The 140,006-nt window shown below is 47.8% G+C and overlaps 4 protein-coding genes across 6 annotated transcripts; 1 reads left to right on the top strand and 3 right to left on the bottom strand.

The window, feature by feature from the left end:
* Positions 1-4,146: 4,146 nt before the first annotated feature.
* Positions 4,147-12,682, bottom strand: Bola3 (bolA family member 3). The gene is made up of 4 exons (XM_059256750.1): positions 12,411-12,682; positions 10,606-10,729; positions 8,675-8,763; positions 4,147-4,401 (listed from the first exon to the last, which is right to left on the bottom strand). The coding sequence occupies exons 1-4, from the start codon at positions 12,462-12,464 to the stop codon at positions 4,336-4,338; spliced, it is 333 nt and encodes a 110-aa protein (XP_059112733.1). The 5' UTR covers positions 12,465-12,682; the 3' UTR covers positions 4,147-4,335.
* Positions 12,683-17,297: 4,615 nt separating this feature from the next.
* Mob1a (MOB kinase activator 1A) lies at positions 17,298-32,905 on the bottom strand. 2 transcript variants are annotated; one of them, XM_059258052.1, is made up of 6 exons: positions 32,694-32,905; positions 29,893-30,059; positions 27,063-27,156; positions 26,057-26,190; positions 21,191-21,354; positions 17,298-19,912 (listed from the first exon to the last, which is right to left on the bottom strand). In XM_059258052.1, exons 1-6 carry the CDS (start codon positions 32,705-32,707, stop codon positions 19,835-19,837), a joined length of 651 nt encoding a protein of 216 aa, XP_059114035.1. In that variant the 5' UTR covers positions 32,708-32,905; the 3' UTR covers positions 17,298-19,834. The 2 variants fall into 2 exon arrangements, with proteins under 2 accessions (XP_059114035.1, XP_059114036.1); XM_059258053.1 differs by having other exon boundaries at positions 29,893-30,056.
* A 12,134-nt stretch (positions 32,906-45,039) lies between these two features.
* Positions 45,040-56,190, top strand: Mthfd2 (methylenetetrahydrofolate dehydrogenase (NADP+ dependent) 2, methenyltetrahydrofolate cyclohydrolase). Of its 2 annotated transcripts, XM_059258051.1 has the most exons (8): positions 45,040-45,189; positions 49,372-49,556; positions 50,963-51,085; positions 51,750-51,902; positions 52,672-52,779; positions 53,665-53,757; positions 54,206-54,331; positions 55,557-56,190. In XM_059258051.1, exons 1-8 carry the CDS (start codon positions 45,089-45,091, stop codon positions 55,718-55,720), a joined length of 1,053 nt encoding a protein of 350 aa, XP_059114034.1. In that variant the 5' UTR covers positions 45,040-45,088; the 3' UTR covers positions 55,721-56,190. The 2 variants fall into 2 exon arrangements, with proteins under 2 accessions (XP_059114034.1, XP_059114033.1); XM_059258050.1 differs by lacking the exons at positions 45,040-45,189; positions 54,206-54,331; positions 55,557-56,190 and adding an exon at positions 45,680-45,817 and having other exon boundaries at positions 53,665-53,936.
* A 2,307-nt stretch (positions 56,191-58,497) lies between these two features.
* Positions 58,498-127,104, bottom strand: Slc4a5 (solute carrier family 4 member 5). The gene is made up of 25 exons (XM_059256749.1): positions 126,896-127,104; positions 123,762-123,891; positions 106,054-106,214; positions 104,898-105,050; positions 103,667-103,762; positions 100,970-101,025; positions 100,025-100,182; positions 98,860-98,947; positions 96,649-96,803; positions 95,653-95,841; positions 93,651-93,825; positions 89,386-89,519; positions 87,741-88,012; positions 83,473-83,531; positions 81,497-81,697; positions 78,300-78,413; positions 75,343-75,504; positions 74,434-74,612; positions 73,000-73,072; positions 67,201-67,269; positions 66,443-66,616; positions 65,572-65,736; positions 63,224-63,308; positions 62,175-62,242; positions 58,498-59,110 (listed from the first exon to the last, which is right to left on the bottom strand). Exons 2-24 carry the CDS (start codon positions 123,812-123,814, stop codon positions 62,208-62,210), a joined length of 3,006 nt encoding a protein of 1,001 aa, XP_059112732.1. The 5' UTR covers positions 123,815-123,891; positions 126,896-127,104; the 3' UTR covers positions 58,498-59,110; positions 62,175-62,207.
* Between the last annotated feature and the right edge of the window lie 12,902 nt (positions 127,105-140,006).

The following is a 140,006-nucleotide window of genomic DNA, read 5'->3' as shown; positions in this document are numbered from 1 at the left end:
TGTTTTTCTGCTTTGAAGTTTGGCCAAGTGTCTCATTTAATCCATCCTCCTGGTCTAGCCTGATCTTCATTTTGTCATCACCCTATCGAGTCACACTACCTGGTCAGTAGCCCTAGCAAAAGTTCTGCTGGTGGGACTGGAGAGATGGCTCAGCAGTTAAGAGCACTTGCTATTCATTCAGGGAACCCGAGTTCAGTTCCTAGCCCCATATCGGGCATCGTACAACTGTCTAACTCTAGCTCTGAAAGATCTAGTGTCCTCTTCTGGCGTCTGTGGATGTCTACACACACACACACACACACACACACACACACACTCACACACACACACACTCACACACACACTCACACACACACTCACACACACTGTTTTGCTGTAAGAAGCAGCTCTGAAGGTTTAGAGATGTTCTGATCGATGGGTGTAGCTGTCATTGGGAGTCGTCTATTTAGCAGAATAACAACATTAGGTTCTCTCCCCGGGGGCCTATGACCTATCTAGCTACAGGTGTTTGGCTCTTATTAGCAATGCCAGGCATGGGTTCTATCTAATGGACTGGCCCTTAGAGCCAATCAGAAAGCGGTTGGCCACTCCCATGATATTCTTCCCACTGCTGCACCAGTGTGTATTTTGCAAGGCTAGTCGTTACTGTCACTAGGAGGGTTCACAGCTGGGTGACGAACTCTGCTCCTCCAGGAGCGTCCCTAGTAGCACAATGCAAGCCAGCCAGTTGGAACGAAGCTTCCAGGTGAGTACAGTTTGCTTTTTCCATATTGTGGGATCAGGTCTGTAGTGTCTTAACATGAAGTGTTACATAGTAACCAAGAGGATAGACCATTGCCTATAGTGCTTGGGGGCCTGTGGGACCTCATTGGCCAACAACGTAAAAAAAAAAAATGCAGCTGGTCAACATACATACAGAGAATAAGAAACTGTAGAGGGCTGTCCTGGACTGGAATGTATGTAACAGATGCACACGCATCAACGATCCTTGGGAAAGAGGGGTGGGAAGACTGAAGAGCCAGAAGTGGTGGGTAACTCCAAGGAAATGGTATTTTCCAGACACGGGAGAACAGTTGTGCACAGAACTCAATGGTGGTTGTGACGGCATACACAAGGCCTGTATGGTCTCTACCCAGACAAAATCCCAGCATGGAGATGGGGGAGTTGGCACAAGATCCCACCACTCTGAGGAGCTTTGGCATTTGATAGCTGCCGGGAGTGAGTCGGGTTTCTTTATAAGGACGTGGCTGCACTCCCAAGGATAGCAGATGGGCCACACAGACTGGACTTGAAAACACACAGCCGGGTGGGTAGGGAAGTGAGGGTGGGGAGAGGGACATAGGAGGGGGGGGAGCCAGGGAACATGAAGTTCTTAAAGAACTGGTACAACTTTATCTTCAAAGTCTTGCTGCTGGCCCTGCAGGCTGTCAGTCACCTCACCTGAAGTTCTCCGCGAAGATGAGACCTTCAGCATCCCGGAGGAGACCAGAAGAGGTGTCTAACCCTCACAACCAGTGGTGTGCCTGGGAGTACCTCCAGGACACCAGCTAAGACAAGGAGACTTGTCCAGCTCCGGATCTGTCTAGCCCTTCCTCCACCTCCAGCAGTCTGTGCCGACATGCCCTGTCTTCTGCCACAGCAAAGCCCTGCCCTAGCCAAGGAGTCCCCACCTCCATGCCACCTTATTCTGATGCACACTGACCTCTGCCCCGGTGTTCACCCTCTCCCTCTCTCTCTCTCTCTCTCTCTCTCTCTCTCTCTCTCTCTCTCTCTCTCTCTCTCTCTCTCTCTCTCGGTGTGTACCATGTGCCTCGTGGCTCACCCCACCCCACCTCTGCAGCTTCTCTCAGGTCCACTTAGGCCCAGTTCTGCTGTCTGTCCCGTGCTCTGTCACACTTCTGCAGGTGGAGGTGACTTGGGCTTCAATCTGTACACCATTCACTCATCTGTGCTCGTGTTTTTCCAAAGAGCTACCTTCAGGCAGGCCGGGGAACCTGGTCCTCGCCGATTTCCCTGAAGGACTACAAACCCTCTGGTCCTGGGGTCCATGGCTGGCAGCCTTCAATGTCTCAGGAGCCTGCAGTCTTCTTTTTTTTTTTTTTTTTTTTTTTTTGGTTTTTCGAGACAGGGTTTCTCTGTGTAGTTTTGCACCTTTCCTGGAACTCACTTTGTAGACCAGGCTGGCCTTGAACTCACAGAGATCCGCCTGGCTCTGCCTCCCGAGTGCTGGGATTAAAGGCGTGCGCCACCACCGCCCGGCGCCTGCAGTCTTCTGATCACCCCAAGAGAGTCACTTCACAATACTGCCTACCAGACATGGGCAACCCACAGCCTGTGGGCCACATGCATCCCTAAATGTGACCCGAAGTCATGGATTTAAATCAGGACAGGCTTTTTGAAATTTTTCTTTTTGTTCCCCCTTTTATTGTATTTGGGGTGGGTGGGGGACTGGGAGAGATGTGTGCCATGGTGTGTGTAAAGGTTAGAAGCCCACTTCCAGGAGTTTTTCCCTTCCACTGTGTGGGTTGTGGGGATCCAGCTCAGGTCTTGGACCATCAGGCTTGGTGGCCAGCTAGCACCTTCTCCAGCTGAGCCACCTCCCGGGCACAGCAATTTTCTTATGATCCAGTCCATGGTTCTCAAGTGTGAAGTGTATAGGTCACAGCATGGGGTTGTCCAAACAGTGGACACCCTGCAGGCCTTCCCTCCGAGACCCTTTAGCCGCCTGGCCTCAAAGTGTGACTGCCAGTACCAAGGCTGTACAAAGTTGTGTCTTGCCCTGGTCTCCCTGGTGACTCTGGGCTGCTGCATGGTGCTCCACGGCTGTGTGCCAGAGCTGAATCTGGATCCATGATGGAGAGCAGAGGCTGCAGGGTGATTGACCCCCAGCCCCAGGACCTGCTTTATTCTGGTGTTTCCAGAAGCTGGCTCACCAGGGTTCAGATTCAGTGGCCAACATCCCCAGCGAATAGCTTTTTCTTTTTTTTTGAGACAGGGTCTCTCCACAAAGCCCTAGCTCTTCTGGAATTTACTATGTACACCAGGCTAGCCTTGAACTCAGGAGATTCATCTGCCTCTGCCCCCGAAGTGATGGGATTAAAGACATGTGCCACCACACCTAGTGTGGTGTGTGTGCACTCACACGGTGCCACAGCGCACACGTGGAGGTCACAGAAAAGTGACACATGCTGGTTCTTTCCTTCTGCTGTGAGTACTGGGGACAGAACTCAGGCTTGGCAACAAGCACTTACCAGCCGAGTCTAGAGGTGTTCTGGGCATCTGACCTGTGTATGGCACATAAGAACTTATCCTTCCAAATTTAGACCAAAGTGTGACAAACTGTCTGGGCCCCAGCTTTGAAGGGCTCTGCTGTGGGTTCCAGCACTCCCCTGCCATGGGGACAAGGTGTCTGTGAGTGACAGGGCCTGTGTTAGTTTGAGTCAGTCCATAGCCAGTGCCAGGATCTAATGTGGGCTAACTGTAACAAGGGAAGACAGCTTGACACCCAGGGGGTGGGGTCTGGATTTGCTATTAGGGTGTGACCGGGAAGTTTGGCAATGTGAAGTCAACGTGAAGTCAACTTTGGTTTTGTGGCACTGGAACTTCCAGGCAGAACACCAGACTTTGTAGCCCTGGTGTCCAGAATGGCTGCTCCAGCTTCTCACTCACTCACTCCCAGAGTCCAGGGTGAGCATGTGTGGCTGGCAAGGCTGGCCGAGAGCACAGATCCTGACAAACTCACCTCCCGCCAGATGCAGAGGCTGGGGGCCTTCAAACCCCAGGCTAGGCATGCCGTTCCTCAGCTCCTCTCCCGGGCATGACAAGCCAGGGGTTCCTCGTCATTCTTGGAGAAGTAGGGGAGGGAAAAGTTCTTAACACTTCTTCATAGAACCAAAAAATCTGGGGTCAGGTGTGGTGACATGCCTTTCATCCAAGCAGGAGGGAGGCAGAGGCAGGCCCATCTGTTAGTTCAAGCTAGCCTGGTCTAAATAGTTCCAGGCCAGCCAGAGCCCTGTCTCAAACAAAAACAACCCAAACCCAGCCGCCTCTATTCTGTGTCCGGGAGCAGGAACTGTGCAGGGATGGACCATGGCAAACAAAGGATGTGCTTCTGAAAGAAGGGGCCTGAAGCAGGACTCGCGCCTGTTGTGAGCAGTAGGTATCTGTGGCCTTTAATTAACTTCTAAATAGATAACATATCTCCTATAATTATAATACATAAATGTCTATGAACAAAAATAGGTGCATTTTTTGGCAGGGGTTTTCCTGGAAGATGGCTGTGCTCGAAGTGCACTCGAGGTTTCCAGCATCAGCAGTCACGTAGCTGGGGCGCCGTCAGCACTTGGGGACAGAGGTAAATATCCGAAGGCCGTGCATCCCCTTGATCTCTTCTTTCAGTGCCTGAGGAAGAGATGTCACAGTCAGTTCTCGTCCTTACATTGGCTTCAGAGTGTTCCACACAGTCTGCACATGCTTTGTTGAAGCAATTTTTCCTTCAAAATATTTTTTGCCTGTGTGTGTGGTGTGTGTGTCTGTGTGCACGCTTGCATGTGTGTACATGTGCATGTGTGTGTCCATGACTGGAGGCCTGAGGTTGACACTGGGTATCTTCCTTGACCAACGCTCTCCACTTTATATATCCAGGCAGAGTGGAACCTGCTGTTTGGGCCAGTCAACTAGCCAGCCTACTCTAAGGGTTCCCTGCTTCTGTCTTCCAGGCCCTGAGATCACCCAGAACTGATATTAATGCTGCGTGTGGTCACAGAGTGTGGGTTCTGGGAATCCACACTCAGGTCCTCACACTCACACACAAGCCCCTTACCCTCTAAGCCTTTCCCCAGCCCCCTTTATAATGTTTTTGTTTGAGGCAAGGACTCCCTATATATATATATAGCTCTGGCTGGCCTGGAACTTGCTATTGTAGACCACGGTCCTCCAATGCAGAGTGTTGGGGTGAGAGGTAGGCACCACCATACACCAGCTCCCTTTACAATTGTTTTTATTCAGTAATATTTAAGTTTGTAGCCAGGTGGTGGTGGCACATGGCTTTAACCCCAGCACGCAGGAGGCAGAGGCAGGTGGATATCTGTGAGTTCAGGGCCAGCTTGAGCCTGGTCTACAGATCGAGTTCCAGGACAGCCAAGGCTACACAGAGAAGCCCTGCCTGGAGAGAATAACAACAAACCCACCTATGTTTGCCATGGTGCTGCACACCTAGAGCCCAGTCACCCGGGTAAGGTGTGACTCAGGAGTTCAAGTCCCGCCCAGCAATATAAGACCCTGAACCAACAGCTCACACACACACACACACACACACACACACACACACACACACACACACTCATTCTCTCTCTCTCTCACCCACCTACAGCACACAGACAGACACTCCTACCTGGGTTGTGGAGTTAAAACAACACTGAGTACCTCTGACCCAAAGTCAGCAAGTAACTGGCCCTACCCAGGCCAACTCTGTATTCAATGGAGACTTCAACTCTGCAAACAGAAATTCGGACCTTGGAAAAGGCCTCATCACAGGCCCAGGATGCCCCCTAGTGGCTATTTCTGTCTCTGCAGCCGGGCTAGTTCTAGCTAGGTGGCCCAGTCAGACCTTCGGGTGACAGGTTTTGGATTCTGGATACTTTGAGGCTTTGCAGCTTTGTAGTGTGCACACTTCCTCTCCCCAACACCTCCCCCTGACCTCTGTGAAGCCTCCCAAGGCTCCTCAACACACATCAATGTCACATTCACCTGCTACAGCCACAGAGGAATCGCTGACGTCACTTCAGGGTTGAGGAAACTGAGGCTCTGGTGGAGGGGGTGGGACCTGACTAAAGTACCCTAAGTGTGGGAGCAGGAGGATCAGTCATGGGGCTGCAGGTCATGTACTGCGTTCCGTCCCCAGTGCTTAGCAACACATAAAAATAGAGCAGTTAGCTGGGCGGTGGTGGCGCATGCCTTTAATCCCAGCACTCGGGAGGCAGAGCCAGGCGGATCTCTGTGAGTTCGAGGCCAGCCTGGGCTACCAAGTGAGTCCCAGGAAAGGCGCAAAGCTACACAGAGAAACCCTGTCTCGAAAAACCAAAAAAAAAAAAAAAAAAAATAGAGCAGTTCAAGGTTGGCCTCGGTCACACAGTGAGTTCAAGGCCAGCCTGAACTGTGAGACACTGCCGGCGGTGGTGGCGCACGCCTTTAATCCCAGCACTCAGGAGGCAGAAGCAGGCAGATTTCTGAGTTCAAGGCCAGCCTGGTCTACAGAGGGAGTTCCAGGACAGCCAGGGCTACACAGAGAAACCCTGTCTTGTCTTGAAAAAAATAAAAATAAAAAGCTGCAGCTTGGATAAGCATGTTTGACCATGACCATGCACACAGTGTCACACCAGGTATTGGGGACACCGAGGAAAAAGTTAGGGACGATGATGAAGAACAGAGCCACAAGAAAAGAAGTCAAGGCCAGCACCCGTCACTGTGAGGGTCGGGAAGATGGCTCACCAGGGAAGAGCACTTGCTAAGCAAGCCTGACAGTTGGAATTTGATCCCCAGGAGCTATGTAGGCCAGATGTGGCACACATCTGTAATCCTGGCATTCCTACAGCGATATGGGAGGGGAAATGGGAGAACTGTCTGGAAGCTAGCCTAGAGTACACACATCTAAGGAGGGCTGACCATGTGTTCTCAGGCTGCGTGGGCACAGGGAAGCTGAGTAACTTCCTCGGGGTCACAACCTAGAAAGTAGCGGCCGTAGCTGCAGGCCAAGGGATACATGCAGGTTCGTAGCACCCAGGAGTCCAGTCACACCAGGCAGCGTATGTGTTTGAGAACAAAACCCAAGTCCCACAGGAAAAGCCAAGTCCCACAGGCTGTGGGGAGAGCCCCCGGCCAGGTCTTCCCTGACCTGTCTACCTGCCTGGAGACCACACACAGCTGACCAGAATCTGGAGGGGCTCTGGCTGCTGCCTATCACAGCCTGCCTCTCATCCACCAGCCTGCCACAGCCAAGGGCCGTGAGTACGTCAAACCGCTGACATGTCAGAGGTGCACGTATCCAGGGCACAAGTCAGAATCAGCAGCAGCTGGAAGGAGCTATTGGAGGGTAGGTGAGATGGCCCAATGGGTAAAGATGCTTAGCAAGCCTGATTACCTAAGTTCAAATCCCGAGGACCCACACAGTGGAAGGCAAAATCGGCTCTAACCACGTATGTGCTGCAGCCTGTGTGCCCCACCCCTAAAAGTAATGTAGAATACATAATTTTAAAAAGAGGGAGTCAGAAAGTGGAGGGGCTTTGGGGTCCAGCCAGGAGGATGGGGAGCAGCTTTTGAGTTGGACGCAGGAGGGAACCTAGGCCAGAGGTCCAATCAGGGGCAAGGTCCAGATGAGAAAGACCAACAGGCAACAGCCAGCTGGGAGGGTGACGGCCGGCCGAGGGAGGGAAGGCCCTCCAATGACTGTAAGGATGTGTGGACTCAAAGGGGTTGATGGCCAGAACTCTGCTTTTCCAAAACTAAACCAGCTGAGAGCACAGACCTCCGAGAGTGACGCCAGACATAGACGTCCCCAGGGGTGACTTCAGAGACAAAGGCCCGGAGTCAGGGCTGGAACAGGTTCCAGTTGAGGAACACATACCAGGATCTACGAAAGCATGTCATTTAGCACTGTCTATGCTAACAGAGTGTGTCAGTATGTGACAGGCGAAAACACTGAGTGGGCCTGCACAGTGGAGCACGTCTATGACCCTGCCCACAAGGCGGTGGCTAGAGGTCATGAGCCCAAATGAGTCAGCATCAGATGGACACCCGTCTTGAAAATCCCTAACAAGGGCTGAGGCTGTACCACAGTTGGCAGGGCACTTGCCTGGCGTACACGAAGCCCTGGGGTCCACCCTCAGCACCTCATACACTGGGCGTGGTGGTGCACACCTAGAAACCCAGCATCTGGGAGGTGCAGAAAGATCGGAAGTTCAAAGTCACCCTCAGCTGTATAGTTAGAGACCCGTGAGACCTGGTCTTTAAAAATACCTAAACGAGGCTGGGGGTAGAGCTCTCACCGGGAGTGCCGAGTTTGGTCCCCAGACCTCATAAGCCAGGCATGGTGGTACACACCGCAGCACTTGGAAGGTGGAGGCAAGAGCAATCAGAAGCACAAGACCTCACCTACATAATGAGTTTGGGGCTAGCCTGGGCTTTGTGAGACCCTCTTTAAAATCTTAACAAAAACCCAAACCAAAGAAACAGTAAACGGTGTTAGTATTAGAAAAGACGTTGAAAGATAACTATTGGCTGGCTTATTTTCAGTTGTGAATGACTTTACATTTGCTCCAAATCTCAACCTAGTGACTCTGATTTTTTTTTTTTTTTTTTTTTTTTTTTGGTTTTTCGAGACAGGGTTTCTCTGTGTAGCTTTGCGCCTTTCCTGGAACTCACTTGGTAGCCCAGGCTGGCCTCGAACTCACAGAGATCCGCCTGGCTCTGCCTCCCCAGTGCTGGGATTAAAGGCGTGCGCCACCACCGCCCGGCGACTCTGATTTTTGTATTTCCAGGGTCTAGAGTCCGATGGTCCCAACACATTCTAATGGCTGTCTTGCTCTCTCCGGGGACCGACGGTGCTAGCCGCCATGCCCTCTGCTGTGCCCTCAGCTGCTGAAGGCCAGAGGGAAAAGGACCGTCAGCAGCCACTGACCTGATTGACCATCTGGTGCTGCTGGACAGTCCTCTTCTCTTTAAATTCTTCTGACTCAATTTTAATCTCGTACATCGCCCCGCAGCCTCCTGAAACAAAGTCAAAGGCGTTTCCGTTACAACAGATGGTAGCAGACTCAGACAGTCCCGAGAATGCGGTGGCCTGACAGCATCTGCTAACAGTGCAGGTAAGATCACAGTTTCCGATCTGACCATTCGCTCCTGGCAGGCAGCCTTGACCCAAATGTTCCCTCCTGTCTGCAAGGTGCCTCTGTTCCCCACAACTGTCAAGTGTGATCAGGAAAGAGGGGGCCCAAGGCCTGGGAAGCATTGGGAGGTAGAACATTCTCTCTTCGTAAGCCACGGGAGATGGTGGGAAGGTCAATTTCAGCATTACCACCTTCCACAGACCTGTTAAAAAGTACAAAATTATCCTAAGTTTTCATCCAATCGTATGTGTAGTCCCGCCAATGATGGTTGATAGTGACCGTCAACTTGACAGAATCTGTATCACTTAGGAGACAAACCTCTGGGCATGTCTCTGAGGAAGTTTCTAGATTGGGATAACTCACCCTTAAACTGGAGACCTGGACTGAAGGAAAATAGAGCTGAGCACCAGCATACACACACACACACACACACACACACACACACACACACACCCCTGCTTCCTAACTGGACACAATGTAATCAACCACTTCAAGCTTAGGCAACCATGCTTTCCCACCACAAAGAACGCCCTCAGAGCCCTCACTGGCATACAATCAAATACCCTTCTTTGTGTTTTTTAAGTCAGGGTCTCACACAGTCAGACCTCAAATTCTCCACATAGTCAAAGATGACCTTGAACTTCGAGCCAACACAGCATACTCACTCAATTTTATATGTTTCTGGGAATCGAACCTGAGCCTTTGTACATGCTAGGCAAGCACTCCAGCCGAGCTACATCCCCAGTCCAATCAAAGATGTTTCTGAATGCTCTCCCAACCCAGGCACATGTGCTTTCGGGGAAGTCAGGGTGCCTTCCCTGCAGGCCAATGCAGAGCTGGCTCCTATCTGGCTGCATGCACCTGTGTCCCTCTCTGGGTGTGTCTGGATAAGGCCCCCATCTTCCCTCTGCTTCTAGCGCAGAAGCTGCACCTCCAGCCTGGCCTTGACAAATAGCCAGCCAGACATTCTGAGGTGCAGAGGTGGCCCGAGGAGAGCAGGGCCAACCTGGGCTTGGAAAGTCTGCCCTGGGTCCTGATTCTGCCTCTGGTCCTCCTGTTCCCATTGGCTGCTTTGGGCTTGACTCTGGATAAAGTAGGGTAGTAGACAAAATCCACCTTGGACCCATCCTAGCTCTCCCTTGTAGGGGGTCAGAAGAACTGGGGTGGACAGGTTACAAGGTCTGTCTAAAACATGAGAGGCTGTGTCCTGAGCTCTTGGTGCCTGTACAGGGGCAGGCTTGCTGATCGACAAGAGGGACCTCATCTGAGCAGGGTAGTCTGGTAACCGAGTTCTCAGCCAGGCCTTTGTCTTTGTGGTTTCCCTCCGATGTTTCTAAGTCCCCATCTCCATCTGACCCAAAGCAACACTTACGGAGAAGTCACTATGGCAGGTCCCCTCCTTCCAGCCTTTGACTTACGGAGAAGTCACTATGGCAGGTCCCCTGCTTCCAGCCTTTGACTTATGGAGAAGTCACTATGGCAGGTCCCCTCCTTCCAGCCTTTTTGACTTACGGAGAAGTCAATATGGCAGGTCCCCTCCTTCAAGCCTTTTTGACTTACGGAGAAGTCACTATGGCAGGTCCCCTCCTTCCAGCCTTTTTGACTTACGGAGAAGTCACTATGGCAGGTCCCCTCCTTCCAGCCTTTTGACTTCAGCCTCTCCCCAGGCAAAAACTCAAAAACCTCAGCAAGGCTCCACGGAGAAGATAGGAGAAAGCCTCACCTGAGATGTCCGTCACTTTGATAGCTGTGGCTCGGGGAAACTTGTCTTTGAGAATCTGGGTCACCTTGAGCTCCCCCTCAGTCTGGGAGGCAAACATCCGGTGTATACAGTGCAGGAGAGGGAGCTGTGACAACAGAGAGGAGGTCTGTTGAGGTCTGTGGAACTGTGAGCCGCGGTGCAGCAATGTCTGTCTGCTGGAGTCGGCCGGCAAAACACTGGGGTTGCTGGTGAGTGCTGAAGAGGTACCACCCAGTCACTCCTCGGTCTCACCTGAAGGTCCAGAGCAGGGTGCCATTCTAGACTTTCAGGGTTGGATCCTGGGTCTCTGCGGTATGTTTATGTGTAGGCAGCTGCCCGTATGTGCATGGACATTGGGGGTCAGAGGACAAGCCCAGCTGTCGTTCTCAGGGATGTCACTTTGTTTTTTGAGACAGAGTCTCTCACTGGCTTGGAGCTCATCAAGTAGGCTAGGCTGGCAGGCAAGCCCTAGGGATCCACCTGTCTCACCCCCCAGCAGTGGGATTACAGGGGTGTGCCCCCACATCTGGCTTTTGTTTTTAAATTTTTACTTTAAATTATGTGTGTGTCTAAGAGTTTGTGCTCATGAATGCAGTGCCCTCAGAGGCTAGATGAGGGTATCAGATCCCTGGAGCTGGAGTTACAGGCAGTGGTGAGGTGAGCTGATTGACATGAAGGCTGGAACTGAACTGGGCTCCTCTGTAAAGGCAGTGAGCACTTACCCACCATCTCACGTGGGTCCTGGGGGTTGAACTCATATCACCCCTGTGAGTACTTTACCATCTGAGCCTTCTCCCAGTTCTCTCACTAGCTAGTCTTAAAAGGCCAAGGTGGAGTCTGCCCCTCTACAGCAGCACCCCAGAGCTGACCCTACGGCAGGCCCTCTGAAGCAATGAGTGAGCAGGAGAGAGACATGGCTGCTGGACACAGGCCAAGAAGCCTAAGAGATGGCTGACATGCAGGCCAGACGAAAGATCTGGTCAGATGGGCTGTGCGCTGCACACAGGACAAAGCCAAGGCTGTGCGCCTGGGTGCAGCGGCCAGGTCTGGGGGTGGACGTGCTCCCGAGACAGCAGCATAGGTGAAATCACTAAGAGGCACAGTGGCTCGCACTGCACAATCCTCAGGAGCCGGGCATCTTCCCACACCCATCCTGTCAACAGACTGACAAAATCCCAGATGGCAGTCCTGGGGGCAACACAACTCCTCAGCACGGGAGGCAGATTCCGGACCAGCAGGCAAGTGAGGAGAAAGAGATGGGTGAGATAAAGCCAAAGATGAGTCTGAAAGGGAGAGACAGACCAGGCACTGTGTGGCTTACGACTTTCTTCCAGGAGCCAGGAGGAATGTCACAAGTTCTAAGCTAGCCAGGGCTTTAATGCGAGACCCTGTCTCAACCAACGGAGGGTGGGAGGATTAGGAGAGCTGGGCTCCCACTCCAGGCTGCAGGCCATGGAGGGTCAAGGTCAGAGGCCTGCTCTGTGTGCAATTGCAGGGCGCAGGCTCATCCGGAGTGCCTAGCACCAACGCCTGGCCTCGGGGCTACACCACCTCTGTTTTCCTCTGCCGAAGGCAGCATTTCTTTCCCAGGTTCGCTATACTGTGCCGGTTTATGGCACTGTTCCCCGACCCACCTGAGCCGGGTATCCCCCACCCCCAGCACCGATTCAGAGAGGTCAGGAGAGAATGAATGAGAGCAGGGAAGGGCCCCAGCCTTGCCCTCACGTCCTCAGCCAGACAACAGCCACCCGACCCCCCGCAGCCCCGCCCGAGCCCCGCCGGCTCACCCCGTAGCTCCCGCGGAGCAGAGGCGCAGCGGACGCCGGGCCCCATGCCGCCATGCCCGGCGACGCAGCCCGCAGCCCGAGGTCACAGTGCAGCCGGAAAGACACCGGCACTCCGTCTGGAGCCGCCGCCCTGGGCGAGCCCGCCCCCTGCCGCTCGGAGGCCGCGGCCGCCCGGCGGGAGCCACCCGGAACCTGCAGGCCTGGGCCGAGCCTCCATCCCGCCAGGTCGGCTTCCACTGCAGGGTCGTACCCGCCCCGCCTCCAGTCGCCCACTTAGGCAGCCAGAACCCCGGGTGCGCGGGACAGGTCTCCCTCCCTCCCCACATCCCAGTCAGTGCTCTGGGGGAACTGACTTCTTTCCAGAAAGGAGTTCCGGTGAAATTCTCAGCAATGGGAGTCTTCTCAGGTTTGCGTTTTAGAAAGAGCACTCTGGCTCCGGTGAGGAAGGGGGTTCTTTGTAAGGGGCTGAATTGGAGAGGGCAGACTGCCGCAGAGGCCAGATGAGCGATGAACTAAACCAGGGGCAGGAGTGGGGATGAGATGCGGCGGGGGTGGGGGGTGGAAATTTGTTTTGGATTTCCCCAAATTCCAGGGGACACAGCCCCCCGTACTACGGGCCGAGGATGAAACCTGTAATCCCAGGGCTGTTTTGTGTTCAGCCGAGGCTAGTGAGTTCAGGCCAGTTTGGGCTATAGAGATCCTGTCTCAAATGGGATGGGAGTGTGGTGGCACATGCCTTTAATCTCAGCACTGGAGAGACAGAGGCAGGCGAATCTCTTGAGTTCAAGGCCATCCTGGTCTATATAGATCAAGTTTGAAGCCAGCCAAGGCTACCCAGTGAGAACCTGGCTCAAAACAAAATACATCAGAATAGGTAGGATTAGAAGCACACACCATGAGGGGTAAGTAATCACCAGCAAAACAACGGGTATACTGTTAGAGTAAAACCCTGTTTTCCCAGTAGTAACTGTCTGCAGCCTGGAGTCCGGCATAGCCTGCAGGACTTTGTCACTGCACTGGTGCCTCTGCAGTCAGCACCTCCCGTGTGGATTTGGCCTGGATTTGTTCTTTAACGTGAACAACTAAAAGTAGGCTCATTTATAGGCCAGGCACGGTGGTGCACCTTTAATCCTAACACTTGGGAGGCAGAGGCAGGTAGACCTGTTAGTTCAAAGCCTGCCTGGCCTACATAGCAAGTTCCGGGACAGTCAGACTATATAGAGACCCTGTCTCAAAACAAAATTAAAATGGTCATTCATTCCAATGTTGAGTGACTCCTGTGTTCTAGCCCTCATCTCCGGATTACTTGATATAAATTTTTCTGCTTGATTCCTGAAAATTTATGGTTAGAAATAATTAACTTTCAAATCTCTTCATTTATGCCAAGAAATACAATTAAAACTGTCTAAAATGTTTTCTAGCTGTATAGTAGCCCCTCTTTGCTATTCAAACCACATGTTCAGACGAGCAGGAACTGGCCAACTACATGGTGATTGGTTTACGACTGGTCAAATGATCTGAACCAGACCACTGGAACTAGAGAGACTGCGGGTTTCCAATCTATTGCTAAGTTTATAGAAAGCCTGGCACTACTATAGCAACCAGCTTTGTGCCCAATAGGCAGAGAGCTGCTTTGGTAATGGAGCGGACACAATGGTTCTGGGGAGGTAGGCATATGACCCTGAGCTGTTGGAAGCCAGCCCTGCTGAAGTGAGTCCTGGATTCAGTGCAGACACGTTTGCCACTTGAAGCTAACTGCCCTAAGGTTAAGGTCACAGACTTACCTGTCATTTACATGGCACTCTGTCAGTCCTGTTCCACAGAACAGTCACCCACATAACTGTGACTGAGAACTGCTGGCGCTCCACTGTGCACCCCTTACCTTCAGTTTCCAAGAGCTGTCCAAACCGAGAGAAAAAAAAGTCCAGTCTCAAATCCTTCAGATTCCCCATCACCCACAGGAAATAACCTTTCCTGTGACTTCACCCTCACCTCCCCACCCAGCTGGAATCCACTGCAGGACATACCAGCATCATCCTGCACAGGTTCTGCAGGCACTTGGTCAGTTTGCCCTTGAGACTCACCTTCAACCAAGCCACATTAGTACTGCTTACAACTCCAGCTTTCAATTTTTTATTTTATATGTCTGCATGTTCTGACACATGTATGTCTGTACATATGCATACAGTGTCCAAGGCCAGAACACTGTGTCAGATCCCTTGGAACTAGAGTTACCGATGGGTGCGGACCCCCACATGGGTGCTGGGAATGGAGCCACCTCTCAAGCCCCTTTTTAAATTGCCTTTGGGCCCAGGAAATGGCCGATCCTTTCTACTCTGAACTTGAGGGTCTTTCACCTTTGTTTACTTTAGGTCATAATCACTCTGTGTTTTGTTTATTGTTGAGGCAGGGTCTCCTATAGCCCAAACTGGCCTCTAATTCATTATGTGCTGAAGATGACCTTGGATTTCTGACCCTCTTGTTCTGGGGCTACAAAACCTGTGCCACCTCACCACAGGGACCCCTCAGGTCTCTTGGGATGCATCTGTTTTCAACCTCACTGAGATGATTTTTAGTAACAGTCATTGTATAGAGCCTCCTAGCACCCCAAGCATCAGTTCTTAAAAATTCAATCCTACAGCTCACTGTGGCGGCGGCGCATGCCTTTAATCCCAGCACTCGGGCAGAGGCAGGCAAATCTGAGTTCGAGGCCAGATTGGTCTGCAGAGCAAGTTCCAGAACAGCCAGAGCTACACAGAGAACCCTTTCTTGGGGGGCAGGAAGGAGGAATAAATCCAAGCAGCTGTGCACCAGCTTTCCGACCTTGTCTGAACATTTGTGGAAAAGACTGAAAATTCCCTGATTTGCATCTTCTGCCTCCCCAGACAGCCCCAAGTAATAAACTTTCCCTCTGAATAAAGCCCTGCAAAGTCCTCCCAGCCCCTTCAAAGCCAAAATAGAGTGGTATGACCTGGGATCTGCATACCAAGGGACATCCAGGTTGCTTTTGACCAGAAAGCCTTGACACGGACAATGTTAAAGGATGTTGTAGTTTCTGGCTATGATGCTTCAAATCTTAACTCTGGCCTTCCTGACTCTTGTCTGTGTTACTTCCACTCCTCTAAAGTTTCAAATAGCGTCAAAAGACTCAGCTGAACAATTACTGAATTCTTGGACCTTCCACTGGTAGACACTGTTGGACTAGCTGGACCACAGCCTGTAAGCCATTCTAATAATCCCATATATAGTCTTTCTACCAATTCTGTTCCCTTAAAGTAGTGGTTCTCAACCTTCTTAGTGCTGTGACCCTTTAATACAGTTCTCCTCATGTTGTGGTGACCCACAACTATGGTTTATTTTTGTTGCTACTCCGTAATGATAACAATTATTTTTGTTGCTACTTCATCTCATTTTGCTACTGTTTTATTAAACATAATGTAAACATTTGTGTTTTCCAATGGTCTCCACAACCCTTCCCCAAAGAGGTTGTTGACCCACAGGCTGAAAACCCCTGTTCTAAAGAACCCTCCTGACTAATACACTGAGCATGTTGGTAATTCTACAATGACAAGTGGCTGATTGGGCTGGGTTTTAAGGATACAGGAGTACTTGACTTCAAGGTAAGAAAATTAGTGAATCTAGCCTCCATCCCCTTTCCCAGGAATGTACATAAGATCTGGAGTCCCATGAGCATCCCAGGATGGAGACTGTTCATTTCTGTCTGGGGTGGATCTGCACTAGACATAGGGATTTGTTCTTTGGAACAAGGCTCTGTTATTATATTTTGTTTCATTTAGGAACTTCTCCTTCCTAAGCTTTAAGAAAGTAGATACTAAATGGTATGCAAAGACAACCCTCCAAATTTAAACTGTAATCAAAATCCACAGAACCTGCAAAGATCTCATTTCCACTTTTAAATAAAAGCATGCTAACACACTTCAAAGCCATTTTTGCTTTCAATATAGTTTATTCTGATGAAGTTACAAAAGTAGATACAAAATACTTTTTTAAAAAGTACAGTTAACGACTTAGAAAAATAGAATAAAGCCCTAAAGGTTTAAAAATACAACAAATTTTTTCCCATGAGGAATATTTTAAGTTATTTTAGATGGTAACCAAGACTACCTTATGCAAATGATTTTTGCTGCAGCCCAACACAGAACGCCGTTCTATAAGCAGCCTGTAGCACACTGGCCATCCATTTGGCTTTACTTGTTTGATAAACTTCTGATGAGAAACTTGTGAATTTCCATGCAGCTGCCTCAGTAAAATTACTGCTGCCACGTGTGCTCCAAAGCCCCTCAGAGCCCAGCATCAAAACTGAATATAAAAACAGGAAGACCAAAAGACTCCTTTCCTTATCTGCCAGAACTCATGACCTCAGGAGGAAAGAACACGACTGCTGAAGGTGCTCGGCAGCTCATGTCCAGGCTGGCACTGTTCAGGCGAGGGCTCCATACTGACGGGATGGCTCCCACAGACAGCAGAGGAGCCCTGGCACCATGACTGCAAACACACCTGTAAGGCCCCACTCTTCGGGCCTGATTTGTTTATGCTTCTGAGGTAATGACGTCATGTCTGAGAAGCTCTACTACTGTATGATCTTAGGGCTTAGAGAGAAGCCAAGAGAACAGGAAACCTCAGCACCAGGACTGTGCCTGGGCCTTTGCTGCAAGTCGTGAACACAGACCTGCAGTTCTCCAGTGAGCAGCCGTGTGAACTAGAGTTCTGCAGGCCAGGGTAGAAGAACCCTTAGCTAACTGGCTGCTGGTAAGTCACTAGTCAGTCAGCAGAACAGCAGTAGAGTGGCTGTCAACACAAAACTATTACAATGAAGTGTGATTTTTTTTTTTTTTTTTTTTACATCTGTGTATCATTGTCCATTGTCCAAGTTTTTTAAAGTCCTGGAAATTAAAGCACCACAGGGCTAAGGCGGAATTCAGCAGGCAACTGGAAGCCACTGCAACTGAGTCTAGGGAGCAGTCAGCACAACTGACTCCTACTGGGGTGGGGGACAGGGAGTAGGCAGATAAATCCAGGACAGACTGATTTCTTCAGATGCTATGAAAGCATCTCTAGTTAGGGCAGAAAGACGCCACCCTCCTCTCATGCTCTGCCTCAGAGGTGAGCAAACAGCACAACGTGTACACACTGCTAGTTAAGGCAGGTTGGTCTGGGAGTCTGGCACTGTTTTCATTTAAAAAGACAGAAGGAAAAATGGAGTGGAGGGACACACACAAGGAGACACTCCAGTTTCAACTACCAAGGTGGTTTTGTGTTTTGTCCCACTGGAGCTGCCTCCGTATCTTAGCATTTACCCATCTGGAGCTCAATCACGGAGAGGGCATCTCTGTCTCTGAAATGCATGCAGAGGAAAGAAAAACCTTTGATTTGAGGGTGCCAGAAATCCTAAAAATGATTGAGCCTTGGTTGAGAAACAGAATTTCACTTCAGCAAATCAAAGTAAATGGAGTCTGTGGTTGAGGGGTGATGCTTTCTTGGGGGCATCTAGAAGCCTGCATCCTGTCTGCAGGTGACTGACACTTGCAGAACAGCTGACATCTGGACCTTTGCATACCCCTGGGTTAGGAGGTGTTTCCAAGCTGTCCTTTTTTTCTCTAAACCGTTATCCCACCTTGAATTCCTCTAATGGTGATGTGTGGTTTCAGCGAAAATAAGACAAAACTTCTTTAAAATTCTAAGCATACTTAAGAACATACTAAAATGAGTCATTAAAACTGGAGTTTCTAAGGAATTCTTTCTTATATAGTTTAGTGGAGTCAAAAATCACAAAACCCTCGTCACCTCTAACCTTTATAAAGCCATGCAGGAGGCCAGTGAGCACTTAGTCCCAGCCCTGACACACACACAATGCTGATACACTACAGCACTGCCCTTTGGACAAGTGTCCAGGATACTTATGATGCCATGTACACCTGAGGAGGCAACCAGAACTGACTAGATCTGAGGACCTAATGAAGAGCAGGCACCTTCCTCAATAAAGGAGTCTTTTATCCTGATAGGATGAGGAAATTTTCAAGTTTTGATACAAAGACAAAGGAGAGAACCTCTAGAGCTCAATGCAGCCTTTGTATAGTAACAGAATAAAGCAAGGCTGTTGTTAACTCACTTCCCTGCTGGATCTCCAGCTCTCCCTCAAACAGACAGCAGGGAGACCTGCAGTCACACACACCCTCAAGCTACTTTTTCCCTTATTGCCATAAAGTCTGCATTTCTACACATAAATGTAAGTTTCAAGTTGCAATAAAAACATGGAGTCGTTTAGGAAATAATCAAGTATTCTAAATACTTTTTTTCTACTGTCCTCTCCAGAACTGCAAGGCCTCACGAATCATCAATGAAAATAGTGGCTTTGAGGCCCAAGTCTGTCACAGTTTTTTGGAAGTTTCTTGATCTCTGCCAAAATCTAAGTGAAGAGTTTCAAGAGGAGAACCTGCATGCCGCCATCAGAGGACACAGAGACTATATCCATTATACACTCCCATCTAGACAGACAAGGACGACCCCAAAAATTAAAAAGTCACATAAAAATAACTTTGGTTAATCTCATGCCACATATGCCTGTGATTTAAGCCTTGTGGGTTTTGCAAAACAAACTTTTTTCAACAAGTTTACCATGTAGCCCAGGCTATCCTCCAATGTGCTATCCTCCTGCCTCTTCCTCCACAGTATCAGGTAACAGACATGCACCATCATGCCTAGCTAAAAATACATATGTACTCATCTATAAACACCAGCACACAGACACAAACCTAAAAGGCTATCTAAGGTGAAACATAAGCTCTAAATGGCTGAGATTTAGAAATGGAACACCATTTCAATTTGTAAAATGAAGCAAAACTGATCTGTGTTAAGAAATTTGTTCTAGAAACTAATAAGTTACTGCTGAAAATCCTTAATGTCCATTATGTTGTCACATGGAAAAACTCAATTTCTTTTTTTTTTTTTTTTTCTTTTTTTTTCATGACAGGGTTTCTCTGTGTAGTTCTGGAGCCTGTCCTGGAACTCACTCTGTAGCCCAGGCTGGCCTCGAACTCACAGAGATCCACCTGCCTCTGCCTCCCGAGTGCTGGGATTAAAGGCATGGGCCACCACTGCCCAGCTTCAATCACTTTCTTGAACAAAAGATCAGCAACAAACTACAGGTTAACCTAAGGTTACAACAAAGGACACTAAAGGACGGGCGGGTGGCCACACAGCACCTCCAATCCGGCTGTGCCATACAGGTCTTGTTCTGAAGCTATCTGGCCAACCTACCTTTGGGACAGTTTTCTCTGCAGACAACACTGGGTCTTTTGATCCTGCTTTCTTAGAGTCAGTTATCACTAGTCCACACCAGACAGCAATGAGAGAGTGCTAGCAGTCGATAGAGCGAGAGGGTAACTGTGTTCTAGAAGAAACATTTATCTGTCTTTAGATCCAAGCTTCTCAATTAATTCCTGAAGTGGTGCCAACTCACGCCTATCAATCAGATTAAACTCCTGGAAAGAGAAGAAAAGTAAAATGTAATAATAAACCAACCCTGAAACTCTTACATGTCAACAATGTCTGGTGACCCTTAAGATCACCAGGTGTGACTGGTCTCCAGAAAGACCAAGACACAACTCATGACTTTAACAGTGTTGAGACATCGGGCTCCCTTCCTAACTAGATTCTGGGGGGTGAAAGGAACTGTAGCTACAAGTGTTAAACACTAAAATGAAATACACAAGTGTATATACAATGACCTAAAAATTACAAACTGAACCTCTGCTAACAGCCACCTCTTGAGAAGTCTACTTTTACACACACACACACACACACACACACACACACGCACGCACGCACACGCACGCACACACAAGGTACAAAAACAATCTCAGAAGGAAAAAAAAAAACATTAAATGTGGTATAGCCTTTGCAATACACACAGAACCATAATACACAATAATAAAAGCTACCAGGTTTCTCTACTTACTGTAAAGTGCTATTTTATATACAGAACTGCCTAGCTTTTTAAAAAGTTTTTACTTTTATTTGTGTGTGTGTTTGCCGTATGTGTGGGGGTGTCTGAAGAGACCAGAAGTGGGTATCAGAGCCCCTGGAGCTCCTCCGAGCAGGTGCTGGAAAATGAACTCGGGTCTCTGCAAGAGCAGGAAGTGTCTTACTGCGGAGCGACCTGTCACTCTTGCTCTTTTCTGGTTTCTTTGAAACAAGGTCTGGCTGGGATTCCAGAGACGTGAATCATGCTCTGATAATTCTTTACTATCTTTTTCAAATAATATGAATTATTTTGACCTTTCCAAGTTCTGAGTTAGTGCTCACAGGCAACAGGCCACAGACCTGGAAGAGCAAGGGAAGACCGAGGCAGCTGGACCCAAGAAGGATGCTGCCTTTCTTCCTTTCTTTTTTAAAGCTTTACTTACTTACTTTGGGTCTGTCTGTGAGCCTTTGTGAGTTTATGTGCTCCACATGTGTGCATGTGCCTGTGGAAGCTAGAGGATGCTGGATCCCTTACAGGAAGTTGTGAGCCTCCTGATAGGGATTCAAGGAACTGAACCCAGGTCCTCTGCAATAATTGTACATGGTCTTAACTGCTGAGCCATCTCTCCAGCCCAGAGACACAGTCCTCCTTTCTATACTGCTTCATGAATCGATGAAACAACAGAGAGAAGAAAACAAAGTTTGTACTCAGACGGTCTGCATCTACGAATAAGACAGTGTTTTTACTGTTATCAAGGTCCAAGTCCAAGACCCCGAGATCAATCTGGCTCACCCACCTGAACAAAGAAAATAAAGTGCTTAAAGGAGGTGTTGAGGTGGGCCTCCTCTTGCAGCTGCATCACGGAGTCAAAGTGCTGGTGGTAAATATGGGCGTACACCCTGAAGAGACGCTTCAGGATAGTCTTTGCCACAGACATGAAGTTTTTGGGAAACGGGACACCTGTAATTGAATGCACACCTATCAATCATCAAATGAGACATCAGGGAGTTTTGATACTACACATAAGCTTAAGCTCTCCCAAGTCGACTTCAAAGGACTGTAAGCAAAGCAAACCCCAACCTGAGTATTCTTCCTGCTCCACACTGACTGCCTACAACAGAAGACACAGGTAGAGACTGCTGATCACAGTTCAAATTCATGTTAGTTGTTTAATACCAGAGTTTCTCCCTAAGAGGAAATGCAGTAAGAACAAGCAAGCACTTCGATTATAAACATCAATTCCGTCATTTGTAACAGGAAAAAAAAGTTAGGAATGGAAATTTTCCTAAACAAAATAAATGACAGCCCTCAAGTTGCAGAGAGCATCTCATCTTCTACATTACTCTGGAATGTAAAAGTAGTAGTCTTCATTTTCCTAGAGCCCAAAAGGGGGTGATCCTTCCTGAAACAGAAGGTGGGGACCTCATTCCTTCTCAGAGAAAAGAAATACCTCTTGAGAGGAAAAACTGGGAGGTGTGGGGACCTCTTGAAGCAGTCATCATGGGACAATTGGCTACAATCCTGACAAGTTTGGCTGATGACACTAAAGTCCTTTAGCAAAGGGACCAGAGTGCCAGAGAGCCGGCACTGGCTACACAAACCACCACTGAGAAGCACCGAGAAGGCGTTTTCCTGCTGGGCATGTGGTGCTTGTCTCTAATTCAAGGCAGACAGACAGGTGGATCTGTGGGAGGCCATGGACTCCAGTGAGTCTCAGGCTTGACAAGAAATCAGTTTCAAAAAGCAGTTCCTCAAAACCACCAAAAACAAAATACCTTTCAACCTCTCAGAAAACAGAGGCTTCTAACAGCATTCCTCCTGTGCATCCTACTTTTTTTCTTTAGCCAGCCCTTAAAAGCTTGATATTTAAGGGTTGGGGATTTAGCTCAGTGGTAGAGCGATTGCCTAGCAAGCGCAAGGCCCTGGGTCCGATCCTCAGCTCTAAAAATAGATAGATAGATAGATAGATAGATATTTAATAAGTTGTGCTTATTTTAGTTGTATTTCCAACCCCTAGTCTTTGCTAAACTGAGTTTTCAAACATTACACTGGAGCTTATGTGCTGTTTCCCTGGACAGAATCTTAATATGAAATTCCAAAATGGCAGGTTTTAAAAATCAAATCTTTTCTCTTAAAATTCCTATCTTGCTAATGGTTTAGATATGCTGCTAAAACAAACAAACAAACAAAAAACAAAACAGTTCTCACCAATAAGATGAAACTAGCAAAATTTATAACACTGATAATAGCCTAATGGGGAGGAAGAGGCAGGGGGAAGAGTCTAGAATTACTATAGTAGAAAGAGAAGCTGAGAAAAAAGGATTCTGGGGGCATGGTGATAAGATTTTATAACCTCAGCAAGTGGGAGGTAGAGATAGAAGGACTCAGTGTTCAAGGCCATTCTCAGCTACACAGTGAATTCAAGGCCAAACTGAGCTAAATGAGATCTTGCCTCATAAAAATAAAATCAAATGAAACTTAACGGAGTAAACATGTAAGCTGTTTTAATCTAAGTACTTTCTAAACTAAATTTAATAGAACATATTCAAGTGGAACCAATATATAATAAAGTATCTGTGAGAAAGGGAATACAAGGTTTAGTAGAAGATTGTTAACCAAGAACCAAATCTAACAACTTTTTTTTTTCTTTGAGACAAAGTCTCACTCTGTAGCACAGGCTAACCTTGAATTCCCAGCAATCCTCCTGTCTCAGCCTCTGGAGTGTTGGGATTGCAGGTATGCTCTACCATTTTCCCCAACACCAGCCTAAGTATAGAAACTTGATCTAGGGCCAGCAGGCTGGCTGCCTGGATAAAGATACGTGCCAGGCCTGACGACATGAGGGCAATCTCCAGGACTCACACGGTAGAAGGTGAGAACTGACCTCCCCAAGTTCTCCTCTGACTTTCACACCTTTACAGTGCCACACAAGTTCACACACACTGGGCCATACAGAATACGCAAAAAAATAAATGTCGGTTGTTGTTTTTTTAATTGATCTAAATGTTTCTCCCAGAAGCGCCTCTGCTTAGACTATGAAGAAGAGCACAAGCCGGGCAGTGGTGGCACACACCTTTAATCCCAGCACTCGGGAGGAAGAGGCAGGCAGATCTCTGTGAGTTTGAGGCCAGCCTGATCTTACAGAGTGAGATCAGGTTAGCCAGGACTGTTTCACTGAGAAACCTTGTCTCAAAACAAAAAACAAAAACAAACAAACAAAAAGCACAAGAATCTGGCAGCCGGCAGTGGTGGTGCACGCCTTTAGTCCCAGCTCTCAGGAGGCAGAAGGCACATGGATCTCTGTGAGTTCAATGCCAGCATGGTGTACAGAGTGAGACCCAGGACAGCCAGGGCTACACAGAGAAACCCTGTCTCAAAAAACAAAAAACAACAACAACAAAGAAAAAAAATCTGGTAAGCAGCTGCTCAGATCCCCAGAACAACAAGCAGGCTAACCTCATTCTTCAGTACACTACCAAAATCAAAACAGTAGCAAGCCAGAAACATTCTCCTAGCAGAACATTTGAAAAAGAAATGGAGAAGTTGGGGTATAACTTAATGGTAAAGCATGTGTTTAACCATGTGAGGGGCCCTGGGTCTGACCTCCAGCACCAAAAACAAGTAACTTATAGTCATCAAAAATAGACAATGGGAAAATATCTGCTAAAAACAGGCTGGTGAGACGTCTTAGCAGGTAAAGGCGCTTGCTGCACAAGTCTGGAGACCCAAATTCCACCCCCAGACACCATGTAAATAAAGGCAGAAGGAAAGAACCAATTCCACAAATTGTCTCTCTCTGACCTTCACTCATGTATTGTGGCACACAAACACATGCACAATTTTTAAAGTAAATTTTTAAAAATCTACACTTTTTTTTTGGGGGGGGGGGAGACAAAGTCTCACTATATAGCCCTGGCTGACCTGGAACTCACAGAGATCTGCCTATGACAATCTTTGGAGTGCTAGGATTAAAAGTGTATACCATGCCCAGCTAACATTTATTTTTACTTTGAGAAAATGCTTCTGTATTTTTATGAAGAACAAATAGAACAGACGTGAAGAACACAGGAAGGTGTGTACAGTTTCAGATCACCCTGTAATGTTCCACAAGGTTTACAAGGTCCTAAAACATGGCAATTTGCTCTATACATGATTTAACTGAGGAAGGAAAGACACTAATATCAAACTGGAACAAACTGGCTAACTTCCTTTTTAGAAAAGAAAAAAAAAAAAAAAAACTTAAGCAGCATTCAGAATAAAAACCCTGACAGCCCAAAGATTAAAAAACAAACAAACAAACAAAAAACAGCCACCGGTCGGTGGTGGCGCATGCCTTTAATCCCAGCACTCGGGAGGCAGAGCCAGGTGGATCGCTGTGAGTTCCAGGCCAGCCTGGTCTACAGAGCGAGATCCAGGACAGGCACCAAAACTACACAGAGAAACCCTGTCTCGAAAAACAAATACAAACAAAAAAAAACTAAATAAAAAAATAAGCAATGTCACTATCTAGAAATAAAGCCTTTCTCACTGTAACAAACACAATTCGGAATTGAGAGCAGAGTTCAGGAACAGAACACGTGCCTAGCATGCATGTGAGGCCCAGGCTTCAATCCTAGCACCACAAAAAGCAACAACAAAACCACCCACATTTTAAAGAAAATGAGCAGAGTAAGAGAAGTGTATATAGCAAAACATGATAAATAAGACCAAAGGTGCCCTAGGGGAAAAAAACACAGTTTACATGACAAAGACCAATTATCTGTAACAGACAAAGGATGTAACAGGACAAAAAATGTAAATAAATCAAAAGTATTTAATCTCATTCATATTGGTGTGTGCGTGAGCACAAGTGTACTCATGCATGTGCTATAAGGCACATGTGGGGGTCAGAGGACAACTTCCTTTCATCATGTGGGTCTCGGGGATCAAGCTCAGGCCACCAGGCTTGGTAGTAAGTGCCTATACTTAAAAAAAATATATTTTTAAATAGACATTAAAATAAAAGTTTAGAGCCGGGCGGCGGTGGTGGAGCACACCTTTAACCCTAGCACTCGGAAAGCAGAGCCAGGCGGATCTCTGTGAATTCAAGGCCAGCCTGGTCTACAGAGCGAGTTCCAGGTCAGCCAAGACTATATGGTAAAACCCTGTTTCAAACCAAACAAAAAAAACATGTAAAGGTGGAAGGACCAAATCCAAGAAGTTGTCTAACGTACACATATACACGTATATGCCATGGCACTCAAACCACACACACAAAATAATTATTTTAAAATATATCCAATTTAGGGCTGGAGAGATGGCTCAGAGGTTAAGAGCACTGGCTGCTCTTCCAGAGGTCCTGAGTTCAATTCCCAGCAACCACATGGTGGCTCACAACCATCTGTAATGAGATCTAGTGCCCTCTTCTGGTCATACATGCTGTATACAAAATAAATAAATAAATCTTTAAAAAAAAAATATATCCAATTTAATCAAATTGGAAGAGATTAAAAAATAAGTATTAACTGGTATGAAGAAACACAATTGGGCATGCTGGGGGAATATACATGAGTACAAACTTTTGGAGAGTGTGGGTTTCTCTGTTAAACTGATTTAAAGTCAGAGCATTTAAAGATTACAGCCATCATTGAGAAAGAAAGGCAGTTCTACAGTGATAACTTACCGATCTTCGAAGGGAAAAGGGTTTCATCATCAAGCTGATCCTGAACCCAAGTCATCAAATAGTCAATGTATTTTGGGGCAGAACACTTGATTGGCTTTTTAATATTAGTGCCATCTGCCCAATGGTATTCATACCTGCAGAGAACGACAATGTGTTACTGACAGTTATTAAATCTTAACACGTACAACCTGTAATCAAAGCAGGTTCACATCCTGTCCACAGAAATTCTACGAGGCTTTAAGAAGTTACAGGAAGCCGGGCGGTGGTGGCGCACGCCTTTAATCCCAGCACTCGGGAGGCAGAGGCAGGCGGATCTCTGTGAGTTCGAGGCCACCCTGGGCTACCAAGTGAGTTCCAGGAAAGGCGCAAAGCTACACAGGGAAACCCTGTCTCGAAAAACCAAAAAAAAAAAAAAAAAAAAAAAAAAAAAAGAAGTTACAGGAAACTCTCAGCCTCTTTAAGATAGATACTTACTTCTGGATATGCAGCTACTTGCATTAATTCAATACAGGTACCAGGAAAAAATGAGCAAATAATAAAAGACTACCTAAAAATTTTTGTAAGAAATTAAACTCTAATTAAATAAAAAAAACAAAAAAACGAACAAACAAAAAACCCACCAGACTTTCTGGATGAATCTAAGTGACATCTCTTTTAAAATGACATTGATTTGTGTGGGCATGCAGACACTATACATGTGAAAACAATTTGCAGAGTCAGTCTTAGCAGTAAGTGCCTTTACCCTCTCAGCCACCTCGCTGGCCCCTAACTCAAATTTCTATACATTTCCTCCTACAACAGAACAATACAATTATAATTTATAAACAGTAAACACTGAGTATTTATATACCAAAGTAGTTAATGATAAGAGTTATTGCTGAGTAGTCAAGAACTCACAAACTGAATTATCTCTATACAAAGAAACAGATAAGAACAGTATTATTTAATGTTTATCAATTATAAAAGAAAGAAACTCAAAAGCGTCTGTACCAGGCTAGATGCATACCTGGGACCTGCAGACATGACTGGGCAGCTTGCCTCAGTGCAGAATTCAGTTATGGTTCCATACAACATGTTGATCTGATTGAAGAAATCCACAGCTGCAAAGACAAGGTCGTCACTCTAAGTATCTATGTAAACTAAGACAAACCAAACAGACCTCTCAGCTGAAGGAAAATGGACACTATCTTCTTTTTTGAAGTGGGTTCTATGTTGCCCAGACTAGTCTGGAACTCCTGGGCTCATGCAATCCTTCTGCCTCAGTTTCCCCAGCAACTGGGATTACAGGAGCACACTACCATGTCCAACTAACTTAAGCAAAACACTGGAGCTGATTTTAACTTAATGGTAACTAATAAGTCACTGGAATACACTATTTGATTAGATCCAAGGAGTTGGAAGACTCCTAGCTTATCAATCTCAACTACATCCTATCATGTGTTATTATAGAACAAACTCTGTGGAAAGTTACAGGCTGGATCACACATTTCAAACATCTCCTTCAGCATCAGCATGTGACCACCCAAAAAGGATCGGGAATCAAGTCCCTAGTCTGGGTCTATGCGAACACAAGAGTTTAAAAGATGAATAACACAAGACTGAAGACGAGACCCACATGCCAACAGTAAGTGCTAGAAGTTCAGATAAAAAGCAACATCGAGAAGGACAGAGGCGGTCAGGGAGGACATTCCAAAGGAGCTTCCACTAGATCTGGAGGACAAGGAGGAAGGAGTGAGGGTAAACTTGACTGGGTGTGAAGAGAATCATTAGGACTTGGGAAGTTTTTCAAAATGCCATGTTCCTGTCTAAAAGAGTACTTGGGGAAAAAAATGAACTAGGGCTTTCCAAGTTTCTTCAAAAATGGATTAAGAAAAAAAATTCTGTTTCATCAAAAACATTTCATAAAAATTTCCTAACTTATAAACTTTCCTCTTAGTTATATTTTATATTAGTATCTGTATTTTCAAGACAAGGTTTCTCTGTGTAGCCCTGGCTGTCCTGAAACTCAGAGGTCCAAAGATCCCCCTGCTTCTGCCTCCCAAGGACCGGGATTAAAGGTGCGTGCCACTATGTCGGGCATCTTAGTTATATTTTAAAGAAAGCAACATTAGGCCTAACCTCAATATTCTCACTAAAGAAGAGTACAGAGGATGACACTTCACGGGTATGTGTAAGCCTAGCAAGGGTTCAACTGCGGCTTTCACTCTCATCCTGAGGAGGGTGCAGGGGGGTTCTGCAGGGTCTCCACCATGGTGTGAGAGTGGATGAGAAGCAGACATGAGGGCCTAGCTGACTGTTAAGACAAACAGTAAGAAAGACTCCCAAAGACTTACAATGCCATATTTCTCACTGAAACTTGTTCTAGAAAATTAAAACTTTTTTTAAATAAAAGTATTTGCTAACACAGGATAGGGTTATTTTTAAATAAATTCAAAAGTAAATATTTTAATTTTTCTCAGTTTAAATTTCCCAAACAGTAACATTAGATACACTGTACATAATTAAAAGTTTGACATGCTCAGTAATGGTTTTTTTTAAGACCTATCTTTTCCCCCACATGTAAAAGCAAAGAGCCTTTATTTCAAGCTCCGGAGCTTGGTCCCTCTGTCTGTCCGACACAGCGGTGAGAGCAGAGAGCCCCTTTAAGACCTATTTTTCACTAGGGGGAGAGGGAGTTCAGGTGCTGGTGGAGGCCATACAGAGATGTTGGATCCTCCAGGATTGGAGTTACAGAGAAGCCTGATGTGGAGCTGGGAACTGGACTCTGGTCCTCTCCAAGAGCAGTATTAGCTCTTAAACATTGAGCAGTCTCTCCAGCCCTCCAGTAACTGTTCAGAGAATAAAGGGACTCTGGGAACAAGTGTTTTGTTTTTTTTTAAACTGTATTTTACATTTTATTAATTTATTGTGTGCACACACGAGTATGTGTTTATGTCCATATACATAAAGCTCAGAGGACAATCTCCAAGAGTCAATCATCTTCCAACATGTGGGTTCTAGAGACTGAACTTGGCAACAAATATCTTTACCCGCTGAACCATCTCGACGGCCAGAGACCAAAAGGTTTGAATAGATGATTTAGAGCAGTTAAGCTTCAAAGAAAAATCTAAAACTGCAGGAGGCCAACACACGCCTTTAGAATTTGAGGTTTAATTTAAAAATACTTTAAATTATGTGTATTTGTATCTGTGTATGGGTATATACATGACAGTCCAAGTGCCTGCAGAGGCCAGAAGAGATTGCTGGAAACTCGGGAGCTGTAACTGGAGTATAAAAAAAAAAAAAAAAAAAAAGCAGATATGATCTGCCCTATGTGAGTGCTGGGAAATAAACTGGGTTCTCTGCAGAATAGCATGCACTCTTAACCACGAACACATTTTTCCAGCCCAAACTTGATAATTTGAATAAAATTAAAAGCAGGGGTTTCCCTAAATAAGTAGTACTTTACATTGTTCAAACAACATACAAGCCTCTCACTTTGCATGTACATTTTTAGTTGATCTTACTCATTTCTTCACAATATTCTCCCAAAAAGCATCTTAAAGCACTCAGCACTTCAAGTCTCTCCACTCAACCAACACAATCAAGTACTCTGACAAATACAGTCTAAATGTATTTGTATTCATAGGTTTTTTAATTTATTTTTAAAATTTTTTTTAGCTGAGGATCGAACCCAGGGCCTCAAGCGCTCTACCACTGAGCTAAATCCCCAACCCATGTTTTTTATAGATAGCTGTTATATTACAGTAGTTATACCTATAAGAGAAAATTCATTCAATAAGATTTTAGCAAACTCTATCAATCAGCAAGTTTAACTAACGTTCTTAAAAACTCACTGTTAACAGCAATCCATTCATTGAGGTCCTCTCCCTCTGGCAACATGACAGCTTGCCGCAGATTGCCACTTCCCAGAGTGGCTTCTGCATGTTTTAAGAGTTCGTACTGATGGGAGCCTTCAGGAATATTCTTCTTTGGTTTGAATGTTTTCGAAGAGCGGCTGCTGCTGTTGGGTTAAAAGTAAAAAAACGTATGAATTTAGGAAAGAAAGACTGGCATTTTTGGCATATAAATGGCTCTATTAGGGGGCTAGGAAGATGGCTAAGCAGTTAAGAACATGTATTGCAAGCCGGGCAGCAGTGTTTAAAAGTGTGGTGGTACACACTTTTAATCCCAGTACTCGGGAGGCAGAGGCAGGAGGATCTCTGTGAGTTCGAGGCCAGCCTGGTCTACAGAATGAGTTCCAAGACAGGTACCAAAACTACACAGAGAAACCCTGTCTCGAAAAACAAAAACAAAAAAAGAATGCAACACATCATTGCATCATTAAACAAATGTTCCACAGCATAAATAAATGTAACACATCTTCAACTAGTATTCCACAACAGGATCTGATGCCCTCTTCTGTCATCCACAGATGCAAAGCACATGATACACATGCATACATGCAGACAAAACACTCACATACAAGAAGTAAAAATAAATATTAAGCCAGGCATAGTGATATACACCTTTAATCCGAGCACTCTAGAGGGAGAGGCAGGAAGATCTCTTTGAGTTTGAAGCCAGCCTGGTATACATAGTGAGTTCCAGGACAACAAGAGCTACATAGTTAGACCCTGTCTCAAAGAAACAAAAACTAACAATCTTTAAAAAATACAGCTATGCTTTAAATGACGGCATCAAGACAGTTAAATAATCCAGAGGATGGAAGAAACCATTTTTAAGTCATAGATGTGATAAGACACTAATACCCAAAAAACATGAAGAATTCTTACAACTTGAACAAAAAGGGCAGATGAACACAACCACTGCACCATATATACACATATGAAAATGTTACAGTGAAACCCATTAGTTTGTACAGTTAACAGGTGTTAACAAAATAAAAACAATCTGATTCTAAAGTAGGAAAAGGATCCCAAAAGACTTTATTTATCCACAAGTAGCCTGAAAATATACAACGATGCTTAATGTTTTTGGTCACTGGAAGAATGTAAATCAAGAGATTCCACTTCACACTGAGTATAACAAAAAGACAACTTTCAGACAGATGGGAATTGGAGAATTTTAAAACTCCTATGTGGTGATGTTGTGTGCCCTAATAAAGCTTGCCAGAGGACAGAGCCAGCCACTAGATTAGACACAGAGGTCAGGCAGTGGTGGCACACACCTTTAATCCTATCATTCGGGAAGCAGAGATCCATCTGGATCTCTGTGAGTTCAAAGCCACACTGGACTACATGAGATTGATCCAGTATAGAGCCAGGCAGTGGTAATACACACCTTTAACCCCAGCACTTGAGATCTCATGCCTTTGCTTGGGAAGCACATGCCCCTTTAATCCCAGGAATTAATATGGCAGGGCAGAGAAAGGTATAAAGGCATGAAGAAACAGGAACTCACTCTCTTTATAGGCTGAGGATTTTGTAGAGGTAAGAACTAGTGGCTGGCTGTTCTGCTTCTCTGATCTTTCAGCTTTCACCCTGATATCTGGCTCTGTGTTTTTTACTAAGAGACCATCTAAGATTCTAACAACACTCATACAATGAGGTAGGAATGTAAAATGCAGTGCAGAGCTTTAAAACGCTTGGCAGTGCCTCAGCAGACTAACATGTAACAATTCACTCTGAACACCCAGGAGACAGCATCACACACACATCCAAAAGCCTGTAACCAGATGTTCACAGCAGTGTTCTTCAGAATAGCCAAAGACTGCAAAAAACTAAGGTATCAATCATCTTAAGTTATAAATAAAGACTCACATTTACCTCACCTAGTTGAAGAGCTATAGACAGTCAGAAGGAAGAGGCAGTTTTTTTTTCAGGGACAAGCTCAAATAGACTGTCCATGATCAAGTGGTCACCTCTACACCCAAGTACATACAGGCAACACTAACTGGATTCAGTAGGTACACATGTGTGTATATGTGCACATAGATATGTGTATGTACACACACATAAATATACATATAAAACTACAGAAGAGAACATGAATTTGAAAGGGAGATGAGAGGACACTGGAGGAGCTAGTGGAGAAAGGAGTGGATATGATGGGGGGAAAAAACCCGCATCTATTAAGTTCTCAAAAAATAAAAACCTTTAAAAAGAAAAAAAAAAAGATTCACATTTGGGGCCGAGATGAAAGCGCCCACCTTTAATCCCAGCACCGAGGAGGCAGAGGCAGGTGGAGCTCTGAATTCCAGGCCAGCCTGGACGACATGATGAGTTTTGGGCCAGCCTGGGCTACATCGTGAGCCCCCTCTCTCAAAAGAGGCCCACATTTAAAGCAGGCCTGTCCTGGTGGCCTAGGCTGTAATCCTAGCTACTTGGAAGGCTGAGGCAGGAGGAGGCCAGGTTCGAGGCCAGTCCCGGATAGAGGGGGGAAAAAAATCACCTAATAAGGTGCCCGAGCCCAGCTTCTCCAGGAAACCTGTGTAAAACCACTGAGGAGCTGCACTTTTCGTCTAGACACAGAGGCACTTCACATTTTCCTGCGCGAACCTTTACCGACGCGGCAGGCAGGCCGGGTTCAGCCATATGTCCGGCTCCGCCCTCCGCTCGGCACCCTCCGCCGGGCCCTCACCAGGGGCCCCGCCGACCGACACCCGCCCCGCCCCGGCTCGGCCCGGCCCACTCACAAGAGGAAGCTCATCCTCGCTAGCCCGAGGGGGCCGCGGCCCCCGCCCCAGTCAGACTCGGCGCCGCCGCGGGCACCGGGAAGCGGAGGGCGCTCCGCGGCTAAGCAGGGCCGCCGAAGCTTCACGGCCCGGCCTTGGAGTCGGGGTCCAGCCGCCGCGAACCAGCACACACCGCAGAGCGCTGCCGAGCCGCCTCCCACACTACGGAGAGCCGAAATGCGGAACCAACAAGATCTCGCGAGACCAGGCTTCGCCCCGCCCCGCCGAGCCTCGCCCCGCCTCTTACTGAGCTCAGCCAATCAGTATTGCGTGGACCCGGGAAGGCAATGGGGCCCGCGGCACTACTGTCAACTATGCTCAGGGACCTCTGCCAGCGCCACTTAGTGACTGTTTAGCCACCTAGGACTTCATTCCTTCTTCCGAAGGAATACTCTTCCAGCCACATCATCTGTTGATGGACACTTGGGTGGTTTCTACACGCATGCTGTAATGCTGCTGTGAATGTGCACGTGCATGTTTTGTGTGGGTGAAGAGAATGTGGACACCAGGTGACTCCGTGGTAGAATGATGAAAAAGAGGAGAAGGAAGATTGTGGAGATAAATGGCAAAGACCCAGTACTTTTCCGCTCTAATTGCTGGTGGTTTTAAACCATTCAAACGTCACTTGTCACATTAATGACACCAATTTTATTTTGTCAACTGGTTTTCTTTTTGTTTTTTTTTTTTTGTTCCTTTGTTGAAGCAGGATATGATATATCCCAACTGGTTTAAAGGTCAGTAAGTAGCCAAGGATGACCTTGAATTCCTGATCCTCCTGCCTCTGCCTTCTAGTGCAGGGATTACAGGCTTGAGCTACTGTCCTAGTCTCCTTTTATTAACTTTTTAAAACATTTTTTTCAGTTTGTATGTAGGGCTGGAGAGAGGGCTCAGGGGTTAAGAGCACTGGCTACTCCTCCAGAGGTCCTGAGTTCAATTCCCAGCAACCACATGGTGGCTCATAACCATCTACAATGAGATCCAGTTCCCTCTTCCAACGTGCAGGCAGAACACTGTATACATAATAAAAAAATAAATCTTAAAAACAAAACCAAAAACACTTAAAAAAAAACAAATTTGTATGTATTAGTGGGGGGGCACTTGTAAGAACCACATGTAGGAGTTGCACCATATTTGGGGGAGGGTATGTCCAACCCAGGTTATCAGGCTTGCTCAGTAAGCTTTTTCAGTTTATTTTTGTTTTATTAACTTCTATAACTTCTGTAGTTTTATTTGTATATATATATATGATTTAAAGTGTGTACCTTGATATGGTTTTGTGGTTCTTTCTTTCTTTTTCTGGTTTTTGAGACAGGGTTTCACTATGTAATCCTGCTATCCTGGAGCTTACTATGTAGAGCAGGCTGGCCCAAACTCACAGAGATTTGCCTGCCTCTGCCTCTCTGCATTTTATTTATTTCTTTTATAATTATAATTTCTTTCTTTCTTTCTTTCTTTCTTTCTTTCTTTCTTTCTTTCTTTCTTTTCTTTTCTTTCTTTGTTTTTTTCCAGACAAGAGTTTCTCTTTGTAGCCCTGGCTGTCCTGGAACTCGAATTGTAGACCAAACTCAGAGAGCCAATTGCCTCTGCCTCCCGAGTGCTTAGATTAAAGGCCTGCACCACCACTGCCCTGCTGTAATTATATTCTTTAAATAACACATTATTAATGTTTGAGTCTGTGTCCTTGTGTTTATAACCGTATCAAGAGTGTCCAGGCATGGTGGTGCAGGCCTTTAATCCCAGCACTCGGGAGGCAGAGGCAGGTGGATCTCTGTGAGTTCAAGGCTAGCCTGGGCTACAGAGCGAGTTCCAGGAAGGCTCCAAAGCTACACAGAGAAATCCTGTCTTGAGAAAAAAAAAAAAAGAGTATGTGTTGCTTCTATGTAGGCACCAGGCATGCATGTGTATCACATTCATGTATGCTAGCAAAATGCTTATAAAATAAAAATAAGGCCGGACGGTGGTGGCGCACGCCTTTAATCCCAGCACTCGGGAGGCAGAGCCAGGAGGATCTCTGTGAGTTCGAGGCCAGCCTGGACTACCAAGTGAGTTCCAGGAAAGGCGCAAAGCTACGGAGAGAAACCCTGTCTCAAAAAACCAAATAAATAAATAAATAAATAAATAAATAAATAAATAAATAAATTTAAAAAGAAATAAAAATAAATCCTCTTTTAAAAAGAAAAAAATGACAGAATGAAGGAACTCCAAGGTTTTTTTTTTCACTTTTTAATGCAATTGTTCTTAAAGTTGTAAAATTGTTAAATCTATGGGGAAAAAACAGGTATTTATTAGAGAAACCTCTTGGTATGGTCAGTTGTAGGGAGAAAGCCTTAAGGATTAGAGGGAAATCTCTGGTCAATATTTAAAGAGGATATCAATATAATCCACTAAGGGGTCAAAGATAAAGTTTCCCAGTAAGTGAGGGGAGGGGAGAGGAGAAATAGCTAATTGCTATTGCTACAGGGCAATTTGGTTTCTCCAGACCGGACCAAAGACTGGGTGCTTTAATCACTCTGGCTCAGCAGGGTGGAGAGATAGCGTCTTACCATCTGGCTACAGCAGATGTGGAAAACCGAAGGTAAACAGCAGCCTAAAAGGCTATCCCGTCCAGTCCAGGCTCCTCTGAACTGCTTCCCACCCCCGCCCCCACCCTACCCCTGTTCACCATTCAGTTCCCCTTTTGAGCTTCCTCAGGCAAAATTTGCAACCTTGACTTTTCATTCTGTGTAAGCACTCCACACCCTCGTTTGCAGAACTCCGGCTTGACTTACCCTCACCCACACAGAGCCTCTTCCCTCACTTGGGACACTTCAAGGTCCTGCCTCTCCCACACTCTTGGCACTATCCGGGGCTCACTTTTGGGGCCCCCTCCCATGTGAGTGAATAAAGATATTAAAGCTTCTAAGCTGTTCCTTCTCCGGATCTCAGATTACAGACTGTGAAAGAGAAATCTCAATTTATCAGAAACAAAACCCCCCACTCGGGTAATGAGAGCTTAGGGGAGCGGGAGTTTCTAGCTGGAACGGAACAGAGTGGGAGAGCAAGGAAAGATACCATGATAAATGAAGACACCATGGGAATAGGGAGAAGCAGAGTGCTAGGGAGGTTCCCAGGAATCCACAAGGATGACTTCACCATAGACTACTGGCAATTGTCAAGAGGGTGCCTGAGCTGGCCTATTCTGGTGATCAAATGGCTGAATACCCTAACTGTCATCATAGAACCCTCATCCCATGACTGATGGAAGCAGATGCAGAGACGGAGCTCATCGATGAGAGAGAGGAGGGATTCTATGAGCAAGAGATATAGAGACCATGATTGGAAAAAGTACAGAGACAACTAGCCAAACTAGTGGAAACACATGAACTGTGGACCAATAGCTGAGGAGTCCCCTTGGTTCTGGACTAGTCCCTCTGGATAAGCAAGACAGTTGTTTAGCTTGAACTGTTTAGGGGGACCCCAGGCAGTGGGATTGGGACCTGTCCCTAGTGCATGAACCGACTTTTTGGAGCCTAGTGCCTATGGTGAGACACTTTGTGCAGCCTTGGTGCAGGGAGGAGGGGCTTGGACCTGCCTCAACTGAATGTACCGGGCTCTGCTGACTCCCCATGGGAGACCTTGCCTTAGAGGAGGTGGGAATGGGGGGTGGGTTGAGGGGGAAGGCTCGGAGGTGGGAAGAGGGAGGACAGGGGAATCTGTGGTTGGTATGTAAAATGTATAGAAAAATCTCTTAATAAAATATATATATATATATGAAAAGAATAAAAATTTTTAAAAAAATTTTTTTAAAAAACCCTACTCATGGAATATGGAAGTTTCTATTGTGAAAATGACTTAAAGTCCCTGGTCAGACTTCTATGTTCACCATATACATCTGTAGACAAAATATATGGCCTCTGCCCTCCTGGAGCTTGGCTGAGTTAGACAAGGTAGGTGTGTGTGTGTGTGTGTGTGTGTGTGTGTGTGTGTGTGTGTGTTGTTTTTCTTTTCTTTTAGGCAGACCTCATGTAGTGCAGGCTGATCTCAAGCTTACCATGTGAAGCATGGGCATGGTGGCTCATGCTTTAAATCTCAGCACTTGGGAGGCAGAGGCAAGCAGATCTCCGTGAGTTTAAGGCTGGCCAGGGTTATATAATGAGATTCTGTCTAAAAAAAAAAAAAAAGCACAGACTATGTACCTGAGGATGTCCTTGAATTTCTGATCCTCCTGACTCCACCTCCCAAGTGCTAGGAATACAAGTATGCACCAGTTCCAGTTCATGCAGTGCTGGGCAAGGTCCCGGGCTTCATGCGGGCTAGGCGAGCACCTCGCTGATTGAGCTACACCCTTGGCCCTGATAAAGCAGACAGTAGTCCAACAATCACACCGGTAGATGGTACATGATTGCAAATCATGGTACTGTAAGGAGGAAAGCACAAAACTGACACAGATCATTGAAAAAGATTGACAGGGCAGATAAACAGACTGAACACTCACTTTGGCAGTATATAAAAATTGGAACATTATAGAGATTTTGCATGGCCCTTGTGTAAGAATGACATGTAAATTTCTGACATTTACTGCCAAGCTTAACAACATAAACTTGATCCCCAGGACCCAGGTGGAAGGAGAGAACTGACTCCCACCAGCTATACTCTGACTTCCACATACACCTTGTGACATCCCCAACCCCCAGCTCCAACACACGCAAATAAATAAGTTTAAAAAAATAAAGACTGGGCCAGGTGTGATGGCACACACCTTTTATCCCAGCACTCAGGAAACAGAGGCAGGCAGACCTCTGTGAGTTTGAGGCTAGCCTGGTCTACAGAGCGAGATCCAGGGTAGCCAGAGCTACATAGTGAAATGCTGTCTCAAAAACAAACCAATACAACTGGAAAATTCAAGTATCAATGAAGCTAAGTCCCTGGAAGATGAGATTGCCCAGCGTGAGGGTGAGGGGTGAGAAGCACTGCTCTGAGCTGAACCCGTGTGCAAAGGCTTTGAAGCAAGCAGGGGTTTGCCACTGAAAGAAGAACTGAAAGAACTTTTTTTTTTAAAAAAGCCAGCCTGCGAGACTGTGACAAGCCAGAGGAAAGCGAAGGAAAATGAACCAGCCACCGCAGAGCGTGGCCTCTTTCTTTAGAGGAAGGTGTACGAACATTAAAAATCTTTCTGAAGCCCGATGGTGTGTGTGTGTGTGTGTGTGTGTGTGTGTGTGTGTGTGTGTGTGTGCTGTACAAACATGTTTCTGGGGTTGCATGCTCAAGTGTGTGCAGATGCCTATGGAAGGCAGAGGTTGGTACTGGGTATCTTTCTCTGTTGATCAACACCCTTTCTTTCCTTCTTTTTTCCTTCCTTCCTTCCTTCCTTCCTCCCTCCCTCCCTCCCTCCCTCCCTTCCTTCCTTCCTTCCTTCCTCTCCTCCCTCCCTCTCTTCCTTCTTTTCTTTCTTTCTAGAGAGCATTTCACTATGTAGCCCAGGCTGGCCTGGAACTTGATATGTAGACCTCACAGAAATCTGCTTGCCTCTGACTTTGGAGTGCTGAGATTAAGGTGTGTGCCACCGTGCCCAACTCAACAGCCTAATTAAAAAAAAAAAACTCATTCTTATTCTTTTAAATTATGTGCATATGTGTGTATGGAGGGATATGTGTGGAGCAGGTGCCCGTGGAGGCTGGAATGTTGGATCCCTCTAGAGCTGAAGTTTCAGGCAGTTGTGAGCTGCTCACCAAGGGTCCTGGAAACTGAACTCCAGTCCTTTGCAAGAACAACATGCTCTCTTAACTGCTGAGCAGTTTCTCCAACCTTCAACCACTAGGGTCCCTCACTACACCTAGAACTCATTATTAGGCTAGGCTAGCTGGCCCAAGAGCTCCAAGATCCTCCTGTGTCCACTTACTTCCCAGGCCTGGCTTACAGACATGGCTTTTACAACATGTTGAGGATCTGAACTCCAATGCTTACGCTTTCACTACGCTTCGCTGACTAAGGCACCCCCTCAGCGCCCACTTACTCTTTAAAAAGGGAAGCAGATCCAGATGAGGGGACACACAGTTGCAATCTCAGTGGAGAAAGGCTGAGGCCGGCTGGGTGGTGGTGGTGGTGAGTTCCTTTAATCCTAGCACTTGGGAAGCAGAGGCAGGTGGATCTCTGTGAGTTCCAGGCCAGCCTGGTCTACAGAGAAAGTTCTAGGACAGCCAAGGCTATGAAGAGAAACCCTGTTCAAAAAACCAAAACAAAACAAAAACTCCAAAAAAAAAAAAAAAAAAAAAAAAAAAGGAAGGCTGAGGAGGAAAGTCTTTTGCTACATAGGGTTTTGCTACATAGCAAGACCCTACTTTTAAAAAACATACAAAATCTCAAAAATCCAGGAGACCATGGAAATGGATCCGTAGGTAGAGGAACTTGCTGCCAAGCCTGAGGACTGAGTTCCATCCTTGGAATTTGCATGGTGGAAGGAGAGACTTCTGGGAGTTGTTCTCTGACCTTCAAATGTGTACCTTGGCCCAGATGTGCACACACACACACACACACACACACACACACGCACAGTTTTACAGAAATAAAGGGATTGGACATAGAGTTGATAGGGACTCAGGTCTGTGAGGGGTCAGACAGATGAAACACATTAAGATCTATTCTGGAAAGAAGTGATACAAGTTCTGAGGAGACTGGAAAAGCAGGACACGTTAGGAGGCCGTGAGAAAGGGCTCTCACCCCAGAGTGTGGTTGAAGCCTCTTGCCAGCTGAGATTCAAGGGTTCCAGAACAATTAACGTTTGTTTAAGGCTTTCCCCCTTCCCAGCAATAAACCTGCAATTTTCTTTGAATTTCACCAAGAACCCCATTGACAGCAAATGATGTGTCCTAACTTCCTTCTGTAACCTTAGTGACCTTGTTTTCACTTTATTAGGTTATAATCTCATCCAAGGCAATCTCCAGAGTCATTTATAATCTCACTTATCAAAAGAGGAGAGAGTTCTTAGTTAGGGTTACTATTGCTTTGATGAAACACCATGACCAAAGCAACTTGGAGAGGAAAGGGTTTATCTGGCTTACACTTCCACATCACTGTTCATCATCAAAGGAAGTCAGGACAGGAACTCAAACAGGACAGGAACCTGGAGGCAGGAGTGATGCAGAAGTCATGGAGGGGTGCTGTTTACTGGCTTGTTACTAATGGCTTGCTCTGCATGCTTTCTTTTTTTCAAATTAATTTTTAATGATTTCATTATTTTTATTTTATGTGCATTGGTGTTTTGCCTACACGTATGCCTACGTGAAGATGTAAGATCCCTTGGAACTTGAGTTACAGACAGTTGTGAGTTGCCAAGCAGCTGCTGGGAATTGAACTCAAGACCTCTGGAAGAACAGCGAGTGCTCCTAACTGCTGAGCCATCTCTCTAGCCCCTCAGCATGCTTTTTTTTAAATAGAATCCAGGACCACTAGCCTAGGGATGGTCCCACTCACAAGGGATTAATCACTAAGAAAGTGCCCAGGCTGGAGAGATGACTCAGAGATTAAGAGCACTGGCTGCTCTTCCAGAGGTCCTGAGTTCCCAGCAACCACATGGTGACTCACAGCCATCTATAATGAGATCTGGTGTCCCCTTCTGGAATGCAGGCATGCATGCAGGCAGAGCACTGTATACATAATAAATAAATAAATCTTTAAAAAAAGAAAGAAGGAAGGAAGGAAGGAAGGAAGGAAGGAAGGAAGGAAGGAAGGACTAGGGGTTGGAGAGATGGTTGGCTCAGTCAATAATAAAGTACCAGCTATACAAGTATGAGATTTGAGCTCAACACCCATGTTTGAAAAAAACTGTTTGTGGATGTGTATGAGCTGGTAGCCTTAAAGCTGTTGAGGGTAGAGACAGGAGAATCACTGGAGCTTAATCAGCCTAGCTTCAGATTCAGTGAGGAACCCTGTCTCAAGAGAATAAGGCAGAATGTGATATCGTAGGGTACCTGATGCCCTATTCTGGTCTCCATGTGCTCTCATGGGTGTACACACCCAAAAATATACAGCACACTCATGTACATACATACACACATAAAATAAAATAAAATAAAATGAAGAAGACACCTCATGTTGTCCTCTAGCCTCCACACTCATGTGTACATGCATATACACATGAATTTACATATATATACATATACATATATGCACACAAAAATAAATTTAAAAGTACATATATACAAAACATTCAGATATACTTTAAAGAATTCATCTTTTGGGAAAAGAGAATTTTCAGGGTTTTTGTTTTCTTTTTTCTTTCTTTCTTTCTTTTTTTGAGGGTTTCTCTGTATAACAACCCTGGCTGTCCTGGAACTCACTCTGTAGACCAGACTGGCCTTGATCTCTCAGAGATCCACCTGTCTCTGCCTCCTCAACGCTGGGATCAAAGGCATGCGCCACCACCACCTGGTTGAGGACTTTCAAAATTTTGCAAGGAAGTGAGATGGTTAGTCTTCTTTAAACTTTTTAAAAATTTTCTTCTTCTTCTTCTTCTTCTTCTTCTTCTTCTTCTTCTTCTTCTTCTTCTTCTTCTTCTTCTTCCTCTCCTCCTCCTCCTCCTCCTCCTCCTCCTCCTCCTCTTCCTCCTCCTCCTCCTTCTTAAATTTTTTGATTTGTTTGTTTTTGGTTTTGTTTTGTTTTTTGAGGCAGAGTTTCTCTGTGTAGTCCTGGCTGTCCTGGAACTCACTCTGTAAACCAGGCTGGCCTCGAACTCAGAGATTCACCTGCCTCTATCTCCTGAGTGCTGGGACTAAAGACTTGTGTGACCACCACATAGCTCTTTTTCTTAAATATTTTTAGACGTATTTATTTTACATGTATGAGTGTTTTGCCTACAAAACTGGTGCCCATGAAATTCAGAAGAGGGTACCAGCTCCCCTAGAACTGGAATTAGAGATTTTATGAGCCACCATGTGGGTGCTGGCAATCAAAATTTCATACCTGTATATCATGTATCTTGATCATACCCACCCTGACTCCTTTTCTCCAACTTGCCCACATATAACCCCAACATACCTCCTGCCCAATTTTGTGTGTTTTCTCCCTCTCACCAACCCTTAATAGTTCCCTGAATACAATTAGTGCTGCCCATATGCACAAAGATGTGGCGTCATCCACTGAAGCCTACATGTCCCACCAGTGGCCACCCTCAAAGAGAAGTGAGCCTGGCTCAGCTTCTCTGAAGCAGGACACACTTGTTTTCATTCCCTTTTCACTGGCATGCAAGTCCAGATAATCAAAAGATGCCACCTGCTGGAGGCTAGCTGGGATGGGTTCTGAGAGGCCTAGTGTGAAGTCACATGACCTGGAGGCCACACTGGGGCCCATGCAACTTTTCATCTCCACTGTCTTGTGGATTCTCAATACCACACCCTTTTCCTTCGTTTTTTTCTCTTATTCACAGTATATGTGCCTCACCCCAAGCCTCAAGAGCACAAAGACTACTGTTTCTTAATTTTTGAGATAGTTTCAGACATACAGAAAGGTGACAGGCAAAGAGCAGAGAATGCTTGTAGATTCCCAGTTGCTGCTACCTCATACTTGCTGCTGGTTTTATATAATTTTTCCCCCTCATGAATGTACATTGTTATAAAAAGTGTGTCCCCTTTCAATTCAATGTGTTGTTTGGTTATTTTTATTTTTGTTGTTGTTTGTTATGAGACAAGGTTCCACTCTGTAAATCAGGTTGGTGTGAAACTCACTACTTAGCCCAGGCTGGCCTTAAACTGGTGGTGATCCTCCTGCCTTAGTCTTCTCAGTGTCGGGAATAGGTGTGAAGCACTATTGTAGACTTTCTTTCTTTCTTTGTGTTTTTAAAAATTATAATAGTTGACAGGCAGCGGTGGCACACACCTTTAATCCCAGCACTTGGGAGGCAGAGGCAGGCAGATCTCTGTGAGTTCAAGGCCAGCCTGGTCTACAGAGTGAGTTCCAGGACAGCCAGGGCTACCCAACAATACTCTGTCTTGAAAAAACACACAAAAAATTATAATAGTTTTTTTTTGTTTGTTTTTTTGTTTTTTGTTTTTTCAAGACAGGGTTTCTCTGTGTAGCTTTGCGCCTTTCCTGGAACTCGCTTTGGAGACCAGGCTGGCCTCGAACTCACAGAGATCCACCTGGCTCTGCCTCCCGAGTGCTGGGATTAAAGGTGTGTGTCACCACCACCTGGCTATAATAGTTTTAAAATTATGTGTGTGAATGTGTCCAGGATTCAATTCAGAGTCACAGGTTGTATTTTATTATCATGAACTTTCATCTGGAACATCTCCTCATTCTACCATGATCTGGGCACTGTTGAAGACTGTAATTGGCATACCTCATACAGTGACTTGTCTGATATTTCCTTGTAAGTAGATTAAGAGCATCTATCTTATTCCAAAGGTTTAGGAACATGTTTTTTCTTTTGCTGGACAGTGTCTACTGTCCAAGCCTATGACTTCTCCACATAGTAATGAGAAATACCTAGCACTTTTGAGGTAGTTTATTAGTTTATTTTCTCATTGCTGTGCCCCATTACCTGACAAGAAGGAACCTAAGGGAAGAAGCATTCATACTAGCAGGTGGATTGGGGTTATACAGCCCATGTTGTGGGAGACACAGAGCAGCTCCCAGCTGTGGTGGTGGGAGCCGGAGGCTGCCAGCTCACATCTCAATGGACGGGTAACCAGAGTGGGGGACACAGGCAGGCTTTCTCCTTCCTCCATTTTATTGATCTCCAAGCCCTAGTCCATGAGATGAGCAGACTCTTCCTCCCCAGTTAAACCTCTTACAGACACACCCAGAATTGTGTCTCCCAAGTCACTCTAAATCCATGAAAGATTAACCATCATTACTGGTTTAGGAAAGTTTCCAAATTAAATTTTCAGATTTGTTTAAAACTATCAAAAATGTGTGTTTGTTCCATGAATGGTAATGTTAACTTTGCTCATTAAAAAAAAAAAAAAAGGTTATGGGGCTGGAGAGATGGCTCAGCAATTAAGATCACCTGCTGCTCTTCAGCGAACCAGAGTTCATGACTACTCACCAGTCCATAACCTGGTTCCAGGGGATCAAACATCCTCTTCTGGCCTCCATTGGCACCAGGCATTCTCATAGTGCACAGACACCCTTGCAGGTCAAACACATACACATAAAAGACTAGATTAAGATTTTTTAAAAAGATTATGTTATGTTCTTTACTGCCCCAAATCTCCCCCCCCCCATTTTTACATTTTATGTGTTTTGCCTACATGGATGTGTAAGCAGCCATATGGATGCAGGGAATGGAAGTCTGGTCCTTTGGAACAACAACCAGTGCTTTTAACCACTGAGCCATCTTTTCAGCCCCTGGAAAACTTTATTTTTTTTAAAGATTTATTTACTCATGTATTTTATGTATATGAGAGCTCTTTCTTCATGCACACTAGAAGAAGGAATCTGATACCATTACAGAAGGTTGTAAGCCATCATATGGTTGCTGGGAATTAAACTCAGGACCTCTGGAAGAACAGTTAAGTGCTCTTAACCACTGAGCCATCTCTCCAGTCACCCTGGCAAACATTAAATTAAAAAAAAGTTTTGTTTTTAATTATGTGTATGTCACTTGTGTGTGTGGGAGGCCCTTGGAGGTCAGAAAGTGTCTGATCCTCTGTGTGTGTGTGTGTGTGTGTGTGTGTGTCACATGTGTGCATGAGGGGCCCTTGAAGGCCAGAAGTGTCTGATCCTCTTTAGCTGGAGATATAGGAGGTTTTGAACTGGAGTTACAAGAGGTTTTGAGCCACTAGGAGACTTAGAATTGAACTTAGGTCCTTTGCAAAGGCTACAAGCACGCTTAACCGCTGAGCCATCTCTCCAGCCCCTATGTGATAAAGGTGCATGTAAGTATCTTTCTCCTTATTCAGTTTTCACCCAGTTGTTCTGACATCGTTTGATGACTCCAGATCAATTTTCAGTATGATTTTGACGAATGGTGATTTCTTTTTTTAAAAAAAATTATTTTAGTGCCTTTCAGATCCTCAACACACAAAAGGTGGTTCAGACTTTTTTTCGATGAATGAATGAATGAATGAATGAATGAATGAATGAGTGAATGAATGAGTGAATGAATGAATGAATGAATGAACCCCAGACTCAGTTGGCCTGGCTGGGGGGGCGGCGAGAGGGGGGGGGGGAGACTCTGCTGCCTCTGTTAGGGGCTTGACTCCTTCAGCCAATCAGGACGTGCTCCCGGGCCGGCTTACGTAGAATGGAGACCACCTATTGGCTCCGCCTCCGGCTCAGGGACCAATGGGCGCGCTGGAAGGCGGGGCTTCCGCGGGCCAGGGGTATAGCTTCGTGGCCCGCGCGCGCGCTTCTCTCCGGCGCGGGCACCGGCGCGGGCCATGGCTCCATCCTCTCTGTTATCCTCGTTGGCTGTGCGGTTGCTGCGCCCCGCGCACGGCTGCCACCCCCGCCTGCAGCCCTTCCACCTGGCGTCAGTGCGGTGAGTGTGGCGGGGAGCGGGATCGCCGCGTGCGGCGTGGATAGATGTCCTCCCTCCCTGAGCATCTTTCCGGCGCGCGACCGGCCGCCGACGGAGGGGTGTGGTGGGGCGACGTGGCACCGGGGCACACGTGGAGATGCGGACGCTTACCCAGGGGACACTGCTCTGCCGCCGCAGGGAAGGGTGCGGAGAGGTCCGCCTTTTCCCGGACCCTAGCGGCAGCCGGGGTTGCTGCAGTCTGATGAAATCCGCGAGCCGGCTTGCTCCAGGGGTACCGACTTCCCTCCTCCCAAGTGGGTGTGGTTCGCAAGATGCCCCTGCCCGGCAGTGGTCCCCGCGGTCCACTCCGAAGCCTGGCCTGAGATGATACATTTCCCAGAAGTTGCTGGGGGCTGCTGGGAGTGGGAGTGCATTGTTTAGGGGGAGCTACAGTGTTGGAGCTTCCGTTCTGCACGTGGACCGTCGTAGTGGTCACACCATTCTGAGAGTGTTTAATACCACGTAAACCGTATGCTTGAAATTTGCCAGAGCAGGGAGCGTTGAGATTGCTTCTGAGGCAGGAGGATTACTGCAAGTTCAAAGCCAACTTGGATAATGTAATGAGTTGGAGACCAGCCTGGGCTGCAGTGTAAGACACCTCCCTCCCCAATCTCAAAATTACAGTAATATTTTTTTTAAAAAGTCACATGGTAAATTTCGAGTGTGTATTTTAACGTAATTTTTAAAAGTTGAAAAAAATGAAGCAGCGCCCCCCCCCCCGCCCCCGAAAAAATAAGTTGATTGAAGAAAAAGGAAAATCTGATGGGGAAGGCAGGGCAAATTCTGTTTGCATTCCCTTCAGGGGATAATTGACTTGTTATCCTGTGTCTTGTAAAAGCTGGTTGTTCCCCCCCCCCTCCACTCCACACACACTCCAATACATCACAGAGTTTGAGACTGAAAATTTATAGCCAATAAAAACTGCGCCTTCCACAATGGGACTCTTGTTCCTGTTGAAGGGAAAACAGGTGAGATTTCCATCCAGTGGTCGACATTTCCGGGTCCCTGCATGTTGGTGCACAGGATGCTGAGGTTTTGGAGCACATGGAGGGGCATTATTCAGGGTTTTCCAACATCTGATCCTGACCTGCCTCTTTGAGCTCTATCTTTCATTTTTCTGTTCTTTCTTTCTCCGAAGTTCTGGTCGCGAGTGTCTGTGGACCACATGTTCAGAGACCTGGCTAACTGAAAAGATCCTGTAATTCATTACCCAGAGAACCAGACCAGTTTGCTTGCGCTCCGGGTGTGGGCTCCTTATCTCTGAAGGCGATCTGTGTTAACTGCCCTGAACATTAGATGACTGTAGTGCCCACCTTGCTGTCCCAGGGTTTCAGGAACATAAACTCCATGGTTGAAGGGAGAGTGCTGTAGCCTAGGACATGATGGTCGGAGGAGTAAATGAACTTGGTGACAGATGTTTACACTTGAATCTTGTTTCTTACTATCATCCGTTTTCTCTACTGTATAAAACAAGGTTTTCGTAATAGGCACAATAGGCAAGACTAATTTATGCAAAGGTGTTGGCAAAATACCTAGTTCAATATTGGTTTCATCCCTACCCCCTTCTCATTACTGGCCCATTAATTAAGTAGCAGAACTTTTTTCAAAATAAGTTGATTGGGAGTTATAAGCTTCCCTGATACTAATTGACTGGAAAAATCACTAACTGTTGGTTTAAGAGGAAAATAAATATTACTGGCTTGGATATTTGTTTTGACCTGTATTAGACCTCTCCTTTCTAGTCTGTTTTGTCATTTTAATAGGAAGAATTCTAAACATGCCAGCACTACAGAGCAAGATCCAGGACAGGCACCAAAACTACACAGAGAAACCCTGTCTCGAAAAAACAAAAACCAAACAAACAAAAATCCTAAACATATCTGTGGGAGCATTTAATATCTAAATTAAATGTACAAACTTAGACTTTATTCTTATTTTTTTAAACTTTGGGTTGAGCTGTCTCTGTCTCCCTTTAAGCAGTGACTTGATTTGGCCCTTGGCAAAGAGATGGAGGGGACTTGTCAAGTGGCTCATATTTTTTAGCACTGTGGGAAGCAGCAGAGGGTTAAATTAAAATGCAGTTGGATTATGAAAAGTGTTCATTACATTGTGGCCTGGCTTTGTGTAGTTTTGTCTTTTTTTTTAAGTCTTTTTTTTTTTTTTTTAAAGTAAATTGGCATAACATCCAGAACCTCTCTCTGCAGCAGAGATTAGGACTTGAAACACTGGCCTTTAACAGAACCCTGCGTCCTTAACTTCAGCCCATCATTTTTGGTCCAAGTGGGCGTCTTACTGTTTCCTCTGCATTTACTGCTTTCCAAAGAAACTTTTTGTGGAGTACAAGCTAACTCCTCACAGTGTGCACGTGTGTATATTTGTGTATACAATTCCGTATTAGCATGTGTACATACATCTTCCTTCTCCCACCCCTTGCAGGGTCTCCTGTACTCAGGCTGGCCTTGGACTAGCTATGTTATGCCCGGGATAACCTTGGTGTGTCAGCTGTGAATGGACAATGGGGTGGAGCAGAGAACACTTGGAGGAGGACTCTACCCCAGTCTTAGTTACTTCCTGTTACTGTGATATTACCCTAACAAAAGCAATAGTTCAAGGTTATGGCCCATCGTGGTAGGAGGTCCAGGCAGCAGGAGATTTAGGCAGCTGGTGACATCCCATCCAGAGTGAGGAAATGGAGGGATGATACTTGCTATTCGGCTCCTTTTCTCCATTTTTCTTTCTTTTTTTTTTTGTTTTGTTTTGTTTTTCGAGACAAGGTTTCTCTGTGTAGCCCTGGCTGTCCTCTGTAGACCAGGGTGGCCTCCAACTCAGAGATCCACCCGCCTCTGCCTCCCAAATGCTGGCATTAAAGGCGTGCACTATCACCCCACTGTCAGGCTTCTTTTTTTTTTTTTCATCCCAGTCAAGGAATGGTGCCACTCGTAGTGGATGGGTTTTCCCATCTCAAGTAAAAATGTCAAGATGATGATGCCTCACTGGCATGCCCAAGGGCCCATTTTCCAGGTGATTCTAGATTCTTCCAAGTTGACAACACTAACCCTCACACCCTCTTATCAGGACAGTCCTGGAAAGAGACTGGGCAGTGGCAGGTATTTTGAGGTTTGACCTGCCCGGTGTGGTGTGTATTGACTACTAACCATATGATATAGTTTGTATACAACCAAGTCCTCTGCATCATTCTAAACCTACATGGACCTTTATTTCTTGTTATCTCATCAACAATATATTATATAACAACTGTCCACATAGAATTGCATTGTGTTAGGTTTATAAACAACCTATAGGTAATTTAAGGGGTGAGGGGTGTGCGCAGAGATTATGCAGATACTGCACTATCTTCTGTAAGGGACTTGACCCCCTGTGGTTGAAGAAGGCATCTTGGAAGCAGTGCTTGAAGGGGACAGTTGTGTTAGTCCTGTCAAAATTAACGCCCAGGGCAGTGTGGCTGGAGAATGAATAGCTCAGTGGTGAAGAGCACTTGCTCTTGTTCTTTGGAGGACCCAGGTTCTATTCCCAGTGCCCACATGGCAGCTCACAACTGTCTGTTGTTCTCCAGTTCCCGGGGATCTGACCCTCTCTTCTGACCTCTTCAGGAACTGCAAGAGTATGATACACATCCATACGCTCAGGCAAGAGACCCATACGTATGAAGTAAAAACAAATAAATCCTTTTGATAAAGAAAAGAAAATCATGAGAAACATGACCAGATAGTAATACTACCAGCATAACACAAATTTCACATGGAACATCAACATTTAAGGAAACTGGTTAGCCTCAGAGCCGTGAGGGGAAGGCCAAGGAAGTGCCCACTGAAGTGGTAGAAACTTTGGGTAGTGATGAGGAGGTGGCACTGAGAGACCCTGGTCTAAATCTTACCTGGGTCAGTGCCAGCTGTCAGCAACTTAAACTGAGCTTCCATAGAACTGTTTCAGTCACTGCGCCCATCCTGAACTGGTAGCAGGTGGCCATCCGTAAATCTATCCTTCGGATCTCACATTTAAACCTAAGCCTTTTGGTTTCAAATGATAATTTTTTCTAGTTGGAGCATTCCTCTTTTTTATTTTATTTTATTTTTTTTGTGAAGACCCAAGCTACATTTTTGTAACTTTGTTCACCTTCTGCAGAAACGAAGCTGTCGTCATTTCTGGAAGGAAATTGGCTCAGCAGATCAAGCAAGAAGTGCGGCAGGAGGTGGAAGACTGGGTAGCCTCGGGCAACAAGCGGCCACACCTCAGTGTCATTTTGGTTGGTGACAATCCTGCCAGTCACTCCTATGTTCTCAACAAAACCAGGGCAGCAGCTGAAGTGGGTAAGTGCCGTGTCAGAGCCCTACTGTCGCTGTCTAAGTCTGTCCGGAGGTCCGGCCACACTAGGGCATGCTTCCTGTCTCTGAGCACAGCCCCGAGTGATGGCCCACACCGTAATCCCAGCCCTTTGGGAGAGTGAGTCGGAAGGACCAGGAATTCAAGGTCAGCCTTGGCCACGGAGCAGGTTTGAGATCATCCTGGACTACGTGAAACCCTGTCTCCAAAATCTACAATACAAAACAAAAAACCCATTATAACAATAAAAAAAGAAAACTCAGACACATAAGACTAGTGTGATCTAAAACTAAATCAAAGAATTGGCCCTACGAGAGGACTTTCAGTGAAGGATGAGTTGTCGCACTGTGGCTTCTGGGCTGTAATCTCAATTCTGTCCTGTCCTTAGCCTTAACAGTTTGCTGGTGACCTTGAACACATTCTACACTTGCTTCCCCTGAGCAATCAGGGTCTGTCGTGGGTTGGTGACATGGCTCGTGGTTTGGTCCTTCCGCCCAGCCACTTTAGAAGGGAAGGCTCCAGGTGCTCAGACCACCGACTGTCACATGAGCAGACAGGAGCATCTGAGCCAGTTGCCGGTAGCCACCTGTCACCCAGTAATCTGCCGTGCCTGAAGGACAGAGACACACGTCTCCCATCCCCCAAGACCTGAGCCACTGTAGCCCCAGGCTTATAAAGCCAATCGGTGAAGAACTTGAAAACCACTTCCTAGACGGCAGTCATTTCCTTCAGACCTGTAACTGTTTAACCATACCACAGAGGCCTCTTCATCCCGCTGCTCACTCTTTCCCATAGTGCTTACACACCCAAGACAGAGATACTCATTTAAAAATTCCTGACATTTATTACACGTGTTTGTTTGTTTAGTGTGCGTGTGTTTACTCTGCACCGTATATTTTGAGTCAGGGTCTCTCACTGAACCCGGAGACTGTCTGGCCCCCAGGCTCTGAGAATCCCCAGGTCTCATTGCCTAAGCACTGGGGTTAGAGATGTGTGCAAGTGTACCTGGCTGTTACATGGGTGCTTGGGATCCAACTTGGGTCCTCTCAGGAAGCATGCTGACTCATTTCTCCCTCTCTCCAGCTGGCATTGTATGAGTCTCAGGCTCCTTGTCTCAAAATGAGGTTATCAGACAGGCACAGAGTAATGGACAGAGTAATGGACAGCGAGCCCTGAGCCAGTGTTTAGGAGTGAACGATCTGTGTGAAGCTGGGGGAGTCCTTGTGGGCAGTTCACTCTTCAGCTCCATGGTGGTCACACGTCACAGACGCTCATGAAATACTTTGGTGTTCTTATTTTTCTTCCCAGAGAAGAACTTAGTCTTTATTCTTCCCCTACAGTTTGGAGCTGTGTACTTCGATGTTTTTTTAAGCCTTGACCTTTCTTACAATAGGAATCAACAGTGAGACAATTGTGAAGCCAGCTTCAGTTTCAGAGGAAGAGCTGTTAAATTCAATCAGGAAATTAAACCATGATGAAAACGTAGACGGCCTCCTGGTTCAGCTGCCACTCCCAGGTGAGTTCTGGTCTTCGAAAGAGAGCAGGGATTTGAACTTGAGACGTAGCTCGGTGGTGGAGAGCACTGGCTGTTCTTCCAGAGGACTCGGCTTCAATTCCCAGCACCCACATGGTGGCTCATGACTGCCCCCATAACTCCAGTTCCAGGGGATCTGATGCGCTCTTCTGGCCTCCATGGGCACCAGGCACAGACCTGATATATATATACCTACATGCAGGCAAAATGCCCATACACATTAAAAAATAAAATAATTTTTAAAAATAAAAAAGGCTAATGAGTTCTGGCCAGTAGAGGAGCTCTACTTCTGTTTGAAGTACTTACAGAAGTATTTACTATTTCTCTGTGTAGCCCAGGCTGGCCTCAGGCTTGTAGCAGTCCTCCTGCCTCAGCTTTCCAAGTGCTGGGGTGACGGAGGTGAGTCATTCCTCCCAGCCTGATAGGGATCTTGATATATAGGCCAGTGGGAGGAAGTGGTGGGGGAGAAGTATATTGGCTGTGGTATTTGACTCACGACTTTGCTTCATGTGCGCTCATTCTGTGCGTCATGTTGTCAAGTCAGAAGGGAGTGGATTCACATAACAATCCTGAAACCCCGGAGCAGGTCAGTCTTTACCTCACCACAGGGATGGACTTTCGGCTACAGCCCTGATTTCTTTTGTAGAGCACATTGATGAGAGGAAGATCTGCAATGCCGTTTCTCCCGACAAGGATGTTGACGGCTTTCACGTCATTAACGTGGGGCGAATGTGCTTGGACCAGTACTCCATGCTACCAGCAACCCCGTGGGGCGTGTGGGAGATAATTAAGCGAACTGGTAGGTGTGTGTTTAAATTGCATTTCTGCTTTGGTATTATGAAAGTAGGCTAGGTTGGGCACCCCCGGTCTGAAAATCTGAAACCTTTTCGGCACACTTAGCTTCTCACTGTTACTAGAGTAGAGCTGTGCAGATATTCCCACATCTGAGTAACTCCAACATTGCAACATTCCCAGCCCCACATACTTCAGGTAAGCGACATTCAACCTGTATGTAGAACTGGTAGAAACCCCCTAGAGCAGCAAAGAGTGGGACCCCAGCCCACAGCCCAGGTTCCCAGCCTGCAGGACTCACCTCCTAGCTGTTGCCTATGATGACTCTCTCTAGTCTACAGGCCTTGGGGGAGGAAATGTAAGGTTTAACAGTGGTGACGGCAAGAATCCACAAGACGTGTTGCAGCTCACACTGTACTCCTGTGTTCTCCGCACCCTCTCTATGAGGCAGCCACGGCCCTGACTGGCTGACAGTGATTGGATTCATGACCTAGGTCATCAGCCTTCCTCTGCTGCACATTCTGGGACAGACCAGGACTACTTTTAATGCAGATCTGTATGTGTGAATGAGTCACTTGTTATGGAACCGGTTCCTAACAAATTCAAGTTCTGGGTAAAGCGTGGTTGTAGGCAATGAGACATTCTCAGATGTGGCTTTCGTTGTATTTTATTCCAAGTTGGTATCTGTGCCGTGTCATTTGATGTATACACACACATACACGCACGTGTGCAATGTGTGTGTGTGTGTATTTATATAGTATTATTTATTTTTGCAGGCATTCCAACCTTAGGGAAGAACGTGGTTGTAGCTGGCAGGTCAAAAAACGTTGGAATGCCGATTGCTATGTTGCTGCACACTGATGGAGCACATGAACGGCCTGGAGGTGAGGAAGTTGCCTTACAACAACCTTTCCTGCTGTGTGAGAACCCTCAGAATCTAGCCTGTGACCACTGTCAACGCTCAGAAAATAACCGTGGTGTGGAAGGCTACGCTCAGTGCTACCAGGGATCCTGGAACTTGCTGATTTGAGTTTTGAACGAAGCATGGCCGTAGGCAGTTAGGACTTGTCAGCTCTGGCTTGGACAGCACTAGAAGCTTTCTTACTCAGAACCAGTATCCTGCTCTGTGTCCTCTGGGAGGCAGAGCCACTGTAGGCCCCTGCAGAAGAGTGATGTGATGTGACTGTAGCATGTCATGTCATGTTCTGTGGGGTCATCTAAGAAAAAGCTGACTAAGTCAAGAACTGCATGAAATTCCTGTAACATGAATGTTTGTAACCAAAGCAAAACTGCATCTCCAGATACCTTTTGTTATTGTCAAAGAGCAAACTCACCTTGAGTAATTCTGGTGATGTTTTGCTTAAAAAATGTAAAGCTCCTTAAAGTCTACGAAATCGGAAATGGAATAAATGTAATTATATATTACTCCAAAGGGTTGAGCTGAGAGCAGTGCCAGATGTTACAGTTTTAAATTTTTATTTCATTTATTATTATTAGTAGTAGTATGTGTGTGTGTGTGTGTGTTCTCTTCTGCCTTGAGTTCTGGGGGTTGGACTGAGGCTGTCAGGAATGCTTGGCAAGCATGTTTACCCACTGACCCATCTCTCTGGCCTAAGGATTGGTTTTAAAGTAAATGACAGCCATCTAGAAATTGTGCCACATCCGTCACTTTCTGGAGGTGTTGAGTTCCTGCAGTGCTGTGAATAGCTGAAACCCACCTCCATCTCAGCCTGGATCTGGAACTCAGGGCTTCTGTTTTCGACCCTCAGGTGATGCCACAGTTACAATATCTCACCGATACACTCCCAAAGAGCAGCTGAAGAAGCACACGACCCTTGCAGACATTGTGATATGTGCCGCCGGTAAGAGCTCTAAAGAAGTGTGTGCGTAGGCTGACTTGTCTGAGCATCCACCTGCCCAAACACTATCCCGCCAGCTCTGCCCAGCACTGGTTCCGTGAGCTGCCTACAGAGATGGGGCTGGAGTTGCAGTTGGAACACGTGTACCTGTCACCACCCTGTTGTAGACTGGAGGAGGGTACTCCCAACCCTCAGTATTTCCACATGAAGCTTAAATGGTTCCTTAGTTAATGGTGCTTATAACACGTGCTAGTAAGTTCTTCCAGGTACCTGCCTGTGATGTCCTCTGACTATAATGTCCTCTTCGGGCCTCCATGGGTCCTGCAGGGACATGGTACATATACAGACATTCAGGCAAAACATTTATAGACATAAAATCAGTAAGTCTAAAATAAATGAAAAATTTAAAATGAAGTATGTTGCCTTACTGGTTGTTGCTCTCTGTTGCCAGGCATTCCAAATCTGATCACAGCCGACATGATCAAGGAAGGGGCAGCAGTCATCGATGTGGGCATAAACAGAGTTCAAGACCCTGTCACCGGAAAGCCCAAGTTGGTTGGAGATGTGGATTTTGAAGGTATTTAGTGTAATTTTTTGAAAACATAAATCTGTAAATATTACCTTTCATGGACATTTAGAACAGATCATTTTCTTTTCACATAGTTTATGGTTTATTTGTTTTGTTTAAGACAAGGTCTCAGCAGGTAGCCTTGGCTGGCTAGGGACACTATGTAGACCAGGCTGGCCTTGAACTCACAGAGATCCACATGTCTCTGCCTCCTGACTGCTGGGATTAAAGGTGTTTGCCATCAATCTGGCTTTTTTCTTACCACTTTTAAGCTTGTATTGCTTTGGTAATATTGTTTAAAACACTTTTTTAAAAAGTATGGTGTGTGTGTGTGCACTGTTTGTGTTCATGTTTGCATATGTGTGGATGCATTTCTGTGGAGACCTGAGGTGGACTCTGGGAGTCTTTCAGGATTGCTCTCCACCTTCTAAAAGACGCCACCATACCTGGCCATACATGCTATTTTTTAAAAAATGGTGTGTATGTGTGTTGTGTATGTGTATGTTGTGTGGGTGTGTCTATTTGTGTTGTGTATCTGTTGTGTGGGTGTGTTGTATATGTATGTTGGTGTGTGTCATGTGTGTATGTCTGTGTGTCACTGTGTGTGTGTGTCCTTGGGTGTCTTCAGTTCATGACTGGGAGTGTTCACCTAGAACTTGCTAGTGTGTCCAGACTGGCTGACTAGCGAGCCCCAGGGGTCTGCTTATCTGCCCCCCAGCACTGGGGTGCAGGCATATGCCACCACCTCTGCCTTTTTCACTTGGGTTCTGAGGCTTGAACTCAGGTCCTCATTTGTACAGCCAGTGCCATAATTGAGCTGTTGCCCTGCCCTGGAGATGCTGTTTTTCTTGTTTAAAAAAAAAAAAAAAAAAAAAGGTTTATTTTGTATGAGTATTTTGCCTGCATGTATGTGTATGTGTACCATGTGTGTGCCTGGTGCCCACAGAGGTCAGAAGAGGTTGTCAGATCCCTTGGAACCGGAGTTATGGATGGTTATGAGTCATCCTGCTGGTGCTGGGAACCCAACCCACTTCCTCTGCAAGACTTCAGCCAGTGCTTGTAACCTCTGAACCGTCCCTCCAACCCCATAGATGCTCTTTCTTACCCACTCTGAAGCTAATGAAGGCTCTTACATTTCTTATTCTTCCTTTGAATACTTTTTTTCATACTACGATAAGTACGTGTGATCTTTGCCACACATTTGAAGCAGCCGGCCTGTCTTGTTTCTATGCAGGCGTCAAGGAGAAAGCCGGTTACATCACTCCTGTCCCTGGGGGTGTTGGTCCCATGACGGTGGCCATGCTAATGAAGAACACCATTATTGCTGCCAAGAAAGTGCTGAGGCCTGAAGAGCTGGAGGTGCTGAAGCCCAAGCAGCGTGGAGTTGCCACCAACTAGCAGTACTCCATTCTAGTCCGAGAGGCAACGTGGGCCAAGAGGAATGCAGTATTTTTAATTTATTCTGTTGAAATGGTTTAAAATGATGTTTGTATTTATTGAAAGCTTAAACGGGTGGATGTGTGTGCGCATGGCTCTGCAGAACCTCACCAGGGTGCCCATCCGAGTCCTGCCGTCGGCCTGGTGATGCATGGGACACATCCTCACACTGAGAGTGGATGCTGAACGGCATCGGAAAACCTGCCTTCTTAGACGCTCATTTCCCAAGTGCTATTTCAATACGAGTTGATGACTCATCTGAGGTTCCAAGCCTTCCGAGTTCAACTTTCAAACCAAAGGAAAACTGACTAGAGAAAATTAGGGGGAAGGAAGAAACGGCAGCAGAGTGGAGGACGGCACTCCCTTGCTTCCTGTGCACCCCGACTCGTGAGCAGGTTTCTCTGAGGAGAGCTCAGTTGGCTGGGTTGGAGGAAAGCCTGGCATGGCTAGCTGTCCCCCCGTGGCTGAGTCACCGGGGAAGCTTTAGGATTTCCTCACTGCTGTTACCCTTCTGTGAGCTTGCCCTACTTCAGTCTTCTAGAATCACAAAGATCATTTTATAAATGATGTGTATAATTGTCCTGTTCGGCTTTTGCAGCACATTTAAACTTCAGACTGTTAGAGAGTGTGTGTCTGTTTTCTTTGGCATAAGCTTTGAGGCCTACTTTTTTGAAAAACAAAACTTGGGTGTGATAATCACGAGGGCAGATTGTGTGAAACTCACTTGCCACCCAAGAACTGACGGCAGCTGCCTGCGTGTCTTTCATGTACCCTGTTGGCTTTCCTGGAAGGTATCAAGGAGCTTGAGTTAATATAAGATTTAATCAGATTTTCTTATTGAAGGGTTTTGTTGCTGTTGTTGGTTTTGTTTTGTTTTTAAATAAAAACACATCTGTCTGGTGTGAAATGAGTTTCTGAAATGCTGTCTTCTGTCTCAGTCAGATCTAACCCATTACTATTTCCTACCCATAGCTGTTCCTAGATCACACCCACTCTGTAAGGATTTGTGGAGAAACCAGCCTAACCCTTTTGTATCCCAACACTCAGGTCCAAGCCAAGAGTTTATTACACGTAAGTGATTCTGGGTCTCTTCTAAGCCATTCCCTCCATTTATGTATCACTCACTCCAAAGGACTTCCTTGCTTGCAAAATTCTCAACACATGTACCCTTGTTATTCTGCCAGTGGCTTTACTGTACACTTGTGGGTTTGTTTTAATGTATATGAGTATTTGTCTGTGTGTATGCATGTGTGCCATGTGCGTGCAGTACTTGTGGAAGCCAGAAGAGGGCCTTAGATCTGGAACTGGAGTTCACATCGTTGTGAGCCATCCCAAGGGTGCTGGGGTGCAAACCCAGGTCCTCTGCAAAAGCATCAAGTGCCCTTAACTACTGAGCCATCTCACCAGCTCCCTTGCTGGGGATATTTTATAAGTCAGGTGTGGTACATGCTACAGGACATAGCTGTTGATATCCTTCAGTTATTAAACATGGCATAAAATAAGCAAGACACACCGCACAGTGGTGGCGCACGCCTTTAATCCCAGCCCTCGGGAGGCAGAGCCAGGCGGATCTCTGAGTTTGAGGCCAGCCTGGGCTACAGAGTGAGATTCAGGACAGGCACCAAAACTACACGGAGAAACCCTGTCTTGGAAAAAAACAAAAGCAAACAAAAAAGATAAGCAAGACACGATTAAGTTTTATTGAAGTGCCGTTTACATTAGATATAGACAAAAAAATATTCTTAAGTGAATGGCGACTACACCAACATGTTAAAGGCTGCTGAGGTTAAAATGTTCATTTATATACAAAATACAAGTGATATTTAAGGTCAAAATTACATGATCAATTTACACCAACCTTTTAAAAGCTGGCTGGTTCCCAGCTCGTGTGATTACTGGAGCACACCACCTCTGAGTGTGTAACAATGCTACAGTTTAATCTGGATAGAGTGCTAGTACAGACCAGCAAAGTTTGAAACGTGTATGCTGTTGGCTCCCCCAGGATTGGTACAGAGGAAGATAAACGATTTTATCTTGGAAAGGGTTTGGAAGAGCTGGGCAGTCTTACCCCATTTGGGATGGTGTTTTTTTCCAACCACTTGTATATAAAGTACTAGTTTTATTACGAACATTAGCTGCCTAACAGGCAATGTTTGTGAGCTTAGAAATTTGGAACTTAGCTATTGCAAAAATTGTGGGGGGCAGACGGGGGCGGGGAGACCTACTCAAATGGATAACAAGTAGACTCCAGGTTATGAAGCCAGTGGCAAGTTTAAAGGTCATTTGGTTGACCTGACGTGGCTTGAGAGTTCGGTTAATGAGCAGTGTTTTGTCTTAATCCACTCAGAGCCAGTTGAGGCACACGCCTTTAATCCACCCCAGAGACAGGTGGAGCTCCGAACTCTGAGGCCAGCCTGGTCTGCAGAGGGAGTTCCAGGACAGCTGAGGGTACACAGTGAGTACCTATGTCAAACAAACAATCCATCCATGCACGAGTTCTTCCTTGAATAACTTTGGAACTGGCCGTGCCGTGTGTGGAAGGCCCAGTCACACTTCTAGAGCCAGGCCCGCTGTACAGAGGACTCAACTTCAAGAGACCAAGGCAAACAGATGACTCAGCCATTTCCTAATGTGCAAACCTCCAGAGCACACTCAGGCCTTCAAGTCATCTAGATTTCAATCTAACCTTTAAAAGATACTAAATCGGCAATTTTTTTTTTTTTTTTTTTTTAAATCGGCAAATTTTTAAATAGAAGATACTGAGTCAGTATAGACTTGAAATGTAAGTCCACCACTGCCCATTTATCTTACTTGTAACCTTGGAAAACATTTTTGTTCGTTTCAGAAGAAAGGTTATATCTATGCTGGGTGGCCATATGGTTCTGTTTGGGGTGCTGTTTTGTTTTTTGTTTTTTTTTTTTTTGGAGCTGAGGATAGAACCCAGGGCCTTGTGCTTGCTAGGCAAGCGCTCTACCACTGAGCTAAATCCCCAACCGCAGTCTGTTTGAGGTGTTTTAATAACTGCAAAGGGAAGAGGAGAGCTTCGTGTCTGTGTTAGATGTCACAGAAAGGCCTCCAGCTGTCTATCTGGTCAGCGGGTAAGGAAACATGTGAAGGGCTTGACCCTCTAGATGAAGCGGGGGCCAGCCTTCACCCTGTCCTCAGCCCGGAAGAGCAGTGCTGTGCTAGAGGGTGGTCTCCCCGCCCACCTCTCTCCCACAGTCCTCATTGTCTGTGAAGTCAAGGTCAGACTCCATCTCTATCTTCACCTGCGGCACCATGAAGACTGGACTCCGTGAGTAGCTGAAAGCAGGTGAAGCCGGACAAGAGATTTTGAAGTGCAAGGTGATGCTGAGTAAGACAAACCGGGAAGAAAGAATGAGTCTCGGGTCTGTTCAGCACCAGCCATAGAACAGGGGTCTCATGGGAAAGTTCTGTCTTTGCTTACCAACTTAAAATACTTTTTATGTGTGTGGGTATTTTCTGCATGTATGTCTGTGCACCACACACATGCAAGCTTTTTTATTTTTAGAAAAGAATTATAAGCCAGGTAGCACTCTAGAGGCACAGATAGGTAGATCCGAGTTCAAGACCAATCTGGGCTACTTAAGTGAGACCCTGTCCCAGACAGATTATTTATTACGTTTACTTACTTGTGGGTGTTTGGGGGTGGAGTACAAGAGTGTATGTCGGAGGACAGTGCGGGAGCTGATTTTCTCCTGCCACCATGTAGGTCTCAGGGATTAAACTCAGATCACGGTTTGTTTGGTTTAGTTTAGTTTTTCTTTCTTTTTTTTTTTTTTTAAAGATTTATTTATTTATTATGTTTACAGTGTTCTGTTTGCATGTATTCCTGCAAGCCAGAAGAGGGCGCCAGATCTCATTACAGATGGTTGTGAGCCACCATGTGGTTGCTGGGAATTGAACTCAGGACCTCTGGAAGAACAGTCAGTGCTCTTGACCTCTGAGCCATCTCTCCAGCACTAGTTTAGTTTTTCAAGACAGGGTTTCTCTGTATAGCCCTGGCTGTCCTGGAACTTACTCTGTAGAACAGGCTGGCCTCGAACTCACAGAGATCCTCTTGCCTCTGCCTCACAAATGCTGGGATTAAAGGTGTGGGTCACCGTTTCTTTGAACTCAGGTCACCGGGTTCGGTGGCAAGTGCCTTTACCTAGTGAGCCATCTTGCTGGCCCTTTTCTGTTTTTTGATACAGGGTCTCATGTAGCCTCAAACTTGCCTTGTAGCTAAGAATGCCCTTGAATTCCTGATTCTCCTGCCTCTGCCTCTCACAGCCGCATGAACTTAATGCATCCGGGGACCCAAGTGTCCTCTATCTGCTGGGCTTCAGCCATTGCCGTTGAACCGGTCCCAGCCTGTTTTAACCAGATGGCTGCCCAAGCCAGCTTTTTCTGAGTCATAAACCTGACTGTTCTGTTCTTATTGTTCAAGGACAGCGTCCAGACCCCAGAGCATGGCAGACAGAGCCCGCTTGGTTTGAAATGGCCACTTTTCCAGTTGGATGGCCTATCAGTCCGTGTGTGTGCTTTCAAATGTTGCCTTAGGCCTGTTCCCACGGCCCAGACGCCTTTCCTCCTCTGCTCTGGCCCAGTCTGTGCATCAGGCAGGTCTTTCTGTCCTGGATAAGGTTACTGTGATCAGCAGCCTTTATGTGTGCCCAGGTGCTGTGCCTTTGTCTACAAGTCCCTCTACAACTCCGAGTACGGCACCTCGTGCCCGGCAGGTTTTTAAAAATTTATTATTTTATGTATATAAGTGGTTGCCTACGTGTATGTCTCTACACCACATGTGTGCCTGGCGCCTGAGAGTCCAGAACAGGGGCTCAGATCCCCCAGAACTAGAATTATAGATGGTTCCAAGCTGCCATGTGGATGCTAAAAACCAAACCGGGGTCCTCTGGAAAAGCTGCCAGTGAACTTAACCTGACAGCCATCTCACCAGCCCCCATCTCACCAGCCCCCCATCTCACCAGCCCCCCCATCCCTCTGACCCCCAGCCAGCCAGCCCCTCCCCCATCTTCCAGCCCCCCATCCCTCCAGTTTTGAGGCTTCATCAATGTCCAGCCAAGTCCTGTCACTGAGCTCTTTTCTCTCTGGAGAGAACTCCTCCTTCCCACTGTTTTCACAGATTTGGGGAAACACCAGGGCATATGGCAAGTGCCATCTCTAGCTAACCAAAACCTCTGTACTTATTAACTGGTTCTGTGGCTCTGGGTAATTTTTCAGGTTTTTTAAAAAGTCCCTGTCTTGGTCTAGGCTTTTGCCTGCAGACGGAGTAGAGATCTGATGTAGTGTAAGTTTTTTTTAATGTAAAGATGTATTCTGTGGGGAGATGGCTCCATGGTTACAGAGTGCTTTCTCTTGCAGGGGAGTGCTCTTGCTTCCAGGTTGGTGACTCCTAACCACCTGGAACTCTAGTTCTTGAGGACCTGATGTCCTCTCTGGCTCTACAGGCCACCCTGACACTGTGACATCCAAGCAACTTGAGTCATATCCGGGACCTGCTATATGCAAGACTCTTCACGCATGGCACCTCATCAAGATCACCAAGGAATCAAATTGGTATGAGGGCTCTTGGCACCTCCCCTGAGGAAAAAAAAAATTTTTTTTTCTGGGACAGGGTCTCATATAACCCAGGCTGGCCTTAACTTGCTCCACAGCAAACGATGGCCTTGAACTCTGGATCCTCCCAGCTCTGCTTCCTCAGTGCTGGATTATAGGAATGTACCGCCGTTCTTGGTTTCATGGAGTTCTGGGGATTGAACCAGGGCTTCCTACATGCTAGACCAGCCTAACCACTGAGCTACCTACCTCCCTAGTCCCTTTCCTGAGTGTTTCTGTCTCTACTTTCTAGTTCTTTTTCCTCAACCCTTTTTCTGACCTTCGATAAGGAACCCCACTCTTGAGTATTCCTTAGAGTACCTTGTGTTTTGATCCTTTGTGTTTATCCACCCACGCTTTCAGAAACAGATAATTAAGCCACGTTTTTGCTGTTATCTATGTTGCTTTCTTTTTTCTGTGTTTATTTCCAGTATTCGATGCAAGGTTTTGCAGTAAGTTCCTTCTCTAAAGTTCAAATCCTTTGCGCATCGTAACCATGTTGACGACAATGAGAACACACATTGATTACTTGATCTCCACAAGCAGATTGCTCACCACCTGTCTCCCAGTGGTGGGCCGGCAAAGCTGGCCTAGTCCCTCAGCCTTCAGCCATTGCTTCTTTTCTTATCTACCTCTCACGAGGCCCCGCCCCTAGCCAAGAAGCTACCGGCAGCTTATGGCTGCTAGAGGAGGGAGTCATTTCCTTATGAGTGTACCCACTGAGAAGCTGGTCATGGCCCAGTCAATAACCCCACACCCATGCACATGAAGAAGAAAAGTACCCGATGGCCTTTACCTTCGATCCAGTTCTGAGCCACTGAAGGAAGAGTCAGAATGAGTAACTCCAACTGGAAGATCTTTTTCCTGGGGGGACATGGAAATGGTAGCTGTGAACAGGTCCAGTAGGGTTCAGGGGATCAGTCTAGCTCTCAGTACTTCCTCACGGTCTCCGTTCTGCTCTTCAACCCTACAGTCAATGCTGCACATGAGGAAAACAGGGCCTCCCAGAGATGGGTGGCTTCAGGCTCAGTCCTTCATACAGGGGCTCTTAGCTCGTTAGGAAGGAGTGGGGCATGGGGAGGGCAAGGACTAGAGGGGATGACAGAAAGTGGGTTAGGCGAAGAAGGAACCTGAAGTGACCTTGTGCTATGGCGGAGAGTCCTTGAGGGCCCCGAGGGTGCCAGCAGGATGTGCTGGCCACCCGAACCTGACCTGTCTTTGAGGAGAGTGACAAGTCCTGTGAGCAGAGCCCCAGGATCTGGACTCCATGGGATCTTTCAGAAGACTCCAAGGTTGGACTGTCTGTCACTAGGGAAGGATTAGAGGCTGTGAAGAATCTAGAAGACTCTTCATGAGCAAAAGCTGATTCTTCCCAAGCAACTTCCCCATCAGCAGTAGCAGGCGCCCATGGCTTCCACAGGCTCACAGCCTAATCTCAGGGCCGGAGCCGCCCAGCTGGGTCTCTAACGGGGAATGCTTAGCCCTGACTGGGGCTCTCAATCACCACAATTCCAGGAAAATGTGAGAGGCTGGGGGCCACATTTGGACCGATGTGTTCTAAAACAATGAAGGGGAAGACCAACAGAGCCACGGGGTCCAAAGGAAAGTTAGGAATGGGGGTCTTGTCTAAAGTGATGGTTGGAAGATGCTCTTTTATGGGGGGTGAGGTGTTTCCATAGGTGTGGCGTTCCTATGCTCTTGGCCAGTCACGTTTATTTCTCCCCAGCACAGGAGTCCTCAGCATCTAAAACAATGAGACCACTGAGCTCCAAGGGGAGTCCCTTAGGGGAGTCGTGGAGGATTGGCAGTGAGTAGGAAGGGAGAGAGAGCAGGTGCTTTACTTACTGGCAATGCAGTGGATACCGTTTTGGGGATCAGATGGGACACTTTCCATGGGGATCTTTATGACTGAGGGAGGAAGGAACTGGGGCTGGAGAAAAACAGTGGGAAAGCAGGTAAACACCAGCACAAACACTCGGGGCAAGCAGGTAAACACCAGCACAAACACTTGGGGCAAGCAGGTAAACACCAACCCAACCACTCGGGGAAAGCAGATAAACGCCAACACAACCTCTCGGGGCAAGCAGGTAAACACCAACCCAACCACTCGGGGCAAGCAGGTAAACACCAACCCAACCACTTGGGGCAAGCAGGTAAACACCAGCACAAACACTCGGGGAAAGCAGATAAACGCCAACACAACCACTCGGGGCAAGCAGGTAAACACCAGCACAACCACTCAGGCTTCCTCACTAAGACAGGAGATGCCTGTGTGCACAGTGTAAGCCACTATTCTCTACCCACCCAGACCAATCAATGAGGGCTGCAGCAAACACATGGTGCCCCTATGTGCCCCATGGCGCAGTAACCCACTGTTGTGGAGACCCAGGAGTCAGGAAGGAATTCAGCCAGGAATTTCACTCCCAACAGTTTAATCTGCCCTGTAGTGTAGGCAGTCACTGTGAGTGACGCACACTATAGTGGCGTTGTCATAAAGGCACCTTTAAAATGAGTCTCTGTGACTCAAATCTTGTTCTTCCACTGCATATATGTATCATAAAGTGCGGAAGTGTTTTCTCTCAGACCTGGAGTAATTCCTGGCACATGAGAGTATCTCAGATGTTTACTGAAGAGATCAAAGAAGGAAAAAGCATTTGTCTTTAAAAGACACTTGGTGGAGGGCAGGGCTGGAGAGATGGCTCAGAGGTTAAGAGCTCCGGCTGCATTTAGAGAAGACTGGAGGTTGGTTCCCAGCACACACACTGGGCAGCTCACAATCACCTCTAACTCCAGCTCCAGGGACCTAATGCTCTCTGCTGGCCTCCACAGGCACTCACATGCATATAGCCACACATCTACACACTGACACATACATACATAATTTAAAAAATGATCAATTTTAAAATCAAACAAGATGATTGGACTCTGCCCTTCCTTCCCTGCATCCTTCCTTCCTCCACAGACTGGCCTCAAATGGACTATGTGCCTGGGGATGCTCTTGAATTTCTGATCCTCCTGATTCTACCTCCTAAGTGTTGGGATGACAGTTATGCATGCCCATGCCTGGTTTATAGGGCACTAGAAATCGAACCCAGAGCTTCATGCACACCAGGCAAGTGCCCTGCCAACTGAGCTACATCCCCAGCCCAGAACATTTCTCCTTTGTTTTTAGAAATTTATCTTTGTAAAGTTTTTATTGCCAAAAAAAGCACATGAAATAAAATTGAAGGCCCTCTCTTCTTGAAAGAAGCCAGCAATTAAGGATACGGAAGCCATCACAGTTAGAGGACAGCTTAAGCATTGCTCACAGTCGGCAAGGATTTGCTAGTGATGGATTTGCCTGTGAACAGTTTTCATTTGCAAAGGGTGAGATCCCTAGAACAGGGTAGATGAAGACAGTGGGTTCGAGTCAAATGGGGGAGACTGGGACCTGGGCATGGTGTCACGAGAGGGCATGACCAAAGTAGAAATTGTTTTCTTAATTCCCTTAGACATTTGGCTACATGTCCATCTTGGGAGGTCTTGTTCCATTTGGGAAATAGTTGTCATCATTTGCAATGAGTGCTCGAATCAGAAAATCTTTCTGCCTAATGTTTTGAGACTTCCTATACAGTCTGGATTAACTCCTTGGCTCTTGAGTCCCTGTGGGTTTTAGGGCTGAGATACAAAAGGAACATGGGTAAGGAGAGGGGAAGGTGGGGCAACGAGGTGGTCATTCTACCTTCCGTGAAGACACGTGCCTCTCTCACTCCATCCCCAATACCCCATGGGAGGCCCAAGCCAACAGGGCCACCCACTTGGAGTCTAGGTTTGTTGTGAGTTCCCACTGGACTCCCCGCCACCCTAGGCCTACTCCTTTCTCTGGAGATCCTCCTTACAACGGCCTTCCATGTTGGAGCCTGTTCTGCCCCAGGCACTTGCCTTGCTGTTGAAAATGGTCCTGAGAACCCACAGTAACAGGAGGGCGGGTGTGGCCATCACCTGTTCCTAGGCAGGGAAGCTCACTAGCTCTGACCACCCTGAGGATATTCCCAGAAACAGATGGAGTCTCGGCACCAAAGACCAACACAGATGACATCCCTCCTGTGCCAGGTAGGTACTGTTGCAAGCCACCCAAAAAGCCACCCTGCACCCTGGCAGAAGTGGAGAGAGAGAGAGTCTCCCAGTCACTGCCCTCTGCCCAGGCCACTCACTGTCCCCACTTCCTCATCAGGGTTTTCATGGACCCCTTTCCTTCTCTTCTTCTTCTTGTCTGTCTCCTGTTTCTCCTTCTCTGGGAGGATGTTGTCAATCCAGGCCAGGTCGTGCTGGGAGAAAATCAAGTCCAGGAGCCTTCGAACAATGATAAGGCCCAGGATCTGGGGTGGGAAGACGGGCAGAAAGGCAGAAGTTTTGTGGGAGCTCAGAGGAAACTGTGAGCTTGTGTTTTCTCCTCAGTTGGCTGAGTCCAGGGACCTTTTGTGGCCAGTGTCTCTGCAGCCATTCCAGTGTCCCCAAGACTAACTAGCCAGCAAGCCTCAGAGGCCGAAGCATCCCTAGTGCTGGGATTACAGCCAGTACCACCCTGCCCAGTGTACATTCTTAAGTTCTTGAATCTGGTCTCTGCCCATCATGACCCATTCTTTTTTTTTTTTTTTTTTTTTTGGTTTTTCGAGACAGGGTTTCTCTGTGTAGCTTTGCGCCTTTCCTGGAACTCACTCTGTAGTCCAGGCTGGCCTCGAACTTACAGAGATGTGCCTGCCTCTGCCTCCTGAGTGCTGGGATTAAAGGCGTGCGCCACCACCGCCCGGCATGACCCATTCTTTTATGTGATGAAAGCTTTACTATTATACTTCTATTTCCAACCAGCTTGAAGTTCATCATGGGGAGCTTGGCTCTCTGCTTTGACTTACTTCCCCATCCCTCTTGCCCACCAGGGGAGACTGGGTGACTTCTGCCCTGGACTCAGCATATGGGTTGTCTCTGCAGGGTCCTGCTACTCTGGCACTTATCTCTGTTCACTGGCCCTGAACCCTCCTGGTGGCACTGCCCCACCCAGTCTGTTAAGGAGCGCACCCTGCTCACCATGACTGGGAAGATGATGGCGGCCATGGTTGACTTGAGGATCCAGAGTAGTGCCAGGCAGAGGATCTGCACCAGGGTGAATAGGTGGATCCGGCGAAGGGGCACATGGCGCAGGAAGGCATGGTCCGGCTGGTGCTTGGCTGGCATGAGGAAAAGCTTACAGCGTTCCCAGAACTGGTAAGAATATAGTATAGGTCTCAACCAGGAGGTCAGGCTCCCGGGCCGAAGGCTACAGATTAGGGAAGAGATGACCTGGTAGGGCCTCGGAGAGGGGACTCCTAATCATGACAGGCTATTGGGATCTAGGCATGTATAGCATAGGGGAGGGGCCCTGAGCACTGGATAAAGGAAACAGCCCAGAGATAGTGACTAAAGGAATATGAACATGGTCCATATTTAAGGAAAAAGCAGCCAATTTAACAGTGGCACAAACTGTCAAGGGACCCTGGCCTCATAGTGAGTCAGAAGAAGGCAAAAGCTTTTCTTTTGTGGAGTAACTTTAGATTCATCAGAGTTAGCTTGACCTGCCTCAGTTTCTCCACCTGTAAAATGTGGATCCAAGGGCCTAATCACACAGATTCTGTGATACCTGTAAAGTACCTAGTGTGGTCATTTTGTTGGCACGGTCGATGGAAGTGCATCATTCCATTATCCTCTCATAGAACCGGGACAGTAAGCATTTAGAGTCTCAGTATCACACGACTAGACATGCAATTCTGACTCCAGGTCCCATTAGCCTGGGGAGGACACCACCTTACCTGGATGCCGTTGAGGGAGGCTACACCCATGTAGAGGAAGACGCCATAGAGCACTGGCATGGGGATGTACTGAAAGGAGAACAGAGGTTTGGGCTGGGGAGGGTCCTTGGCTATTTGATGATGGACAGTGGTGTTAGCCAACCACAGAGGATGCTGGAGAGCTGGACTTTGGAGGAGCTGAGGGTCCAAGAGCAGCTCTGAAGCCAGAGGATGTGAGGGGGGCCGTCAGGGTGGAACGACACTCCTCCTGCTTGGGTGGCCAAGCCAGCATGCAGCTGCCTTCCAGGACTGGCTGCTATCCCAGCCACTCAGAACCTACATGATGTGAGTTACTCCTTCCAACAAGAGGGAGCTACCCGGACTGAGCACTACTCAGTCTTACCAGATCCTTCCCACTTCTGCCTCAGCTGACCTGGGAACCTTGGGAAGCTGAGGAAGAGCCTGCCTTGCTCTTGGGTGGTCCTGGGAGAACACTTTGGAAAGCACAAAGTTTGATACCAATATGGGTTGCCTAACTTATAGGTGCCATTTAATAATGTTGAGACAGTGGCTGGAGGCATGGCTTGCAGTTAAGAGCACCAGCAGCCACTTCAGGTGGCTCACAGCCCCTGTAACTCCAGCTCCAGGGGATCTCACGCCCTCTTCCGGCCTCTGCAGGCCCTGCATTCGTGTGCACATACCCACACACAGATACACACACACATAATTTTTAAAAGTAAAATAAATCTTTAAAAGGAAAAGAGTGTCAAGACATCCAAGCAAGCAAGTGATCTCTTTTGAGTTAGATTCCTCAATATTTAAGCACTAAGAAAGATTTGGATCTAGATGTTGGAAACTTCAATCCCAAGGCATTTGAGCTCAAAGTTAAAAAGGGATTTAGGTGGCCCTTGCGTCTTCCTGCTAACACATGGCTTGTGGGAAATGTCTTAATTATAAAGCAACATAAAAAGTCAATATGTTAACACGGTGCAAACTGCATTCAAATATGGGAGCAATTGAAAGAAAAGCTTCAATAAGAAGTCAAAAGCCAGTATTGTGGCTCATCTGTGTGGGGTTTTTTTTTGTTGTTGTTGTTGTTTGTTTTGTTGGGGGGGTGTTGTTTGTTTGTTTTATTTTTTCAAGACAGGGTTTCTCTGTGTAACAGTTCTGGTTGTCCTGGATCTCACTCTGGAGACCAGGCTGGCCTCGAACTCACAGAGATCCACTTGCCTCTGCTTCCCGAGTGCTGGGATTAAAGGTGTGTGCTACCACCTGCCCAGCATGGCTCACCTTTGTAATCCCAACACTTGAGAGGCTGGGACAGCAGGACTGTGGGAAGTTTAAGACCAGCCTGGTTCACATCTCAAGTTCCAGGTCACTCAGGGTTTCGTAGGAAGACATTAATTATCTTTAACAATAAAAGAACAAGGGTTGTGTGCTGGAGAGGTGGTTCAGTGATTTAGAAGGCTTGCTGCTCCTCCAGAGGGTCTAGCTCTGCTCTCAGCACTCACACTGGGTGGCTCACAACCGCCTGTAACTGCAGCTCCAGGGCGATCCAATGCCCTCCTCTGGCTTCTGACAGCGCCCAAGCAACGTGGTATACACTCACACAGATATACACACATACGCATAAATAAAAAGAAGTCTTTTAAAAAACTAATCAAGCCGAGCGGTGGTGGTGCATTGCCTTTAATCCCAGCACTTAGAAGGCAGAGCCTGGCGGATCTCTGTGAGTTCGAGGCCAGCCTGGTCTACAGAGTGAGATCCAGGACAGGCACCAAAATTACATGGAGAAACCCTGTCTTGAAAAACCAAACCAAGCCAAACCAAACCAAACCAAAAACTAATCAAAATGAAGAAAACAGAGATTAGAGGCATGCCCCATTAGATATCAAACTGTGTCTGGTCTGTGCAGTGCAGGGACGGAATGAGAATGGACCCCAAGGGGTCGAGTATGCTCGGCAAACGGCCTACCAGCTGAGCTACAGCCCTAGAATTTTGAAAACAGCACCGGGAGCCCTGGGAAGTTCCTGACCCAGCCTCAGGGCACCACAGTCCTTGCCTCCTCACAGCTGCAGGGCCCATGTCAGCAGCATCCCAGCCTGCACGCACGTCTGCTTCTTGGGCAGAACTCTCTCCAGCCCATTTTGTGGCTTTTGTGAGAGATGCAGTTGTCCGGGACTGGCGGGAAAGAATTTAATACTTTTGAAATCCTATCTTCAAAAAATATTTTTTTTAATTTTAATTTTTATGTGTGTGTGAGTGTATGCCACGTGTGTGTGGGTGCCCTCAGAGGCCAGAAGAGGGGAGTTGGATTCCCTGGAATTAGAGTTATAGGTGGTTATGAGCTGCCAGTTGTGGGTGCTGGGATCCAAACGGAAGAGCAGCAAGCTCTCTTAACTACTGAGCCACCTCTCAGCTGCCAAAGCCTTTATTTATAGGAAGGTGTACACCTTGATATGCTCAAACCAGACATCCTGTGATTTACAGTCCTGATTCCCGACTGCAGATGGAACCCAGTTCCTCGGCCATGCTTGGTAAGTACTGTGCCACTGAGCACATCCGAACCCTCAGTTCAACTCTTTTCTTTATGCTGCTATGGGCCTGATGCCCCGCACTAAGAACACAGACAATGTCAGTGTGGAACTGGATGTCAACATTATGAGCACCAAAGACTGGCCGTTATACACAGGATATAATAAATGTGCCCATAAAAGAATCGATCCCATTGTAAATGGGATGAAAGAACAGAGACCATGGTGGAATTTTCTAGCTGCTTTGTGGTCAGTTCAAACACATAGAAAAAGGCTGGTGTGGGGACGGCTAGATTGCTGGGTGTGCCCCACAGCTGGGCTGGAGTCTGAGACTGTCCCTGGGAGATGGGAGCTGCTGTCTGCAAAGTGTTGGGGGGAGCCTTTGGTCCCTAAATCACGCTCTTTTTAGACTAGTGGGTTTTTTGACGTGAACACTTGTCAAACAGTATCAGGACAGACACTGATGGTTCTTTGGAGACCTTTCCAGAAAAGCGAATATGCCCTGGACATTTAAAATACACTTTGGAGCCAGGGAAATGCCCAGTAAATACAGTCACCTGTTGCTGAGCCTGACAATCCAAGTTCAACCCCCAGGACACATAAGGTGACAAGAGAAAACCATAAGTTGTGCTCTGACCTCCACACACATCACATACCACACATGCATGCACACACATATGTGCTCGTGCACGAGCTCACACATGCACACGCACGCGCACACACACACACACACACACACACACACACACACAAAATGTAAAAATCTGGCATTCACGAGACCCTGAGTTCCATCTCTGGGACCATAAAAGTGGTTCTTGGTTTGCTTGTGATCGCATTAGGGCCTTGCGTGCGCTGGGTGAGCACCCCGCCCCCCGCCATTTCCCCAGGGCCTTCCGTGTGCTAGGCAGGCACTCCACCGCTGCTCTGCTCTCTCCCTCCCACCCCCCCCACCCCCGTCTTCACTGCACTATTTATTCTGTGACTAGGCCAGCACTGAACTCACTCTGTAGCACATGCTGGCCTTGAACTTGCGACTCTGCTTCATTTTCCCAAGTTATAGGCCCTGTGCTATCAGACCTGACTATTAAAAGTGTGCTTTATTTTACTTGTATTCATTAAATCAAATTTAAAACATAATATACTCATTTTTTAAAAAAAAATTATTTTTATTTTATCTGTATTAGTGTTTTTTGCCTGCATGTATATACATGTGCACAACATGTATGCCTGGTGCCTACTGAGGCCAGAAGAGGGTGTCAGAGCCTCCGAAACTGGAGTTAGAGGTATTTGTGAACTACCATGTAGGTGCTGGGAACCAAACCCAGGTACTCTTTAAGAGCAACCAATGGTCTTAACCACTGAGCCATCTCTCCAGCCCCTATTTATTTTTTTGCAGTGTGTGTGTGTGTGTGTGTGTGTGTGTGTGTGTGTGTGTGTGTTCCTGTGTGCAGGTCACTGAGCATGTATGAAGGTTGGAGGACAGCCTTTGAGAGTTGGTTCTCTCCTTCCACCACACGGTCCAGGGTGTCAAACTCAGATGGCAGCCTCAGCAGCAGGTGCCCTCACTCCATGAACTATGTCACCGGCCTGCAAAGAACCACTGTAAAATAAACAAAAATACCTGCCCATCTGCCTGTGGTCTGTGCATACACAATGCAGACGTTCCTCTGAAGGACCCAGCGGCACGCCTACTGCTCAGATGTGCCCAGCGTCTATTTTCAAGCCAGAAACACTTGTCATAGTGAGAGAATCATGTGCATCTGGCTGTTCACTCTGTTCTTTGCAAGGTCGCCCCAAAGCAGCTTTTTTTTTTTTTTTTTTTTTTTTTTTGAGACAGGGTTTCTCTGTGTAGATTTTCGCCTTTCCTGGATCTCGCTCTGTAGACCAGGCTGGCCTCGAACTCACAGAGATCCACCCAGCTCTGCCTCCCGAGTGCTGGGATTAAAGGTGTGCGCCAAGACCGCCCGGCTCAAAAGCAGCTGTTTGAAGAGAGTAAGAGGCAGGAGGAGGGAATGGCAGCAGAAGCGGACTAAGTTTAACAAGGAAGGAAAGTCCTGGGCCACAGAGATGGCTCCTTCAGCAAAGCGCTTGCTGTGCAAAACACAAGGCCTGGGTTTAAACCCCAAGATCCAAGTGAAAAGGCCAAGTGCAGAGGCATTAATTTGTTACCCCAACGCTGTGGAGGTACAGACGAGAGAGACCCTTTAGCTTGCTGGCCAGCCTAGCCAAAATGAGCTCCAGGTTCAGTGAGAGACCCTGTCTCAAAAAAAAAAAAAAAAAAAAAAGGTAGAGAACCCAGAGAGACGGTCAGGGGTTAAGAACACACACTGCTCTCGCAGAGAACTTGAGGTCAGTTCTCAGCACCCATGTCGGGTGGCTCACAAACTCCAGAAGAATCTGACACTTCTGGCTTCCATGGATGGTCTCCAGCCTCATTCACACACACACACACGTGCGCTTGTGCACACACACACACACACACACACACACACACAAAGGAAGTCTTACGTGGATATTGATGGAAGGAAAGGACCATTAACAGGCAAGTGGATGTGGTAGAGAACAGAGTAGCGGGGCCTGTCAGGACTGCCTGACTCCTGACTGGAAAGCAGATCTCCTGAGGGACACAGCCTTGAATGCACCCCTGCTGTGGTGTCCTTTAGTTGTTGGGATGTGAGTAAGAAGAGTTTCAAAATTTTGGGGGAAAAGTCACTTGTGTGCCCGAGATACACAAGATGGAGAAGCGGAGATGGGACTTGCAGAACTCGGGGTTCCCCTCTGCAAAGTTTACATTCAGAAAATGGGCAAAGCAAGAAGATCTGGAGTGAGCCCAAACCATGGCAACGTGGTCCAGCCCAGCTCTGGGAGATCCGTGAGCACACTGCAGAAGAATGCTCCCCAGAAAGGTAACAGTGGCCCCTGAAAGGGGTGGGGGCAGAGCAGACATGACAGCAATAATCATAACAGACCACGTATAACACCACCATTGCCTGTTCACATCTTGCCTTTCTTTTTTCTTTTTTTGAAGCTACCTTTTTTTTTTTTATAAGATTTATTTATTTGTTATGTACACAGTGTTCTGCCTGCATGCCAGAAGAGGGCACCAGATCTCATTAGAGATGGTTATGATCCATCATGTGGTTGCTGGGAATTGAACTCAGGACCTCTGGAAGGGCATCCAGTGCTCTTAACCTCTGAGCCATCTCTCCAGCCCCACATCTTGCCTTTCTTATGGCCTGCAGGCCGGTGGGCCTTGGGCTTTGTGGGCAATGGGGCAGAGCCTCACCTTTAGGATGGGAGCCAGGAAGACGGAGATGCCTGTCAGGATGAAGACCAGGACACCGGTCACTCTCTGCTCCCTGGCGGAGATGAGCACACAGTCAGGGACGACCTGGAAGATACTCCGTGGCCATTCCCAGCCCCTTCAGCTCCTCTGTTGGACTTGAAGCTTATTATGTCCAACACTGTAGACTCCAGGGGCGCCTTCATTGGGCTCCGCCTTGCTGCCCAAGGCCTAGCTGACTTGGTTAGGGAAGGCAGGAAGCACCCGACCTGGGCAAGGGCATTTTAAGGCATGTCAGGAAGGTCATTCGTTCAGTGTGGTGCCTAACAGCTGGGAGCTTGGACTTAGGCCGACTCGGCTCTGCTACCTACCTGTGGGCATTATGTAGGCCATGAACACCCTGTGCTGACCACAGTTGAGATGACGACGACACTGCTATGGGGAGGATGTAAAGTGCTTGGCGCCCTGCTTTGGTGTTGAGTCCTACCCCTGGGAATCACAGCTGAAGACATGGGGCAAGAGTCTGACTGCCCATAGAGGAGGCAGCAGGGGCAGATGCAAGAAGGCCCTGGCACAACCCAGACTACAGCTGTAGGCTCTGGGTAGACTGCTTAAGTCCAGGGAGTGGGCCGGGAAAGGACTCTGCCTGGCCAATCTTGAGCACTTCAACCAAACAAAGGGGTCGCCCCCACGCATGCCAGGTAGTAAGCTCCCAGGGCAGCCATTTTGGAGAACACGAGGGTCTGGCATGGACCTCGAGGCCCCAAAGGGGCAGAGGATGTATTTTCCTGCATGAACCAGTTTGGGGCCCGACGTGGGGCAGGAATGGAGAGGCAAGGAGAAGAACAGAAGGGACAAGCCAGGGCGACAGGCTGGCATCCTGGTTGGGTCCAGGAAGGCTCTCCAGAGGTATGGCAGCTAGGCAGGAGGTGAACCCATGGGAAGGCCTCTACAGGGTCTTGAGGAAAGACAAAGAGAGGGCAAGAAGGGGCCAAATGGTGGCCCACGGGTGAGACTCTAGAGCAGCAGTACTCAACCCGAGGGTTGCAACCAGGTATTTATGTTACAGTTCATAATAGATATGCAGTAACAATGAAAGAATTTTATGGTTGGGGTCACCACAACATGAGAAACTGTATTAAAGGATCACAGCATTTGGAAGGTTGAAAACCACCGCTCTAGAGTGTGTGTGTGTGTGTGTGTGTGTGTGTGTGTGTGTGTGTGTGTGTGTTACTACTGGGGACTATTCAAAAAAAAATCACTTGGAATTGATAGAATTGAATTTTCACCTCTCTCTTCTTCAGAATATTCCTCTAGGGCTGTGATTTCAGTGGCCATAGGGAAGGCCTTTCTTGCCCAAATACCTCGAGGAAAAATGTTCTCTTCCCCTAAGATGTCCACTCCCATTCAGGTGGCCCATGCTTTGCTCTGTCCTACCTGACTCCCAGGAACTGCGGCTGCTCTCCCGGGGCGCTGGTCTCTGTTTCCATCTTGAGGCTGTCGATGTGGGCAATGGAGATGACTGTGGCAGCCACATACCAGGGGAGCCCCGTGAAAGAGCACAGAGCCATGAGGATGCCCACCCAGAACAGGTCCAGATGGTAGCCCGCGGCCTTCTGTAGGGCAGTGGGACAGGAAAAGCTTCTGGGAACCTGATCCTTTCCAAAGCAACCATTTTGTAGATCATGGTTCAAGGGCTCCCCCTGCCTTCCAGAGTGTATTCTGAGGGGGCTGCCCTACTGAGACACTCACCCTGAGGACTTAGTGTGTGTCTGGGCCTCACTATCCCCAGAGGTGGCTTTAGTTGCCACGTTGTCTAAAAAAATTGAGCCAGGGACACAGGTGTGGAGAAGAGGGATGCCCAGACTTGGCAAGGCCCTGGGTTTGGCCTCTGGGAAGAAGAGCTCGTGCCCATTGGCCACAGTCTCTCTGTAGTTTTTAGATAAGGGGCCCAGCCTAGAGTGGTCCAGATTAAGTGGGGCCTGAGTCAGTGATGACCTGAATCTCCTCAGCCCCAAAGGCAAGGAGGGGAACTCCAGGAAGCATGGGGCTGAGGAGATTCCTCTGCCTCCTGATTCTAGGCCTATACCCATTGGCATGTGTGAGGTGCCCAGGTTTCACTGTCAGGAGGCACAAGCCAGAGAGACATTCTGAGGTGTACAGGGAGCTTATGCCCAAGACCCAGCCTGGACTTGCAACTGGTTCTCAGACCACGTCACATTGGTCCTGTTCCAGGGCACGTATCTCTCACCTTAAAGACACCAAAGGGGGACTTATCTCCCCAAAGTAGGAAAGGAAGAATGTTCTTCCTCTGGTCCCCCAAGTCTGCTCCTGGCTCAGCCTCACCTTCAGCTTGTTCTCCTTCCGATTGACAATGACAGCGGTGATCTGCTGGTCCATGAAGATCAGGATGGTCACCAGCAGGGCGGGCAGGATGCTCGCAGGGTACACCCACCAAGGGTTCTTCCCAAAGGGGGCAACAAACCAGCCTCGGTCAGGCCGTGTGGGCTGAGTGGAGGAAGCAGAGAGGCCTGTCCCTCTGTCCCTTGTCCCAGACACTTGCCTGCGCCCCCAGCTTCCCGCTGCTTCTCCTTCCCCACCTGGAGGTACTTTTCAACTACGATGTTTCCCCTTAAAGATGCTAGGAACCTGCGACTTTAAAGAGCGTCACAGAGGCAGGTAGGCATGGGAAGGAACACAGACACATTGGGGCTGCAGAACGAAACAGAACATAATGGGCTGCGACACCCTGGGAAAACAGGCGAGGGTCAGAGGGCAGCCAGGAGAAACATGTAGTCATTTGTCACAGAAAGACAAATGACAAGAAGGGGGCCTGACGGAACAAAGCAACAAAGCATCCGATGGGACTAATGCTGCCTCTGCGGAGCCATCTGCCTACAGAGCTCCGAGGGCTGACTGTGAAAAGCCAAACATCAGTGCAGATCTGCATGTCAAAAATAAAGGGTCGCGGGGTGGTGGTGGCGCACGCCTTTAATCCCAGCACTCGGGAGGCAGAGGCACGCAGATCTTTGTGAGTTCGAGGCCAGCCTCGTCTACAGAGGGAGATCCAGGAAAGGCACAAAACTACACAGAGAAACCCTGTCTTGACAAACCAAAAAAAAAAAAAAAAAAAAAAGAATAAAGGGTCATTTGTACAGAGGTGGACATTTAAGAGGAAGAGGGAGGGGTGTGTGTGTGTGTGTGTGTGTGTGTGTGTGTGTGTGTTGCGTGCATGTGAGCATGCAAACCCCTCAGCATAGCAGATGTCTTCCTCTGTTGCTCAGCCTTCATTGTCTTGGTTCACTGCCTCTGACTGACACCTCACCATTTTGGCTAGGCTGGCTGGCCAGTGAGCACCCAGACTCAGCCTGTCTCTGGCCTCTGATGCTGGGTTGCCGACATGCACAGCCACATCTGACTTTTGCTATGGGTGCTGGAGGTTCAAACTCAGATGCTCCCATTTTCAGAGCAAGGGGTCTTACTCATGGAGCTGTCCCCCAACTTCCAGAAGCCAGTGCTTTTATTTTAAGGCTAACATTACTTCAAAGGTGGGTTCTAGACATGGATTCCCTACTTCAGTTAGACAGTTGGTGCATTTGGGAGGATTTGTGCTTGGCCGTAAGCAAATCATCAATTCTGGATGGATAATTTCTTTTTTTTTTTTTTCCTTTTTAATTGTATTTTGAGGCCAGGCATAGTGGTGCACATCTTTAATCCCAGCACTAGGGAGACAGAGACAGGTGGATCTCTGAATTTGAGGCCTGCCTGGTCTACAGAGCTAGTTCCAGGGCAGTCAGGACTACACAGAGGAACCCTGTCTGGAAAAAAGCCACACATAGACACAAAAGTACATTTTGGACATGAGTCATGAAAGAAGATGCCAACAAACTGCTTTTCTAGTTTTAACTCTACTGTGGATTTTTTGGTTTTTGGTTGTAGATAAGTGCATAAAAATGTATTTGATGGTGAAATGTAAAATCAAACAAGAAACTCCACAGCTTCAGAGTGGCTAATTTGGCTGTATAGAAGTCTGTTGAGATAGGTGGAGTTTGGGGCTGGTTAATCTTCCTGTGTTGTTTTTTTTTTTCAAGTTCTTTAAAGTTTTCATAAATTTATTAAAATTATATTTCAAGTGTTTGTGTGTGTACATGTGCCACAGTGCATGTGTGGTGGTCAGAAAACAACCTGTGGGAGTCCGTTCTCTCCTCCACCATGTGTATCGCAGGGACTGAACTCAGGTTGCTGGTGTTAGCAGCAAGCACCTTTACCCACAGATGCGTCTCACCAGGCCCTAATGAGCAATTTTTGTATCATGGGCCTCAACTTCAAGCATGCCCAGCATCATGTGACGAGTTCATTAAAGGTTCCACTCCAGTGTTTCCGATTCTATAGGTCTAGGATAGGACTAAGCATCTGTACTAGAGCTGGGCAGTGGTGGCGCATGCCTTTAGTCCCAGCACTCAGGAGGCAGAGGCGGGCAGGTCTCTGAGTCTACAAAGTGAGTTCCAGGACAGCCAGGACTGTTACACAGAGAAACCCTGTCTCCAAAACCAAAACAACCAAACGAAAAAGAATCTCCACTTTTTTCTTTTTCTTTTCTTCCTTCCTTCTTTCTTTTTTTTTTCTTTTATTTAAATGATACAAGGTATTACTATATAGCCTTGGCTGTCCTGGAACTCACTATGTAAACCACACTGGCCTCAGACTCACAGAGATTTGCCTGCCTCTGCCAAGTGCTGGGATTAACGGTGTGCGCCACTACGCCCAGCAGAGGATCTACATTTTTAAGCTCTGTCCTACCTGACCCCCAGGAACTGGGGCTGCTCCCCCTGGGACACTGGTCTCTGTCTCCATCTTGGGGCTGTCCATGTGGGCAATGGAGATGACCATGGCAGCCGCATACCAGGGGATCCTCATGAAGGAGCACAGTGCCATGAGGATGCCCACCCAGAACAACATGACCCTAGTCCAGGGGCTGCCCTTTGGGGATGATCATTCTAAGTGATCTCTTTGGAAGGATCTCAGTTGGCCCAGTTTGTAGACTGCCACAGTTAGAGAGGATCAGAAACCTCTGATAGCGTGGAGAGAAGATTCCAGAGTCTTTCCCACTCTGAAGGTCCACAGCCCTATATTATGGTGCATAGGTCCCCACCCACCTCTCAAATGACCACATCTGGGAGAACCACACAAAGGGCTACAGTACACACTCTTGGCTGAGAGAAGAAAGCTGGATAAGCACAAAGGAGAACTCTGCAGGTAGGAGGCAGGCAGAGAGACTGCCCAGGCAAGGGCAAGGAGCAAACCTTGATGACATTAGGCACATGCAGCTTAGGGGTTTGCAGGCCAAAACAGGCATCGATTCCACAGAACAGCAAGATGGAGAAAACAATGGAAAAGTCAGCCACCAGGGTCCGGACCTGCAGAGAGGAAAGGAGGAAGCGAGTGTGAGTTCCAGGTTGCTGAAGACTCAGTCCTTAGGTGGTAATGGAGAGAACGGTTAAGGGTTGTGTTCGGAAGTCAGCAGGCCTGGGTCAGCAACCTCGGGGGTGTCCACCATCTTTCCAAGCCTCAGTTTCCCTTCCTGCACAATGCAGATAATGATAGCACCCACCTTGGAGACACGAGTGAAAGATGGTGGTGTGGAGAACTTGGGAGGCTTTGGCCAGAGTGGCAGTTCTTGCTGAAGTCACACTCTGATAAAATGACCGAACTTGGCCACCCAGCAGATGCGTGAGTTGAACTCAGAAGGAAACCCTAGCTCCTCCAGACATGCTGGCAGATTGTTGTACCCAGCCTGGATTGAGAGGGGGACCCCTGACTAAGCCAGTGAAATGGAATAAAAAACCCAGAAGGGACACTGTCGTGCAGGAACCCATGAGACACGGCAAAGGATGCTTTGCAAAACATCACAGAAAACAATGGTCTTGGAAAGCAAAAACAAAAGCTGGGACAATGAGCTATTTATACAAAACACAAAGCACCACTATCTCCCATTGTACATCAGAATCGCTTACGAAGGATTGCAGAGCCAACACGAAAGGCAGACCAACGGGCTTTTAGAGCACGGCACGGGGTTTCTGCTAGTATTTTCTGAAAGGGAAATTCGGCCGTGTTTGATTACGTGAAACTGAGAATTCTGTTCATCAACAGGTCCCTTAGAAAAGCCAAAGAGTGGAAGACGCTGGAGAGAAGGAGGCTTGGCAGTTAAGAGCACTGGCTGCTCTTGCTAAGGTTTGGTTCCCAGAACCCCCACGTTGGCTCTCAACAATCTGTAACTCCAGTTCCATCAGATCTGATGCCCCTTTTCTAGCTTCTTTGGACACTCTGTGCATGTGATGAACATAAATATATTCAGGCAAAACATTCATAGACAGAAAATAAAAGGAATGAATCTTAAAAACGATAAGGAGGGTTTAAAGGGGCCTGGAGAGAAGGCTGGGTAGGTAAACTTGAGGACCTGAGTGCTACCCCCAGGACCCACATGGTGGGAGGAGAGGACCGACCCCTCCAGGTTGCCCTCTGACCTTCATACATGAACCATGGTACGCCTAGGCACACACACAAATTAAAAAAAAAAAAAAGTAATAGCTAATTTTTAAAATAATCAAAAGGCCAGTTAACAGAATGACATCAGGCCTTTGCAATACATACATCACAAAAAAGGAGAGTACATATCACATAAAAATCAAATTCAACAGAAAACATGTGGCAGATTGAAACAGAGCATTTCCAAGAACAAAGCCAATTTGGCTATATGGCCAATAAACACACAATAAGGTCTTTTTTTTTTTTTTTAAACTTCATCAGTCACCAGGGTTCTGTGGCATGGTCTTTCTGTATGCTGTGAATATGTGTTGCTACTACTGGTTAGTAAAGAAGCTGTTCTAGCTTACGGCAAGGCAGGTTATAGCCAGGCAGGAAATCTAAGCAAAAATACAGGGAGAAGAAAGGTGGAGTCAGGGCAGACGCCAGCCTGTGCCGCCCAAGGAGCAACATGCCAGCAGACTGGTAACGCCACGGCCACATGGCAATACATAGGTTAATAGAAATGGGTTCATTTAGGATGTAATAGCTTGAGCTGGAGAGATGGCTCAGAGGTTAAGAGCACTGGCTGCTCTTCCAGAGGTCCTGAGTTCAATTACCCAGTAACCACATGGTGGCTCACAGTTGGCTGTAATGAGACTGGCGCCCTCTTCTGGCCTGAAGGGATATATGCAAGCAGAAGCAGAACATTGTATACATAATAAATAAATAAATCTTAAAAAAAAAAAAAGATGTAATAGCTAGCTAGCAACAAGCCTGAGCCATAGAGCAAACAGTTTGTAATGAATATTAAGCCTCTGACTGGTTATTTAGGTACTGGTGGGTGGGAAAGATTTATCCGGCTACACGAGGGGAACGAAACATTTAGAAACACAAGGAATTTAGAAGCAAAAGGCCAGGAAGAAGGTTGGAAAATATCAAGTGTTGTCAGGGGCAACTGGACCTTTCTGCCTCCAAAGTCTCATTTGTTGTTGTTGTTTGATTTTCAATACTGGAGATTAAATCTAGAGCCTCAGCTTGGCATGGTGGCACACACCTTTAGTTTCAGCACTTGGGAGGCAGAGGAAGGTGGATCTCTGCGAGTTCAAGACCAGTTCAAGGCCTGCTCTACAAAGTGAGTTCTAGGACAGCCAGAGCTATTACACAGAGAAACCCTGTCTCGTCTTGAAAAATAACAAAATAATTAAATAAATATAAAAATTTAAAAAATCTAGAGCCTCCATGATAAACAAGCACTCTGATCCTGAGCCATATTCCTTGTCCTCTTTTTAAAACTTTAATCTTATTCTTAAACATTTTACTATTAAGATTTCTTATTTGTGTGTATGTCTGTGTAAATGAATGGCATGTATGTGTGGCTGCCTCTGGTGGCAAGTAGAGGGAGCTGGAGTTATACACAGTTGTGAATCACCCAGTGTGGGTGCTGGCATCCAAACTCGGGTCCTCTGGAAGAGCCGCAGACCCTCTTAACTCCAGAGCCATCTTTTTAGCCCCTTCATTTTCTTTTGAGACCGGGTGTGTGTTTCCCAGACTGGCTTTCAATCTGTGATCCTTCCGCCTCAGTCTCTGTGGAGCTGGGATTGCAGGCCTGGGCCACTGGGCGGGACAAAGTTTGTGGTCTTAATTTGTATCAATCCCTCAGGCCAATGCCTCCTTGGTGTCCATCCTCTCAGAAGATAGAGCCCTCTGGAGAGACCACGTGGGAGTGTTCCTTTTTAAAATATTAGTGTGTGTGTGTGTGTGTGTGTGTGTGTGTGTGTGCACATGCACAGGTGCCATTGGCCCGGCTGTGGAGGTCAGAGAATGAAGTGTGGGAGCAGGTTCTCTCTTTTCACCATGTGGGTCTTGGGGATATAACTCAGGTTGTCAGTCTTGGCAGCGAGCACCTGTGGGGCACCTAAGTCTGCCTTGAGAACACCCTGGGTGTAAAGCCCTGGCTACTGCAAGGGGCACTTACCTTGGTAGGAAAATAGCGGCTGAATTTGAATTTCTTCAGAGTCAAGGTCATGGAGTAAGTCCCGAAGAATAGGATGAAGGACATGAGTGCCAGGTCTGGGATAAACCGGCAGGAGTTCCCAAGCAGGCGCCCACCGTAGCTCAGACACTCTTTCTTGCTCAGCAGGGACCAGTCCAGCGCTGTGAGGTTAAGGGGGGTGTACTTGGAGACCAAGCACAGGAGAAAAGGGGTCAGGACCTCCTGTCAGGCAGTGTGTCCTTCTCCCTGTGGTCCTGGGTAATCTTAATACCTACCAAACTTTTGGAGTCCCTAGCCCTCCTACCCATGATGATGCCCTGAATAACAGAGCCATGTCCCTGGGGCAGACTGCTCAAAGAATGACACGCAGGAAGCTCCCCAGAAAGATTAGGGGCGGACAAGTGTTTCTTCAGTGTGTTCTGGGATATGTGGTTTCGACAGCAGGAGGAAGATGCTTTCTCCTCCCTCCCATAGGTCTGCCCCGTTCCAGGCCGAGAGCCATGGCGTTACTGACGCTGCCACTCAGAGACCGTTAGTGTCCCTTCCTTCCCTAGGTCACATCCTCACTGTTTTCTTCTTGGGTCATTTCAACCACTTCCTCCCTGGGTGTCCCAGATGCTAAAATTCAGAGACTGTGAACATTTATACATATACATATACATATATATATAATTTATATCCTTTGTAGGTATGGGCTTCACATATGTGAGTTTAAGCAGTTGCAGATAAAAAAAAATTAATCGCGCCGGGCGGTGGTGGTGCATGCCTTTAATACCAGCACTTAGGAGGCAGATGCAGGCGGATCTCTGTGAGTTCTAGGCCAGCCTGGTCTACAGAATGAGTTCCAGGATAGCCATGACTGTTTCACAGAGAAACCCTGTCTCGAAAAACAAAACAAAACAAAACAAACAAACAAACAAACAGCATCTGTATTAAACATGCATTCATTCTTCCTGCACTCCTGACTGGATATGACCCACTGCTTCAAGTCCCTGTAGCCTTGCCTCCCTTGCAGTGATGGACTGTAGCCTGGGACTGTGAGCTGAATACACCCTTTCTCCGTTAAAGCTGCCTTCTTTTTGCCAGGGTGCTTTATCCCAGCGACTGAAGGGAAATTGGGGTTGAGTTACTTGGAGTCATTGTGGAGGCCTCTCTCCTCTGTCCTCACACTCCTAGACCCGAGACCACGCTGCTATGAGTCACTAAGGAGTGGAAAACCAATGCAGAGACACAGACCAAACCATCCCAGCTGGTCCATCTGAGGCCTGCTCCCAGCACCTAACACATAACAGGCACTGGGAAGTAGGCACTGCCTGAGTCTGCCCTACTCAAAGTCTTATATTTGAGGTTTTGGTTACATAGTCAGGTGAGATGGATATAGGCTGGGCCATTGGCTGCCTCTGCAGGGGAGTGTAAGCAACCTTAGGGACACTCAGAGCTTACAAAGCTGCCCCAGTGCCTACATGATGCCCTTTACCTGAATTATGATTTCACATCCTTCCATCTACTTAGGCTGGGAGAGGCCTGAAGCCCACCACTTACCGTTGTTTGGGAAGGCAGAAGGCTGGGGTTCCTGGAGACTAATAGGTGCAAAGGACAGGTCAAATTCACTGCGGGGGTGGGGTGGGGTGTGTGTGGGGGTGTGTGTGTGCTAATAAACTTCTGGGTCTGGGAGTGCAGTGTTGAGTGGGAACTGGGGGTTCCCTGGCAGAAACTAACCACAATCTGTATATGTATGTAGCTCTGGTTATCCTTTACCTCCTCTGGGTATGCAATATTATATTTCTGCACAGAGATGTCACACATGGGGGATGCTTTAGAGCAGGATGCTTACAGTCACAAACTTAAAAGCATCGTTCACAGAGCCCAGCTGCTCCTGAGATTGACCTCCCAATTCCTCCTGACTCCCCACCATAAACAAAAGCACATGAACAGCTGCCCTGTTAAGAAAGGCTTACCAGAGACGTGTTGGTGTTCGGTGCCAGTGGGGCTGAGGCATTGACCGTGGTTGTATTCACTGAAGGAGACACAGAAGATAGGCCGGGGTCAGTGGTTTCTAGATGTGCAGCCCGCAGCCTCCAGGGACCCCGCCATTTCCCATCATTTCCCTCTGATCTCTCCTATAGACTTCACCTTCCCCCCTCTGCTCCCATAATGGAGGGAGTTGGACACACAACTCACACAGAGCAGCTGGGCCAGTGCAGAACAGCTCATCCTGAGGACCAACACCTATTTCTAACAACTCAAATAAGCAATCTGGTGCTGAGTCCCTGCTGGGTGCTAGACACAATTTTGTGCTGTCAAACTTTTGAAAAAAGTGTTTCAAAGAGCTAATTCCACGTCATGCACTCTGCCAAACCCTGGGAATACACTCATTTGTTCAGTTCCCCAAATCTCCATGACGTACCCCCATTTTACAGATGAGGTAACTGAGCTCAGTGACATTAACTTATCTATTATCTAAGGTTTAAGAGTTCATCTTTGAGCTATGATCCCATCCCAGGCCGCTGGTAGAGAAACTATAAGCCTCTCATTTCTGCCCAGTTTCCATCTATGGACACTTCTCTCCTACCCACTCTGTCTGTACTCTTTAAAGGCCAGCTGGACCTTCAGGGTGTGTTTACTTTGATATTTTCCTCTCTAATCTGCCCCTTCAATGCAAGGCAAGAATAGTATAACCTGGATCTAGGACCTGAAGGAGAACCAGAAGCCCCGAAGAGCTTCTTGCTTCCAGCTGTGTCCCTTGCTAAGCACCCCCTTTCCTGACCTCAGTGTCCCCAACTGTAAGTGGAGTATCTCGCAATCTCTTGAGGTCTGGGAGGAGAGCTGGAGGGAGCCATTACCAGTGTTGTTCCCCACCCCACTCTGCTGTGTCTGTCTTCCCTGTCTCTTCCGGGTAGGAAGGGCTCATCACCCACAGGCTCCCCAGGTGATGTGGCCACCCATCATAAAGGCTGGCTTTGGAGGACCACTGCTTGCCCACTCTCCTCCTCTGGACTACATGGGTGGAGGGAGACTGGCTTCTCCCCCTCCTCCTCGAAGCAGTTCCTCAGTGGTAGGTTTGGGGGCCAGTGGCAGTTGCTGCTATAGTCTCAAGTTGTAGAATCCCCATTTGTTCCTGCTGGCTGTCTACCTTGGGATGGACACCCAGCAAAAAGATCCTTATCCTGAGGCTCCACCCAGCCTCTAGCAAGTTGTCCGCAGGGCTGCATATGATCACAGAAATTAGTTGCTGCTGGGCCAGCTGGATCGGTGTGGACCCTGGGCAGAACAGTGCCAATGACATTACATCCTAAGAATCACCCTGAAGGGAGTTTCCCTTATGGGAAATGAGGGAATCTATTGCCTCTTCTCACGAGAAAACAGGATGCCCAGTTAACATTGTAGACAGAGAAGCCGGGTAAGAAGCCCCAGGAGGGGCTACCCACTCTACTGCTCAAGAGTGCCGCAGCACCAGGGATTTTCAGGCCAGGCATCTTGATATCTTCGACTTGGGCTTATCAATTCTTTTACAGCAAGGACAGACCCCTATAGGAGATGGAGGAACTATAGTATGGGAAATTCCGGAAAGGGCCCAAGTATCGAATACTGTACAATTCTCGCGCACACAGAGTGGTACTCACTTAAAGTTGAGAGTGGCCAAATCATCATTTGCAGCATCCATAAACAGAATACAAACCAGTTACCATGGAAAAAATTAAACAGAAAAAGATAGTGTCCCCAGCAAGCTTGCATGAGAAAGAATGTGAGAGAAGAAGGTGTGCCGTCGTTAGACTGGACTGTGCAGCAAAGTTAGGGGAATGAGCAGTTAGTCGGAGGTGGCATGTGAACTGGGAAGAAAACCCCATTAGTTCCCCACTGCTCTGGTCTGCTGAATGTCCAGACCTTTGCCGTCCAAGTTCTCCTAATGAAAATGCACGGGCATTGACGCCAGCCCATTTATTCTCTGGGGAGAAATCTTGCTGGGATTACTAGTTAATCACAGCTCAGTAAAGCAAAGTTTGTCAGACTTGGGGAGGGAGGGCCACAGAAGCCCTGGGAAGCCTTGTCGGTACACAGTCAGTTGGATTCTACCCGAGATTCTAGATTCCTTGGGTCTGGGGTTGGAGCCCACGATTCTGCATTTCTGATAAGTTCTTGGTTAGTGTTGGTGCCGCCAGGCTTGGGACTATGCACTAAGAACCTTGAAGATGACTCAAGGTAATCAGGCATCCAGGCAAGAACAACGGGAAGCAATTCGGAAACGGGCAGCTTTGTTATGCCCTTTGAAGCCAACTGTCTATGCTCTAGGGCACCCCTGGGTGAACAGAAGTTTCACTGAGTAGCCAAACCTCCTCACAGGACCCCAGAATTGGGGCTATTTCTAAAGAAACAAGGACATATGTTTCTAGGAGGCAGAATTGGGCCAAGTGTGCAGACCGAGTCTGAAAAGCACACACAGTAAAAACAAGCTTGGCCCCTGAGGCCAGATTCCCCTAAAGCAGAATCAGAATCAAAAGGGACGGTAGCAGGACCTCTTTAGAGATCTAGGCAAGGACCCGGACAAAGGGTAAACTTTACCTATCACTGTTTAATAGAACAACTCAAAGATAACGCTAGAAAAAAGAAAAGAGAGAGAAAAAGTTAAGCCTAGACTTCTTTCCAGAAATCAGTGCAGTGAGGGGCAGTGTGACCAACACTATCCCCCTTGCAGGAAGGACATCTTATAAAAGACACAGGATAAAGCAGGACCCTATACTTGCAAAGCAGAATATCAGCTGACAAGATCAATTTTTTTAAGGCAGGGTCTCAGTGCATAGCCTTGGCTGGTCTGGAACTTACTGTGTAGACCAGGCTGGCCTTGAACTCACGAAAATCCACTTCCCTCTGACTCTCAAGTGCTGGGATTAGAAGTGTGTGCCAGCACACTTGGCATGATCAATTCTTTTATTAATTATTATTGTCATTTTATTATCATTAAGCTAAGGGATTGAACAATCTAATATCTATTTATTTTCCTACTTATTTGAAAACCTTGCAGGCATCTCTGATAAACACTGATTACCCTTTGACAGTCAGGGAAATTGAGGTTCAGTGTGGTCTCGGGTAGCCTCTGGACCTCAGCGTTTGCTTTCTGTCAGGCCAGTGTAGTGGTGCTTGGGTAGGTCTTGCACCCTACTCTGCATTCCCTTGGGCCCTCTGGGTTCATCCCGCTGGCATCTCTTAGGGACATGGTTCTGGCTGTGACGGTGATCAGACTCTGAGGAGGCCTTCACTTTGCAGATGATGATTTCTTTGGTCAGAAAGCAACCACACATGACCAGCACTGAGGATTTATTATCAGGTTGACCAGTTGTTTGCTCCAGCCCACTCCGTGCTGGGTACATGTGTTGGTACATGTGTTGGTACATGTGTGCCAGACAGTCCAAGCAACTGGTTCCCAAGCAAGGGGGTTGGGAGCTCTCAAGATACTCTCCCCACTGTAAGTTCCTCCTAAACTCAGCAGCAGCTGGCTTCCTGGAACGGCTCCTCAATTCTCATTCCACATCCTGCCGTCACAGAGGGTAGATGGGATCCTTCATGACAGCCCTCTCAACCCGCTCACATGCCTAGGAGGCCGCGTGACGCCAGCTTCCCCATCTCTTCTAAGGCATGACTGGCAAGGCCTCCACCCTGACTGTAGACACGTTTGTCCCCTGGGCTGGCCTCACTTTATGAGGTCTGTAACCACTTGGCAGTGGTACGTGGAGGCCAAACTGTCATGTATGAATGGCCCTGGGAGGGACCATCAGATCCACCTGACTCGGGCGGTATTACTGACAGGTGTACGCTCCACTCCAGCCCACGCTTCGGTAAATCATGCCTTGCTCCCGCCTGAAGTTCCCCTGCAGCTTCCTGATTACAGCCCTGGATGCTTTTTACCACAACCATGTGGTGGCTTTGACTGGAGCTATCATCCCCTCAAATTCTTTCCAAAAATTAGGTTCAAGACTCTGCAATTAGCATTGTGAATTCCAAAGCCAGTGTGGGTACCACAGCCAAGGCCAGCCTGGGTTACATAGACAGACCCTGTTTCAACAAACAAGATCAAGCCTTTGCTCCTTTGGAACAGTAAGCACCTTGGCTAAACAAGCCCTTCAAACAAGCTCCGGCACTGAGAGCTCTGTGTGTGTGTGTGTGTGTGTGTGTGTGTGTGTGTGTGTGTGTGTGTGGGCGGGGGGAGTGAGTAGTGCACGTCGGGGATTACCTGTGTCAGGAGCGACACACTCGCATTTGTAGGTGGTGATGGAGTCAGGCTTGAAGTCCGTGTTAATGGGATAGTAACTGAAGGCACCGATCATCTTTTTGATGGCATCGTAGATGAAGATGAAGCTGATGAGGGTGGAGAAACCCTCCTCGGTGAATCGGGTGATATACTTGATGATAAAGCTGGCATCTGTGGCCACCAGGATAAGGCACTGGATGGCTGAGTGCAGGCCGATCCAGAGGCGGAACTCCATGTAGTCCAGGCCATTGGCCCTGATGGCAGAGGGAAGTGAGGGACCTCCTGGGCTTGGCTCCCCAGCCCCACCCCGAGTGGCTCGTACTCCTTTGGTAGCACAGATGCCCATCTAAGGACTGAGAAAGGTCAGGACAGGTACAATTTCTGGGTTGGGTTGCCTAATGTGTGTGTGTGTGTGTGTGTGTGTGTGTGTGTGTGCGCGCGCGCATGTGTGTTTATGTGTGCATGCACATGTATTTGTGGGTTTGTATGTATGCTGATGCGCATGTGTGGAAAACTCCAGGCAGGGAGTGAAAGGAAAAGTACTGGTTCAGGACCCCCAAGGCCAAGTTCTCAGCACAAAGGAGATTTATTTGCCCCAGAGGGACAGAGAGCAGGGACTAAGAGACAAGACAGAAGATAGAGGATGAGGGAGAAGGGGAAGGGAACAAGGGAGAGGGGGTAGGGGTATTTGATGGAGGTGGGGGTGGGGAGACAGAGGCCTGCCTCTGCATAGACAGGAGACAGACGTGGCCCATAGGCAAGTGGCAGTAGATAAAGGTAAAATGGGAAACCTTGTGTTAGGATGAGGTGTTTAATTTTAATTGGGCATGTTAATTAGGGCAGCCAATGGGGGCTTCTGATTGCTGGACTTCAATACTTTGGTAGCTGGATGTTGGTAGTCAGCCTGAGGAGGATGAAGTGGTCTTGGGGGCTAGCCTTAGATGTAATCTACTGGTTTTTAGCAAGGCAGAGGGAATGGGAGAGAAGGGCAAGGCCTGCCAGAGCCATGTTCACAACACTCAAGCTGGCCAGAGTCCCCTCAGGGAGTCCCAGGATCCACCCATCTCCACCTCCCAAGCACCGGGATTGTAAGCATGTGCCACCAGATTTTACACGTGGGTAAGTTCTGGGGATTGAGCTCAGGTCCATGCTTAGAGGGCAAACACTCTACTGACTGGCCACCTCCCCAGCTCTGGGGCGTCTGGTCTTTGAGAATTCTTGGAAAAGACCTCACTGGGTGTCAGGAAGCTGCTAAGACTTTGGTGCTCAGTAGAGAATTTGAGATGAATGGTCTGGAGCCGCCTTAAGAAATAGTCTCATCCAAACCCATAAGGTAGCTGAGCTTCCAGTTCAAGGCTCCTTCTCTACCACACTGACTTTCCAGTGAGCAGTGATGTGGCCTGGCTTGCTCCCTAAGTGCTAATCTGTACTCAGATGACTTCAGTGCAGCTTACAGGAGTCAGAAGGAACCACCCAACAACCACAGTTCAAGATGCCCCTCCTCACAGCCCCCCTCCATCCTCCCACCCCTCAACCCCACACCTGGCCTGGACCTATTCTCCACCCTCGCCTGGGCTGACTGCCTTAATTTCGAGAGTAGGCATGGAGCCTGCCATGCGGTACCTACTTGCTGAAGTCAAAGAGGAGCTTCTCGAAGATGAGGATGGGCCCGGTGCTGCTGAGGATGATGAGGGGCTGCCCCGAGAAGAGGCAGAACAAGGCACCAGCCATGGCGGTGCCCAGGAAGCTCTCCATTACTCCCTGTTGCAAGAGAAAGCAAGAGGCTCAGGGAGGCAGAAGGGGCTGTTGGGCCACTTCCTCTGAGATTAAAACCTGCTGTCTTAGAGGGAAGCTCATTAGAATACAGGATTTTTGCAGGGGGCGTAAAACAACCTGTTGTAAAGGGAAAGTGAAACTTTCCTGCAGTGAAGCTCCTGAAGCTCAGGAAAGAAACAACTCACTGGCTTCAGGAAGTCCCTGAATCTGAACAGATACAATAGTCAGTCTCCCCCCACGCATATAAAGTATAAGACCTGCTGAGAGATAATCTCAGACAAACTGAGCTGCCTTTAGGAGGTCAGGCCAACTGAGGCAACTGGAAAGGATGCCCTTCAACCTGGTGAGCTCCTGCAGGCTGTGCAGTGCGCTCCAGGTCTCCAGCTTTTGTGTGCTATCCCCTATGCTGGGCTTGGCTTTGGTGATACAGCTGTGTTTGAGTCATTTCTGTTCCTGTGAGTAATCCCTCATCCAGAAGTAACCACAGAAAAACTCAGGGTTCACCAAATGTAGCTTTGGTGGTATCCGTACATTGGTCTGTCATGGACTCCCTATCTGGGGTGAGTAGATGTTGGTTCTGTCTCCCCAGAAAGAATGTCACACAGCAGGGGCCTCTCTACACAGGCTAAAACTAACTGCCTCTCCAAGGACCTGTCAGTGGACTCTCTCTTCCCAATCCTGCCTCCCATTTCCTGTCTTCCATTTTGACCATGGCCAACCTCACTCTCTAATTCCATTTGGATAAAGGTTCCCTGGGACTTCTGCTGTCAAACCAAGGTCTACAAAACAGTGAATATGCTCATCCCTGTGCCCCTCTGGTTATCATTCAATCATGTAATTATTCATTTATTTTCAAATATCGATGGGTTGCGTTTAGGCTTCAGACCAAATCATTCATTCAAAGGCCACCCAGCAGGTACTGGAGAAATGGCTCAGCAGCTAGGAGCACTTGCTGCTCTTCCAGAGGACCCAGGTTCAGTTCCCAGCATCTACACAATAGCTAACAAATGTAATTTCAGTTCCAGGGGATCCAACGCCCTTTTCTGGCTTCTGCAGGCACCGTATGCATATCCATGCATGCAGGTAAAACAGTCATATTAATAAAATCAGCATAAATAGATCTTTAGCATACTATGTACCAAGCAATATGGTGGTATTTTATTTGTACTGAAATGTGATTTTAATTGTATGTTAATAAATAAAGTTGCCTGGGGGTCAAAGCTATTAGAGCCATAGCAAAAGCATGGCGGTGGTGGCGCACGCCTTTAATCCCAGCACTTGGTAGACAGAGCTAGGTAGATCTCTGTGAGTTCAAGGATACAGCCAGCATTGGAGACACACGCCTTTAATCTCAATCCCAACCATAGAAGACCTGGAAGTCTCTACAGACAGGCAGTGACGAAGCAGTCATGTGTTTGGGTTTACAACCAATGAGAAGGCAGAACAGAAAGACTATATAAAGACAAACACACAGGAAATAGGTCTCTTTCGGAGAGGTCTCTTGGCTTAAGAGGCTAGCTGCAGGGTAAGGCTCTTAGCTCTGATCTCTTGGCTTTCTTCTTTGCATTGGTTCTGTGTTTCCTATTTAATAAGACGGTTGGTTACAGCTACAAAGCAATGTGATAGGCACCAGAAACCAGCCAGTGAACAGCAGAGCACATTTTCAGCTTAGTGGAACATGTAGATACGTAGCTAGTTTTTTAGGCCTTTTAAACCTAGGCATTATTGATGATTTGGTGCATGATTCTCAGGTGTGAGGACTGCCCTGTGCATTGTGGGCTATTTAGTAACATCCCTGACCTGTAGTCACTAGATGTCAATAGTCACGGCCCCTCCCAGTTATAAAAACTAAGCCCAGCTGTGGATATGGCCAAATGTCCCCTGGGATCAAACTGCCCCTGGTTGAGTGCCACTTCCAAGGCGTGGGATGCTGGCATGGGTTCTCAGTGCCAGAGAAGCTCACAGCAGAAGAGAAGGGGCCACCAAGAAGGTCACTCCAGACAGATATGTGGAAGTTGAGATCCCAAACATAAGCAAGTATTGGCTAGGAGAGGCTGGTTAAGTGGAGTGAGGAGCAGCTGGTCCCAAGGAGAGAAACAGAAGGGTGTGTGTCCCGAGGACTTGAGGATGATCAGGATCGACAGGACACACACTGTGTGAAGGGCAGGATGCTGAGGAAGAGAATGCAGAGGCGAGGCTTGACAGACAAGCAGGGCCATGCCCTGAGAGCCTTAGGAGAAGCTGGCATGTAGGAGTTCACGGTGATGCTAGCTTCTGGCAGGGACAGCAGGGTGAGGCATATGTCACATGTTATGCTGGGAAAGAATCATGAGCAGCTGGTGAGAAGACGAAAAGATGACAGATGTCATGTTGTCTGTGCGAGCCAGGGGATTCAGAGAGGCAGCCATGTAGGAATGCCCAGGAGGCAGCTGGGCATGGACCTGAAGCTTGGGAGACAGGTATAGGCAATGACAGACACTCATTTCCACATCTGAAAATGGGTCTTTCCTTGGTGCTCTGAGCTTTTATATTGTTTGATTTGTTTGGCAAGCATTGGGGATTGAATGCAGGGCATTGAGCATGCTAGGAAACCTCTGAGCTAGGTCCTTACCACTTTCTAATTTTTTAATTTAATATTTAAAAAACTTATGTATTACTATTATTACTCTCTGTGTGTGTGCCCACGTGTGCATGCACACACACACACCACAGTACAAATGTAGAAGTCAGAGGACAACTTTTAGGAGTCTGTTCCCTCCTGCACTGTGGGGACCTGGGATCTAACTCAGATCATCAGGTTTGAACAGCAGGGGCTTTCATCCACTGGGTCAGCTCCTGACTTTTTCATTGTTGCTATTTTGAGATAGAGTCTCTCTATGTAGCCCTGGCTGCTCTGTAACTCTCTATGTAGAACAGGCTGGCCTTAACCTCACAGAGATCTACCTCCATTTTCCTCTGAGTACTGGGATTAAAGGCATGCACCACTATACTCAGCCTGCTCCTTATTTTTTAATTTTTATTTTTTGAGACAAGGTCGACTGTATCCCAGGTTAGCCTCCAACCCAATGTGCAGCAGGGGCTTGCCTGAACTCTTGATCCTTCTGCCTATGTATTTTAAGGGCTGGAGTTGCAAGCATGTGCTGTCACACCACACATATTTTTTTGTTTGGAGACAACATCATGCTAAGTTGCCCAGGCAGGCTTTGGACTTCTGATCCCTCAGCCTCCCGAGTAGCTGAGATCATAGGCCAGTACCACCAGGCCTGTCTTTGCTCTGAGCTGCCTAATGGTTCCGCCACTGGGGAAGACCCTTGACAGGAGACTGGCAGGTATCTCTATGAAGCCAACACCATCCCCAGGGAAGCCCCGTGATGTCACCATGGCAACAACTCTCATTCCATAAACATGTTAACACTAAGCTAAGAAATCAAAGTGAGTTTATTTGTTTGTTTGTTTTGTTTTTCGAGACAGGGTTTCTCTGTGTAGTTTTGGTGCCTGTCCTGGATCTCGCTCTGTAGACCAGGCTGGCCTCGAATTTACAGAGTGCTGGGATTAAAGGTGTGTACCAACACCGCCCAGCTAAAATGAGTTTTCTAAATAGAGAAGGCTGGATAGAGAGATAGCTCAGGGGTTAGGAGCACTGATTGCTCTTCTAGAAGACCCAAGTTCCCAGCATCCACAGGGCAGCTCACAACAGCCTATAACTCCAGTTCCAGGGGACCCGATGCCTTTTTTTCTGGCCTCCATGGCATTGAATGCACATGGTACATAGACATACATGCAGGCAAAACACTCATACACATAAAATAAAATATTTTAAAAATAAAATTAAAATGTAAGAAGGCCACAATTAGCCAACTTAATTAACAGTGCTGATTAAGTTCATTAAATATTCAGTGGGGAAAGTAACAAACAGTAATGTAGCTGATTTCCCTAAAAGTTACATTATTCCTAAAATCATTATTTTATTGGAAGGGTAAAGAGTTACATAAAGCGATGTCCAGACTGACGGTGGTACACGCACCCTTGGTGTTGGGATTACACACTGAAACCCCTTACTGCCAGCAGGCGGCAGTAGATTTGGTGTTTGTCCGTCTGTCCCCAGCTCACACTCACCTGATAATTGTCTGTGGCATCCCCCAGAAGCCCACCAAAGGTGATGGCGTTGGTGATACAGCCGAGGTAGATGAACAGAACAGCCGAGATGGACTGGATGTGGAAGCCGTCATAGAAGTCACTTGGGAACCAGGGCAGCTTCCTCTTGACATCCAGGCGAAGGCCCCCAAAGAACCTGTTTGAGACAGGCAGGAGACTGCTTTCCTCTGCAGGCACAGGAGGGGTGGGGATGCCTCCAGGGCCCTACAGAGTCTGGGGTGAGGAGCAGGGGTAGACGGAGTTACAATCTTCCTACCAGAACACTGAGGATCAGACATGACTCACGTAGGCCTGAAAGTTTGCAGTCTGCACCATCCACACTAGGGAGGGTGGACACAGACTGTCTGAGAGGAGGAAGTCCTGATGGGAACTTCCCTGTGGAACATATTCCACTGTGATGGTCTTCCTCGTGTCCCTAACCAACCCAAGCCATACAACACGTGATGGTTAGTGTTAACCGCCAAACTTCACCGAATCTAGAATCACTCAGGAGATGGGTCTCTGGGGATGCCTGCTGGGGCTTATCTGGACTTTGACAACAATTGATGTGGAAGACTCCTCTTGACTGAGGGCGAGGCTGCTCCCTGGGCAGGGGATCTGGGACCGAACAAAATGGAAGAATCGAGATGAGAACGAGCAAGTATTTACTGCTCTGCTGCCTGGCTGTGGCTGCAGTACGACCAGTTCCCTCCTGCGGCTTTGACTCCCCCGACGTGATGGGCTGTAACCTAAACTTCTAGCCAGAATACGCCCTTCTCCCTGAAGTTGCTTTCATCAGAGTGTCTTATCACAGCGAGAAACTGACACAGCACACAGCTGTATCCCCAAGTCATCATTTACACAGAGCCTTGTACTTCTACGGACTTCCCTAAATCTCAGTCAACCTGGGCGACTCCAGGAGCAGCCAGAGAACTCAGGCCAGGACAAGTTCCTCGTGTTCCCCCCAAAGAAGAGAAAAATGACGCTTTTTAATAATACTAAGATTTTAAAATGTACTATTATATATTAGATTGTACTTCTTTTAAAAAGATATATTACATCTCCAACCCCTGGTGCTTGTGGATATGATTTTATTTAGAAAGCCTTTGGGTTTGGGAATGCAGCTCAGTTGGGAGAGTGCTTGCCTACCATGCATACTATGCATGAGGCCCTGGATTATAAGCCAAGCATGGTGGTGGCTGTGAGTTCAGCTCTGGAGTGGGTGGGTTAGGGGCATCATCGGTTCAAGGTCATCCTCTGCTGTAGTAAGCCTGAGGTCAGCTTGGGTTACATGAGACCACAAAAAAAAAAAAAAAAAAAGTTTTTGCTGATGTAATTAAGTTACAATGAAGTCATTAAGAGTGAGCACTGATTCAGCCCTTAGAGAAACAGGGCAATACTACCCAAAGACATCCACACAGGGACAAGCAAGGCCATGTAACAACACAGACAAAAACTGAGGGGATGCAAGTGCCAAGTTCAGGAGTGCCATAGACGCTTGGCTGCCATTAGAACTCCAAGGAGGCTGTACTCAGAGGCTCACAGGCAGTGGTGCTGGCATCTTTATTTAGAGGGTCAGGTTGAGACAGGGTCTCATATTAAAACCTAGACTGGCCTGGAACTTGCAGAAATCCTCCTGCCTCAGTCTTTCAGACCCTGCTCCCTGCTGACATCTCCATTTCAACCTGTGTGAAAATGGATTTCAGTAGTCTTACACTATCTTGTTTGTGGTACATTGTTTCTGACACGGGTACCAAAGGATGTCTAGAGAAAAGTTTGGGTTCCTCCTTATGGTTGGGGTCCTTCTGTTCCTCTTACTCAACACAGCTCAAGAGCCAAGAGGGGCTTCACTGGAGTGCAGAAAGACTGCAGTGGTCACACTCCGTCCCTAGAGGGCGCTGCACACAGCAGCGTGAGGGTTGCTAACAGGACCAGAAGGGAGGGTTCAGGACTGCAGGCTCTCTGCCGGGCATGGAGCGGGCACCTTCCGGTCCAGATCAGCTCCTCTCCGATTTCATGCATAGCTGGCATCTCAGCTTCATCGCCACTGCCCACTCCGCCGGCCCCGCTACCTCCAGCCCCTCCGCCACCGCCGCCTCCTCCAGCCGAGGCACCGCCTCCGCCCGCAGAGCCGTTCATCTGGCCCAGCTCTGCCAAAGAGAACACAGATTTCCTGAAAGAGAAAGTGGGGGGTAGGGGAGATCAGGGCTGGGAAGGGCCCAACCCCGCAGGACTGTCCCTTTCCCGCCTCCAACAAAAAAATTACTAAATATCTTTTGTTTTGTTTTTCAAGACAGGGTTTCTCTGTGTAGCCCTGGCTGCCCTGGAACTCGCTCTGTAGACCAGGCTGGCTTGGAACTCACAGAGATCTGCCTGCCTCTGCCTCCTGAGTGCTGGGATGAAAAGCGTGCTGCACCATCGCCCAGCACTTAAATGTCTTAAATGGCAGGGAAATTAAGATGGAGGTGGGGAGGTGGCTCAGCTTTTAAAGCGTTTGCCACACAAACCAGAGGGCCAGAGTTGGGATTCCCAGAAGTCATGTGAAGGTCGGGTGGGCAAGGCAGCCACTTGTAATTCCAGCACAGGGGAACCCCAGAGCAAGCAAGACTAGCCAAATCTGCCAGCCTGGGCTCATTGAGAGACTCTGCCTCAGTGAATAAGGTGGGGAGAGCAGTGAAGAAAATTCCCAGACATCAACCTCAGGCTTCTACATATGCACACACACACATATTCAAACAAGACTACACACACGCGCACGCGCGCGCGCGCACACACACACACACACACGCACGCACGCACGCACGCACCACATGACAGAAAATGGTTCAGTAATACCCCTCCCCCTACACAGACCCCGATCCCTGACTACAGCTGTTCACAGGAAGCCCTGCTGGCTTCTGATTTCTTACAAAGAGAATAAAATGTGGAGCATTTAATTGGATGTGGAGCGCCCTCTGTTGATCTCATCCTTGACACACACCTCTTGTCAGCCGAGGGCACTTTCTTGGGCGGCTCAATTCTGATGTTTGGATCCCATTCTCCAGGGGGAAGGACAATGACCTCATCTAGAAATTCATCAATTCCTGCAATCAGATCTTCTCGGTTCCGGGCTTTATAAGCCACATCGCTGAAGAGCTGGGGAGGAAGAGGAAGGAGAGAGACAGGAAGGAGAAAGAGGGCTCAGCTCGCCCCTCACATCACAACTGTTTTTACCTTTTTTTTTTTTTTTTTGGTTTTTCGAGACAGGGTTTCTCTGTGTAGCTTTGCGCCTTTCCTGGAACTCGCTTTGGAGACCAGGCTGGCCTCGAACTCACAGAGATCCACCTGGCTCTGCCTCCCGAGTGCTGGGATTAAAGGCGTGCGCCACCACCGCCCGGCCACAACTGTTTTTAAAGGAGCCAATTTTAGTCATTGCTCCGGATGCCAACTTGATTTCAGTGGGTGCATAAGGACAAAGGCAGTAGGGGAAATAGGGGACAATAGGAAAGTGCCAGTTCTTAGAGCAGGTAGTCACCTCAGATCTAAAACCCAGGTCGCTGTCCTTCTTTAGAGACAGGCAAGCATAGAGAATAGCGTATCCACCTGGGACTCTTGATTTGGGCTATCTAGTATATTCACTTCTTTCTCCCCCCTCCCCCACCTCCTCTCTCTTTTTGTTTTTAAAGACAAGGTTTCTCTATGTAGCCCTAGCTGTCCTGGAACTCCCTCTGTAGACCAGGCTGGCCTTGAACTCACAGAGACTCGCCTGACTGCCTCCCGGGTGCTGGGATTAAAGACATGCACCACTACGGCCCGACATACTCACTTCTTCTAATAGTGCATTTGGCAGCCTAGAACCTTTACTTGCACATACTATGCACACATACTCATTTCTGCACGCGCACCTAGCAACTCATTAGCCATATAGGGCCCCTGTGCACTGGTCTGTACACACACTCCACTCTGAACAATGGAATTGTCTCGTCCCCTTAACAACCACCAAACACAGACAGGCTCTATTCAATGGTACTCTCCTTGTGTGGGGGCACGAAAGCAGGGAGGGCCATCGGCCTGAACTAGTTTTGTGTAATAAGTCAAACCGAGTCCTCCAAGTGAACTTTTAGGGAGACTCCTCTACTTACCATCTCATACCTATGAAAAATTGGGTGTGCACACAATCAACATCAGATGTGTCATGGGAAGGGATATTCACAACAGGAAATGATTGTATAATTGAATCTATCACTCAAAATAATCACCCAAATTACACACACTCCTTTTCTCCTGAATCCTGGAGGGTCCTTGAGAACCCTCACGCATGTGGCCCGCTGTCACTCTCAACAGCGTACCCGACCAGTTCTATTGCTTTGCTTTGATTCAAGTCCCCCTGCCGCTTCTGCAAATCTTTGTTCGGCTTCATTTCAAGTCTTTGAGGAAGAGCCAAAGAACCTGGACGCACTCGGCCTAGATGCCGACCACGGTAACAGCTCTGCAGGACTTTGTAGAGTTCCTTGACCTTCCATTTCTGTTTCCCACAGAGCAAGCACATGAGAAAACCTCTACAGAGCCCCGTCTGAGAAGTCCTGATTTTCAAATCCATTCATTACTGCTCAGAGTTTCCCCCTGGAAGGGTCAGGTTGCAAAAAGACTTACAGGCTTGCTGGGGTTATGTCTGTGTTTAAAGACCTCCAGCCTCCCCGTCACTCTGGAGACATAGCAAGACCTGGTCTTCTCCCAGGACATGTATGGTCTCTGGCTCACCTCGCTGGAGTTGCCCTTGGGGAGCTCTCACACTGAGCTTACGTTGCTGCACCTCCATTCAGCTCTCCTGAGCCTTCATCACTTCCTTTGTCCAGAAGGTGAGCATCCCAAGGTCATGCTAGTCTACCTGCTTCCTGCTCACCCTTGGCTTTTTATCTACAGAGCCTGTCTTAGTTCCCCCAGGCAGCAAGCTCATAGTTGATTTTATTTTTTATTACTTATAATAATAGAATATATAATAATATAATAATAATTTCAATATTGCAGATCTGTCCCTCTCACTGGATAGTGCTCCTACATGAGAGGGTCTGGGTCTTTCCCTGAATCTCATAATCCTTAGGTCCCTGGTACACAGCAGGGGCTCAACTATGTCTGTTAGAAAACTGGTAGTGATGGGGCGTGGGGGAGGCTGTGCCAGTACCACGGCTATTAGCACTCAATTCTCACTTACATCGTCCACCATGAGGGTTGCAATGGCCCGGCCAATTTCATTATAGGACTTTGCTCTCCCGGAGGGTCCCAGAAGAATGAACAGAAATCTGCAAAGAAGATGGAGGAGGAAGAAGAAACAAGGAGGGGAAAATAGAAACAGGTGAAGAGAAAAATTCTTTGGCCTTCAATGTATCCATTAACTTTTTAACTTCCCTCCTTTGAATCTTTTAAAACTCATCATCATTATTATGTTCAATGATGTGTATGTCTGTATGGAGGTATGTGCACCTGAGTGCAGTGCCTGTAGAGGCCAGAAGAGGGAACTGGATCCCCAGAACTTGAGTTACAGGTGACTATGAGCCACCCAACATGGGTGCTGGGAACTGAACTCAGGTCCTCTGCAAGAGCAGCAAGTACCATTAATCACTGAGTCATCTCTCTGCCTATTACTGTTTTGTTTTTGTTTGTTTTGTTTTGTCTTTTGAGGCAGGCTCTCACATAACCCAAACTCAAACTCTTCATGTAGTCAAACTCTTATGACTTTGAACTCCTGATCCTCCTGCCTCTACCTCCCAAGTACTGGGATTACAGGCAAGTGTCACAATGCCTGGCTCTTCCTTTTTACATTTATTTAGTTAGCTAGTTATTGTGTGTATGGGTGTGTGCGCACATGCCCTGGCACACACGCCACAGCCAACATGTGGAGTTTTAGAAGACAATTTACAGGACTCAGTTCTCTCCTTTCATCATATGGGTTCCAAGGACTGAACTCAGATTGTCCGGCTTGGTGACAAGCGCCTTTACTCACCGAATCATCTCACTGGCCTCAGAATCTGCCTTTCGTTATTTTACTTGTCGAAGAAACATTTCTGCTTCTGCCCCCCAACTAGGCATCTTCACATTGGCATTGCTGCCCAGACCACTTAACAACTTCCTTCCTGGCTACTGCCTCCCCACAACCCTTCTCTTTTGTGAGGGTCTCACTGTTGACCTGGCTGGCCCCGAACTCTCTATGTAGAGCAGGCTGACCTCAGACGCACAGAGATCTGCCTGCTGAGTGCGGGGAATAAAGGCGTGCACTACTGTACCCGGTTCCGTAATAATTTAAAAGCCATCCCTGCTTGCGGACTGTATGAGGAGTGGCCCCCTGGAGACGGGTGTGGTGGCACTTTTCGGTGACTCACCTGGTGGGGACAGGCACTTCTGTCACCCCTCCCAGCATGGCAGACTGGACAAGGCGAACAAATGCAATGAATGGTTGGTCCAGGAAGTCCACCTCGCCCACAAGCACGTTGGAGGCTTCCGAGTCCTTAGGGATCTTCTTCATGAATTTGTTTTTCCGCTGCTCCGGGAGGAAAAGGACACGTCAAGAAGACCTGGCATGCTCTTACTCTCCCTTCAGAGAACACAGCTTCCACAGCATTATCAAGAGACTGAAGCAAATGACCAACTATTCTCTCAGCTCTGTAGATGACGAGACTCAATGTTTGTTAACCCGAGACCGATTATGCCTTCATAGATGGTAGGATCCGGTCATGAACTAGACCCTAAGACACTCCACTGCTGTGGGAGCCGAGGGGTCAGAGAAGAGCCCTGGGATTGCTGGGCCTAGCTCCCACCTACAACCTCCTTTGCTGGAACTTAGTGGTAAGCTGCCCAGACCTCCCTCCAGGCCTTCACCTTTGGTGGTTGAGAGAAGTCGGTTATGATGGTCTGTTTGCCCTTTGCCCTGCTTCCTTACTCAAAGAAATCTCTGGACCAGTCTCCAAGGGTGCAAGAGGCTTCTCTGCTTCCACGTTCCCCCCAAGAGGACCTCCTGGGAAACTCATAGTTCTTGGGCTTTAAAACTGAGACCGTGAAGGGGATCCCACTCCAGTCCTCTTGGCTACCAGCAGTCCAGGGCAAGGCAAACAGATGGAGTGATCGGGCCTAGTGTCCCCAACAAATCCTCTGCTCAAACTACCCCACCCTCTGTCTTTATGACTTCTCTTCAGAGCCATCTGATGACGGACATGTCCTAGGGAAGGTTACTTCTCAGTCCTGGGGGACTTCTGGTCCCTTGCAGAGAGAGGTTCTCAAGGCTTTCTTCTTCCCTGCCTGCCTCTGAGTCCAGGGCAGCGCTGTCCTACCTGGTCCATGTTTGGGGTATGAGAGATGTCATTCATGCTTCTACTCTGGGCGTGATCTAGGAGAGACAGGAAAGCAAGCCTATCAGGGGAAGCCAGGCTCACCCCAGCCCTTTGCCCTCAGCCCTGAACTATGCTTCTACGTTCATAACTGCAGCAAGGCCCCTTCCCTCAGATCTACAGCCTCTTCAGCTGGTATCCCCACTCTCCTGTCCTTCTAGGGCAGCTTGTGTGAATAAGCAGCCCTGACTCCAGGCTCTCTGGCTACTCACTTCTCAAGCTATGGCATGCTTGCCTCTAGCCTTTGGCCCCACCTTCTCCACCCTCACCGAGATGCCTACCCCAAGTACAGCTCTGTGCCAGGCTCACATGGGAAGAGATATAGAGATGTATTTTCAGATGAGGTGCCAGGCATCACTAGCCTGGAACTTGGTGAACGAGACCAGTTCCATCTCTAGCCTCCTGGAGAGTTTTTAAAAAACAGGCCGGCAGAGTCCATGGGGAAACAGGGACAGTCCAGGAACTGAACTGCCAAGAGTCCCTTCCTTTGGAAGCCATTTCTCATTTCCCATTAGCAGTGTGGTCCAGTGGGCATGCTCAGCCCTATGATTCCTTGGCTTTGGGCCTGTGGCCCTGCCTTGCTTCTACAGCACTGCTCTCCTCCACTCACTTCCCAGGATCCTCTTCTGCTTGACTCTCGTGGGGTTTTGTTTTGGCCACTATTCCCTCAGAAACCTCTCACACTCCATCACTGTCAATCACAGCCACTCCTATGGTTTCTACTGTGTGTGTGTGTGTGTGTGTGTGTGTGTGTGTGTAATGACACACAGAATGCATAGTGCATCTCAAGTTCCGCTCTCTTGAGCTTCATAACCTCGGAGCAGCCCCATCTGGTACCCCAGTTCATTATCTCATTATCTTCCACCAAATCTCCCTGGAGACCTTATTCCACTCAGCACTCCCTCCGTCCCCCCACTGGCCACTCAACATCCTGGGAGGCATTCTTGGCTCCTCCCTCACCCTTCCCTCCCGCTTCTTCCCTCCCACTTCCCACCGGTTGTTAGGGCCTACTTCCATCTCTCCCCTCTACTCCTGAATGCACGCCCTGCCTCTTTATTCTTTCTCAGACGGAAGTCTGACTTTAGCACACACCTGTTTCCAGATCTCCGGGCCCCCCTTACCTTCAGAGTGACGTCTTTGGGGTTGTGACTAAATGTACCAAGCCTTCTTTTGTCCGACCCTTAACCTTATGCTCCGGACAAGCTGAGTGGATGATTTTTCCTCAACAGCAATTTCCATCAACTGCTGTTTGTGCCCTGGGTTAAAAGTTCCCCCTTGCTCTTAGAAGCCTGCTTCCCTGACCCTAGATTTAACCATGGCTTGATTTCACACGGATCTTTGGGCTCACTCCATAACAAGATGTTCTAATGAAAGGGTGGGTTTCTTTTCTGTTCTGTAGGGCTCGGTTGCATGTCTCTTTCTCTCTCAGGCTTCCCCATCATCACCTGCGCACTGGGCCACCTCAGGGAGGCTGATGTACCTGGGTACATACGATCCAGTTCACACAAAGTAATAATCACTTCCTCACGCCTCCTGTCTAGGGGTGCCGCTAACAAGAGGGTCTCTATACACAGGACTAGTTGAACGGAGCTCTGTCCAGAGCAACTTTCTGCCTACTGACCACTGCCCCCTGGCGGCCACATAAGAAATAACAAGGTCAGGAGTAGGTGCTGGGGTGTGTGTGTGGGGGGGGGGTGTGGTACTGACAGGAATCAAACATTAGGACAGAGGGGGAAAGAATGGACCAGGCAAGCACCTGCTGCAAAGAAACAATGGTGGGCTAGCTCTCTCTCTCTCTCTCTCTCTCTCTCTCTCTCACACACACACACACACACACACACACACACACATAGAACTCACTCTCAACCCTCCTGCTTCCAACCCCAGAGCGCTGAGATTATAGGTCTATGCCACTGTGCCCATAGCTCACCTAGTAACCACAAATGAGCTTGACTGTGACCTTTGACCTCACAGTCCCCTGATGGTTGCTACTGACCACGCTCATGTTTCCTCTTTGTGGTGATGAGGGGTGTCTTGGGTGCCCTTCAGCAAAGGACTTAGGTGACTGTTTGTTTGTTTGGAGACAGACTCTCACTATGTAACCCAGGCTGGCCTGGAACTCACTGTGGTGTAACCCAGGCTGGCCTTGAGCTTGTGGCAATCCTTCTGCCTCAGCCACTGCACCCAGCCAGGTTTCTATTTCATTTTGCTTGCGGTTTTGCTGGCTGAGGATCAAACGTGGTGCTTTAAACCTGTTAGTCCAGCTCTCTACCACTGAGCTGCAGCTCCAGCCCCAAGGACCTGCCTGTAACACCATTACTAGGAAGGGTTCTCACCAGAAAACAGGACAAATGATCGAGTTGGTGAGAACAAGAGTTTTGACTGAGATCAACATGCCTAGGACGTGAGGTCAGTGCTGATGATGCCAGGGCGTGGTTGAGCTCCACGTCTAGCAAGGAGTATTATGGTGATAAATCAGGCCTTGGGACAAGCCGAGGTCTAGGGGAAATCTGGTTTCTCCTGGTGATGTCTTGAGAAAGCTAGATCCTGGGTTCTACCTTCTCCATCTACAGACGTGTGGACATTCCACAGCTGTCACGGCCAGCGTGCTGCTGTCCCTGACCAGCAGAGAACACTCACACAGATGTCCATAGCTGGTGCTTTGCCGGATCCTCAGGTCCTCAGTGGAGCGGTGCAGAGTCGGGCCTGCCGAGGGACTCCTGGCAGAGCTGCGATCTGGAAGGGGAAGGAAGGCATGCGGTGCCAGTATGCTTGCGGCTGCAGCCTCTCTGGTTAGCACAGTGGCCATGCAGTCACCGCAGACTAAACAAAGCTACTACAAGACATCTCCCCTTCCGAAAATATTTTTTTTTTAGGATTATTTATTTATTTAGAAGAGGGCATCAGATCTCACTACAGATGGTTGTGAACCACCATGTGGGTGCTGGGAATTGAACTCAGGACCTCTGGAAGAGCAGCCAGTGCTCTTAACCTCTGAGCCATCTCTCCAGCCCCCCCCCCCAAATAATTTTTAAAGAAACAGTGTGAATAAGATTACACAGGAACGGGGCTGGAGAGATGGCTCAGTGATTAAGAGCACTGGCTGCTCTTCCAGAGGACCCAGGTAAATATGTGTACAGTTGAAAGGGAGACAGAATTCACAGTTGGTCAAATCAACACTGGCTGCAGCAGGCACCTTTAGAATCTCCGATCCTGCCACTCACTAGTTTCTATGTTTGTCTTCTGGGATTACCAGGGCTAGGGTCTTCAGACTTCTCAAATACTGAGATCCAATAGCTAGAGTGAACAGCCTTCTCTCCCCAAACGGCCCCAGGCTTTACTAGTCATAATGACACTAGAAGCCAGGTATACAAGCCCTGGCACACTTGAGGTGACCCTAATGCTCCCACCATCTTCATGTGCTCTGTTTTCTGTGGAAGTTTCTGGCTTCTCTTAGGGACAGGGCTTAATGAAAAACCCAGACCCTTTCCTAAGCAAGCCATCCCTACAGGCATTCCCTGGTGCTGTGTGGGTCTCCTGGGCAGTGCTAGCCTGTCTCTCTTTCCCAAGATGCACTGCAGACCAATAGAATCCAGATCTCCCAGGTGGGGTCTAGGCATTAGGACACATTTCAGAGACTCAAGTCATTGCAATGTGCAATACAGGCTGTAAGCCATCTGTTCCTAGGAACTGCTATGCTCTGGTGTCAGGGACAACATGGAGTATGGCTGCCCACCCCAAGGACTTCCAGAGAAGGTGGCTGGAAGAACCTCAGAATGTCTTCAGGATCGTAAAGTCAGATACTTCCAGCCACTGAGATGGGCTCCCCTGGCCACATGCCCTGTGTCCACCTGTAAATAGCCCTACTCACGTGTAGTGGAGACCGACTTCCCAATGTCTGCAAGAGAGAGGTGGATGGGCTTCTTGGTTTGGTGACGATGCTTCCTCAGGAGCACGTAGCTGACCCTTTCCCGGAGCTCTGGTCGCAGAAGCCCATCCTCTATCTGCTTCTCAATGACATCATCTGGATGAGAAACAAACAGGCCAGGCCCATGCGAGACAGAAAGAGCCTAAAGCTTTGGGGGCTTGGTTCTTCCCTGCTATTACTGGGACTGAATATGGGCAAAGGGATGAGGGACTTGAAAGTAGTTCTGCTGCTTTGCCCCTCACTGTTGGGACTGCCACCCCCAATCTCTTCATATATCAAGTTGTGTATGCATCTCCAGGTGTGGGTATATGTGGACAGAAGTCCGTGTTCTTTCTATCCCTGTTGTGAATGAAATAGGACCTTTGAAAGTGCGCCAGGATGCTGTGTTAAATGGCTTTCATCCCCCAAAATGAATTCTTTTTTAGAGAAGAAATAGTTATAGCAAAACTAAGTGCACTCGTTAGAATAGAAATCACAAGATTGTTTAGGGACAAGAGGCAAGCCAGCTCCTCGTTTGGCACTCCATTAAGTGGGAGCTAGTTTGCTAAAGAAGGAAGATTGGAGCCGGACGGTGGTGGCACATGCACGCCTTTAATCCCAGCACTCAGGAGGCAGAGGCAGGCGGATCTCTGTGAGTTTGAGGCCAGCGCGGGCTACAGAGAGTGAGTTCCAGGAAAGGTGCAAAGCTACATAGAGAAACTCTCTCTCCAAAAAACCAAACCAAACCAAACAAAACAAAAACAAAAACAGAAAAAAAAAAAAAGAAAGGAAAGAAAAGAAGAATGATGGTCCATTTTCCTCTGAAAAGAAACAAGTTGCCACGGCAACAGTAGTCTCTGCCCATTCAAGGAGCCCCCGCCCTGTCTGCTGCCTCACTGAACCACATTCCAGGGATGCTCTTCTCCTAGCAGTTGGAGATCTGCGTAGTGTAGAAACTAGGGCATCTAGGCCACTGCCTAGACAGCTTCAGAGTCAAAATTCATCTCTGCAGAATCACGCCAGAGTTGAATTGGCCAGTCACATGGACTTGCAGGTAGACATGAGGCTGGGGGATTTGCCCTAGTTTGTGGGGACCACAGCAGAGATGCCTTGGCCTCACCTATGATCTGAGGTAGGGAGCTGCTGTCCAGATCCAGCAGCACCGTCCCTGTCTGCAGGCAGGTGCGGAGCTCAAACAGGCTGTGCAAGGACAGTGTGGACACATGGGGCTTGCTCCAGCGTTCTCCTCCTTCCTCTACCTTTTCTTCAAATTTTATCCACCTGGAAGAGATAGGAACAGGGCTAGAGCATGGCCAGAGTCCGCAGGAGGAGGTCTATCCCAGGTCTCCCCAATAGTGCTGTGCAAAACTTTCCTCTGAGATGGAAACATTCCATCTGCAGGAAGCTCCTTAAACAGGAAGTAAACAACTCAAAATAGCTTCAGGAAGTCCCTGAAACCGACCAGATTCCCTAGGCCCCTCCCTGCTAGAGTAAACAATAAAAGCTGAGAGTCCCTCTCAGATGAGCAAAGTTGAGCTGCAAAGAAGACTCTCAGACAAGCCAAGCTACCTGAAAGAGAAAGAAACCAGCTGAGTGCCTGGAAGAGGTTTAGACCAGTTGAGCTACTTGTGTGCACGTTTGCCTGTAGGTAAGTGCACTGTGTGCATGAAGTGCCTGCAAAGACCAGAGGAGGGCCTCAGATCCCCTGGAACTGGTTAAGGATGATTGTAAGCCATCATGTAAGTTCTGGAAACGAAACTCAAATCCTCTGTAAGAGCAGCCCATGCTTTTAGTATTTCTCCAGCCTCTCATCTTGTGGTTTGTTTGTTTGAGATAGATATTGACCAAATTCAAAGAACAGTAATGTACCAGGAGATATATTTGTCATAGAGCACCAAAGGACTACCATTTATAACAAAACTCCCTCCATTTAATAAGAAAAACTCCTGAAATGAGCCATTCCTGGGAGAAATGATGAGGAATGAAAATATGGCCGTTTACTAGTGACCTGGGCTTTTTAGTTACTACAAATGCAGTAACACCTTCATTTCTCAGACTGCCAAAACTAAAGACTGGGGTTGGAGAGATGGCTCAGATGAAAGGCTCTCACTGCTCTTGCAGAGGACCTAGACTCAGTTCCCAGCACCCATGTCATAGGAACGACTGTCTTTAACTCACTCTGGTTCCAGGGGATCTGGCGCCCTCTTCTGGCCTCCACAGGCATACACATGGTGCACATACACACATGCAGGCAAACACTCATACACATAAAATAAAATAAATAAATCTTTTTTTTTTTTTTTTTTTTTTTTTGGTTTTTTGAGACAGGGTTTCTCTGCCTCCCAAATGCTGGGATTAAAGGCGTGCGCCACCACTGCCCGGCAAATAAATAAATCTTAAGAACAAACTATAAAACCACCACTAACAACAACAAACCTAAAAAGACTGTCAATGTGCTGTGCTGGTAAACAGCACATGTCACGGTGTGCCACAGGTGTAGCATTACCACTTTCTTTCCATAGTTAGTGTGTGCATCTTTTGACCCAGTGGCTGTTTCTAGGGGTATGACAGGCATGCAATCCCAGGCCTACTCCTGTAAAATTAGTACAGAGGTGCTTCCTACAGCTTTGTATGCTAGGTGAAGAATTGGTTTTCAGTTGAAGCATGATGAAGACGCACAGAGGTAAATAAAAAGTATAAGTGGAGGACTAAAGAGGTGGCTCAGTGGTTAAGAGCATTTGTAGATATTCCCAGAACCCATGTCAGACAGTTCATAACTTCCTGTATGCAGCTCCAGGGAAATCTGACTCCTCTGATCTCAGCCAGCAATGACACATATTCCCTGGCTACCCACCCCCACAAATACATAATTAAAAATGATAAAAATTTGAATTTAAAATACTCAGAATGGTCTAAGAAAGATCACCATAGACCAGCAACATTGACCTCAGAGGTACAAGATGGAGATGCATGCTGGTCAGAGGTAAAAGCACTTGTCCTAAAAGCCCATGTAAAAGCTCGGTATAATAAGCACTGTAATCCGCGTGCTCCCAAGGGAAGATGGGGGTGACAATGGGAAGCCACACCCTGCTCTGAGCTTAGCGGAAGATCCAGGAGGGCAGAGAGACATGTTAAACACCAGCACAGGGATGAGATCCACAGCAAGAGAACGTGGAAAGCCAGTCGGGACAATCAACGCAGCCTCTCCAATTACAACTGCCAAGGATAAACGCGGAGGAGGAAGGTTGACTAAACATGATTTCAGATGTGTATCTTTCAACGCAGAAAGTCTCTCTGTGTTGCCCTGGCTGGCCTGAACTCACTGTGTGGGCCAGACTGACTTTGAACTCACAGAGATTCACCTGCCTTTGCCTCCCAAGTGCTGGGATTAAAAGCATGTGCTACTACACCAATCCAACCAGTTGTGTTTTTAAACAATAGGTGAGCTGATCTAAGAAATGTGGGCACTGCTGCACAATCTGATGAAATGAATGGATTCTTGTCATTTCTTTTTAGATACTGCAGTGATTTCATTGTAATTACCTTTATTTTATTTTAGAGACTGGATCTTGCTCTGTATGTAGCCCAGGCTGGTCTAGAACTCAAGAACTTCCTACCTCAGCTCCCCAGTGCTGAGATTTCAGACTTTCCTTACCAGGCCAGCCAGGTGACAGTGTTATTGCAGTTATGCTAAAAAGGTGACCTCGTATGAAGAGTAGAAGAGTTAGAGACAGCCCCTGTGTTCCTGCTGTTAGGAGTCTCACAAGAGGACCAAGCTACACAACTGTACATATGTGCAGAGTGCCTAGGTCAGTCCTATGCAGGCTCCCTGGTTGTCGGTTGTCTCTGTGAACCCCTGTGAGCCCAGGTTAGTTGATTCAGTGAGTTTTCTTGTGTCTTTGACTCCTCTGGCTCCTATAATCCTTTCTCCCCATACTGGGTCTCCTTGCCCAGCCCTAATACATGGGGAGGTGCTTAGTCTTACTGCAACTGCATATAAATGTTTTTTTTTTAAATTGTTGTTGTTGTTTTGATACTCATGGGAGACCTGCCCTTTCCTAAACAGAAACAGAGGAGGAGTGGATTGGGGAGTGGGAACAGAGGGGGTTGGGGGAGAGGAGGGAGGAGAAACCGCAGCTGGGATGTAAGTAAGTAAGTAAGTAAATAAATAAATAAATACATTAATTTATTTAAAAAAAGAAGAAGAAGGTGCCCTCAGGCTGGAGAGATGGCTCAACAGCTAAGAGCATCTGTTGCTCTTGCACAGGACCTGGTTTTGATTCCCGGCACCCACATGATGGCTCACAACTGTCCATAACTCCAGTTCCAGGGGATCTGACGCCCTCAACTCAACAGGCATCAAGTATACATGTGGCATACAATACACACACAATAATAACATAAATAAATCTAAAAAAAATTTTAAAGAAGGTGACCTCATTTTTTAGAGACAAAAACTCAAGCATTTGCAGGTGGAATGATATGGTAGTTGGGACTTAGGTTAATATGACCGAGTATATGTCTGGGGGACCTTGAGATTGGCCACAAGTTAATTGGTAACAGTTGAAAAGTAGGTGATGGGTACATGGAGGTGCATTCTAATACACACTACTTTCGTGTAAATTTGAACTTTCTATAACCCAAATGCTTAAATAGTTTCTAAATTGAATAAAGGCACAGGCTGTTTCTAAAGTCTCTGGTCAAAGCCAGGCTTACAAGCTTGCGGGTACCCTGATGGAACGGTTCATGTAATCCCAAACAATTCACTGCAAAGCAACCTTTATACCACAGTTGGCTTCAAAAAGCACGAATTAGATTTGGAGAAGCAGGTCAAGTGGAAAGAAAATCTCTGAGTTGGAAAAAAGACTTTTAGGTATTTCATCCAGCCCCGGTCAGTGCCCTGGCCTCTACTTCCGTGCATGCCAGAGGCAGGAGCCAGGTGCCCCCTTCTCTGAACAGAACCTTCAAGAGTCACATGTTCCAGAAAGCAGCTCTCTGTCACAAAGAGGGAGGTCCAGACCTGAGGCCTTTTCTGCAACTGGTTAACTGGACAGGTTGCTGCCGATCCAGACATAACAAGAGCACGAGAGAGAAAGTGTCCAGGAGCAAGGCACCAGGTACCATCCAGGCTTCCAACACAAACCCCAGGCCTGGGAAGGAGCTAGCCCTCCAGGAAGGTCTAGAAATGGCTGAAAGCCAAGACAGAGCTGGGGCTATAGCTCAGTCAGTAGAGTGCCTGCCCACAATACAGGGAGCCTGTTTGATCCCCATGCACCACTTGAAAAAACAACCTGGCATGGCCAGGTGCAGTGGTGCACACCTTTAATCCCAGCACTCAGGAGGCAGAGGCAGAGGCAGGTGGATCTCTGTGAGTTGGAGGCCAGCCTGGTCTGCATAGTGAGATCCAGGCCAGCCAGGGCTGCATAGGGAGACCCTGTATCAAACAAAAACAAAACAATGATGAAACAGCAAAACCCAACGTGATGGTGCAGGCACTCGGGAAGTAGAAGCAGGAAGATCAGAAATTCAAGGTTGGCTGACCCGATGGCTCAGTGGGTAGGGTGCTTGCCAGGAGTCTAGTGATCCAGTTGATGATGCCAGGAAACTCACATAAAGGTGGAATGAGAAAACCAACTCTGCAAAGTCACCTCTGCCCCACGTCATGCGACTGTGCAGGCACACGCATGCATAATAAATTTTAGATAATTTAAACAAAGAAGTTCAAAATCATTCCCAGCTATATGGCTGAGTTTGAGGCCAAGTCCAGAGCACTGGGAATCAGATGTCAGTGTTATTTAAAGAAGATGTGGAAGGGCTGCTGGGACAGCTGGGCTGTTAAGAGCACTGGCTGCTCTTGCAGAAGACTAGGGTTCGATTCCCAGCAGCCACATGGTAGCTCACACCCATCTGTTAACTCCAGCTCCATGGGATCTGGTTTGTTTATGCTTCGTGCACACTAGGCAAGCACTCTAACCAGCTGAGATACTCAGTGGAATTTGTTTTTGTTTGTCTGTTTTTGTTTAGTTTCTAATGTAAGGTCCCTATGCTGGCTAGTTTTATGTTAACTTGACACAAGTTATAGTCATCAGAGAGGAGGGAACCTCAATTCAGAAAATGCCTCTATAAGATCTGGCTGTAAGCAAGCCTGTAGGATATTTTCTTAATTGGTAATTGATGGGGGAGGGCCCAGCCCATTGTGGGTGATGCCACCCCTGGGCTGGTGGTCCTGGGTTCTATAAGAAAAAGGTTGAGCAAGCCATGAGAAGCAAGCCAGTAAGCAGCATCCCTCCATGACCTCTGCATCTGCTCCTGCCTCCATGTTCATGGCCCATTTGAGTTTCTGTCCTGACTTCCTTCAATGATAAACAGTGATGTGGACTGTAAGCCAAATAAACCCTTTCCTCAAGTTGTTTGGTCATGGTGTTCCATCACAGCAATAGTGACCCTAACTGCAATAGTCCCCTATGTAGCCCAAGCTTGTCTTGAACTTGAACTGTAGCCCAGGTTGGTCTTGAACTTGTTGGTCTTGAACTCCTGCTTCAGCTTTGTAAGGGCTTGCCATATAGGGCCATTTTAAATAATTTTTAAGTGCAATACAATCTCCTGAGGAATGCAACTTTTGATGCTAAGGCTATGTTGATTTTACACATTTATTATTTTAAGAAACATATCAGTGGGGCTGGAGCCACAATTCTGCAGTTAAGAGCACCTACTGCTCTTGCAAAGGACCCAGGTTCTGGTCCCAGCACCCGCTGAGCAGCTCAAAACTGTCTGTAACTCCAGTTCCAGGGGATTCAATGGCCCGTTCTGGCCTCTGAGGATACTGCATGCACATGGTGCACATACCTACGTTCAGGCAAAACACTCACATACATGAAATAAATCAATAAAACAAAATAAAAATAAATCTTAAAAAAAACAAAAAATTCTGTTTGGGGCTGGAGAGACGGCTCAGCAGTTAAGAGCATGTACTGCCCTTGTGGAGGCTCCAAGCTCAATTCCCAATACCTGTGTCAGGCAGCTCACAATCCACCGATAAATCAAGCTCTGGAGGATTCCATACTCTCTTCTGTCTCCTCGGGCACCCATGAATCCACTCTCCCACATATATACACATAAATAAAGGATTAAAAAACTTTTAAAAAGAAAAATATATACTTGTGTGAATTTTTTCCTTTGTTTCTTTTTTGATTTTTATTTTGTAGCCCACTGGCCTTGAACTTGCTATGTAGCTGAGGATGTTCCTGAGCTCCTGAACTGTCAGTGCTGGGTTGGTAGGTTTGTGTCACCACACCTGGCTGCTATCGTACATGAACTTAAGTTTACTCACCGAGGATACATGAAGTCCACACCCCTGCTGTGATCACTCTGGGCCACCCCTGACTTTATGCTGTGATTTTCTCACCCCTTCACCCATCACCCCAAAGCTTAACTTCTCTAGGTCATTTCAACAGCACCTGTTTGTAATCCACAAAAACATTTTTATTGCATTTCTTGCTTGGGATGTTCATGTGTGTGTAATTTTGTGGCCATGCACATGCCACAGTGTCCTTGTGGAGGTCAGAGGGCAATTTTCAGGAGTTGGCTCTCTCCTTCTACCACACAGGCCCCAGGGAACGAAAGGTCCTCAGATTTGGCGGCAGGCAGTTTTATCCACTGGGTCATCTCAATAGCCCTGTAATTCATTTTTATATGTGTAACAGGTTCGTTTCTTTTTTCCAAAAATTATTATTTATTTCTTTTTATGTGTTTGAGTGTTTTGCCTGCATGTATGAAATAAATGCAGCACACGTGTGCACTGCTTGCAGAGGCCAGAAGAGGGTGTCAGATGTCCTGGGACTGGAGTTAGAGACAGTTGTGAGCCTCCACTGTGGGTACTGGGAACTGACCCCAGTCTTCTGGAAGAGCTGTAAATGCTCTTAACTGATGAGCCCACAGATTCATTTCTTAAAAGCAGTATGAATGTGAGCTGGTCCCCAGCATCTGGCAAAGCTACTTAACTTCCCCGATGAGTTATGTCAGGACCCTGAGTGTCCCAGCATAGACTGAAAGGGAGTGTTAATTCAGTTATGAGCCAATTGTCATTTTCCCAGAGATGTCCGAGGACTCAGCAAGTCCTGTCTGAATGGTGTACGGAAATGGAATGAAAGTTCCTTAAGAAGGGAACAGCTAGGGTGGGAGAGATGGCTCAGCTGTTAAGAGCACTGGCTGCTCTTCCAGAGGACCCAGGTTCGATTCCCAGCACCCACATGACAGCTCATAACTGTCTGTAACTCCAGTTCCAGGGAACCTGACACGCTCACACAGATGCATGCAGGCAAAACACCAATGAATACAAAATAAAATAAATTACATAAAAAAATATAAAACCACACAGGGTTGATGGAAGGCTCAGCAGATGAAGGCACTTGCTGCCAGCCTTGAGCGCTTGAGTTCAGTCCTGAGAACCCCACATGACAGAAAGAGAGGGAGAGAGAGAACCGACTCCTTTGACCTCCATATGCACTCTGTGACACACATGCATGTGCACACACACACACACACACACACATGCACACACATGCACATAAGTCAATAAAATGTAACCTTTAAAGCACATGCATGAAGGTAGGTATTTGAAATAGAGCACATGGTTTCTACTGCCAATCTAAACACAAATCCATGGTTCATCAAGCTTGGCAGTGAATTTAAAGGACTAGAGCATATGAAAGCATGGCTGAAGTGTTGACACATGCCGAGTTTAGAAGGCAGCGGAGGGGTTGGCAAGCACTAGAAGCATAACTTCGTCCTTTCGGCCCTAGAGCTGATCAGATAGAAGCTAATAACGACCAGCTTCAATAGAGTGTATGTATAAACCTAATGGAAAACTTGCTATTTTACAGTAGGATTTGTAACCGTTGAGAGGGCTGGTCTCTCTCCCCTTCCAGCCCTTGTGTTCTCTCCTTGGTAGACATATGGGAAAAGTCAAATTATCATCAAGATGTTTCTGAGTATAGCGTCAAGATGAGACAGGTTGGCTAAGTGATTCCATTGTTTAATAGAGTCAGGATAAGGAGCCAGAAGCCTCCATCTCAGAAGATGAGACGTGCCTGAGACCAGGACCAGACAGATGGGGCCCTCTTTCTTAGACTCTTCAGGAATGACCCCACTTTCTTCCTGTCATGGTTACCTGGCTCTCTGTAATTCAAAGTCTTCCTTTATGCTGGCCTAAGAACTGGTAAGGTTTTTTTGCACCCCATAAGCCTCTCTGCCAATGCAGCAATCCAAATCTGACCAAATTAGACTGAATTAAAAAAGCCCCAGTTTAATGGGTAAAGCATTCCTGGGTGATTCTCTGGCCCCCCAGAAAGGAGACAGGGAAGAGAGAACAGAAGAACCACATGTCTGTTTTCGGGGATGCCACTTATATACCCTGTGGGTGTGGCCTCAAGCCTCTCTGGGGGAGGAGCTGTGTTTGGCGGGCTTTGAAGGGGCGGGTTTGGGGAGGAGCTATGTTTGGCAGGCTTCGAAGGGGCGGGCTTAGGGAAAAAGATAGGGGAGGGGAGTTGAGGTGGATCTTCCACCGGACTCCTTCCAAACATTCCAGACTCTTTGGGTATAGGGATGCCAGGGTGCCAGGGGTTGAGGTGGAGCTCCCACCCAAACAAGAATCTCAGCAAGGCTTTGGTGATGTCTGGCACTTGGGAATTATTGGTGACATGTAATACACGTGACATGTATTACTTACTCCATTGTCCTCCACAGATGAGGAGACGGAGGCCCTCAGGGGACAGCTACCCTCCCCAAGGTCATGCAGCTTGCCAGAGACAGGGTCTGAGGACAAGTCCTTTGACAGCAGAGTCTGTGTTCTCAAACCCTGCACACGCTATCCTGGGTCTCAGGCACCCCGTATTCAAGCACACGCCTGCCTTTTACACTGGGTCAGGAGTCAGAAAACAAGGCTCCTTCAGCTAGGAGTGACTGCAGCCTTTTTGTATGGTCAGCTCAGATGGAATAGTTGCTCACAACCTTCTGTAATTCTAAAGTTCCACGGGTTCTGATGCCCTCTTCTGGCCTCTGTAAGCACCAGGCATACACATGGCATGCAGACATACATGTCCCCCCACACAGAAAGTAATAACTTTTAAAAGGAATGTTTTTCCACACGCGAGTACATGTACACATGCAATGGCACACATGCAGAGGTCAGAGAACAACTTGCAGAGGTTGGTTCTCTCCTTCCACCTTGTCGGGACAGGGGCTAGCTTGTTCCTGCAGCTGCACTGCCTACTCTGGGCCAGTCGCCCCAAGAGCTTCTGGCTCTCCGATGCCCCCTCTCCCATCCCATAGGGGTGCTGGGGTTACAGATGCACCCCACCACATCCAGCTTTTTATGTGGGTACCTCAGGTCACCTGGCCAGCACTGAGCTGAGCCATCACAGGCTCAGTTTTTGTTACATATTTAAGGCGTTGTTAAGGAGGAGGAGGAATAGGAGGAGGAGGGGGAGAAGGAGGAAGAGGAGGAGGAGGGGGAGGAGGAAGAGGAGGAAGAGGAGGAGGAGGGGGAGGAGGAAGAAGAGGAGGTAGAGGAGAAAGAAGAGGAGGTAGAAGAGGAGGAAGAGAAGGGGGAGGAGGGAGAGGAGGAGGAGGGAGAGGAAGAGGGAAGGAGGAGGAGGGAGAAGAGGGGAGAGGAGGAGGGAGAGGAGGAGGAGGAGGGAGAGAAGGAGGAGGAGAAGGAGGAAGAGGAGGAGGAGGGAGAAGATACTATTCATGAGCCCAAAGCCCAAGGTGTTCTCATCCCATCCTTCAACAGAAAAAGTTCCCCAGCATCTACCTGTGCTAGAACTCAGAGGACAAGTTCAGCCTTGCTTGTCTTCATTCTCCGGAGGGACCTAACACAGCTGTTTGTTTGTTTGTTTGTTTTGTTTTAGAATGAAAGAAGGGGGTAACTAAGGTAACTTGAGGCATCCTGGGAGCCCTGATTGATGTGAGATTGCAACCCCGTGGTGGAGACAGAGATGAGCAGATGTCTGGGGATTGCTGGCTAGCCTGTCTAGCTACATTAGCAGGCTTCAGGCCAACAAGATGGCCTATCTCAAAAAATAAGAAGGAAGCAGGCAAGACGGCTTTGGTGGGTGAAGGTGCTTGCCACCAGGAAGTCATCAGACATCTGCACGTGTGCCATGACACACGAGTACTCTTCCCCCACACATTTGCACATACAAACAGATAATTGTGAAAGGAAAAGAGCCCAAACACAGAAAGTAGATAGCAACTGAGTAACAACACCAGGAGTTGATTCTCTCTCTCTCTCTCTCTCTCTCTCTCTCTCTCTCTCTCTGTCTCTCTCTCTCTCATGCACATACACATTCCTGAATGTACACACTCACTCCTGTTTTCCTGCGTGCTCACCATAAACTTCAAGTGTGTGTGTGTGTGTGTGTGTGTGTGTGCGCGCGCGTGCATGGGTGCGTGTGTGTGTGTGTGTGTGTGCGCGCGTGCGTGCGTGTGTGTGTGTGTGTGTGTGTGCATGCGCGTGGGTGTGCGTGGGTGTGTGTGTGCGCGTGCGTGCGTGCGTGCGTGCGTGTGTGTGTGTGGTGTGTGTGTGTGTGTGTGTTTGGTAGTGAAGGAAGAGGAGAGAAAGTAGATTAGACACCAGATGGAAAAACAGCTTGGTGACAGCAATCTCCATCGTTCAGACCAGTGGGTCAGCAGAAGGTGACAGCTCTGGAAACCTTCACGGGACCTCAAATCTCCACACCCGACTCCACTGTTCAGAAACACAACAGCCACAGACCTGGACCCCCTTTCCTGGATACCAGCAACCCGCAGCCCCTCCCTGCTACTCTTCCCCCTGCCTCGCTCCCTCCTCAAACCTGTGGGGAGCCCCACCTGCACCTAGGGCCTGGCTCTATTCAGCAAGCCCCTCTCAGCTCCCTGCTGCCTCAAGCCATTTTTTTCTTCTGCCCCATTTCTATTATCATCCAATGGGCTCACATCTCTCATCTTCAGAGACCAGAGCAGAGGCCACAGCTCAGCGGTGGCCTAACATACACAATGTCCTGGGTCCCACACTCAATAGTGCATGAACAGGAGTGGTATTGGGGTTGGAGATGTGGCTCAGTTGGCCGTGAGTTTGCTTAGCATGTCAGGGAGGTGGCATTTGGTCCTTGGGACTGCATAAAAACCTGGGTGTGGGGGGCTGGAGAGATGCTGCACAAGTTGGAATCCCATGGAAAAAGCTTGGTAGTGGTGTGCTCCTATAACCCCGGTCCTGGGGGAAAAGGCAGCAGGGCAAAGATAGGCAGGTCTCTGGAGCTTGGTGCTAGCCAGCTTGGCCAATTGGTGAACCCCAGACTCACTGAGAGAGCCCTCAAAAATAAGGTGGAGAGCAATGGAGGAAGACACCCAACACTGACCTCTGGCATCTACACACATGTGAACACGTGTACATGTTCACGTACACACATATTAACTTGTATAATCACACAAACACACTGTCTGCAAGTGTTCTGGTGGACCACACCTTAATCTCAGCTCAGGTGGTGGAGGTACAAGGATTACAAGTTCAAAGTCATCCTCTGCCACATAGTGAGTTCGAGGTCTGCCTGCGCTTTGTCTCTATCATCTATCTATCTATCTATAAATCAATCATCTATCTATCTATCTATCTATCTATCTACCTATCTATCTCTATCATCTACCTATCGTCTATCTATCATCTATCTACCTATCAATCAATCATCTATCTATCTCTATCATCTATCTATCTATCTATCTATCTATCTCTATCTATCTATCTATCTATCTATCTCTATCATCTATCTATATCTATCTATCTCTATCATCTATCTATCTATCTATCTATCTATCTCTATCATCTATCTATCTATCTATCTATCATCTATCTATATCTATCTATCTATCTGTCTGTCTGTCTATCTATCTATCTCTATCTATCTGTCTGTCTATCTATCTATCTATCTATCTATCTATCTATCTATCTATCTATCTCTCAAGCTGGAGACTTCCCTTGAGCCCACACTCTGCTTCAGAGACTTCTGCTCTTAGACAAGCCTCTCAGCAGAGCTGTCCAAATGATCAACTGACTTCGAAACATGGTCCCTCACCTTGTGCAGCCCAGGCTTCATCTCTGAGCCATCTCCCCAGCCCACGCCTTTTCCTTTTATCTCTTCTCAGCACTAAAACCACAGATCTGTCTCACATCCAGAACTCTGTCTTTTCACAAAAAGTCTTCAGGTTCCCCAAATTCTCATCATCAACCTCAGTCTCCATAGCTCGGCCAGCATGAGACCTGCTGACGACCTTGCCCATGGACCATGGCAGGTGCTGATGGTCTTGCCCATGGACCATAGTAGATGCTGATAGCCTTGCCATATTCTCCACCCACAAGGAACATATATATGCCCAGCCTCTACTGTCCATCTTGGTCTTCAGCTCTACCACCCTGAACACACTCCATCTCATGTGTTGGGTACATGCTAAGCAAGTGCTCCACATCAGGCTATCTCCCCAGCCCCTTGCTTCAGGGGCCTCTTCTGCATTGCATATCCTTGCTGTGCTAACACGATCCACCCTCCCATCTCGGTGTGAACAATCTTTCTCCGGGTAGCCTTTCTTGACCAGTCATGCCTCTGTGTTGTACACCCACTTCATCCTCATTACCAAATACCCTCTTATTTGACTCTGTGCATCATTACAGAGAAACCAGCTGAGCAACAAGAGCATCTGCCACGGTCCAGTTTTAAATGTCTAGCACTTGGCTCAAGACTTGCAGTCAGCAAGACCTTAGTAAATATTTGAATGAATGAATGAAGTTTGTTGACTTCCACACTGAGAGGAATTTTTAAATCGTACTCAGATTTATAAAGAGGGGGTAGTTCTGGTCCAACAAGGCTGCCCAGAGGGCTGGAGGAGCTTTGTGCCCCACACTGAGAAGGGGTTCATTCTAAGGGAGCATTATGCAAGATCATAAATGAAAGCAAGTTCAAGGCTGAAGTGGGAAGTTCAAGCTTCCTCCATCCTGCTGACATACGCAGAACCATTCAGGACTTTGGAAAGTGTCCTCCTGTGGGACTAGAGCTGTAGATCACTTGATAGAGTGCTTGCCTAGCACACATGAAGCCCTGGGTTCCATTCCCAGCACCACATAAACCAGGCAGCAGGAGGAGCAAGAATTCGAAACCATCCTTAACTACGTAGCAGGTCTGAGGCCAGCCTGGGCTACGTGAGATCCAAAGAGGGAAAAAAGAATGCACCAACTCAGCTAAGCTGACCCATTTCTCATGCACCCTTTGGCCCTTTTCTAGTCATGACAGGAATGTTCTCAGAGCGTACGTATCTCATAAGAACCTTCTGGCAAGTTCTGGCTCTCGGGCTGCTGAGTGGAAGCCAGAGCAGCTTGGATTTGGAGTTCACCCTCAAGGCTCTTGAGCGTTAAGCTCTAGTTATTTCTGAGTAACCCTGAAGGGCCCTCACACTCTTGGGTCGGTTCCAGTCTGGACAATTCTCCTGCCAGCTCCTTCCCAGCAGTCAGGCAAGTGTGGGTTTAAGAAAGGGATTCTGCTCATAATATGGGGCGGGTGGGTCACCCCTCCCTCACCTGACTCAGCCCTCCCTCGGGCAAGGTCATTATCAGTGAACAGCCAGCCAGGCTTCTCCTGTGGGAATGCCAGAGAGACGGAGCTAATAACAGTCTCTCTGATTAGCAGCCTGGTCTTCCACCATCGATCACATCAGAAGCGCCGCCGCCGCGGCCGCACATACAGTCCCGATTATGTGCGCGGGGCAAGGCTCAGCAGAGCTCCAAAAGCCACTTAAATCTGTCCAGCAGCGACTCCTTCAAGAGTCCGAAATGTCCCCCAAACTAATAAACACGACAAAGCACCACCAGGGAAAATTCCTTGCGGATTTGAGATTTTCGCTCTCTTAATCTCCTAACTCAATAAAGCAAGCGCTCCCTGCAACAAATTAAATACTTTTCTGAAAGGGACCCCTCCCCCACTTCCTTTGATGTTGGGTGTGATTAGACCCCTAATGCCAGGGCCTGGGGATCTGTAATGACATGCCATTCCTCACTCCCTTCAGCTGTCTTCTGTTACTCTACAGAGGCCCAGAATCCACGGGGATTTGCTGGCTCTTTGATTCTGGAAATTTCTGAGATTTCTGGCTTTGCTGAGGTGGGTCCACCATCTCTTAGCTGAGAGAAATGCTTGCCATTCTTGCGATTGGGTGACAAATTCCAAGCAGGACTGACTAAGCACCTCTACTTTTGGGTTTTGTTGTTATTTTGGGTTTTGTTTGTTTGTTTGTTTTGGATGGTTGTTAGCTATTCTTGTTTTGTTTTGTTTTTTAATTTTTTTTTTTTTTTTTTTTTAAACAACATACCACTGTATTGCCCTAGCTGGCCTGGAGCTCACTATGGTGTTGACCAGGCTGGCCTTGAACTCACAGAGATCCGCCTAGTTTGCCTCTGGAGTGGTGGAATTGAAGGCATGGACTACCCCTTGAGGCAGAGGTTTTAGGTGCACACACTGCCCAAAGAGAGAAGGCCATGCCTCTTTCCTGGGTCTTTTTAAGTCTTTTTCTGCTCTATTCACTTGACTAGAAGGCAGGCTGGCTCCAGACACCTGCCCCTCAGAGGTGTTAACCGGCAGTACTCTAGGCAGGCTCTGGCCATTTGAACTGTCCTTCCCATATTGTGAGCCCTGGAGAGAGGTACAGAGGTCCCGGGCTCCGCAGCTGTCTGCATTTAGCTCCAACTCCACAAGAGTTGGCTTCAGTCCTGTGTCTTTCCCTGGTAGTCAAAACACGTCCCTAGAAGTTGAGGGTGCAGGGGACAGGGAAATAAATGGCTAAGATCCTTGAGAGCACATAGAAAAGCACAAGAGACCTCAAGCTGGAGGGTCAGACAGGCCTGGGGTGGGGGGCAGTGCAGACTTGATTGCCTGTATCTCTGATTCTTGGCGAGTTACCAGTCCTTCCACACTTCAGAAGCCAGATTCCAGCTCTGCCCTCCTCAGGGTCACTGCGGGGCTTGAACAGGGTGGGCCTGCAGTCTCTTAGCGCACTGGGGTTCAGTGAACCATGAATGAGAAAAGGCTCCTGGGTTTGCACAGGGGTACTGCCACAGCTGTGGGGCTGCAGACTGGTTCCTCCCTGAGCCCAGCAGCACCTTCTTCCTCTTAGTGGTTCTTTCTTCCAGACGCCCTTGCGGCAGAGAGACCCGAGGATGTGGGAATAAGTGCTCCCCTCTGCCCAGCAACTGCCCAGGCCACAGAGGGAAATTTCGGGCTCTGGGTGTCACAGTGGTCTCATGCAGACCTTGTCCTGGGCACAGCTGGGAGTTAGTTTATGTATTTCCAACTATTCAGGCTTTGCCATAGTCCAAAGTACAGCTCCACCTGACAAATCTTATTCCTTAGCCTCTGGTTTCTTTTGATGGAAATGAGTTGATTTAATCTTAATTTAATCATGCTTCATTTTGTTTTTGAGACAGTCTCGGGTATTCCAGGCTGGCCTTAAACAGGCTATGTAGCTGAGGATGACCTTGAACTTCTGATCCTCCTGCCTTAGCATCTCTTCAGTGCTAGGGTTACGGCTGTGGGCTTCCACCACTGGCTTGGGTGGTGCTGGGGATCAAACCCAGGACCTTGTGTACGCTAGGCACATACTTTACCAACCAAGCCACAGCCACTGCTTGGATTTTAACTTAATAATATCAAAATGGTTTTTCCTGCATGGAAAAATGGCTCAGCAGGAAACGTGTCTGCCATTCCAGTGTGAGGACCAGATTTGGATCTCCATGTAAAAGCCGAATGAGTGTGACCTCTCGCTTGTCATCTCAGGACAGAGGAAGTAGAGCAAGCCAGCTAACCACCCCAGCCAGACTAGTTGAATGGGTAAGCTCTGGACACAAGAGAGACCTTGTCTTAGACTATAAAGTGAAGGTCAACTGAGAAAAGATACCAGATTATCAACCTTGATACTCCACATACACACACGGCTATGTGTGCCCCAAGACAGGAAAACACACCCACGTACACACACCCTACCCAGCAGAGGTTAAAAAAATTATTACTCAATGAGTGGTGGCACACGCCTTTAATCCCAGCACCTGAGAGGCAGAGGCAGGCAGATCTCTGAGTTCGAGGCCAGCCTGGTCCACAGAGCAAGTTCCAGGACAGCCAGGGCTACACAGAGAAACAAAACAAAAATATTACTTTTCTAGGAAAGAGGAGTGTAATTGAAGCCTCAGAAAGGCTGAGGAACAGCACGAATTCTGTCTTCTGTCTCTCAGGATCCCTCCCAGTTCCTCCTGTTGTTCCTGCCTTCCCCTCCCCCCTTCTTGAGTTTTGGGAGCACCTGGGACTATTAACCTGTTCTGTTTGGTTCAGAGGTCCCTCTGTCACTGGGGATGTGACAGTACCAATGTTAACTTCAGCTCCTGACTTACCACTCAGCTTCCCACTAACCTAGATAGATTTCCTCCTCCCTTCCTGTGCACGGAGCTCTCTCTCCACGCTCCTTTTTTTTTTTTTTTTTTTTTAAATGTACATGCCTGTGTGGCGTGCATGCATGTGTGTGTGTTCATGTGGGTATGTGTCCCCATGTATACACATGTGGGGTGAGCAGGGCTGAAGTTGCCGTCTGAAGTCTTCCTCAATTGCTCTCCATTCTGTTTATTGACGTAAGTTCTTTCTCCTAACCCAGAGCTCAGCTCACAGATACTGACTAGTTCAGGTAGTCACTGTCCTGGGGAATCGCCTGTCTCTGCCTCCTGAGTGCTGGGATTACAGGTGACCACCACTCTGGCCCAGCTTTTCCATGGGTTCTAGGAGTCCCAGCTCTGGTTCTCACACTTGCCTGACTAGCACTGTATCCACTAGCTGGGCCCCGAATCCCTCATGCTTCCTTCCACGGCTCTACCTCTGCTTCTCCAAACTGCTGAGAACGACAATCATAGACCCTTCCCCGCCATTCGGACTGAGACCCTTCTTCCTGCAGAACGCCCCGCTGCGCACTCCAGCCTCACGGGTACTTTCCCTTCTGTGGCATTTAGTATGAACCATTTGACATGAAAGGATACATGGCCTTCTTGTCCTCATCCAGGGTCTCATGAGTCACTGTTTCATCTTTCTGTTTAGATGCCTTCTCTGTGTGTGTTTGTAAATGTGTGTGGGCCTATTCATGTGTGTGAGCATGCACATGTGTGTGCAGGCGCGTGTCTCAAGATGAGAGGACAAGCTTGTTCCTCAGGTTTTTTTGTTTGTTTGTTTGTTTGTTTGTTTGTTTTTGGTTTTTCGAGACAGGGTTTCTCTGTGTAGCTTTGCGCCTTTCCTGGGACTCACTTGGTAGCCCAGGCTGGCCTCGAACTCACAGAGATCCGCCTGGCTCTGCCTCCCAAGTGCTGGGATTAAAGGCGTGCGCCACCACCGCCCGGCTACTACCCACCACTCTTTAGAGACTCTCTCATGCTCAGAAACTTAGGCTGGTCATGTGCCCCCGGGATCTGCCTATCTCCATCTCCTGGCTGGCACTCGGGTTACATGCGCACAGCACCACCACTGGCTTATTCTGGGGACAGAACTCAGGTTCCTCCAGTCACTTTGCCAGCTGAGCTGGCCCCTCAGTTCTTGCATTTTCATTTCTTTGACAATAACAACCATTTACGTTTGCTCCTTAGTGTTTACAGTTCTTGACACCAAAAAGGGCGGATAGGAAGGTGCTCATAAGTTGGGGGAGCTCCCTGACAGGACCCAAGCTGTGAGGTGCCATCTCCCACCAGCCTATGCCCCAGACACACCCTCCATCCCGGCCCCCTCTCACCTGGCTGACTCCTTCCACTCCATCTGGTCCCCATCATGCTGCAGAGTGTCCATCTCTGTGAAGAGGGTGGGGTTGGGAGCCTCATCTTCCTCCCCCAGGATGTCCTGCAGCTGCTCAGCAGCCGGAGACCCTGAAAAATGAAGGAGCTGGGTCTGCCTAGTGCCCTGCAGAGGTCAGGAGGCCACAAGGCCAACAGGAACGGAGCAGGCAGGGGGTGGGGTGGGGGAGAGGCAGGGGAGGAGTGTTTCTTGGCTCACTAAGACTCAGTCCACAGTCTGGGTTAGACTGAACTCTGGCCCCTTTGCACTGGATGCAGGTGTGAGTCTCTGAGATAAGAAAGGATTCGGTCTGGGCTTCGATTCAGGGTCTTATAAGTGGCCGTGAAGGCTGGGAAATGGTGGAAGCCACGGCAGCAGCAGGTCAGGAACGGAAAGGTGAAATGAAGAACAGGCTGACCCAACTTCATTTGGCACATAAGTTAGAACTCTCTCTTGCTCGACTGGGTCCCAAGCCAGTCAGTGATGGGAAGAGGCAGTCAGTCAGGGGAAGGATGGGCTAGTGTCCTGTGGGCTCTTTCCTCACTGGCAAGGTGGGCCTGATTCCTGGGTGTCCTGCCTCCTCACCAGTGGCCCCCTAGAAGTCGCCTCCTGAAGTTCTCAGGCCCCTTCTTTCCTCCTCCCCTCACTCCCTCTTCCCATGGTCTAGCAACCCCCTACTCTGTGCCAGGCATCATCCTTGGTACTGGAAAGTAAAGCTGTGAAGAAGACCCGTGTGCTTGCTAAGGTTGTTCTATGGCAGAGACAGGTAATAAGCAAGTAAACAAACCCATCTATGACCATTTGGGATAGTGCTGAGTGATCTGAAAAAAGACAAGATACCCAAGGGAGGATGTAGAGCACACACTGGCCACAAAAGGCCCCTCTGAGAAAGGCGTTTGAATCGTGACTTGAACACATCAGGAAGAAGCGTCCTTGAGTGTTGTAGATGCCCTGTGGTGGGGACTGTGTGGGCAGTGTGGCTGCAGCACATTGAGTGTTGTAGATGCCCTGTGGTGGGACTGTGTGGGCAGTGTGGCTGCAGCACATTGAGTGTTGTAGATGCCCTGTGGTGGGACTGTGTGGGCAGTGTGGCTGCAGCACATTGAGTGTTGTAGATGCCCTGTGGTGGGACTGTGTGGGCAGTGTGGCTGCAGCACATTGAGTGTTGTAGATGCCCTGTGGTGGGACTGTGTGGGCAGTGTGGCTGCAGCACATTGAGCCCGTGAGAGGGATGACGAGGTATCAAACGATGAACAATGCCTTGGCGAAAGGCAGCCATGGGCTCCTGTGGCCTCCTATCTCCCCTGTGTTTTCAAGAATGTTTCTTCCTCAGCAGCCTTTGATTCAGCCTCCCATGAACCGTCCGCAGACCTCATGACATTTCCCCTCTCTCCCGGTCCATCTCCTCAGTTTCCCCCACTTCTGCCATCTTTATTTATCGGTAGGTCCTCCATTGTCAATACTTTCAAGAACTCTGTTCACACCTAACCTCTTGCCCGTAACTTCCCAGTAGAGCCAGGCATCGACCTCACCTTCTTCTCTGACGTGACCTGGAGTCCCAGAAGGTAGGTCACACAGAGTGCCTCTAGTCCATCTGGACATGAATTTCACAGTTAGTTGCTGCTTGCTTACCCATGAAACCCCTGACCAAGGCTTACAGAAGGTCCTTATCGGCCGCATCAACCCCAGCCTCCAGGCTCAGAGCCCATAGAAGAAAGCCTCTTGGCTCTGCAGCCTTCTGCCTGCTCCGTCAGCACCCTTCCTGTGCCCCTCGGGGGCCACCCCTGACCTTCGTGCCTCTCCATAAGCTGCTGCAGCTCCTACCCGCTTCTGTGAGACAGTAACGGCGTGGGTATGAGGTGATTCCTTTCTGCTAGTCCGTAGGCTGCCACCAACCGCCCTTGGGCTGAAGGACTCCTTCCTCCACTCACCCTCCTCAGAGTCTTACCTCAACTGCCCGCTGCCTCTACTGCCTCAGGGCACTCCATCCAGGGCCAGGCAGCACCTGAACTTGCTCTTGAACCATTCCTAACGGTCTCATGCAGTGGACTTTGGGAATCACAGTGCTCTCTGGGCAGCACACAGTCTACACAAGTTAGACAATTCTCCTAGCAGAAAGTGCTAGTAACTTACGTGTGCAGGTCCACAGTGGACTTCATTAGTTCAGATGCATTTGATTTTGAAAATGTTCTATTGTTTTAAACTTACTTCACTGGCTTTGAGTTTAAGAAAATTTTGTTTAAAAAAAAAAAAAAAAAAGGATCATTCCTGTAGACATAGTGGTGTATGTCTTCAATCCTAGCACCTGGGAGGCAGCTGCAGGAGGATCTCTGTGAGTTTAAGGCCAGTCTTATCTACATAGTGAGTTCCAGGACAGCCAGGGCTACAAAGAGAGATCCTGTCTCAAAAAAATAAAACAACCAACCTCCCCCGAAACACACACACACAAAAGCAGGCCAAAAAACAAAACAAAACAAAAATCCAAAAACTGATCATTAAGAAAACTCATTTTCAAAAAAAAAAAAAAAAAAAAGAAAAGAAAAGAAAGAAAGAAACTAATTTTCTCCCTTCAAATTGGAAAACCACTGTGGCTGCCTGATTCCAATGAGACAAATCAACTCCCCATGGGATCAGAGTACAATAACCACTGCTCTGTTTTGATTTTGCTTTTCTGGGGACCGACCCAGGACCTATGGATGCTGAGCAAGCGCTCCACCACTGGGCTACATCGGCAGCTTGACAAAAACTCTTCACGTGTGGATTTGCACCGGTTGGAAAGCTCTGGCTGCCTTTCCACTACCTAAAGCTTGGGCTCGGTGATATGGTTCAAACCATCGCCAGTGACCTGGACCTAGGCTGCGGCATCCTTGGCTCTGCTGCCTCGGAGCCCAGCCACTTCAGAACGCACACAGTTCTCTGTAAAAGGGCAGTGACACCCCTTGGACCTCTGTCCCCATATTTCGTAAATCTGGAATCTTCCACGCCCCTCAAGGCCAGGAAGAAGGTAAATACGCGGACAGATCCTGAAGAAGTAGCAGATTAAAAAGCACAGACAGGGCAGAGGTCTGTGCCAGGACCGGCCTGTCTGGGCAGTACCTGCTCCCTGGAACAGCTGGGCTCGGGAGTCTCCGGCGGTCGGTGCTGCCTCCGGCCCCAGCCTGTTCTCTCGGCTGCCTCCTCCACGTATCCTCTTCCCCACACAGAACAAACTCACTTTTGTTCCAGTTAAGCAGCAAGGGAGGCGGGGAGGAGGAGGGCGGGAGAAGGATGAGAGGGAAGGAGGGAGATTGCAGCTAGAGAGAAAGAGGAATATACGCAAAGAAAATAGAGACAGAGTTCATGAGATTGCGTGGAAATCCTGGGAGAAAAGAGCGAAAGAGAGAGACAGGGGGTGAGGGTGGTGGCGGGCGGTGGATCTGAGGTCTGATGGAGAGGGGAGGTTTAGCTGTGAAGCTCAAGCGGGAACCCGTGTGCTCCACAGCAGCAGGGTGGTGGCAGCTGAGGACTGTGAGAGAACACCCAGAACGGCCCCTCCCCCTCGCCACCCCACCCCCATCCCCGTGAGCCCTCCCCGACAGACCTGGAGGCTCCAGCAGAGCAGGGCACCCCTCCTCAGGCTCCTTTATAAAGGTTGAGGCAGGGCGGTAGGATTTGTGCGCAAACCCCCAGGACCTCCTTAAGATCTTAAGGCTATGGTGGCAGGTGAGCCGGCTGCAACAGCCTGGCAGACCCTGTTCTCACCGCCACCGCTGAGAATAGGGTGGGGGTTGGGGTTGTTATGGGGTGCGTGGTGTTTGCTGTGGAGTCCCTAGCCTTACACGAAGCTGGATTAGCTTCCTTCCCGACTTTAAACCCAATTCCTGGGCTTGCTGTTTGTACCCACTACGGAGACAGAGTGTCAAATTGTCCCTCAGTGGATGTGTTCTGGCAGCCTGTGGACAGCAGGGGCTGGCCACTTGGGGGGGCACGTGTGAACCCCACCAGGGAATTACTTTGCTCTCTGAGAAATTCCTAATCTGGGTTTGGCTCGGCAAGTGCTTAGGCCATGCAAGGTTGAGCAGAGGTCACTGAGGCCCCCAGGCCGGCCTGCTGCATACTCAAGTGCCTCAAGTCTTAGAGTTGGGAGGGGGCTTGATAATGGTGGAATGCAAACCTTCAGTTCACAGACAAAAACTGAGAGCCAGTGGACACCACAGAAAGCCTCTGGTGCAGCTGAGTTGGCCTGGAGATGCCTACTATCCCCAACTACATACTGACCCATGAGGCTAGAAGAGCAAGCAGGGCCTGTTTGAGATGTGGTGAGGGAGTGCAGCCCAGGTGGGCCTTGAGCTGGCTGAGGCCAAGAAGGAGCCACTGCTTCATTTGGGGGGCTGCTGGGGCTTGAACCTGGGGCCTCTGGTATGCTAGGCCAGCCCTCTACTCACTGAGCTACAATGCCCTGTTGTTTTGTGAGACTAGGTCTAGCTATGGCACTCAGGCTAGTCTCCAATTGGTGACATTCTCCTGTCTCACACTCCGAAGTGCAGGGGTTATAGGCATGCACCACCGCCTGGCTCCCATCATGCCCATTTAAAGAAACAGGTGGTCAGGTTCCCGTCACCCAGACCCCAGCAGTAGGCAATCTCAGGAGGTTCTTTTTCCCTTGGCCTCACAGATTACCCTACCTGTAAGAGAGGTTGGCCCAGCCCCTCCTGAGCCCTCCTGCTAGGTAGCAAATGCAGACACACTGAGCCAGAGGTAGGGACCATCTCAACACCCAAAGAAGGATTTCAAAAGATACTGGAGGGCGGTGGTGGCGCACGCCTTTAATCCCAGCACTCAGGAGGCAGAGCCAGGCGGATCTCTGTGAGTTCGAGGCCAGCCTGGGCTACCAAGTGAGTTCCAGGAAAGGCGCAAAGCTACACAGAGAAACCCTGTCTCGAAAAACCAAAAAAAAAAAAAAAAAAAGATACTGGAAAGACGTTAATATTTTAGAAGTGGCCAGACCTAGATTCATCTCCTGATGCTGCAAATTCTTAGCAGTATCATAATGGCAAAATATTAACCTCCCTGCAACTCGGTTTCCTACTTACGAAGTAGAAATGATCACATCTGCTGCTTTGAATTCTGGTGGAGAATAACTGAGATAATACACATAATGTGGCCGGCGGACAACCAGTCCTTCAGATGATATTCCAACCATTGTTGCTTGTAGCTGTGACCTCTCCTTCCTCCTACCAGTCACCAGGCTGTCCCCGCCCTGAACATCCCAGGGACCCAATCCCTTTCAGTGTCCAGGTCTGTGTCCTGCCACTTCTGTGTTTCCACTCTTCTCCCCGGGCCTTCCCTATCGTTACCTCCCCCTGCTGCCCACTCAAGGCTTCGCTCATCGCATGTTGGGCTACTGCTTCTCTAAGGTCCTGTGGCCCCACGTGCACATAGTATGTCTCAAACCAGCCCTCATCATGTGAAATGCCACAAGTAACGGCCCCTCTGGTCTATAACTACAAGAGGCACATACAGTGGGCCTGACTATGGAAACAGACTTAGGCAAGCTGAGCATGATAGCACACACTTGTAACTCCATCTCTCGGGAGGTGGAAGTGGAGAAATCAGGAACTCAAGGCCAGCTGCAACTATATAGTGAGTTCCAGGCTAGCCTGGGCTACAGGAGACCCTATCTTCAAGAGAAAGAGAGAGAGAGAGAGAGAGAGAGAGAGAGAGAGAGAGAGAGAGAGAGAGGGAGAGGGAGAGGAGGAGGAAGAGGAAGAGGAGAGGAGGGAGAGGAAAAAAGGAGGGGTGGGGAGGGAGAAGGAAGAAGAGGGAAGGAGGAGGAGATGGAGAGGAGGAACAAGAAGAGGAAAGGACTGGGCTTGGGAGGGAAATTGGATGTGTGGCAGGGCTAAGCTTATGGAGCACACAGAACAGCTCTTTTTCTGGGTGCAGATTGCCCACCCATTACTTGGGTAGAGCACAGGGTGATCTGGTGACCACACCCCCGGCAAGAAGCATGGGCTTCACCCTAAGAAAGCCTTGGGGAGCCATTAGGGCCACCAAAAGTCAGTGACTTCAGGCTCTCAGGGGCCCGTCTGTGTCTCTCCCCCCTCAGCTTTGCGTGGTCAGGCTCTGCCCCACTTCCAAGGCTTTGCTGCCCACTGACCCTGGGGCTTACACAGCGTGAGCACTCAGCAAATACTTTCTGGGTGAGTGAATTTGACTAACACTCATCATCAGTGGGAGATTAGCTACCACAAGGAAGGAGCTAAGTACCTCAGATCCAGGAAACGGGAGCTGGGGGTGCAGTTGTAGGGGATGCGGGTTGCTGAGGGTGTCACAGGGCCACAGAATAAAGGGACTGGGAGACAGAACCGGAAGGTACCAGGGTCATTCTTGCCAAGCAAAATGAGTCTTTGAGAGAGGACTGGGAAGCCCCATGCCCTGTTTTTATGGCTGACAAAATTCCTTTTCCTGATACTTTACATAAACTTCAAATGTGTTCTCTCAGGCAGGAGAAGAGAACCTGCCCATTTGTGCTCACAGGAATCCCTCTTGTGGAAGATGGCTCTGGGGACATATGCCCGGCCTATGTTTCCCACCCCCCAAAAAGCCGTCTTTGGGTAAAACATGACTTATGTCGCTGGCCATAACCTATCAGGTCAGGAGTAGTTAGTTGGACATCTGATCCATGTCTGGACAGTTTAAATTGGGTCTCTCAGTTAGATGGCCTTTCTTGGTGGTTCCTGGGATCATGAATGCATAGATGTGGAGCTGAGGTGTAGACAGAAAAGAGGAATAGACCTGCCATGAAGCAGCTGGAAGAGGCCATGCAGCCCCAGAGAGGAGATTCAAGCTCGCTGCATCATCCTCCAGCTCAAGCCGGCCAGTCCCTCTGCCTTGAGTGAGATGCTGTCCTGCATTGAGAGCTCACACACCCTCTCCTGGCAGACATCCGATTCTTAGAAGTCTCTCCTTCCTCCCCTGGCTTGCTCTCTTGAGACTCAGCTGCCCACTGAAGCTGATCTCTTGTAGATGAACCGTGCCCTAAAGTAAACAAGGTCTGAGCAGGCCCTCTCTTCCAGAGCATGCTCTAGTTCTAGGGTAGGAGGTCACCTGGGAGAGTGCTTGTCAGAAATGCTGACCACAGCAAAAATCTACCACAGATGGCCTTAACTGACATAGAAACTATGACCATTTCTGTCTGCTTTGGATCTGCTGGCCTATGTGAGTATAATAAACCCTGTTCCTGAAGAGGTTATTTCTTGAAATGCCAAAATGGCTGAGGCATTCACCCATCTGGGCACAGGGGACTGGGCAGATAGCTCAGTGGTTAAGAGTGCTTGTTACTCTTGCAGAAGACCCTGGTTCAGTTCTCAACGTCCATATTAGGTAGGTCACAACTGCCTGTCAGTTCAGTTCCAGGAGCTTACACACCTTCTTCTGGCTTTGGTGGACACCTGCAGGCACATGGTACACATACACACACTCAGGCATACACACATATACATGAAGTAAAAATAAATAAATATTTTTTAAAAGGAAAAAAAAGTCACATAGGCCTGGTATAATGGTTCATGTCTATAATCTTATCACTTGGGAGGCTGAGGCAGGAGGACTGCTATGAGTCAAGGCCAGCTTGGACCTTGGGAGAGATGGCTCAGTGGTTAAGAACCCTCACTGCTCTTTCAGAGGACCTGAGTTTGGAACCTAAATTTGTTTACCAACTCCAGAAGATAACAGACAGCTCACAACTGTCTATAAAGCGAGCTCTGGAGAATCTGAACGTTCACATGCAGATCCACATAGTTAAAACAATAAAATAAATCTTAAAAAAAAAAGAAAAGAAACCCGTGCTGGATAATTTTATGTCAACTTGGCACAAGCTAAAGCTGTCTGAGAGGAGGGAACCTCAATTAAGAAAATGCCTCCATATAGTCAGGCTGTGGGCAAGCCTGTAAGGCATTTTCTTAATTAGTGATTGATTTGGGAGAGCCCAGCCCATTGTGTGTGGTGTCATCTCTGAGCTGGTGGTTCTGGGTTCTATAAGAAAGCAGGCTGGGCAAGCCATGGGAAGCAAGCCAGTAAGCAGCACCCCTCCATGGTCTCTGCATCAGCGCCTGCCTCCAGGTTCCTGCCCTGCCTGAGTTCCCGCCCTCACTGCTTTAATGATGGACTGTGATATGGGACTGTGAGTGAAAGAAAGAAAGCCTTTCCTCTCCAATGTGCCTTTTTGTCATAGTTCATCTTGGTGTGACTGTTTGAATCGGTCTGTTTCAGAGACTCTTGCATAGGGGAGAAATTAGTCCTGTGCCTTTGCTCTTCCTCACAAGAAATTGGGCGGGGCGGGGGGAGGAGGGCTGGGTGTATGTGTGGCTCAGCTGGTACCTAACGTGCACAAAGCCCTGGGTTTGATCCCTGGCACCACTGGTGGTACATGTCTGTAAATCTCAGCATTTGGGAAGTGGAGGCAGGAGAACCAGGAGTTCAAGGCCGGCCTGGGCTACATAGCAAGTTAGGGCCCATCCTGGGATACATGAGTCCGAGAGAGAGAGAGAGAGAGAGAGAGAGAGAGAGAGAGAGAGAGAGAGAGAGAGAAAGAGAGAGAGAGAAAGAGAGAGGCTTGTAGGAAGGGAAGGAAGGAAAGAAAGGCAACATGAAAGGCCTCTTGATTCTAAAGTCTCAGATCTCTGAGGCTCAGTATCTATACAGGAAATAGCCTTTCTTCTCCTATGCCACTTATCCTGGAGTGGTTTTGATCTTTGCTTTATTTTTAATTATTATTTTATTGTATGTGTATGGGTGTTTTGTCTACATGTGTGTCTGTATACCAGGTGTATGCCTGGTGCCTGCAGATGCAGAAGAGGGCATTGAATACCCTGGGACTGGAATTACAGACAAGTGTGAGCCGCCACGTGGGTGCTGGGAATCAAACCCAGGGCCTCTGGAAGAACAACCAGAGTCTTCTTTGCTGAGCCATCTCACTAGCCCCAGCTTTGGTTTGTTTTTTTTTTTTTTTTTTTAATGGCCTTATAACAGTTCAATACACAGTAAACAGAAAATAGCTTCAACATTTTTCCTTGTCCCCTCCCATCAGAAGGAGTTTATAAGCATCTCAGTAGCAGTAAGGCTGACCAAGCCAGAAAAATGTCTGCTCATGGAGGAAAAGGCTTGGGCTCTGTGCTCTTAGTGTGGGTTAACGTGTGTAAGTATACCAACAGGTGTTGAGAGCTGACTAGGCACAATGGACTGAGTCAAGTATTTTATCTGTTTGTGTCTCCTTTGGTAACTCTGATGGTCTGGTGTGACCAGCCATCCAGTTCACCTGGAACAGACATGATTTTAACGCTGGTAGTCCTGCCTCCCTCATCCCTAGAAATACTTCCACCCTGAGAAGACTGGGGCAGATGGCCATCCACCAGAGCCTTCCACCTACAGAGGAGGGTACTGGATGCTGGGACATCCCAGGTTAGGCCTACCCCATCTGACTGGGTCTTGGGTCAAGTTCTCATTGGCAGCTGAGTAGAGTGGAGATGAATTCATGCATCTAAGGCTCTTGCTTCTATGGCCTCTCAAGAGATTCTAAGACAAGGAAAATGCTTCTTTTCCTGGGCAGAAAGTGTGTCTCTTATCCATGCTCATTGTGGCTTGAGGGTTATCATCATCTCACATTCTAGGCCTGAATGCAGCTTGAACAACCTATAAAAATTGAGTTCCTAAATTATATCACACTAAGAGAAAGGTAAGGAGGAAGAGAGAGAGGGAGAGGGAGGGAGAGAAGAAGGGAATATACCAGTATTTCCTTTTATTCCCAACCAGCCGATTTCTTTCACCATAAGCCAGTTTGGCTACTTGGAAGGCTTTAATTTTTACCCCATCCTGCATGGTGACTAACCACTGAGGAAGAGTCACATTCACCCAGGCTTTGGAGTCGGCTGTTAATTTCCCAGCTTCACTGATTGCAGGCTGTATCATGCTTTATGTCTTTGAACTTTGGTTTCCTAGAATAAGTACGGGGTAATGACACACCTCTCTTTCAGGGTGATGTCAGGATTAACTAAGATGATTATACTGCCTGCTTCAGTTAGTACCACAGAGCTTCAGTAGATGGAAACAGCATAGCCCTGGCAAACAACCACATAGAACACAGCAGACACATAGCAATGCAACAAAGGAAACAAGAGTCCAGAAGCGAACCCTGCAGACGGAGTCAGCTGGTGTTTAACCGGGTAGCAGGAATATACAATGTGGAGAGGACAGTCACGTTCTTAATCAGTATTGGTAAACAACGGATACTCATTGCAAAAGAATGAAACCAGACGCCCTTATGCCAGCCACAAGAACTGTCTCAAAATACATTAACTACCCCAGAGTAAAACTTCCAGACCAGGGACTGGAGGGAGGGCTCAGGGGTCAACCACCTGAGTTTGAGCCCTGGCTCCCTGTTCTCACGTGATGGAAGGAGAGAACTGACTCCCACAAGTTGTCCTCTGACCTCCACACTTTCCACCACACAAACCTCCACCCCCAAAATAAATGTAAAAATACTTTTTACATTCCCAAGCCACAAAACTCCCCCTCCAACATAGAGGGTAATCTCTCTCTCTCTCTCTCTCTCTCTCTCTCTCTCTCTCTCTCTCTCTTGGTTTTTCGAGACAGGGTTTCTCTGTGTAGTTTTGGTGCCTGTCCTGGATCTCGCTCTGTAGACCAGGCTGGCCTCCAACTCACAGAGATCCGCCTGGCTCTGCCTCCCAAGTGCTGGGATTAAAGGCATGTGCCACCACTGCCCGGCGAGGGTAATCTCCTTGACAATGGTACCATTGGTGATTTGTGGGATCTGACACCAAAAGCACAGGTCACAGAAGCAAGTGGGTGGGGCTGCAAGTAGGTGGGGCCGCATCAAATGAAAATCCTCTGCAAACCTCAACCAGGAGAAAGCACACACACACACACACACACACACACACACACACACACACACACACACACACAGAGTGCTGGAGCTACAAACACATGACCACCATGCCTGACTCATGTGCCGGCCACTGAACCCAGAACTTCATGCGTGCTGGGCAAGTGCTCTGAGTCATACCTCCAGTCCAGAGCATAGCTCTCCACATCACAGAGAAAGGATATCGAGCTTCAGGTGAGTGTACACCGACTGCACGCTGTGTCCGTGAGAGGGAAGCAGCAGTGGGGCCCTGAGAGTCAACGCCGAGCCCACCGAATGCCACCCATATTCTACAGAGAACCCCCACCTGGCCACTCTGTGCCCACCAGCAGGTTGGCTCTCCAGAACATGCCCTCGAAGGAACTTACGGGTCCTTTTGGTAAAATCCACGCCGCCTCCCCGGCTGCTGGCCCTGAGCCCTGGGCCAAGCAGCTCCTGCTGTGGTTTGTCTGGCTGCAGGGCCCACTGGACTTTTTGCAGGCCTGAAAGATGTCCCTTTGAGTCACTTTTCCTTTGAGAGTAACTGGGCACTGGAAACCCAATGTGTATCGAAGGGAAATCTGTGGAAACAGCACAGAGCGGGGAGGCAGTGACTAACCCAGCCACAGAGACAGCTTCAGAAGCAATATGGAAGACATGGGCTGCCTGGATAGAACCAAAGTCCCAACGCTTGGGGAGACAGAATTCTCCCTGTGAACCAACCCAGCAGGTGCTGGGAAGAGAGTTCTGTCAGAATGCACATGCAGCGGTGGTGGTGGTGGGGGGGGGACATCTCTCATGCTTGCCTCTCCACAGCCATGACGGCCAGCAAGCCCAGGAAAAAAATCCAAATTCAAAACCTGAAGCATGCTTTCTCCTGCATGCTTCTGTTTTCCCATCGATGTAAAACCAAAACACCATGGCTCAGAAGTTCAGATCACATGCTGCTGTGATCTGTTCGGTTCCCAGCACCCATACAGACAGCTCACAATAACCTTCCTGTAACTTCAGCTCCAGGGGGCCTGATACCCTAACTCCGGACTCTGAGGGCACCTGCACCCACATGTGCACAGAACTACAAACAGACACACAGTTGAAAAAAAAAATCACAACACATGTTGTTAAGTCTGTCCTTACGGGGCCGTTCACCACAGACTTCAGGGCTCTGAGCCAGCAATTCTGCACCAACAGAAACATCCCCGCAGCCGCTCATGCAGGTTCTAACCGAACTGCTGTTTTCAGAATCTACGAAATGGTGGTATCTGTCATTGATCATAGCTGGGAGCACTGGTAAATTCAATGGCTTTATGGTGGGGGAAACTCTGCCCTAATCCACCCAGACCAAATGCCCAGTCATGCGGTTCCTAGAGACACGCTCAGTTCAGTAGTTTATCACTGTGACCTGATACCGTCAACTACAAAGCTCACACCTCGGAAACTGCACAGCTGAGTTACAAAAATAAACAATAATAATAATGTCAAAAAAATTATCTGGGGTGGTGGTGGCATGTGCACATGTTCACACGCGTGGGCTCCTGTGCAGGCGCACACTGTGTGCTTGTGGAGGGCCAAGATGGATGTCAGATGTCTTCCTCCATTACTCTCCTGGTATTCATTCAGGCACTGGAGCTGGATGACTGGACTGGTGTACCTAGGCACCCTGCTCTGAGGATTCCATTTCTTCCTTCCAAGGGCTGAAATTACAGATGTCCACTGCTCGCGCCCAACATTTATGTGTGTTCTGGAGAGCTAAACTCTGCTTTTCACTCACACAGCAAACAGCAAAAGCTTTATCTCAGCCCATCCTTTCTTTTCTTTTCTTCTTTTTTTTTGGTTTGGTCTTTTTGAGATGTGTGTGTGTGTGTGTGTGTGTGTGTGTGTGTGTGTGTGTGTGTGTAGTCCTGGCTGTCCTAGAACTCGCTCTGTAGACCAACCTGGCCCCGAACTCCAAGATCTGCCTACTCTGGCTCCCAAGTGCTGGGAGTAAAGGTGTGTGCCATAACCACCTGACCATCCTAATGTTTTTAAAGTAAGCTAATGGCTACTTAGTTGCCTGTGAGCCTGGGTTGGACATGCCTGCCAGGACACGGGAGACTGGTCCTACCAGCTTCTCGGACACACTGCCAAGAGTCAAGGGAAGAGACAGCTCTCTTCAGTCTCCAATTAGGAGTGCTGATATGGTGACACTCAAGGAATTCTCAGGCCCATGTGGGAGTCACATCAGGTTTTCAAGTGTCATCACCTTGGCCTGGCTGTCTCCTCCTGTAGATTGTGGGATCCAGCTTTCTGACCCCAGCCTTCTCATCCACCTTCATCCCTGCGAAGGAAAAGATGAACACAGCTTCAGAACATTAGAAGCGCAGGGGGCCAGGGAGATGGCTGTCGGTAAAGTCTTGCCTTGCTAGCAGAGTTTGATCCCCAGAATCCACTTTTTAAAAGCCAGATGTGAAGCTGGGCAGTGGTGGCCCATGTCTTTAATCCCAGCACTTGGGAGGCAGAGCCAGGAGGATCTCTGTGAGTTCAGGGCCAGCCTGGTCTACAGAGCGAGATCCAGGACAGACACCAAAACTACACAGAGAAACCGTGTCTCGAAAACCAAAAAACAAAAAAACAAACAAACAAAACCCACAGATGTAGTGATGCACACTTGCAATTCCAGTGATGGGGAATTGGAGACAGAGGGATCCGTGGGCCTCATTGGCCAGCCAGCCTAGCTGAATTTGAGAATTCCAGGTAAAAATGAGAAAGCTTGTCTCAAAACACATGCTGAGGAATGGTACCCTGGGTTAACCTTTGGCCTCCACATGTACAACAGATTCATATGCATGTTTACCAGAACACACATACACACATGAAGTAAAATAAAGTTAAAAAATAAAATAAAGATGATAATGGCTACCATTAATAGGCAATATTTTGAGTGCTTGCCTTGTCTGACTTAACAGAATTGTCTCATCAATACTATAGTATTAGTATCAGTATTAATTTACTCTGTGGAGAACACAGCCCAGAGCCTTGCCTATCTTTTTTTGTTTGTTTGAGACAGGGTTTCTCTGTGTAGCCCTGGCTGTCCTGGAACTCGCTCTGTAGACTAGGCTGGCCTTGAACTCACAGAGATCCACCTGCCTCTGCCTCCTGAGTGCTGGGATCAAAGGTGAGTGCCACCACCACCCAGCCACTTAAAATTAATTGATTTATTTTGAGACGAAGTTTGTGTATACCCATGGCTGACCTGAAATTCACTGTTTAGACAAGGCTGGTCTGGAACTCAGAGATCTGCCTGCCGCTGCCTCCCAAGTAATGGGATTAAAGGCATTAATCTCCAGCTTCACATCCAACCATATTAGTACTGTTATACAGATATGGAACTGAGGTACTAAGAATTTAAATTACTATCAAACTAGAGAAAGAGAAATGCAAACCCAGATTGTCTGTTTTGGGAACTATACAGAGTTCTTTTTTTTTTTTTTTTTTAAAGATTTATTTATTTATTATGTATACAGTGTTCTGCCTGCATGTATGTCTGCAGGCCAGAAGAGGGCACCAGATCTCACTATAGATGGTTGTGAGCCACCATGTGGGTGCTGGGAATTGAACTCAGAACCTCTGGAAGAGCAGTCAGTGTTCTTAACCTCTGAGCCATCTCTCCAGCCCCTATACAGAGTTCTTAACCTTAAGGTTTCTAAAAATATACTTCTGTCATAAAAATAACAGAAGTGTTCAAGTTGACATTACAAGATTTTGAACACCTGAATTGATCAATAGCTATGAGTTACTGGTACAAAAGGTTCACCGTTATTTTTTTTCCCGTTTTATTCTGTTGTTATTGTTTGAGACAGGGTCTCACTTTGTAGCACTAGCTGGCCTGAAATTTGCTGTGTAGACCAAGCTAGTCTCTGACTCACAGAGACACTCCTGCCTCTCCCTCTTGAGTGCTGGGATTAAAGGTGTTCACCACCACACCTGATGTGTTCACCACAGTATCCTGCACGTTCAGAAATGTTTGCACAGGAGAAAACAACAAACAAGAGCCACGCTTGGCAGCACCCCTTTCCCTCCAGGCCTCAGGAGCAGAGGCAGGCAGAGCTCTACGTGGAGGGCGGCCTGGTCTACACAGTAAATTCCAGGCCAAGCTAGGGCTGTATAGTGAGACCCTGTCTCAAAAACAAACTACAGCAACAAAACAGAATCGACTGGTTGTGCCAACAAGTGTGACATCTCTTGGGCTGTTTTCTATATGTTTGACGGCTGGTGTGCAGTCTCCCTGATCGGCTGTCCGTTAGGACAGGCCAGCGTCGATGCCACATTGGTTGTTAAGTACTCTGAACACCACTGGTGGAAATAACGGTCTTGCGGGATGGAGAGAAGGAGGACTAGAAGAAAAGGCCAGTGGCAAGGAGTCTAGGGGCTGGTGTGAGGGCAAGCTGGGTGACGAGCTCCAGGATGTCTGCTAGCTCCCCTTCACCTCACTCTGGTGACATCTCCATCGCATCAGCTTGCAAAATTGCCCTCCGCTGTTACGAGTCTTGACATCATAACACATCTGGAAAGCCCCATATGAGAACAAAAATGAAGGGTAAGCCCTGCTCTGAGAAAATCCCAACCCACTCCTGGAACTCCCCACATCTCCCCTAACATGAATCGTGAACAATTTACCTTTAAAATGAACCATCTAAAACCCAGTGGTGGCCGGTGAGATGGCCTCTGGGTAAAAGCATTGTCCCCAAAGCCCAGGGACTGAGTTCGATCCCCCAAATCCACATAAAGGTGGAGAGAGAGAACTGACTCCACAGAGTTGTCCCCTGACCTCTGCAGACTGGCATGACGAGTGAACAGCACGCATGAAAGACGATGATGATGATGATGATGATGATGATGATGATGACGATGGTGATGATGAATTAAATACTTTCATATTTTAAAATTGCAGCAGGCAGCTCTCTCCCTTTTAGTGTCTGTACTTTTATCTAAATGTCTACCTTCCTTTTTCTCCTGAGACAGCATCTCATGTATCCCACAATGGCTTCGAGCTTGATATGTGAATGCGCACACACAGACACACACACACACACACACACACACACACACACACACACTGAAGAAAAGGGGAAGAAACAGCAGCAAGGAGAGTTAAATCAGTTGTCCCAAGTCACAGAGCCAGCTCGTGGAACCAGGATTCAAACTGAATCCTTTCTGATTCCTAAGCCCGGGGAGTAAGGGAGGGGAAGAGAAGGGAAGCATGGGAGAGAAAGGAGGGAGAGGGAAGAGAAAGAAGAGGAGTGAGGGAGGGGTCTGGCATAGGCT

This window comes from Peromyscus eremicus, chromosome 3, assembly GCF_949786415.1.
Source record: "Peromyscus eremicus chromosome 3, PerEre_H2_v1, whole genome shotgun sequence".
NCBI classification, from domain to species: Eukaryota; Metazoa; Chordata; class Mammalia; order Rodentia; family Cricetidae; genus Peromyscus; species Peromyscus eremicus.
This window is presented reverse-complemented; position numbering and strand designations above follow the sequence as displayed.

Excerpts from the sequence above, each read along its gene's own strand:
- Mob1a (XM_059258052.1), bottom strand. Across the intron at positions 26,191-27,062 it reads GTCATGTCTGCAGGTCCCAG|GTATGAATACCATTGGGCAG; the intron begins GTATGCATCTAG and ends CGTTCTCTGCAG. Across the intron at positions 19,913-21,190 it reads ACTTTATTTTCTTTGTTCAG|GAGTTTAATCTGATTGATAG; the intron begins GTGGGTGAGCCA and ends TTCTCTTTCCAG.
- Mthfd2 (XM_059258051.1), top strand. The coding sequence starts at position 45,089 with ATGGCTCCATCCTCTCTGTTATCCTCGTTGGCTGTGCGGTTGCTGCGC. Across the intron at positions 45,190-49,371 it reads TTCCACCTGGCGTCAGTGCG|AAACGAAGCTGTCGTCATTT; the intron begins GTGAGTGTGGCG and ends CACCTTCTGCAG. Across the intron at positions 54,332-55,556 it reads TGGAGATGTGGATTTTGAAG|GCGTCAAGGAGAAAGCCGGT; the intron begins GTATTTAGTGTA and ends GTTTCTATGCAG.
- Bola3 (XM_059256750.1), bottom strand. The coding sequence starts at position 12,464 with ATGGCGGCATGGGGCCCGGCGTCCGCTGCGCCTCTGCTCCGCGGGAGC. Across the intron at positions 10,730-12,410 it reads TGCTCCGCGGGAGCTACGGG|CTCCCTCTCCTGCACTGTAT; the intron begins GTGAGCCGGCGG and ends CTGTTGTCACAG. Across the intron at positions 8,764-10,605 it reads CAAAGTGACGGACATCTCAG|GAGGCTGCGGGGCGATGTAC; the intron begins GTGAGGCTTTCT and ends ACTTTGTTTCAG.
- Slc4a5 (XM_059256749.1), bottom strand. The coding sequence starts at position 123,814 with ATGGACACTCTGCAGCATGATGGGGACCAGATGGAGTGGAAGGAGTCA. Across the intron at positions 105,051-106,053 it reads CTCCCTACCTCAGATCATAG|ATGATGTCATTGAGAAGCAG; the intron begins GTGAGGCCAAGG and ends TTTCTCATCCAG. Across the intron at positions 74,613-75,342 it reads GGAAGGAGAACAAGCTGAAG|AAGGCCGCGGGCTACCATCT; the intron begins GTGAGGCTGAGC and ends ACTGCCCTACAG.